The 144,179-nt window shown below is 36.2% G+C and overlaps 5 protein-coding genes, 2 long non-coding RNA genes and 1 pseudogene across 9 annotated transcripts; 6 read left to right on the forward strand and 2 right to left on the reverse strand.

The window, feature by feature from the left end:
* The first annotated feature begins 7,908 nt into the window (after positions 1–7,908).
* LOC126609840 (DAR GTPase 2, mitochondrial) lies at positions 7,909–11,418 on the forward strand. 2 transcript variants are annotated; one of them, XM_050277777.1, is made up of 8 exons: positions 7,911–8,178; positions 8,711–8,815; positions 9,084–9,161; positions 9,821–9,968; positions 10,113–10,183; positions 10,309–10,405; positions 10,604–10,809; positions 11,088–11,418. In XM_050277777.1, the coding sequence occupies exons 1-8, from the start codon at positions 8,020–8,022 to the stop codon at positions 11,343–11,345; spliced, it is 1,122 nt and encodes a 373-aa protein (XP_050133734.1). In that variant the 5' UTR covers positions 7,911–8,019; the 3' UTR covers positions 11,346–11,418. The 2 variants fall into 2 exon arrangements, with proteins under 2 accessions (XP_050133739.1, XP_050133734.1); XM_050277782.1 differs by lacking the exon at positions 8,711–8,815 and having other exon boundaries at positions 7,909–8,178.
* Positions 11,419–25,397: 13,979 nt separating this feature from the next.
* On the forward strand, positions 25,398–29,318 carry LOC126602616 (two-component response regulator ORR23-like). The gene is made up of 7 exons (XM_050269542.1): positions 25,398–25,806; positions 25,961–26,037; positions 27,142–27,984; positions 28,269–28,370; positions 28,471–28,554; positions 28,713–28,787; positions 29,283–29,318. The coding sequence occupies exons 1-7, from the start codon at positions 25,398–25,400 to the stop codon at positions 29,316–29,318; spliced, it is 1,626 nt and encodes a 541-aa protein (XP_050125499.1).
* A 4,344-nt stretch (positions 29,319–33,662) lies between these two features.
* Positions 33,663–56,056, reverse strand: LOC126613680 (uncharacterized). Its single transcript, XR_007620169.1, has 3 exons — positions 55,942–56,056; positions 55,472–55,532; positions 33,663–33,742 (listed from the first exon to the last, which is right to left on the reverse strand). It is a non-coding gene; the product is annotated as an uncharacterized LOC126613680 (long non-coding RNA).
* An 18,577-nt stretch (positions 56,057–74,633) lies between these two features.
* On the forward strand, positions 74,634–75,999 carry LOC126613841 (E3 ubiquitin-protein ligase PUB23-like). The gene has a single exon (XM_050281447.1). The coding sequence runs from the start codon at positions 74,634–74,636 to the stop codon at positions 75,897–75,899; it is 1,266 nt and encodes a 421-aa protein (XP_050137404.1). The 3' UTR covers positions 75,900–75,999.
* A 12,748-nt stretch (positions 76,000–88,747) lies between these two features.
* LOC126611082 (3-hydroxyisobutyryl-CoA hydrolase 1-like) lies at positions 88,748–95,271 on the reverse strand. Of its 2 annotated transcripts, none has more exons than XM_050279271.1 (14): positions 95,114–95,271; positions 94,729–94,809; positions 94,150–94,218; positions 93,417–93,480; positions 93,107–93,186; positions 92,884–92,967; positions 91,801–91,885; positions 91,542–91,627; positions 91,255–91,376; positions 90,685–90,745; positions 90,409–90,507; positions 89,762–89,863; positions 89,647–89,688; positions 88,748–89,134 (listed from the first exon to the last, which is right to left on the reverse strand). In XM_050279271.1, exons 1-14 carry the CDS (start codon positions 95,150–95,152, stop codon positions 88,997–88,999), a joined length of 1,152 nt encoding a protein of 383 aa, XP_050135228.1. In that variant the 5' UTR covers positions 95,153–95,271; the 3' UTR covers positions 88,748–88,996. The 2 variants fall into 2 exon arrangements, with proteins under 2 accessions (XP_050135228.1, XP_050135221.1); XM_050279264.1 differs by having other exon boundaries at positions 90,409–90,510.
* A 9,330-nt stretch (positions 95,272–104,601) lies between these two features.
* Positions 104,602–106,924, forward strand: LOC126584224 (uncharacterized). Its single transcript, XR_007610018.1, has 3 exons — positions 104,602–104,712; positions 106,410–106,640; positions 106,757–106,924. It is a non-coding gene; the product is annotated as an uncharacterized LOC126584224 (long non-coding RNA).
* A 3,479-nt stretch (positions 106,925–110,403) lies between these two features.
* On the forward strand, positions 110,404–117,650 carry LOC126602626 (uric acid degradation bifunctional protein TTL-like; annotated as a pseudogene).
* Positions 117,651–137,368: 19,718 nt separating this feature from the next.
* On the forward strand, positions 137,369–138,526 carry LOC126610459 (late embryogenesis abundant protein 6-like). The gene is made up of 2 exons (XM_050278516.1): positions 137,369–137,527; positions 138,033–138,526. Exons 1-2 carry the CDS (start codon positions 137,450–137,452, stop codon positions 138,285–138,287), a joined length of 333 nt encoding a protein of 110 aa, XP_050134473.1. The 5' UTR covers positions 137,369–137,449; the 3' UTR covers positions 138,288–138,526.
* Positions 138,527–144,179: the final 5,653 nt, after the last annotated feature.

A 144,179-nucleotide genomic window follows, 5' to 3' on the forward strand; every position in this document is an offset into this window, starting at 1 on the left:
TCAACTTTTTACTTGTACTGCCATTGTAAAGTATTTTTGGGCTGATTAGCTGGCTGGTCTACACCACTTGACCCCTAGGTAGGTGAGCAGGTAGTTTAAATGAGCTGCACCTGGTCGAAAAACAAGCCCCTTCTTCCGTCTGGACTTCGGCTGGGCCTTGGACTTTTCCTTCTTTTGAACCTCCTTTTGGGCTAACCTCTTCTTAACCTAAAGTTCAAGTTTTATCCCAAACAATGCCCCCTTCAATTAATATTCAGGCTGGAATTCCAGGCGCCAATATTAATTGAATAGCCGCATGCCTGTATACCTGCTCTCGGAACTTGTATCCCTTCGTCCAGATACTCTATTTCTTTCAGACTTCAAACTCCCGTTGGCTCTTTGTTCCATAGCTTTTACCCTTGTCATCTTCTCATCACGTTTCTTTCGAACTTATTAAATGGCTTCAGGATCCGGCCAAGCCCAGCTATCATACGAATCTGGTGAAGGCATTGCTACCTTACGCCGTTTACTCAACTGATTGCATCGCCCTCGGGCAGGTTTGTGTTCTGAACTTTTCTTTGAAGCTCATGGGGTACAATTGTTGGGTCCTGCATGGATTTCTCACATCCCTGCTGTGATAGAAAATAATATGCCCAGGAGTAACTGGTTTACCCCTAACCCTTTCTTGGCTAAGTCAAGCATCTCTTCAGCTAAGTGGTCGTCATACTAGGGGGCCCGAGCACTCCCAGGATGGGTGACCCACTGGGAATTTACTCGTGAGTTCCCAGAAACAAAACTGTGAGGGTGTGGTCAGGGCCCAAAGCGGACAATATCGTGCTACGGTGGTGAAGCGGGTCCGGGAAGTGATCCGCCTCGGGCCGGGATGTGACAATTGAGGTCAATTTGATGTTTGTAGTTGTGAGTGTAAAAGACATTTGTTGTTTGTCTTCCATGTATGTGCGATAAACTAGTCTCCATAATTTAAGAATACTTATCAATGTTGACATTGCCCAATACATCCATTTGTATAAAAAATTTAATTGCCTTGATTTGTTGCTTGTTTCTGGTAGCTATAATTATAATTGAATATACATTTACATTGTCGAGGAATATTTAATATATGTGAAATGTCTGAGAGCGTTTCTTGTACTCTATGACCAGAGATTGGAAACTTTAAAGTTAATTGCTACTATTTGGGAATTTAAGTGTTTTTAATATGTTTCAAGGTTAAGGAAAGTTGATTTGTTGTTTTTAATATGTTTCAAGGTGAGAGAAAGATGATTGAGGGATCATGGCAACAATAAGAATAGGATATCCTGTTTTGGAGCCAAGCACTGGTAATTTCTTGTCATCTTTACTTGCTACTACTCTATAATTAGTCTGGTAGTGTTTTCATGAAATCCATTTTTATTTATTGTGTTTTGGTTGATCTTATTTCATTTTTATGACATATGTAATCTCTATAAAGCTAACTCCAAATCTTAGTACCGTTCATTTTGGTACTCTCTTATTCTCTAAAGCATTGTTAGTTGATTAGTATAGAATAAAAACAGAATTATGAAGATTTTGCAGGTCAATCAGTTCCTAATTAACATAAGGCTGAGTTAAGAGCATTATCTACTAATGATGGAAGTTGGCTATATCTAGCTAAATTTTGGAATGACTATCTAATCCATTATGGTTTATAGCCCCTTTCTCTTGTAGTGCTAGTCATCATGTGGGAATTGAGGATTTTGGTCTTATTGCTTTTTAGGAATGGCTTGTTTCGGATTGGGTTTTATTTAAATTTTGACATATCTTTGTTATTTACCTTACTTTCGTTGGCAGAAAATTGAACTATACCGAACTAGAATTTGTGCACTTTTGAATATAGATTAATTGAGTGAGTTTGTTATTTGTTAGACATGGGATAGTGCTCAATTTTTAATTTTTTTTTTCTCTTGTATCTCCATAGGTTTCTGAGAAATTTTTGTTGGATAAGTTATTATCGCCCTCCAACCAACAATAGCAGCAACGCGAGAGTCTTTCATGACCCAATTTGGTTTCATGTAGTCTTATTGTATGACAGTGGGAGACTTAGGTTGTTTTAGGGCTTTTTTCATCAGTTTAATGTTTCTAAACCACATATGTTCTCTCGTACATGGTCAATTTATAAAACATGTTAGTAATGTTATTGCATTTATTGATTTATAAATTGTCATTACGATGTAATTCATATTATTCATCTTCCTGGTTCATTAAATAAAGTATTAATTATAGATTAAAAAATTAAATGAGAAAAAGCAAAATCGAAGGTAAAATTGAAATTCAATACATATGTGACGAAAGCATTAGTCATTACATATTCTAATAATAAATGACGCTCAAAGCGTCACATATTTGTTCAACTATGGAGTTCGAGCTGCGAATATGTGAGGGAAAGAAGTGTCACATATAGATATAATAGGTGACAAATGTTAAAATTCATCACATTGACTATAGGTGACTGTGTATATGTAATGAATTTTGTGACGCAGGAAATTCATCACATATAGGTATAGTGTATATGTGAAAAACCCATTCATCGCAGAATCCATGTTTTCTTGTAGTGAACATTAGTGAAAGCTTTAAGGCCTCGTTTGGTAGCCCGTATAAGAGATCGGATAGGATAGTTAATACGGTTCCGGGTGTTTGGTGCAATTCTGTACTAAATAGTACCCGTATTACTTATACTGGGCCCACACATTTATCCGGTGTATGCCCGTTTATTTATCCTTCCAAAAACCTTCGTATAATTAGTCGGTTCCATCCAGTCTTGCTCCATCGCTCACTCTCTCAGATCGTTCTACTAGGTCGCTGCCGTTGCCATCGCCAATCCCGGATTTTTCTTCCTTATTTTCTTCTCCTTCGTCTTCTCTCTCTCCTAAGACCCATTTCCAAAGCCATGGCTGAAAAAAGAACTAATTCTCAACAGGGTCTCTCTCAAAGAATCCCAAGTCGACTTGGTTAGAAAGAAAATCAAGATGTTGTATCTTCCTGTTCCTCTTTCACTCCACTGCCTTTGCCCTCCTCTTCAGTTCCTCGTCGTGGTACCCGCACAAGTTCGCATGTCGCCAGTCCTGGGAATTTTTTGGTTGTAGAACTTTTGTTCTGCGATTTGTAATTTGGGGATTTTTTGTCAAAGTAATTTGGGAAATTTACATTAGCATAGTTTTTGTTAACCATTTGTTGTCATAATGCTTTGTTAAAGGGTTGAAGGAAAGATTTCATAATGCTTTGGCAGAAGAAACCCAGGTGAAATAGGCTCCGGTAACAGAGGTTCTGGAGCGGGTTCTGGGCATGGTGGAGTCGAGAAAGGACCGGAGCTCGGTGTCGTTGGTGTGCAAGGGCATGGTGGAAGAACAGCCGAGTACCCGCTGCTGGAGGAGCTCCGGCTGAAGAGGATGAGAGCCTGGAGATGTTGGGTGTTTGTTCTGGTGGGTTCAAAGCTCTTTCGCTTGTCAGCTGTGATGGGTTCAGTACTGATGGAAATTGTTTTTCATAAAAATAATAACAATACGATTTATCCGGTATAATACCAAACACAGTATTAAATAGTCAGTCTTTAGTCCGATATTACACCAAACGCCCGACTGATTTAGTCAATACTATCCGGTGACTATTTATCTTATCCGACTGAAATAGTCAGTACAGTACGAGCTGCCAAACGAGGCCTAAGAGGATTTCTGGGGCTTACAGGGTATTATAGGAAATTTATTCCTGATGTTGGAAAAATCATTGGCCATTTGATAGTTCTTAGTAGCCACAACAACATTCAATATACTCAAGCAAGCTATGACTTCTCCTCAGGTATTGGCATTACCAGACTTTACTCAGCCCTTTATGAAAGTGATGCTTCAGGTTTTGGTATTGGAGTTGTATTACAGCAAAATGGAAGGCTTATTGCCTTTACCAACAAGACTTTGGGTGTTAGAAATCAATCTCTATCTGCTTATGAAAGAGAATGAGGGCTATCATTCATTCAATTAAGAAATGGCAATCATATTTAGTGGAAAGGCATTTTATTATCAAAACAAATCATCATAGTCTGAAGTTTTTCTTGCAAAATATAGCCAATAATCCTTTTCAATAGAAATGGGTCTCTAAATTGCTTGGTTTCAACTATGAGATATAGTATAAACAAGGGTGTGATAATCAAGTGGCTAATGCCTTTTCTAGAATCGCTAGGGATGCACAAATGGTTCCACCAGATTCTCAACTTTCTCACATGGAATTCCTAGCTATTTCTTATCCATATCTCAGTTGGATGGATGATTTAATAAGACATAGTGAACAAGATTCTTGGATTTTGGCAAAAATACAGGAAGTACAGAACATCACAGATTTATTTGCACTCAAATCTTTTGAAATACTAGGTTGACAATGGGTTCCTAAAGTACAAGTACATAATTGTACTAAGTCCCACTAGCTCTTGGAGACAAACTGTATTTGAAGAATATCAGAATAGTCCTTTTGCTGGTCATGCTAGGTTCTTAAAAACATATAAAAGGCTTTCCAGATCCTTTTACTAGATTGGTATGAAGAAAGAGATCAGAGACTGCCAAACTTGTGAGCAACAGAAGTATGAAACTTTGGCTCCAGCTGGATTAATTCACCCTCTGCCAATTCCTTCTAGAATGTTGTCTAATATTTCAATGGACTTCATAATAGGACTGCCACCTTGTAGAGGTAAAACTGTTATTTGGCTTGTAATTTATAGGCTTTCTAAATATAGGCATTTTGTATTATTGTCACACCGATTCACTTCTGCATCAGTTACCAATCTCTTTGTTGAACATATTTTTAAGCTTCATGGGATGCATCTTTATATTCAGTGATACAGATCCTGTGTTTATGAGTGCTTTTTGGAAAGAATTTTTTGCACTTGATTTAAGGATCATCCTTGTGTTTCAGTTGAGGTTACCATCATCAAACTGATGGTCAAACAAAAGTAGTTAATAAGTGTGTGCAGAAATACTTAAGGTGTTTATATAGTTTCCAACCTAAGAAATGGTCTATGTGGCTACCCTAGGCAGAATGGAGCTATAACACAACTTATCATTCTGCTACAAAACTATCTCCATATAAAGTGGTTTATGGTCAACCTCATCCATCTCTTTCTATCTATAAAGCTGGTACAACTAAGTTGGAAATGGTTATTAGAAGTTTGTTAGAGAGACAAAATGTTGTCACTACTTAAAACTAATTTGGAAGCTGCTCATGTGAGATTGGTACCTTATCAACAAATTTCATTGGCTTCTCACCCTTCCATATGCTGCAACCAAGATTTTATAGTCCCTTGTGAAATATTGGCTAAGATTGATCCAATTGCTTACAAATTAAAGCTTCCAGCAACATCCAAGTTACATCCTATTTTTCATGTTCTTGTCTAAAGAAACATTTGGGTGCTGCAATTCAACCTATACTGTTCATTCACAAGTGATTACTAATGCTGGTATTTTACAAGATGTGCTATTGGCAATTTTTGACAAAATGATGATTAAAAGGGGCAATACTGTAGTCATTGAAGTGTTAGTTCACTACCAGAATCATACTCAAGAAGAAGCTACTTGTGAACCTTCTCAGATTTGAATACTCAATTCCCTGAAATGGTTCATTTGTAATGTTCTTCAGTTGTTCAACTTGAGTTTTACACTATTTTTAAGTCTTGTTTTACAACTTGTTTTAAGGGGGGAGGGGTATTGATAAGATGTTGACTAGGATGATGATTCAGCACAATTAGTTAGTTGTTGTAACTAATAATTGGATATGAGAAGTTGGTTAGTTGGTTTTAATTAGATATAAGATTGTTACTAGGATTTTTAGTGGCTAAGATAGCTAGCTGCTATATAAGGAAAGTTGTAAGAGAAAACGGTTGTTGTTGTAAAAGTTGAATATTATAATAAATACATATTGTTACTGTTACATTGAGTAAGAAGTGAAGTTAGGGTTCTATCATGGTTTGGTACATACGATTGTATTGGAGGTTGAGGATGCAAGTGAATGGTTTTTCATTTGGAGGAGATCAGAAGATGATTAGCCATGAATGAATTTCATCCCTTATAATCCTACCATTTTAAGGAGGATTGGAATGGATAATCTTTCTTCATGAGTAATCCATCTTCTATTCTTTTAAGTGATCATAATTTTATAATTTCTCCCTTCACCATACTTTTAATTCACTAAATTATCAGTTCCAACTTAATCATGTGTATCAAGTTAGCCCTTAATGTGGTTAAGGCATTACGTTCCATGTTTTTAGGTATTTGAGTGTTTAGTCGAATTATTTTGAGTTTTTAACCCCTTTACTAAAGATTAATCTATTTGGGTGGATAACTTACTAAATAAGTGTGACAATCATACAGTCGGTCCTATTCAAGTATGATCACCTCTATTAAAAAAATGTAAGGTTAAACTCAGTTTACTTTTATGAAGTTTATTGGTTTTCAACATTTGGTACATGAAATTTTTTTCATTTCAATCTAGTACCCAAAGTCATAATTCTATGATCCTTTCATACATCAGCTAAATTTTTTGTCAAAACTTTCGTTAACTAATGACGTGGAGTTCATATGGATAATGATTACACTACGTGTCAAAATAGACGTAGATATTAAAAATAAAAAACCTAAACCTAAAACCCACAAAGATCATGCCCAAAATCCAATTCAATCCATTCCCGACCCTAACCCTAAAAAGAATCAATCTTTGATACTCATGGTTTGGTCAGTGTGATTTCTCATCTAGGGTGGTGTGGATTCGAACCAAGTTTCATGAATCACCATAAAAAATAAAGAACCCAGCTTTGTTTGCTCACCGAAACCCCAAGCGATTTCCCACCGACGATGGACATGAAAGTGGCAGAGGAACTAGAATTCTGAGGGAAAGGTGACGTCCGTTGAGGAACCGTGCACGGCGAGTTCAAAATCAGCGACGAAACTCTCTATATGGCGTCGTAGGTAGATTTGTTGTTGGCTTCTCTGAATTCGAACATAATCGAATCGGTGGTGGTTGAGATCGGGAAGGTAACAGAGTTGTTGAGATCGGGCCACCTCAGCTGCACCCGAGATCGGGCCTGAGTGAACCCTGTAGTGAGGGAAGCAAGAAGCTGTGACAGAAAGGAACCGAACAAGGAGGAGGGTTTTCAATTTTTGAATTTGATGGTGTTGAATTTCGTGGGTTTTTTTTTTAGTTTTGTGATGGAGAGAAGAGGGTGAATTTGCAGGAGTTGAAGAGGGAGGGGAGGCACTGGGTGCGGAGGAGGGAGGATGAAGAGGGTGGATGTGTAGGAGTCGAAGAGGGAGGGGGAGCACTGGCCCACTGGGTGCGGAGGAAGAGAGAAGAACCCAGATTGATGTTTACTTCTATTTTTGTTACATTTTATTTATTTTTAAAATTTTTTAATATCTATATTGAAACGTGACCCCAATCATTGTCCACGTAGACATCATGTTAGCAATTAACGAAAGTTCTGACAGAAAACTACTTAACGGATGTATGAAAATATTCTAGAATTATAACTTTAGATATCATACTGGAACGAAAAGAATTTTATGTACCAAATGTTGAAAATAAAAGAAATTTCAAAGTAATAAATTGAGATTAATTCAAAAATGTATGTATATATAATCATTTGAAATGAAGCAGATAGCATAAACATGACACGTTTCAATTTTTTTTTAGCAATCGATATTATCTACGTTAAAAGGATGAGGAAGTGGGCTAAGCCTCACAATAGGCTGACAATAACGTGGTTCAACTTTTCCTTTAGTGAGAATCGAAAATCTTATTTTACACTCTAAATATTTTATAATTAAAAAAATATATATATTTGTAAAAAATATAAAATAAGATTTGTAAAATACTAATAACAGTTCTCTTAATATATTATGAAAATTAAGTTAACATATCCGAAAGATTTTTACTACGTAAGAGCGAGGGTCGAAACGAACATATAAGGGTCGGTGTCCGTTGCCTACATCTAAAACTCGAAAAATAACGGTATTTGAAACTCGAAGCGGAATGGCAACGGCTACTTTGGCAAGGCAAATAGGCAGAGCTATTACAAACAGCACAAGCGCGGGAAACGGATGGTTCAACCCTCACATGGCTGCTGCTTCCCGCGCCATTGCCGAACGGATCCCATTGGTCGATCTCGTTCTCGAAGTCAGAGACTCAAGGGTAATACAATAATAACTCAAAGTATTTGTCACGCACGCACTGCAACCGTTTGATGAAATGCCTGACTGACATGCTGTAGCCTTTTTTTCTTTCTTCGGATTTCTATGTTTAAGCTCTGGATTTGTGACTTTTAGCCCTTTAATTGTAGAAAACTAGTGCAACCTGTGTATCTGGCTTTCAAGTTTGCTTAATTTGTTTGTTTGACAAAGTGCTTCTTTTACCCCAGAATTTTATACAGTTTTCTCTTATGAAGTTGTCTTTATTTCTACACTACTAGTTTTAGCTTATTGTATAACTTATTCTTATGTGGAGAAATAATTTTTTGTCAAAGTTTTCATTCATTACTCGGGTTTTGGTTAATCTGGAGCCGAGGAACCATATGGTTTGCTTACATTTGAAACATATCTTTCGTAATGGAATTTTGCATTTTAAAGTAATTTTTTAGCTTTGAAGTTGGCTCTTTACTCTTTTATGATAAGAGTTGCACTAAATATGATCTGAACCACTAGTAATTCAATAATACTACTTTTAGATTCCATTTTCGTCGGAGTTTGACCTACTAAGGAACTATACACCACTCTCAAAGAGAATAATACTGTTCAACAAGATGGACCTTGCGAACCGTTCTCAACTGAAGGTGAGCATTTCTTCATCAGGTTTATTTCTAGTCATGTTAGATTTATAGGACAAATTACTGAATGAGCATGAAATATTGTAAGTTAGGTCAATTTTCTGTGAACTAAATTTCTTTAATGGTGAAAGAGCGGGTCAATTGACATTTAACTGAGGCTGATGCTTCTTTCCTTTTACTTTTACTATGGTGTTGAGAGATTGTGTGTACCTGTTCCTAAAAACCATTTTCATTTCTACTTTTCTCTTAATTTCATATTTTGATTGATTTGTAGGACTGGATGAAGTACTTTAAACAAAATAATCGTGTTTCATATGGAGTCAATGCCCATAATAACGAGAGCATTCAGCAGGTAAAATGTAATTACCATGTCTGTTTGTAATAACTTTTGTTAAATGCATTTTTCATTGGAGGAAAAAAAACACATTGAACGATAGAAAACAATCACACTTTTCATTTTCTATATCGCAACTTGTTTCCATCTATCTGTTTATCTGGACCAACTTTGGGATGACCACACTGTGCTGGAACTGGAGGGGGAGGGGGAGAAGTGAGGTTTTTTTTTTTTTTTTTCCTTCTAATTTTCGGCAGAGAAAATGACTTTTAACTGAAACTTTGACTAAAACACGGGACATAAGTGTCTATTTCTGAAACCTGAAAGGTTGTGGTGGAATAGGTGCGGTGTAATAGGTGCAGAAATCACAGAAGGTAATGAAATATACCCCACTTCTATAATCAAAATGTAGTGGGTCTCAAAACAGTCTAAAACATTTGGGGCACACAAAATTAAGTTCAGCATTTTCTTGTTCCATTCTACTTCACTGGAATTCACATGTGCTTGGTGATCATTGGCATGTGAACTCTTACTTACCATTAAAATGAAACATTTATAGGTTTTTCCAAGAATATGGATATACACAGCAGAACGATATGCTTTTTTGGTTCTTAATTTTTTGTCCCTAGATTACTTTTTCAGTTTGCTGGATATTGAGGACGGTTTACTTCTTACAGTTGTTGAACTTTTTGCAAGCTCAAGTAAGAAAATTGAAGAAAGCTGATCACTGTAATACCACAACAATATTGCTAGTTGGAATTCCTAATGTTGGAAAGTCAGCCCTTGCCAACTCTTTGCATCGGATTGGGAGGATTAGCGCAGCAGGTACTGCTTTAAATCATAATCATTCAATTTTCTTTTCTGGGAGTGTTTAGCTGGAAATAATCACAAAAAATTCATTTTCATGTATTTCGTATCAGTAGAAGTGGAATAAATTCTATATTTTATTGGACATTGGTTGTCTTGTAGAGAAGGGAAAGTTGAAGTGTGCTACAGTGAGTTCACATCCTGGTGAGACAAAAAATATAAGCAGCTTGAAGGTTTGTCGACTGTCTTTTAATTTTTACCACTGTATTTTGTATATTAATAACCATAAAATAGTGTGTGAGTGCATCACTCTTATTTTAACATATAGCTGCTTACGGCATTCAGTATTTCATTTCAGATTGCAAGCCACCCCAATATTTACGTGTTGGACACCCCAGGCATTTTGCCTCCACATATTTCGGATGATGATGTATGCACCAAGCTAGCCTTGACAGGTATGAGCATCACGGATAGTTTATTTTAGCTTCACTTAGTCCAAAAGGGTTTCTGTTTCTGGTGTAATACCATCTCTCGTATGAAGAGGGCAAATCGAGTTACTTGCCCGTACACTGTTACTGCAGAATGACTGGTATGAGTGAAAATGATGACATGTTAAAGATGCTCTGTTCATCTGTTTGCATTTCCAACTGCAGGAACGATTCAAGATTCTTTTGCTGGGGAAAAAGAACTGGCTCAGTATTTTCTGGCTATCTTGAACAGGAGTGACGAATACAAGAAATGGGCAAAGTTCTCCAACAGCGAGAATGAGGGATCACTTGCAAATAAGTATATAGAATCCTCAACTAGCTCTGAAATCGGCATGAAACGGAAAAATCAATACCCCACAGATCACACGCAGGTTTGAGAGCTTTTGTTGTCATAATCTTGAATTCCAAATGTTGTCCCAGTTGGTTTGTGGATTTATTTTTAATGAACAACAAAAGATTCTCTTGTTAAGTTTATTATAACAATAACAATGCACATATCAGTGACAACAAATTGAGATTGATAAATAATTGGAATAAAAATATGGTTAAAAAACATTGATATTATTGAATTTGTGGTTCCATCATTAATTTTCTGGACAATAAGTGTGACATTCAAGTCTTTCAAAGTGACTTCAAGTTTTTCATGCAGGATTTCATAGTGCATGAGGTTCGTAAGACACTCTTTGAGATGATATCATCTTTCGACGGTGATGTGGAAGACGAAAGGCTTATTAAGGAAGAAATCAAGGCTATGGGAGGAGCTTTTCACGTTCCTTTGGAATCCGAAGAAGATGCTGAAAATAAAGTCGCAGCTAAGTTGCTGAATCTTTTTCGTACCGGGAGGCTCGGACATTATATTTTAGATTGTATCCCAAGAAAACTCCAGTCCTGTGCAATTTCTGTGTAAATATTTATTTTCATGCTAAAATAGGATGGTACGTACTAATCATTACGATGAAGTAATTGACAAGTTTATCAAAGATTTGTTTTTTTAATTTCAATTGAGAATGATTAGACGAGATTAGCTCTTCCCCCGGCCGGTCCCATCCCCACCATTACTAAGCCAAAACCTGCAATGCCTAAACGATCAACTAAACCGATAATAAGGACAAAATGAAATGTCACGAGCATGGATAGAGACAACAAAATCCAGAACTGTAGACCATCGGTGATAAGCAATAACTATTTACCCCAAATGAAATTAAAGAATTTACAACCTAATTTCCTTCTTGATAAATATGTGTACATATAAACCACATTTGACAAAGTCGTTATAGACAATTCTTCCAATCCACTATAAGGAACCAAGGGACCGCATTAGGAGCCTTGAAAAGATAATGAATAACCAACATAAAATCCGTTTCAATCCATATAAACTTCCAGTCTATGACCCAAGCTATACGCACAGCCTTAATAAAGGCAAGAATTTATGTAGCAATTGAACTTACAAATTTTGTATTTGATGCAAAAGCACCAAGCACCTTACCATTCGAAGAGAAAAAGATCCTCCCAAATCCAACACGCCTGTTGGCACAAGATCCATCAATATTAACCTTAAACCACCCAGCCATCGGCAACTTCCAATGGACTCGAATAAAGGATGGAGCCTCAATAGAAAGCGTGAGATACCCATTAAAGAGAAAATAAGAAACACTGAAGACGATGAGCTACAACTTGGGAAACACACTAGTGCCAAGTCACGAAATCGAGCCACTAGCCAGCACATGGTATAATTCAATGAAGAAAACTTGCCCCCAAACTGAATTTGATTATGAAGAAACCAAATGCTCCATATAAAAGTACAAGCCACTATAATCCAAAGTTTTCAAGTTGAACCAAAAAAAGTTGAAAGAAAGGTTTATGAAAAAACTTGTAACATTAATGGTACCAATAAAGAGGGATGACAAAAAAGCTCTAGCAATCAGGACCAAAGATCCACTGTCCAAGGACATTCCAAAAAAATGTGAAAGAAAGACTCAACAGCTGAATTACAAAATGAGCAACGAGAAACCATTGAAACTCCCATATGTTGAAGCACAACATCAGTGCAGAAACGACCTTGTAGGACTTTCCAAATAGTAAGGCTTTGCCTTGGTTGAATCCAACGAGACCAGATGATTTTTCCTCACATCACCTGATCATAGTTAAGCAAGTGAGAATAAGCCTATTTTGCTGTAAGAATACCAGAGAGAGAACCAGACCAACATAATATAGAAACTGAAGGCTATACTTTCATTCAATGTAATGAATAATTACAGCAGAGTTTGTTATATATAGTATTGGGTATTCTAATAGATTACACTTATACCTTTAACCAAACTAACAATTTACAAAACAATATAACAAACTATAAGCAATTGTTATCAACACTTTGATGACTCAATTTTAGCTTCTTTACACCCCCTCAAACTGAACTTGGAAGCATCAAAAGGACCAAAAGAAAGCTTGGATTGAAGATATAAGAATCTCTGCCGAGACAAGAACTTTGTATGAATATCGGCCAATTGATCTTGACTGCAAACATATTGAATCTTGATAAGTTGAGCAAGAACCAGTTCACGGATGTAATGGTAGTCAATTTCAACATGTTTAGTCCGGGCATGGAAAACAGGGTTTGAAGCTAAAGAGATTGCAGAAATATTATCACACCAGAGATGAGGAATCTGAGGTAGGGGAAGTCCAGTATCTCAAAAAACTTTACAAATCCATGTTATTTTTGTAGAGGTATGAGCTAACAACCGGTACTCGGCTTCAGTAGAGGATCGTGCAACCATGGACTGTTTCTTGGCACTTCAACTAATCAAATTAGAACCAAGAAAGACATAATAGCCACTGGTGGACCTTCTATCAAAGGTACACCCTGCCCAATCAACATCAGAATAAGCAGTAAGAGTCAGAGGTCCTGGTTTGAAACCATAAGCCATGTGTGAGAGTACCTTTCAAAAATCTGAGGATACGTTTAGCAGCTTGAAGATGGAAGTCCCGTGGAGCATGCATAAATTGACATACTTGATTAACGGCAAACGATATGTCTGGTCTTGTCCAATAAGATATTGCAATGCACCAACTAAGGATCGATACTCTATAGGGTTGGACAAAAAAGAACCTGTATGATCAAGCTTTGACGTGCCTAAAGGAGTGGAACATGGTTTGGCTCCATCCATCTTAGTTTTCTGAAGAAGATCAAGTAAATATTTGCCTTGATGTAAAAAGATACCTTCAGATGACCTGTGCACCTCAAGTCCCAAAAAATAGTGCAAAGAACTTAAATCTTTGACTGGAAATACATTGCTCAGTTTATTGATGAAATGTTGACAGAGAGTAGCATTAGGTTCTGTGACTAGAATATCATCAACATATACAAGGATGATAACCAAGGTTGGATCGTGTAAGACAAAGAGAGAGGCATCTGAAGATGATTGCTGAAAGCCAAAGGATTGCAACACTTGAAATAATTTGTCAAACCAAGCCCTTGGAACCTGTTTAAGGCCATATAGAGACTTTTTAAGCTTGCACACATGATTAGGAAAAGAGGGATCACTGAACCCAAGAGCCTGCTGCATAAAAACATCTTCTTGTAAATCCCCATGCAAGAATGCATTACTAATATCTAACTGGTTTAAAAACCAGTGAAATTGAGCAACAAGAGACAAGAGAATGCGAATTATGACAGGCTTAGCAACAGGGCTGAAAGTTTCCTTATAGTCGATGCCCTCTTATTGATGAAACCCTTTGGCAACAAGCCGAGCTTTATATCGATCTATAGAACCATCAGGATGTTTCTTGATCTGAAACACCCATTTACAACCAATAACATTGTGATGAGGAGATGAGGGTATAAGAACCCAAGTCCTTGTAGATTGCAGAGCATTAAACTCTTTCTGCATGGCTATTCTCCAGTGAAAATGCTTGGAAGCCTGCAAATAAGTAGAGGGAACAAAGTCGATGGAAGAGGGAAGAAGATGCTTGGTGGCCGAGAAGGCTTTTAGTTTGAATATCCTTGCTTTTGACTGGGTAATCATAGGATGAATATTGTGCACAGTAGAAGAGATATAAGGGACCGAGATGGGAGTACTAGTCACATCAACAAAAGTAGCGTGTGGAGTAACAGTGGCAGCATGGGTATCAACAATCTCAGCACGTGAATAAGTATTAATAATACTTTGGATGGGAGACAGTGAAGACAAGTCAACATTGATATCAGTAAATAGGACAGGCGCAGCAGTATGAGAAGACCTAGAAGAGTGGGGAATAGTAAACTGCAAATCGACTGAAGATACTACAGTAGACCGAGAATCAGTGGAGGACAGTGGTTGACTTGAAGATGATGGCTGAGAGTGATGAAATGGAAAGGTAGATTCATAAAAAACAACATGACGAGATATATATACCTTCTGTGTCAATGGATCCAAGCACCTATATCCCTTATGTTGAATACTATAACCCAAAAACACACGGTACTTACTTTTGCTGTCCACTTTGGAAGTTGTATAAGGCTTAAGCCATGGAAAACAACTGCAACCAAATACTTTCAGTCGACTGTAATCGGGTTGAGTATGAAACAATAATTCCCAGGGTGATTGCATTAGACTAGAGATTGGAAGGCGATTAATCAAGTATATAGCAGTGGAAAAAGCCTTTACCCATAAAACATGAGGCACATTAGAAGCAACCAAGAGGGTTCGAGCAATCTCAACAAGATGGTGATGTTTCCTTTCTGCACAACCATTCTGTTCAGATGTGTGTGGAAAACTAAATTGGTGTATAATACCATGAGTTTTGAGAAAATGCTGGAGTGCAGAGCTAGTAAATTCACCTCCTGAATCAGAACGAAGCACCTTTATTTTATTACCAATAAGATTTTCTAAATAACTCTTGAACTCAACAAATACAGAATACACTTCAGATTTTGTCTGTATAGGAAAGAACCAACTGTATTTACTATAGTTATCCGCAAGCAACATATAGTACCTATAACCACTCACAGACATAACAGGAGCTGGACCCCAAAGATCATAATGTACAAGTTCTAAACAAGAAGAAGGAGTAGAACTAGCAGGACTAAATGATTTCTTGTGACTTTTGGCAAGAGCACAGTTGGAACAAAAGAAATCCACTGAAGTTCTGCCTTGAAGAGCAAGCTTATTCTGGGAAAGAACACGCTTGAAAATTGAAGAAGAAGGATGGCCAAATTGACTGTTCCAAATTGGAACAAGTGCTGTGACACTTATTAAGGTAGTGGTTGAAGCAGCAAAGCTTATAGGTGACGGAGATGAACATTGCAAGGGATAAAAACCATCTTTAACCGGTCCCCACAAAAACGTCTTCCCCGTAGAACGATCCTTTACAAAGGATCCATAGAATTAAGTGTCAAAGAACAATAATTATCCTTGAGAAATTGATAGGCAGAGAGCAAATTGTGCTTCATTTGGGGAACATGAAGAACATTTTGCAATTTAAAAGTAGCAGAGGGAGTATGTAAAAACGAAGAACCAATGTTGCTAATTGTTAAACCTTTACCATCACCAATGTAGACCTTGTCTTCACCGCGATAAGGAGTAGGAGATGAAATGTTAGAAATGTCATTTGTTATATGTGACCCGAATCAATGAGCCAAGAAGGAGAGGGCTTGGATGAAAAATGTGCACACATAACAACAAGTTTGGTAGGAATGACTTTGCCAAAAAAGTCCGGATTCATTCGATCAAAATAGTCAATAGCCTCATGACTGGTTGATCCACAGATTTGACAATTAAGACCACGAGAGCCTTGAGAGTTGCTACAAAAACCTTGAGAATTGCCACGAAAATTATTGCCTTTGTAATTACCACGATGACCACGAGCAGTGCCTCTATAGTTTCCACGATGCTTGCTGCGGTAATGTCCACGAGGAAGCTGTGATTGAACAACGAAGGCTTGGTGCAGTGGTGGTGTAGGCAAAAGAAGAGGATGTGATTGAGCAGCAAATGCATGAAAAGGCTCTGTGGTGCTCGATGAGACAACTTTCTTCCTTTGAGACATTAACAATTCTTTGGTGAGTAGTAAGCCATGTAATTCATCCAGAGTTGTGGTGGAGATGCGACAAAGAAGTGAGTCAGTAAAGGATTCGAACTCATCAGGTAAGCCAACCAGTGTAGCCACAATTAGGTCATAGTCTGTGACAGGAGCACCAGCCGCCATTAAAGCATCAGAAATTTCCTTGATCTGTTGAAGATAATCAGAAATTGACTGTGAACCTTTCTGAATTGAATGGAGACGAGAGCGTAACTGATGAATGTGAGCATCAGAGACTCATCCAAAGCGCTACTCAAGCTTAAGCCATAAGTCCCGAGACGATGAGACACCGACTGTGAAAGGAATCACTTCTTCAAACAGAGTAGAATTCAACCAAATGAGAAGATTCTGATCTTTCTCATACCAAATCTCAAAAGAATGATTGAGAGAGCGATCAAGAAGAAAAGGCGATGGACAGACTTCAGTACCATCAATGATACCAAGAACCTTATACCTGCGCAGAATTGGGGCAAATAAAGCACGCCATGGGAGATAATTTGATCATTTGAGTTTGATTGGTACCATACTGCATATGTTTTGGATCGTAAAAGAAGCATACGAATTCGAAGACATCGCAGAATTGGAGAAATTAGGGTTTGAAGCTTGCACCGACTCAATGGGAGAAGACAAATCAGACGGTGACGCCATGACGAAATGCAGAGAAATAAACCAGGCAACTACACAGAAGTTGCAATCGAAGAAGAACAGAGAAGAATCACAGTAGAAATTAAGAAGAAAGATCAGAAATTGGGAGCAGAAGTGAAAAAGATCGAGAGGATCAAGAGAGAAGAAGCCGTGAGGCAAAAAGGGCGTGATACCATTTAGAAACTGAAGGCTGTACTTTCATTCAATGTAATGAATAATTACAGCAGAGTTTGTTATATATAGTATTGGTTATTCTAACATATTACACTTATACCCTTAACCAAACTAACCATTTACAAAACAGTATAACAAACTATAAGCAATTGTTATCAACACTTTGATGACTCAATTTTAGCTTCTTTACATAAAGAGTCCATAGATGCCTGTAACAGGAGATGAGTAGCTATAATTAAAGTAGCCACCTCAGGAAAAATAGTAATGAAACCAGCTGGCAACTCCCAATGAGAACCGAATACAAAATCTCTCACTGGGGTTTTGACCGTATGAGCAAGAGTATTAGGGATTTCAAGATAAGAAATTTGAGAACCATCACCCAAAACCCAAGTCAAATGCAAAGAGATAATAGGAAGAACCTTTTAAAACCTAGTCACGCGGAGGATTTTTTATAAGTAGAAAGAGGAATCAAACCTCTATTCAGGTAGCAAGCACGCATGAAAACAACCATTAGAGGAGAAGAAGCTAGCATGTCCCAACAATTAAAGATTTAGTTTCCTCTATAGGGTTATCTTTTGCGCCAAATCATCCTATTATTAATTTTAATCTGGAACATCCCTGATTTGTGAAAAAAAGAAAAAAATCAGACCCTGTCGAAGCTAGAAGAGGGAAAAAAGGAAGCAAACTTCTCATGTTTTGCGTACAAACCTAAACCCTAAACCCTGACACCTAATCCAGAGTACCCGCAATTTATATCTTATATCCCTAGCTAGCTCATTGTTCTTAACCATGGTCTGTTACATGGCATGTCCTTAATAACTTCATCATCATTATCTTTGCCACTGTCGTCGGTTTTCTCAACCGGATCATGCCTGTTCATTTCCCCCCTCTACAGTAAGTCTGACATACCTTATGCATTGCTTACACAATTAGATTTCAGCACTAACGATACCACCCTACTTTACGACCTTGCTCTCAACATTGCCCTTCACAATCCCAGCCTTTTTTATGGTATATATCACAATAATGTTGAAGTATGGCTTATTACACAAGAATGAGTCGACATTTGACTTTGGTACGGCAAAACCGAAGTCATTTACCAAGGGCCTAAGAATACTAGTTATTTAACACAAACTTTCAAGGGGCAGCTGCATGACCTTGTTAATAATAAAATGCTGATATGGCCTTAGTCTATTGGTCCATGTGTCACAATGTAATTGGATTGTAATAAGAGTAGGTTGTTATAAGTTAGTCAGCTGGTTGCCTTGTATTGTAAACTAGTTAGTTAGAATCTCAAACACTATATGTATTGATGTAGCCTCTCATTTCTCATTAATGTGAATCTGTTCAAAGCTATACTTTTCCCTTTCTCTCTCTCTCTCTCTCTCTCTCTCTCTCTCTCTCTCTCTCTCTCTTCGACTCTTTACATTTTTTAAGTTCTTCAACCTTTCTCATAATTTCTACAACTATGTATCAAGCTTTACAGAGTTATAGAAATTATAAGAAAGGTTGAAGAACTTCAGAAATGTAAAGAGTCGAAGAGAGAGAAGAGAGAGAAAGAGGGGAAAATATAGCTTTGAACATATTCACATTAATGAGAAATGAGAGGCTATATCAGTACATATAGTGTTTGAGATTCAAACTAACTAGCTTACAAGACAAGGCAGCCAGCTAACTAACTCATAACAACCTAATCTTATTACAATCCAATTACACAATGACACATGGACCAATAGACTAAAGACATATCACCATTCTGTTATTACTCCCCTTTAATCTCAGTTGGGATATCCAAGCCTAATATTGCTGCAATGTCTGATGAAAACTAGGTTGTGTAACCCTTTAGTCAAAATGTCTGCAACTTGTGACTCAGTTGAAACATAATGAACTGTAATCCTTTAGTCAAAATGTCTGCAACTTGTGACTCAGTTGAAACATAATGAACTATAATGTCTCTTTTCTACACTCTCTTTCTGACAAAGTGATAATCAGTGTCTAGGTATTTTATTCGAGAATGAAATATTGGATTTGAATTGAGTGCCAAGGTAGAGATGTTGTCACAATGCATAACAGGTGGAGAAGTTACAAACTCATTCAAATCTTTAAGCAGAGATCTTATCTAGCAAACATCAGCATTGCAATGTGTTAGTGATTTGTATTTAGTTTCAATTGAACTGGAGACAGAGGCTTGCTTCTTTGATTGCCATGATATAGGATTTCCACCCAAATACACAACATAACCTATTATTGACCTTTTTGTATTTATTTATGTAGCCCAATCAGCATCAGAGAAAGCTGATATATGAAGATCAGTTGAAGAAGTGTACGTAAGACCACATTCCAAGTCTCCTTGTAGATATATCAGACTTCTTTTCACAAAGAAAAAGTACATATCAGTAGGCCTAGTCATGTATTGACAAACAACATTGATAGAGTGTGCAATGTCAGGCTTAGAGAATGTCAAGTATTGTAATGCCTTAACCAAACTTTTATAAATGGTAGGATCAGACATAGGCTTACCTTCAAAGACAAGTAATTAAGTGTGTGGTTTGGATGGAGTTGGAGCAGGTTTACAATTTTCCATCCTACCTTATAAGTAATTCTCTGGCATATTTTGTTTGATTGACAAAGAGACTTCGATCTGCCTTATTTTAAATATATATGAAGTTCAAAAAAGTATGTCAGCTGCTCCATATCTTTCAAATCAAATAACTCTCCAAGTTGAGTGATAATCAATTGAACTTTGGACTTGTTAGAACTTGTCAAGATGATATCATCTACATACAACAGTTGAATGACTATATCTTCTCCATCATTCTTGACAAATAAACTTGTATCAAATTGTGATACACTGAATCCCAGAAATGGTAACACACTTGTGAACTTTGAATTCCAAGCCCTAGGTGCTTGTTTGAGTGCATATAAGATTTAACCAACTTACACACATGTTGAGGACATTTTGGATTTATAAAGCCTTGTGGTTACTTCATATATATGTCTTCTTGAAGATCTCCATGCAAGAAGGCATTTTTAATGTCAAGTTGTTTGAGTTCCCATTTATGATAAGTAGCAAGAGCAAGAATCAACCTTATAGTAGCGTGTCTCACAACTAGACTGAAGGTTTCAGCATAATCAATCACTTATTCCTGTGTATACCCTTGTGGAACCAATCTTGTTTTGTATCTTGCAATGCTGCCATTTGGATTCTTCTTTATTTTATAAATCCATTTACTCTCGACAATAGACCTATTAGCTGGAGTTGGAACCAATATCCATGTACCTTGAGCGTTTAGTGCATCATATTCATCCTGCATTGCTTACTGCCAATGAGGATTTGATGAAGCAGCTTTGAATGTTTTTGGTTCATCAGTATCATTGATTTCTGTTAAAAAAGAATATCCAACATAGCATGTATCTTCATCATCCATTTGTAGTGTTTTTAGCTTAGGTAACACAGACAAATAAGCAACATAGTTTTCCTCATAATTGCACCAGATTGCAATCTAGTTGTCATATTGTGTGTTTTGCCAAAACTAGATATATGATTATATTCAGAGATGGATTCATGTGTATCTGAGATAGGTAATATTACCTGAAGCTGTGCAGGATCAAGAATAGGCAACAATGGGAGAAATTGATCTTGTGTTTGAGGAAAGACCTGTGAACTGTGTGTTTGAGATTCCTGAGATCACTCTGCAACATTTGATGATTAAGTGTGATTAGAACCATTTCGAAGTCCACCATATGTTGATGCAGATCCTAAAGTATACCTAGTATCACGTTCATGTGCTTGAGTTGATAAAGTTGTAGCATGATTCAGTGCCTGAGATGTATTATTGTTAGTTTCAAAAGTTAAAACATTCACAATCACTGGAGATGAAGAACTAGGAACTATTGTGTTTATATTCTCAGAGATTTAAACTCTATTGACCTCTGCTGGAAATTGAGTTTCATCATGAAGCACATGTTTGGATAGAATTAATCTTTTAGCTTGCAGATGATAGCAAATAACCCCCTTATATCATGATGCATACCCTAAGAACAAACATATTGAAGACCTAGCTAGGTTGTAGTTTGTTATCATTCTACCCATTTTATGTAGATGATATCATATTGACAGGTTCTAACAAGTCCAAAGTTCATATCACTCAACTTGGAGAGTTATTTGATTTGAAGGATATGGGGAAGCTGACATACTTTCTTGGACTTCATATTCAATATAAGGAAAATGGAAGTCTCTTTGTCAATCAAACAAAATATGCAGAGAATTACTAAAAAAAGGCAAGAATAGAAAATTGTAGACTTGTACCAACTCCATCCAAACCACACACTTAGTTACTTGTCTCTGAAGGCAAGCCTATGTTTGATCCTACCATTTATAAAAGTTTGGTTAGGGCATTACAATACTTGACATTCTCTAGGCCTAACATTGCACACTCTATCAATGTTGTTTGTCAATACATGACTAGGCCTACTGATATGCACTTCTTCCTCATGAAAAGAATTATGAGATATCTACAAGGAACCTTGGAATGTGGTCTTACTTACACTCCTTTAATTGATCTTCATATATCAGCTTTCTCTAATGCTGATTGGGCTACACACATAAATACAAGAAGGTCAATAACAGGTTATGTTGTGTATTTGGGTGGAAATCCTATATCATGGCAATAAAAAAAGCAAGCCTCTATCTCCTGAAGTTCAACTGAAGATGAATACAAAGCACTAGCACATTGCACTGCTGATGTTTGCTGGATAAGATATGTGCTCAAAGATTTGAATGAGTTTGTACTTTCTCCACCTGCTATGCATGGTGACAACATCTCTACCTTGGCACTCAGTTCAAATCCAGTATTTCATTCTCGAATAAATCACCTAGACACTGATTATCACTTTGTCATAGAGAGAGTGCAGAAAAGAGACATTACATTTCATTATGTTTCAACTGAGTCACAAGTTGCAAACATTTTGATTGAAGGATTACACAGCCTAGTTTTCATCAGACATTGCAACAATCTTAGGCTTGGATATCCCAGCTGATATTGAGGGGGAGTAATAACAGAATGCTGATGTGGCTTTAGTGTATTGGTCCATGTGTCACAATGTTATTAGATTGTAATAAGATTAGGTTGTTATGAGTTAGGTAGCTGGCTGCCTTGTATTGTAAGCTAGTTAGTTAGAATCTCAAACACTATATGTACTGATGTAGCCTCTCATTTCTCATTAATGTGAATATGTTCAAAGCTATATTTTTCCCTCTTTCTCTCTCATCTCTCTATTCGACTCTTTTGCATTTATGAAGTTCTTCAACCTTTCCCATAATTTATGCAACTCTGTAAAGCTTGATTAAGCATTGTTATGACTCGTTGGGGATAATTATTTTGAGAATATTAATTCGACGTTTAAGGACATTGTAATAAAACTCTCTCTTCGAGACTACTTCAAATCCAATTGTAGAAGAAGAAGAAGAAGAAGAAGAAGGAAACATATATATGAGATAGACGAAGAAGAAGGAAACATATGAGAGAGAAGAAGATGCAGGACAAAATAATGAATTAAAAGGGTAGAATTTTCAAGGGGTCTTTTGATATGGATCCAAAGTAGCTAAAAATTGGACTTAAAATAAGTCAAAAGTTACTAAAAATTGGACCTATTTCAAAAGTAGGCCTATAAAATTGGACCTATTTCAAATTTTCCCAATTTTCAATATACAATTTGTTATTTTTTTCCAATTATAAAGCTTGTGTATATTTTGAAATAATTAAATAAAAGGGTGAAATTTTCCTTTAGAGGGTTACAAGTGAAAGTGAGTTAAAACTGCACTGTATTTCTTAGTATCGTGTAGTATGATTCAAAAAGTGAAACATCCTTCAATATATTCAACTAGTATATTAAGATCTTAATAATTAAATGTGACATGTTCTGATATATATATACACACACACGTGCACTCGCACATATACATTATTCAGTATTCATCTTAAAAGTTTAATTTACTAAAATAAGTTGTCAAGACCTCACCCATACCATGATTGTTCATAAGTATTTTTGAGCTAATATTGTGTTCGGGATGAACTTAGAAGTAGCAGTAAAAGAATAAGTTATTTATTGTTCATATACCGTTGATATAGAGGGAGGTGAGTCAAACTTGAGACTTCGAGTGAAAGTTTGAAGGCTCTTAACCGATTAAACTATAAACCCCCTTCTAGAAAAATAAAAGTTGATCTGAAGAAAAACATTATGCTGCATTGCCCACAGAAAGGTTGCATAATTTTCTTGTTTTGGAAACTTTTGGCAGGATTTTTTCTTTTTGGTAAACTGCATTAATTGTAAATTTAACCCCAGATACGCACATTAATTACTCAACAAATAGCATGTGGCATAGCAATTTGTGATGGCTCACGATACACCTGCTTTTTATCCATTATATATATGCTGTTTAACCTGGAGTTTAAGAATGAATCAAACTAATAGGGATGCTCTCTCCCCCTCTTTCTCATCTCACTCTAGCTCACTCTCTCTCTCTACTGTTCTACCAGCTTGTAACCTTGTTTGAACTTTCCTCTCCGGTTCATATGCGAAGGCCTAAGAGAGGTTCGTCAAGTATGTGTCGAGATAAGAATTTGAAGGGCCCCCAATCTGATATCATGCCCACAAGTAACATTCCCATCAGACTTCGTATTCTCGTTCTGGACGTTGATGCTGATTTTCTTACCTTTATTTCAGGCTTGCTTAAACTTTTGAAACATGAAGGTACCAGACTTAGGAAACATCATTCCATTTGATTTTTCACTTCTTACAAGAGAAATGAAGAGGAAATAAAAAGGGGAAAGTAATTTTATCCCCGAAATATACGTAAAGTTTTGCATGCAGCCCTTCAATTTTAGTCATGTTAATCTACCCAATTCTTTCATTTCAGGTAAAAAATTGATTTATAGATTTCTAGTAGAGTTTAAAGAATCTGCTTTTCATTAGAGTTATTAGCTTTTAGTGTTTTTCCAGTTACAGATTTTGCTTTTTTTAACCCTTTCATTTCTTTCAGTTTTTGCTTTTCTTTTTCTAATTCTTTTATTTTTTCATCAAACTTAGAAGGCAGGAATTAGATTGTTTAGCTCCTCTCTCTCTCTCTCTCTCTCTTCCGGTTATTGTTCTATCCTGAAAAACCACACTTGCATATTTGGAGATCTTTTACAAATAGTTTATCAAATCAGGTTTAACTATCATAAATCGCTAATGTTTAAAACAATACCACCAAATTTCAATATATACTGCTTATTTGGATTTCTGTTGACTAGGTTTTTCATACATATTTAATTTTTGGCGTCATATGTATAAAGGTTTATCGATCCATCACAGTATATATACAGAGGTAAGTGTTTATGTTCTTAGTGAAATAATTCTACTATCCACGAGTACCTACTACTGCATGACTGTCAACGATGTCTGACCTTCGCCTAATTTTCTCTTCGCATAGCATACGCGCTCATTTTGGAACCTCATTAATTATCCAATGCATGCGTATCTTTTGAAACATTAACGAAAACCTAGTTGAATAATGCTACTTTGTTTCTAAATTGTGAAAAAATCATTATTATTTTGTGCTATGTATCAGTTGTGACATTCATGAATCCAATCCAAGCCTTATCTGCACTTCTGCTTGCGGAACACAAATTCCATCTTGTTATCACAGACCTTTACCTGCCTGACATTTTTAGTGGACTTCAAGTTATAAGAAGAGTGAGAGATGAATTTAAGCTGCCGTTAATTGGTGAGGAAACTGTAATTAGTCATGTTCCTTATATTTTGTGTGCATATGTTATATATCCAAATTCCTAATTAGTCACACCTTTTGTGCCATTTTCTCTCTTTTGTATATATATACTTTTTGTCTTAAAGTGAGAGTGGCTTTTTAGATTAGTGGTTAGGGTTTTGAAGATAGGGGATTTGGATATATTGAAGTGAAATTTGAGATTAAGGATATCTCTAGGCATCCAGTTACCTTTTTGTTTTTGTTATGTATGTACTTATGTTTGTAAATGATTATTACACAACGATTGTATTTCTAGCCTTTGTTATGTATGTAAGTATGTTTGTATATGAGTATTACGTAACGATTGTAATTCTGACTGGTTTCAACTTGGATGCAGTGGCTTCAGCTGATAACAGCGAGAGTACCATACTAGCGGCTCTAGAGAATGGTGCGGTACATTATACAGTGAAACCAGTTTGCTTTAGTGATGTGAAAAACCTATGGGGATTGGTTTTGGGAGCCAATGAAACAACAAGATTGGATTCAAACAATAATATTACTAACCGTAGAGCAAGTGTTGATGGGAAATCGTCATCATCCACAGATGGGAGTAACAATTCTAAGAGAAAAAGATCATCAGAGGAAGGGAAAAGTACTTATATTTCTACAAAAAAGCACAAGGTCGAGTGGACTTCTGAACTTCAGGATCGCTTCTTGGAGGCTATTAATTATATAGGCCTAGACAGTAAGTTAAAGTTAGTTTGATTTGGTCATAGTTTTTCGTACTAGTATATTTAACTATTGCTATTCCTTTTAGTGCTGTAGTTTGATTTGGCTTAATTACCTACTAATAACTAACTTCTAGTGATTATGGTTTTATTGATTTACAATTTTTTCAGAGGCTGTTCCAAAAAGAATCCTTGAGGTCATGAATGTTGAAGGGTTAACCAGAGAAAACGTTGCAAGTCATTTGCAGGTTTGTCTTTAAGTCTGTAGCTGTGGAAAGTTCAGTAATGCTATTTGGGTCACATTTACTCATCACCTTGTTTTAGATGCCAACACTCTCAACTTATGTATGTGAGACCCACTTGTTTTAGAGATGTCAATAAATGTGTTTCAAATTGCAACACTTAGCTAATTAACCTATGCGTGTGATAACTAGTAAAAGTTCTTGCATGATTACCCTCACGTTTCATTGAAATCGAAAGAGAAAAGGCAAATGCTATGAAAGTTAATATCTTTCGATTCTTTTTTCAACAATTGCTGTCCATGAGATTTGAATTCTTGAAAACCTTCAATTAAATGATTTGATGCGACAGGAATATGTATACATTAGAACTTTGTGGTTCTTCCTACTGAATGGTGCTTAATCCTGATTGTAGGGCATGATAAATCCTTTCCACCCACCCTTCTCCTTCTACACACCCTTGTTTGTTTTTGTCCTTAATTATTCTACTTTGACTTATGAGTAAATTGTAGCAATGGTCCCTCAACTTTAATCAAATTTGAGCAATGGTCCCTCAACTTTAATCAAATTTGAGCAATGGTCCCTCAACTAAAAATTCATTACCATTGGTCTCTCAACTTGTCAAAATGTGTAGCTATAGTAATTTTCATCAATTTCGTCAAAATTTTGTCAAAATAAGTTATGTTGGAATAACCATTTATATAATTAGGGTCATTCAACTCATCAAAGTGTGTAATTATGGTCATTTTCGTCAACATCAAAATTTTTGTCAAAACGAGTTATGTTGGAAGGACGATTGCTATAATTGGGTTAAAGTTAAGGTACCATTTCTCAAGTTGAATTAAAGTTGAGGGACCAATGGTAATGGATTTTTGGTTGAGGGACTATAGCTGCACGTTTTGATGAGTTGAGGGACCAATGGTAATGGATTTTTAGTTGAGGGACCATTGCTCCAATTGAGTTAAAGTTAAGGGATAATAGCTACAATTTACTCTTGATTTATTTAATCAAAATGCCATAAATATGCTTAAAGAGAAGGGGGTGTGCTGAAATAACTGATGATTAATTCAATTCAAATGAACAATGATGATTAATCTTTCGTTGTTTTCTCAGAAATATCGAATGTTCTTAAGGAAAGTTGCAGCAAAAATTTCAGTCAGCAAATTGTCTGTGGAAAGAGCCCAACAAACAAGACGTGCACTATTGTATCAAAACATTCTAGTAGAAAGACAAGCATCCACACTGCAGCAACGAAGATCATTCCATGAAAATTTCGAGCTCTTAGTTAATCAGAATACTGCATGGCTTCTCAACCGGCTGCCACGTGGTGCTAATGATCATGAAGCTTCTAGCAGCAGATGCCTACCTCGATCAGGATCATACAACACCAGACAAAATCCATACGTACTGAATGCTCAAACTCACTCTGGAAAGCAGCCTTTGATGATGAACACACCAAATCGTTTCCAACCAGCCAATTACTGTGGAATATTTCAATCAAACAGTGCTCAAAGAAACTGGTCCATTACTAACACATCGACAGATGTTGCGTATAACTTTGGGAGCAATAATGCAAATGGAGTTAAAATTGGTACCAATATTCCAAGTCAGATTCTGTTTAGTTCAAGCTGGGATACTTCAAATGGTGTCAAAAATTATGCCTCTGGTGCTAGCAGCAGTCAGTTGTCACCAATGTTTGCTGAAGGCAATAATATTGGACAAGAAAATGTTAATGCTTCAGCACTGGAAGATCCTCTACAGCAGCAGCAGCAGCAATATGGTGGTACTGATCTTGTGAATGCTTCCAATAACAGCAGTAGCCATGTGACAGGAGTAGTGGACTGTTCTAGCTCTACTGAGATACATTTGGAAGACAGCACTACTGGTCATGATGACTTTGATATTAGTGATATCTTTTGGAATGAACTTCAACTGGAATCTGTTACTGATGATAAGGTATGCTCGTATAAATATTTGTCATGGTAGTGAGAAAGATATAAGATTTCCCTTTTGACTAGATATATAATACTGCACATCAATAAGGGAAATAATTTTCGTATACTTCTTTTATCCCCGTTTGTGTTTTTTTCTTTTATTTGGATTGAATAAAATTAAAAGATAATTAATTAAGAAACATAAATAAATAGAGATGTGCAACATCATTTCTCCATTAATAATTGTTCACGCAGTCATTCACAATTATCCTATTCTTTTTTTTTTTTTTTTTTTTTTTTGTGCAGGGAAAAGGAAAAGAAGTCATGAATTCTGAACAAGACAATGGTGATGACTTTGATAGTATAACTTTGGATGAACTTAATTCGGAACCTGCGACTTGTGATAAGGTATGCTTGATGTTTTTCAAGGTACTAAGAAAAACATAATTAAATTTTATTTTTGACTTAATTTATATATAATATTGAGCATCATCTTCTTTTTGTTTAGGGAAAACAAGTCTTGAATTCTGATCTCAATGCAAGTTTGGTCCAAGAAAATTCTCCTCTTAACAAAGAAATATCCCTTGGCCAGGCATGTAAAATGATCACCTTTATATATTAAACGCCTGGCGCAGCCTTGATTTATTTTATTTTCTGTACTTTGGTTTTCCTTTTGGCATAATCAACTTTAATTTCAACTCATGATATATTTCATTTTAATAACATAGTGGCAATGTAATGGTGTAGCAGGAAAACCAAGGTGATATGATGGACCTTGAGTTCGATGGCGATGGGCTGAATTTCGTGGATCTATCTCCTGATGAGGTATGTTCATTATGCAAGGTAAATTTAATTCTTAAATATTCATGTCATCAAGCACTAGTTTTCGTATTTGTTGGTTTAAGCTCCTCTCGAACGTGTAGAGAGATATATACCTACGTAAGTCCTTGGGAATTTGGAATTAGCCAAGTGGTGAGAAATAATCGAAAATTGGGCAGGTTAAGAGTTCGACCCTTTCCTACATAACCAAAGAAATTAAAAAGAGAAAACCTTGATCAGCAAAAACGGAGGGATCCAATGTGACGAAATAGTTGTTAATATGTAGAAAAAATATATTAAATTTTATTTTAATGTTCGTGTGGCGGATTTTTATTCGTGAGCGTTGCTTACATGCTACATGTTATTGAAACATTGTAGATCCTTAATCCATTTCAAAATGAGCGAGAGTCCAGAAGTGTTCACTCTAATTACTTTGATAGACTCCTTTACGATTTTAACATTCTTTTTTTTTATTTTTTTTTTATTGGTTATTGCTGACAGGACTGGGAAAAAATTATGGAGTCATTGCTCAAGTGACGGCCAGGCATATATAGGCCAGAGTGATAATCCTGCAGCATATATCATGTAATAGAAAATAATCTGAAGCTTTTGATATTGGAAACTTGGAATAAGGATTTGTTGTATATTAAGAATGGATCTTGCAACTTAAACCCTCCATTCATCTTCTTAGAACTGTTGTTGAATGTTGATCTTCTTGCATGCATCTAGACAAATCAATAGTTTGCAAACTTACTTTTTATAATAATAAAAATATGGCAAACGTTATTTATAGCCAAAATGTTGTTTCCGCAGGTAGCAGAATGTTTTCTATTAATTATAATTCTTTTACATCACTATATATATGGGTTAGGATCTATATGGACGAATATTTTGAAAAGTTAATATTTCTTTCAAGTCTTTAAATTTTATAACATCTAAAAAAAAAGCCAAATTCAGGCTGCTCGTGAGGCAATCTATCAAGCTTTGGAGCGCACTTCAGCCAAGTGATACTGGAGAGTGATTGTTGGTCATTACAAAGAAGGATCAAGGCTCCATGATTCTTCAAGTTCGTCGCTCAGCTAATAATACAACTCATCGCTTGGCCAAGTTGGCTTTATTTTTATATTTTAATGCTTTTTGCATGTAAAATTAAAATTGGGTAAATCCATAAGACCCAATTCATGAGCCAAGATCTTGAACTCCATGATTTTCACAAATGATTATTAATGCTTTATACATAAATTACATACCTCAATAATTAGCCGTCAAATGCCATCTACAATCTTTATCTTGAGCAATCCGTACACAAGTCGTCAGTGTGGATGAAATTAGGTTCTCTCTGGCCCTTGCTTGCATGGTAAAACCCTAATATGTGTTCTTCATTAGTGTATACATTAGATGGATATGTGCACTCTTATAGGCAGAGAGAGGAGTACAATTTTCTAATGAAGCCCATCGTCTATTACCTCCCATCACAGTAATAAAATAGGAAACCAATTCTCATACAATTTGACCAATAGAATTGCTTTATATCACACATGTACCATGACATGTGGGCCACATTAGAATATTAAAATATTCTTACATTCTCTCACTTGGCCCATATGACACATGTCTTTTGGTTTAATAAATAAACAATAGGTGCATATTATATTTGAAAACATCCTTACTATCAAATGGTTAATATAAATACCAATTTTAAGTAATTCACTAATGTGAGTCATGGTGGTTTTAAATCTATATGCAACATAACCGTTCCATGTATACTATTCCTGTTATATACATCCAATCTCATACATGTATAAATATATTGGAAAACAGGAAATATCATAAATATCACCAATTATTGAGCTTAGAGTGTCAACTTAAAGAATTAAACATCATCCAACACACCAAATCATTAGTACCAATCATGACCACAATTCTTTCAACATATGTCATTTATTTCCACAACCATAATCTAATTCTTAATGGGGTTGGGGGAAGAACTTTTGTCATCACAGACACTCATTGTTTCTGAATCTACTTTATACAGGATACTTTTCTTTTTGTTATGTTTAGAATTCTTACAATACTTGTCATTATTAGAGAAAGTGACAATTGCAACATTACCATGAATTCTCGGCGGCTTAGTAATAAAACATAATTACCAAGTCTTTAAGAAAAAATCGCACTAAATAGCAAGAATTGTGGCCTCAAAGCAAGCCACATTTCCTACAACGATAATGAATTCTCTTCGTAATTTGATGCTCCAATTCTTTATGGAAATCAAATAAGCCTAAACTTGTCCCTTACTAAATTGGATAAGATTATTTCATCTCTCCATAACTCTTCCGATATATGCTTAAAGAGAATAGCCTAAAAATCCATGTGATCCCTTCGAAATATTTAAATTCCTATCACATAAAATGGCTCATTCATATCTTTGTTTCATAGATCTTAGAGAAGATTTAATGGTTTTAAGCAATAAACCAAGACCAATATTAGCAAGAAAAATATCTATATGATAAATATAAATATAAATTTACTCCCATTAAACTAGAGATATATATACAAATATTAGACCAAAGTAGATTACAATACCATTAAACTTTGCACACTATGATACTTTAAATTACAAAATTATGTGTTTCTTTTTCAGTAATGAGAAGCTCTCAAATTAATTTGTGAGGAGTTCTCTGTTAACCATTCATCCAATATAACATTTTTCACATCAATTCTATGAATCTATAAAACATAATGAGATACTTATGTCAGTGTGATTCTAATTGAGTTATTCTTATAAACATGTGAGAATGCTCCTTACAGTGAATCATTTCCTTACAAGTGAAATATTTGATCAGTAGCCTGAATTTTATATCATTGCATATTGTCATGAGAGCTATGTGTCATGACGATACTTTCATACAACTCCATATCGTTACGCAAATCAACGAAATGTCAGACTTTATTTCAATCCATTCATTTTAACTGCATCATTCAGGATATAAAACCAATAAGTAGAATCAATACATTTATGAAATGGGAATATGAAATTGAATCCATACTTAATTCGTAAAATGAAATTCTTGTAGACAAAAACATACATTCATTCAAAATAACAAATGTCAACACAATTGATGACTTGACATCGGCTTAATGTTCCTCTTTAAAAGAACGTCATCAAATCCCACCCATCATGGTAATAAAAGAGGAAACCAATGCTCATAATTTGACCAATAGAATTGCTTTGCAAAACAGTATTCATTAAACCGAATATACCACATAACATGTATCATGGCATGTGGGCCACACTAGAATATTAAAATATTCTAACATTTTGCACTACAATAATGAGATCTTCATCCCTTTGATATTGTTTAGTCATGATTCCTTATCTTCTCAACGAACCAACAACTTTTCCAATTCAGATCCCACAGGCACTTGAGGCTCTTAAGTCATGAGTAATTTATGTCCAGGCCGTATGATATGCTGGACTCCTCAATTTGACCCTGCATAGCATAACTAAGTTTGGATATGATTTGGGGAGCGATGTCAATCCTCTCAATTATAATGGGAGTTCATACCGACCTGGCCAAGTAAAGTTGTTATATGAAGTTTGGTAGTCTCGGCTTGGGCGAGTTTTATAAGTCTCTCAATAGGCGAGTTTGGTCTTCTGAGATTGATTTGCTATTTTCACCATAGTACTTAAGGCGAGCTAGTTGAGTTTTTTTAGATATATTAAATGATGTTTCGGGATCATAACGTGATTGAAGCCTTGATATCTTTCTCTACAGAGTTCAAATAGAAGCATGGCATTTTCCTATCTCACAGTTAATTGGTTTTGAGAGTTTGGTGTTGAATATTTTTCTAATTGACTTGGTTTTATTGTATTTGACACGCCCCGACTCGGAATGACACTTGGACTCCAAATCTAGCTGTGCTGGCCGACACCAGAAAGGGGATAAAGCCATAAAAGTGTGGTGATATAGAAAATGTGAATAAATTTAAACCTAAAAGTGACTAAATGCAAGAGTGCGCATTTGAGCAGGAAGAAACTCATTTCATACGTGATGTCAGAGCATAAGTAAAGTACAGTAAAATTAGAATAAGAATTATACCATTAGAAGTAATATCCTATATCAATGTTTGCCAAAAATCATCGTCCACACAAACACTGCCAATAAATCCTAAAGGGGCGAAAAATAAGGGTGAGTGGGCTTGACAATAAAGTTTGTAAAAATCTTTTCGAAAAAGTATAACCATTCGCCGTAAAACAAGTATAGTTTCCAAATATATATACTACATATTGTATGAAAACACTTACCATCAACAACTATATTTTAGAAATACGATGAATCACAATATTTCATATATAAAACATATAACAACTGGTAATCACAACATCTCGCATAGATGAACATATAATATCGGGTACTCATCGACAAATGCTGACACACGAGCTCATGTAGAGATATTCTGACATGAACAGGACTGGGTGTTAAGTACTAGGTTTATTGTTTGGCTTCCCTTATCAAAACTTGTAATTGCTACCACACATGCTCATATTTTAGAGTTAGGGTACAATGCTAATCTGGGATTTCTACGAGGATTAAACTTGTCAAGAACTAAACCTTCTTCATTGCTAAAGGTTTGAATCATACATTTTCATTTGCATATCAAGCTTAGTTTTCCATATTCCTTTTGTTTAGTGTAGTTGTCTAGTCAGAAATTCTCTCTGCTATCCAGCTGTCTAGGCACGCAAACTAAGATAGCCCACATGGTAGGGGTGGGTTCGGTTCCATTCGGTTCGGTTTTTGACCGAAACCGGAAACCAAACCCAAATTACTGTTCGGTTCGATTTTTCTTCGGTTTTGATTTTTTTCGGTTCGGTTTCGGCCCGGTTCGGTTTTTTTCATGAGTTTTTCTTTTCTTTTAAATCTGGAGCTTGAAGCCTTGAGCATCCTCGGTGAGAAGTCAACCTGCAAGTTGAATAACAGATAAATCCACATTTTAAAAGAGCAAATATATACATTCCATAGTAGGATGCTAGATAGGAGAATCCTTGATCCCATTGCAACAAGCTTGTCAAATTGTAAAAACTAACTAACTAACAACAAAAATAATGTAAATACCTACTTGAATCTTTTATAAACAAAACAGCATGCCCATTAACCAATTAGGTTGGAAAGCATAAAGATGGATTTGATGCCTTGGAGTATGAAATCGAAGTTGGAGTCGATCCAGGCTTCGACCTCGTCCATGGAGACAACTTTGACATCGAGAAATGAGCAGAGCCCAACCAAGCTCGGGCCATGGTCTTCCATTCCTGGGAGGACTGCTCACTCAGAATCTTACAAGCTGCTGCAGGTTTCTAAAGTGGAATTTCTGGGTTTTGGTTGTGTTTTTTGGTTGGAGGGAGGTAGAGAGAGAGAGAGAGAGAGGGAAAGAGAGAAAAGGATGATGAAAGATGGGAATTAGGTACGAAGCGGCTAGGGTCCTGTGGATGGCTGCGGCAGGGAACGAGAGAGAGAAGAGGGGAATGAAAAATAGAAAAGGTGTGGCTGCCTAGGGTTTTGTCGATCACTAATAGCACAAAAGACTATAGATTTCAATTTTATAAATAACTTAGTCATACATCCATAGCAAAACAAAACCCGCTGCCAACTTGGTTTCAGTGAAACTTTCTCAAGTTGGAGTGCATGGGTTCGAACCCTCATGGCTCTAGAATTTCGAAGTTTTTTTTTAATGATTTTTATAATTAAAATATTATAAAAAATAATTAAATATATATTTCGGTTCGGTTCGGTTCGGTTCGGTTTTGACAGTTTCGGTTCGGTTTTTTTTTGCCTCGGTCCGGTTTTTTTCGGTTTTCGGTTTTTTGAACCCACCCCTACCACATGGGCCATCTGACAACTTTTCCAGTGTGTGGATCTCTCACCCTTGATCTAGGAAGGTCTCTTTGGCTTGTGACATGTGTCTCCTTATCCCTTTTATCTGAAACATCCAGCTCTTCCATTAAAGGGGTTTTCAAGGATTCATTTGTTTTTGGCTAGGATACTCACATTTCAAAGAAAGAGTGCACTTAGCCTAGAGCTACCACTTAAGCTTCTAAACCGAAACCATAGCCACAAAACCATCTCATGCACAAACACCTAATCACTGCATATTAAGGTTGCATTGTTTTAATGGTTTTGCTTTAAGCTTTTGGTTTAAACCTAAGTTTCATATCCTTCATAGACCAAACTTTTGGATTCAAGTTAGATTCTTCCTTTAACTGTTTGACTGGAGAATCAGACAGGTCATTTGAATCCAGATTTCATGTGCATATCATAAAATCATATCACATCATTCATCATGTTGATCTATGTTCCACAAGGTGATGAGCTCAAGAAGAGCTGCTATTTCGTGAAGATCGAAGAAGTCCATCTCGTGTAAGGTAAGGTTGCACAAAGGTAAAGCTGCTCCATAGATAGGGATGTAGGAATTAAGCTTGTGTGGTCTTTGTATGAACATTTGTTTACACTAGTGGATTGGACTCAGTAAAGAGTCTCCAATTTTTTTAACCTAGAGGGATTTTTTCTGGCCAAAAACTTTCTTGTGTTCAATACTTTACAAAGCCTTATTTATAACCATTGTTTGAGTTAAAAATTGTAGGGTTTGCTAGTATTGACACTTTATTAACCAAGTGAACTGAACGCAAGTATTAAGACTAAAACTTTACTGAAGTTCACATTGTTAAGTTTTAACCTTTTAAATTTGTTTGGTTTATATGCTTGTAGGCTTCTAATAATCTGTACTCATTTGACTAGTCAGTAAATTTGGTTTTAAGTTTTTGATATAGGGTATTCCACCAATCTTTGATGGTGTGAACTATACAGCGTGGAGTGAGAAGTTTCAAACATTCCTTGAGACAGGACTTTCTTGCTGTTGATTATCTTACTCTTGAGTGGATGGCTCTCTCTATAACTGTTGATGGGGAGTTGGTGATCAAACCTAAAAGTGAATAGACTACTGGTGAAGTGACATCTACCATGGTAAACAAGAAGGCAAGAAATGCCATTGTATCTGTCATATCACCAACTTAGTTTACTCATATCCATTACTGCACAACTGCCAAGCAAGCTTGAGATAAACTTCGAATCCTTCATGAAGGTGACAAACAAGTGATGATTTGAAACTTTAAATGACCCTCTCAAAGTTTGAAGATTTAAAAATGTTTGAGTCTGAAACCTTCTCAGCCTTTTATGAAAAAGTTGAAATGTTGACGAATGAAGCTTTGGGATTGGAGAAACCTATATGTGAAACAATGGTTGTTCAAAAGATCTTGAGATTGTTACCCAAGAGATTCCAAGCAAAGAAGGCTAGCATCCAAGAGTTTCAAGATTTAAATAAGATTAAGATCAGGAATTTAGTTAGGAAACTCATTACTTATGAGATGGAGCTGGACATGGACAATGGTGTCTCCAAAAAGGGAAAAGATGTCGCTATTCAAAGTGTTGATAATAGCAACATTACAAGTGACTCTTGTGAACTATTCTTAGAGGATGATCTTGCCCTATTTGTCAAGCAATTCTGAAGAGGTCTCAAAAACAAAGAAAGGGATGTTAAGTGGTCTGAGGGGTCATCAAACAATCATGGAAAACTATTCTCTGGTGAGAAATCTAGTGATTCTTCATAAAAGAAAGACAAAAGTCTATCTAAAGTTTATGGTCCTTGTTGTGCTTGTGGTGGAAGTGGGAATTATGCAACTAAATGTGCCAACACCAGACTTCTTAGTAAGAAACGTGAAAAAGCTATAATGATTACTTGGAGTGACAATGATGAGCAAGATTTTGTGTCATCAAACAAGAAGAGATTGTTGCATTTGTTGAATCTGTTGATGGAGCATCTTCCAGTGGAAAAGATAAAGTAATTGATGATACTAATATGTCATCATCTCAGAAGTGTCTAACTTGTATAAATCTCTATTTGATGAGATGTATGTGGCAACATTGAACAATATGGTGCTTGCTAAAAAGGCATCTTTGTTACAAGTAGAGGTTGAGTCTCTCCTTCTAGTCAGAACAGAACTGAGTGACAAAATTATAACTTTGTTGATGCACAAAATCAGCGAGGACTTTGATACAACAGAAAGTGTTAAGTTTATGACCTTCGCTAGATTGCTCTGGTCACTAGTGTGGATAAGTATGTAAATGGATAGAGACAGGGAAGCAAACACAAGATGTACGTGGTTCACCCAGATTGGCTACGTCCACGGAGTAGAAGAGTTCTCATTAATTGTGAAGGGTTTACACAAGTACATAGATTCAAGCTCTCCTTTTGTGAGCACTAGTGAATGATTTAATACAAATGACATTCGGAAATATTGTGGGAGAATGATCTTTATTTATAGAAGAGAGTTTCTAGTTTCATTCTGACATTGACACATGTCGTGTTGTGATTGGCTTCTGATGTTGACACGTGTCGCGTTATGATTGGTTTCTGATGTCGACACGTGTCGCTGTGATTAGCCTCCTGGTTAGAGGGAAACTCTTCTGTGTCCTTGACGATATAACGTTGATCGGTGCTCAGTAGTTTCGGGATTGGTCAAGTATGGTACAAACAGTGCTCCCCTAAGTTCCCGAGTGAGGGAAGCTCCTCGGTTGGGGACTTGCAAGATCCAAGCAATTTAGTAATCACGAAACTTCTAAGTACCAAAGTGTGGTATCATTTTCACTTGCCTTATCTGTCTCATACGTAGATGTGGCATCTTCTCTGGAAGTACTTTTCCTCCATCCAGGGGTGGTATCTTTAACCGATGAAGATGCACAAGGTAATGTATCAATTTCACTTGAAGCTTACTTGTAGTTTCGGGTTTGGTCAAGTACGATACAAAACCCTATAGTAGGAGTCCCCTAAGTCACCGAGCTAGGAGATTTGTCGAATGAGGTAACAGACAAGGTAAGCAATCAGACTTCCAAGCAAGTAACCTAGATCGGAGGTTCAACTTCGGCTTCCAGTTGATTGTTCTCCTTCTCCTTGTGTCATAAATAGCACCAAGGATAAGGAGAAGCAAATGGAGAAGAGATGATATGAGATACTTTTGCTTTTGAAGAAGTAATTTTCCACAGGCTTATTCTTGAACTGGGCTAGAGGGTTTTCTGGTTTCCTCCAGAGTATAAGGTCGACTCAATAATTTGAGGGTCAAAACAAGTTCATCAAATCTAGAGTACGTTCGACCCCGATGATATGGGATACTTTTGCTATTGACCAATGAGTGGATGTATCGGCACGTGTTCTGTTACGCTTGTCTCCATATGCTTCTTTGTATCCTTCTCACTTGCCCTATCTGTTCCTCAGGCAGATGTGGTATCTTCTCTGGAAGCATAAGATGTTGAAGATGAATACTCGAGAGCAATGCCAGGTAAGTAATCAGGCAAGGGGTTCTAGGCAGTCAGTTCCTGACTAGAAGCTTGATTCCAAGTGCTGACTGATTGCTCTCTTTCTCCTTGTCTTGCAAGTAGGAACAAGGCCAAAGGAAAAGACAATGAAAAAGCATGATATGGGATACTCTTGCTTTTAACCCTGATGATATGAGATACCCTTGCTCTGGTGTGGCTTGTTTGCAAAGGTATTATCGGGACGAAAAGAAGCTGAGTTTTTCGAGAGACTCTGTTGAGAGTGGCCTCTTAGATATAAGGAAGGGCTGAGCATTTTTGTAGGTCTGCCTGTCCGTGGAGGATGGATGTCGACATATATAGGAGTCTCCCTAACAACAAGTAGTAATGTTATTCCTTTACCTTTCTTGGTCGTAGCAATGTAGCGGGAGCTGCAACCTTCACGTGTTTTAACTTTGTCAGAACACTTTGAAAAAGTGGTATGTGGTATCTGGAAAGCTGATGTTGCATGTGAAGATTGCAGACAAGCTTTATCCAAGGAAATCTGGCTCTCGAAGTTCAGAGAGCGACGCCTCTTCGGTTTTCGAACAAGCAATCCTGTCGGGGATCTAGCTTTCGAGATTTGGAGAACGGTGCCTCTTCAATTTTTGAGAAAGCAATTCTGTTAGGAGTCTGGTTCTTGATATTCGAAAAGCAGTGCCTCTTCGATTTTTGAGAAAGTAATCCTGTTGGAAGTCTGGCTCTCGAGATTTGGAGGGTGGTGCCTCTTTGTTTTTTTAGCAAGTAATAATGCTATTCCTTTACCCTTCTTGGGCATAGCAATGTAGTGGGAGTTGCAAGCTTCACATGTTTTAACTTTGTCAGAGCGCTTTGAAAACGTGGTTTGTGGTATCTGGAAAGCTGATGTTGCGTGTGAAGATTGCAGACAAGCTTTATCCAAGGAAATCTGGCTCTCGAAGTTCGGAGAGCGGTGCCTCTTCGATTTTCAAACAAGCAATCCTGTCAGGGATCTGGCTCTCAAGATTCAGAGAATGGTGCCTCTTTGATTTTTGAGAAAGCAATCATGTTGGGAGTTTGACTCTTGAGATTCGGATAGCAGTGTTTCTTCGATTTTTGAGAAAGTAATCTTGTTGGGAGTCTGGCTTTCGAGATTCGGAGAGTGGTGCCTCTTCGATTTTTGAGCAAGCAATCTTGTTGGGAGTGTTTTTGAGTAAAGGTTAGGCATTTTTGCCAGTCTGCCTTGCCACGGAGCACAGAGGTTGACACACATTGGGACTTTCTAGTTATCAAGCAGTGGTGCTGTTCCTTTACCCTTGTGGGTAATAGTAGGGTAGCTAGATCTTCAAAATTTATGTGTCTAAACTTTGTCAGAGATCTTTGACAAAGTTATATGTGGTACCCGATGAGCTGATGTTGCTTGTGGAAAGTGGTGCCTCTTCGAAATTCGGAGAGTGGTACCTCTTCGATTTTTGAACCAACGACCCTGTTGCCCTTTATTTTATAAGGGCACCAATTGTGTGCAAAAAGTACATTCAGATAGTTATTCCTTGTAGGAATTTTCCCCTTACTTCAGAAATTTATTGCACTTCATTTCTCTTTCATCATTTATGAGAATGTCTGGCCCATCCGACCGTCGTTTTGACTTGAACTTTGGTGAAAATGAAGCAATGCCTTCTCAAGACAACATATGGCGCCCATCCTTCTTATCTCCTACTAGTCCTCTTACCGTTAGGAACTCTGTGATGAAGAATGATATGACCGCTGCGGTGGTGGCCAGAAACCTTCTCACTCCCAAAGATAACAGACTACTTTCCAAACGATCTGACGAGTTGGCTGTAAAGGATTCTCTGGCTCTTAGTGTTCAGTGTGCAAGTTCTGTGTCTAATATGGCCCAACACCTATTTGCTCAAACCCACCAAGTTGCATCATTGGCGGCTGAAATGATAAGTCTCAAACAGGAGATCAGAGGGCTTAAGCATGAGAATAAACAGTTGCACAGGCTCGCACATGACTATGCTACAAACATGAAGATGAAGCTCGACTAGCTGCAGGAATCTGATGGTTAGATTTTACTTGATCATCAGAGGTTTATGGGTTTGTTCCAAAGGCATTTATTGTCTTCGTCTTCTAGGGCTGTACCGCGTAATGAAGCTCCAAATGATCAACCTTCGGTGCCTCCTCCTTCTGGGGTTCTGCCTAGTACTGAGGCTCCGAATAATCACCCTCTGGTGCCTCCTCTTTCTAGGGCTCTGCCGACTGCTGAGACTTCGCCTGAGCAACCTTTGTGAAGGCTCCCTCTTGTTTGTTTATTTTGATTCATGTATATGTACATATTTGTAACTTATCGGAGATATCAATAAACAAGCTTTGCTTCATTTCAACGTGTTGTGTTAAATACACCAAGGCCTTCTTCACTAAGTTCTTTGAATTTTTTTCTTTTGTTGAAGCTTGTATGTTGAAGCTTTGTGAGTGAAGCATGTAGGTTGAGGTAGTGCTCCCTTAATTTCCCAAGTGAGGAAAACTTCTCGTTTGGAGACTTAAAAAATCCAAGTCACTGAGTGGTCGTGAAACTTCCAAGTATCAAGGTGCAGTAACATATGATAGGAGTCCCCCAAGTTTCCTGTCGAGGGAGTTGACGAATGAGGCATTTCCTTTCTAAGTGGTAGCCCAAAACTCCTTCTTCATATATATTTGTTATGAAAGTTGTTAGGCCCAAAGAAGATAAGGCCTAGGCAATTTTTGTTTTTTTTTTTTTTAAATTCTTTTTTCGATTTTTTTTTTCGAATTTTTGAATTTTTGAATTTTTGAATTTTTGAATTTTTGAATTTTCGAATTTCCGAAAGAAAAAAAATTAAATATATATATATATATATATATATATATATATATTTTAAAGCTTTGTAGGTGAAGCTTTGGTGTTGAAGCTTTGTAGGTGAAGTTTTGAGGTTGAAGCTTTGTTGGGCACCATGAATTGATTTTGCTTCACACTATCTTGATCAAGATAGTGTGAAGCTTTTGTAGGTGAAACTTTTGTGTTGAAGTTTTGTAGGTGAAGCTTTTGTGGGTCAAGCTTTTGTGGGTCAAGCTTTTGTAGGTCAAGCTTTTGTGGGTCAAGCTTTTGTGGGTCAAGCTTTCGTAGGTGAAGCTTTTGTGGGTCAAGCTTTTGTGGGTTAAGCTTTTGTGGCTTTTGTAGGTGAAGCTTTTGTGGGTCAAGCTTTCATAGGTGAAGCTTTTGTGGGTTAAGCTTTTGTGGCTTTTGTAGGTGAAGCTTTTGTGGGTCAAGCTTTCGTAGGTGAAGCTTTTATGGGTAAAGCTTTTGTGGGTCAAGCTTTTGTGGGTCAAGCTTTTGTGGGTGAAGCTTTTGTGGGTCAAACTTTTGTGGGTGAAGCTTTTGTAGGTGAAGCTTTTGTGGGTGAAGCTTTTGTTGGTCAAGCTTTTATGGGTCAAGCTTTTGTGGGTCAAGGTTTTGTAGGTGAAGCTTTAGAGTTGAAGCTTTGTAGGTGAAACTTTAGAGTTGAAGCTTTGTAGGTGAAGCTTTGGAGTTGAAGCTTTGTAGGTGAAGCTTTGGAGTTGAAGCTTTTGTTGGGTACCATGAATTGATTTTGCTTCACACTATCTTGATCAAGATAGTGTGAAGCTTTTGAGAATTTGTAGTTGTCCTCCATTGATGAAGCTTTTATTGGTGAAGCTTTTGTGTTGAAGCTTTGTAGGTGAAGCTTTGGAGTTGAAGCTTTTTGTGGATAACATGAATTGATTTTGCTTCACACTATCTTGATCAAGATAATGTGAAGCTTTTGAGAATTTGTAGTTGTTCTCCATTGATGAAGCTTTGTTGAATTTCCCTTTTTTTTTTTTTTTTTTTTGGGAAACTAGAAATTTGAAAATGTGGGAGAGACAACATATACAAATTTTGCTTCCACACTGTTGAGCAAGAGATTGTGATGCAAGCCACACCTTGTAGTAGTCGAAGGTTTGGATGAACCATATAAATTGAATTTGCTTCAAACAGTCATGAATTTTCTTCGAAGGTTTGAGAATTGTAGTTGCCCTCCATTGATTAAGTTTTTGTTAGCACTATAAATTGGTTTTTCTTCACACTGTCTTGATCAAGAGTGTGTGAAGCTTTTGAGAATTGTGGTTAAACTCCTTTGATAAAGCTTTGTTGGCACCATAAATTGGTTTTGCTTCACACTATCTTGATCAAGAGTGTGTGAAGCTTTTGAGAATTGTGGTTACCCTCCATTGATGAAGCTCTTGTTGGCACCATATATTGGTTTTGCTTCACACTGTCTTGATCAAGAGTGTGTGAAGCTTGTGAGAATTGTGGTTGCCCTCCGTTGATGAAGTTCTTGTTGGCACCATAAATTGGTTTTGCTTCACACTGTCTTGATCAAGACTGTGTGAAGCTTTTGAGAATTATGGTTATCCTCCTTTGATGAAGCTCTTGTTGGCACCATAAATTGGTTTTGCTTCACACTGTCTTGATCAAGAGTGTGTGAAGCTTTTGAGAATTGTGGTTGCCCTCCATTGATGAAGCTCTTGTTGGCACCATAAATTGATTTTGCTTCACACTGTCTTGATTAAGAGTGTGTGAAGCTTTTGAGAATTGTGGTTGCCCTCCATTGATGAAGCTCTTGTTGGCACCATAAATTGATTTTGCTTCACACTGTCTTGATCAAGAGTGTGAAGCTTTTGAGAATTGTGGTTACCCTCATTTGATGAAACTCTTGTTGGTGCCATAAATTGGTTTTGCTTCACACTATCTTGATCAAGAATGTGTGAAGCTTTTGAGAGTTGTGGTTGCCCTCCATTGATGAAGCTTTTGTTGGCATCATAAATTGATTTTGCTTCGCACTATCTTGATCAAGAGTGTGTGAACTTTCTACGAGTTGTAGTGTTTGCATTGTTACAATGGGGAAATGTTTGAAGCAGATGCAAGAGGGCTGAATAGCTTGATCTTCGTATGCCATGCACTGACGTTGTTGTTGGCTTGCAATAAGGCTTTGTTGGTGACTATAACTTTTGTTGGGCATAAGTGCTCCCCTAGTTGAGTTGTCAAGCTTGAGGGTTTTTGATTATTTGTGAATGCTAGGAGTTCACATGTACAAGTTGTACCACTCGTCTTCTGGTAGGTGGAATGAATGGTGAGTTGCTTTCATCACTTGGTTGGTGGTACAAAGGTGAGTTCCTTCATCACCTTTCATCACATTTCATCACCTAGTTGGTGGTATTAGGATGAGTTCCTTCTTCCCCTGGTTGGTGGCATGAATGGCAAGTTGCCAAATGATATTAGAGTACAAGTTGTACATTTCATCACCTGGTTGGTGGCATGAGGGAGAGTACGGGTTGTACATTTCATCACCTGGTTGGTGGCATGAAGATGAGTTCCTTCTTCACTTGGTTGGTGGCATGAGTGGCAAGTTGTCAAATGATATTAGAGTACAGGTTGTACATTTCATCACCTGGTTGGTGGCATGAAGATGAGTTCCTGCTTCACCTGGTTGGTGGCATGAGTGGCAAGTTGCCAAATGATATTAGAGTATGGGTTGTGCATTTCATCACCTGATTGGTGGCATGAAGGAGAGTACGGGTTGTACATTTCATCACCTGGTTGGTGGCATGAATGGCAAGTTGCCAAATGATATTAGAGTATGGGCTGTACATTTCATCACCTGGTTAGTGGCATGAAGATAAGTTCCTTCTTCACCTTTCATCACCTGGTTGGTGAGAATAAGGACAAGGTGTCTAGGCACATTGTAGCCAGTGTCGAATGACACAAAGTATGTTGAACCCTTTCAAAGCATAGTTGGCTTATGTACAAATGTGTTGGAATGTATGATTGAACAAATATATTGTGAAGCTGTTCATTTATTTGTATAGTCTTCTTGACATATACTTAGAATTTGTTTCATGTTGGAAGCATTCATGTTGAAGCTTTGAACCCAAGTGTTTCATTGCTAGGAATGTAAGAGGATTAGGACCGAGTTGTCTAAATCACCTCTTTATTGAATTCATGCCAAATAGTCTTCGTTACATAGGATGCCGAGTGGCTGAACCTTAATACTTGTACAATGTGAGTTTACTTGTAATAGTACTTCAAGTGATCAACGTTCCATGGATGGCCAAGGGTCTTGCCATCGGAGCTTCTAAGCTTGTAGGAGCCAGGGCGACTGATGCCAACAACTTCAAATGGTCCATCCCAATTTGGACTAAGTGTTCATTCACTCGGGACTTTGTCGCAGAGTAATCTTTTCTTCAAAACCCAGTTCCTCACTTTGAAAGAACGAGGTTTGACCCTGGAGTCATTGTAGGCGACATTCATCAAGTGAGCCTAGTTTCTGTGTTCCTTGACTAGATCTAAGTTGAGGGTAAGTTGTTTGTCATTTTCGCTTTGCACGTAGTTCTGGACTCGGAACGTTGGTTGCTCAAGCTCAACTGGGACAACTGCCTATGTACCAAAGGCAAGTGAGAATGGGGTTTCTCCTGTTGATGTCTGATACGAAGTGCGGTATGACCAAAGAACTTGGGGTACAAATTATGGCCAACAACCTTTAGCCTTGTCCAAGCTGGTTTTCAAAGTTCGCTTGATTATTTTGTTGATGGCTTCAACTTGTCCATTAGATTGGGGATGAGCTGGGGAGGCAAAACATAAGTTGATGTTGAACTTAGAGCAGAACATCCTGAACTTATTGTTGTCGAACTGTCGCCCGTTGTCAATGACTATCGCATTGGGAATGCCGAATCTGCAAAGGATGTTCTTCCATACGAAGTTTTCTATTTTTGCCTCAGTAATGGTTGGTTGCCAAGGGTTGTACTTCAGCCCACTTTGTGAAGTAGTCAACTGCAACGATTGCATAGCGAACCTTACCCTTCCCTGCAGGCATTGGGCCGATCAAATCAAGTCCTCATTGAGCGAAGGGCCAAGGGCTGATCATAGGAGTGAGCGGCTCGGGAGGGGAGTGAGGAATAGTTACGTAGCGTTGACACTTATCACATGAGCGGGATATTCTGATGGCATCTTAGTGGAGTGTTGGCCAGTAATATCTTTGGCGAAAAGCCTTATGTGCTAGGGATCGAGATCCAGCATGATCTCCGCAGACTCCTTTATGTATTTCCCGAATGACAGTTTCCGCTTCTGCGGGCGTAAGGCATCTTAGGTATGGTAGGTTAAAACGCCGCTTGTAGAGTTGGTCATTAATGATCAAGTAACGGGTAGCCTTGTATCGAATCTGCTTAGCTTGGACTTTGTCATTTGGAAGGGTGTCATGAGCAAGGAATCTATAAATCGAGGTAATCCAACTATCCCCCTGCTGTAAGTTGCACACTTCTGCAGCCATGGTGCTTGGTGCTGCCAACAATTCGACCTGAATTTTTCTCCCAATCTTGTTTTCCACCATTGAGGCGAGGCGAGCCAAAACATCTGCATAACTGTTTCCCGCTTGAGGAATTTGGGTGATCTGGTAGTGGAAGTGCTTAAGCAACAATTGTGTTTGTGCCAGATATGCAGCCATTGAGCTATCCTTAGCATCAAAGTTGTTGGTGACCTGGTTAACCACCAATTGGGAGTCACTAAAGATATCAATTCGTTTAACCCCAATGTGTTTGGCCAAACGTAAGCCTGCTAGGAGGGCTTCATATTCGGCCTCATTGTTCGACGCCTTGAATTTGAAACAAAGAGCATACTCCATCACCATTTTGTCAGGGGTCGTAAGGACTAGTCCTGCTCCACAACCCTGTTGGTTGGACGAGCCATCAACATATAGACTTCATGCTAGGGTTGTTGGTTCTATTTTCTAAGCTTTCGAGGGTAATGAAACCACTTCTTTAGGAGTAAACAATGTCAACATGATATGTGAAGTCGGCGATGAAGTCTGCCACTACTTAGCCCTTCTCAGCTGGCTTTGGTTGGTAGGAGATGTCAAACTCACCCAATGTTATCGCCCATTTGATCATTCGCCCAGAAGTGTCAGGACTTTGGAGCATCTGTCGAAGAGGATGATTGGTAAGCACGATGATGGAGTGTGCTTGGAAATAAGGGCAAAGTTTTCGAGCAGACATGACCAATGTTAGGGCCAATTTCTCAATGTTGAAGTACCGTGTCTCCGCATCTTGTAAGGCCTTGCTAGCTTAGTAGACAGGCCGTTCGACATTACCATCTTTTCGAATGAGAACAGAACTTACTACTGAAGCCGATACCGACAGATAGATAATGAGAGTGTCACCAACCTCAGGTTTAGAGAGCAAAGGGGCTTTACTCTTGTAGTCTTTGAGGTTCTTGAATGCCTCAGCACATTCATCAGTCCATGTAATGTACTTCTTACTTCCCTTAAGTGCTTTAAAGAAATGAACACATCTGTCTGTGGCCTTAGAGATTAACCTAGTTAAGGCTGCCACCTTGCCAGTAAGGCTTTGGATGTCTTTTGAAGTTACCAATTCCTTCATGTCGAGGATTGCTTTGATCTTCTCGGGATTAGCCTCAATGCCTCTTTGGCTTATCATGAAGCCTAAGAATTTTCCAGAGCCTACGCCGAAGGCACATTTGTTGGGGTTCAACCTCATTTGATACCTCTTCAAAATGGTGAAAGTTTCAGATAGGTTGGTGATATGTTAGTCAGTATGTTTGCTCTTGACTAGCATATCATCAACGTAAACTTCCATGCTCTTTCCAATATGTTCGGCGAACATTGAATTGACTAGTCTCTGATAAGTTGCTCCGGCATTCTTTAGGCCGAAGGGCATGACTTTATAGCAATATAGTCCCCTGTCAGTAGTGAAGGCTGTATGTTCTTTGTCCGGAGGGTTCATGAGGATTTGGTTGTATCCTGAGTAAGCATCCATGAAGCTCAAAAGTTCACACCTTGCCGTAGAGTCTATAAGTCTGTCTATGAGAGGAAGGGGAAAGTTATCCTGCGGGCATCCTTTGTTTAGGTCGGTGTAATTGACACACATTCTCCACAAGACCTTTTGGAGTAGGAGACTTTCTTTGGTCTGATTTTTCTTAACAAGGACAACATTTGCTACCCACGTTGGATAATTGACTTCGCGGACGAAGCCTATGCCTTTGAGTTTTTCAACTTCTGCCTTCATTGCCTCGTACTGTTCAGCATCATAAGATTTTCGCTTCTGTCTCACTGGCTTGGTCTTGGGGTCAATACTTAAACGATGATAGATGATATCGGGAGAGATGTCTGGCATGTCCTCGTATGACCAGGCGAAGACCTCAGTGTTCTCTTGCAAAAAAGAGATCAATGCCAACCGAATGGGTGGTGACAAGGTGGTGCCAATCTTCACCATGCGATCCGGATAATTTTTTGAGATAGAGACCTTCTTCAACTCTTCAGCAGGTTATGTTTGATGGGTGAAAGAGTCATATCGAGGATCGTCGGGTTGACTGTTGCCACCATAAAAATCCAAGTTGGCTTTGTCTAGGCTGGTCTTTATGACTTGGTCATGTATAGAAAGGGTTTCCTTGGGCACAGGCAGGTGATGTTGCTTGATCGAAGTGTTGTAACATGATCGTGCACTAAGTTGATCTCCTCTGATGTAACCATTGCCATAAGGGGTTGGAAATTTCATCAACAACATATGTGTGGATACCATGGCCTTGAGATCATTGATGCATGTGCGTCCGAATATGACATTGTATGTTATTGGGCAATCAACCACCACGAAGTTAGTGGTAATGGTAGTTGTGTAAGGGCGCCTGTACCAATGGTGAAAGGTAAGTGTATGCTCCCCAAAGGTTGCACGATATCACCGGAAAAGCTTATCAGAGAGGAAATCGAGCGATCGAGCAAGTGTTCAGCTACATTAAGTGCCATGAAAGCTTCAGCAAACATGATATTGACCAAAGCCCCCGTGTCTACCAGGATTCGTTGTACTTCAAAGTTGGTTATGTGAGCTTCCACAATCAGTGGGTCGTTGTGAGGGTAGATGATACCTCTTTCTTCCTCAGGGTAGAAACATATTGGATCCCAGTTAGGCTTTTGATACTTACCTCCCCTGATATCTTCCACGTGAAACACTTGGTGGCCAGACCTTAAAGCTCGTTCACTATTTTTCATGGCCCTGTTGGAAGATTTAGATATCGGTGTGCCACCACTTATGGAATATATCACATTTACCTGGCGTTGGTTACGGTTACCCCTATTAGGGTGAAGGAGGAATTGATCAATTTTTTCTTCACGTGCCAAAGCTTCAATATGATCACGAAGGGTGATACACTTCTAGCCAGCATGGCCGTTATGCTCGTGGTAGCAGCAAAACGTGCTCGTGTTCTTCGTGGGCTTGTAATCCGGGTACCTCGATTTTGGCTTCAGTATCAGGTGTGTTATGCTGGGGTAAATGGCCACGCATGTGGCGTTCAAAGGTGTGTATGCCTCATACCTCGGGGTAGGGGTTGTCCTGACACTTGTTTGACCCACTGTGTTGACTGCCTAGGGTCGGGGATTATCATGGCAATACCCTTGGTTATCACGGTAGTGTCCTTTGCTCTTTTTACTAAAATGAGACTGGTGAGGGTGGAAATCTTTCCTTTTGCCCTGAGATTGATATGTCTGTTGACTTGGCAAAGTATTAAGTAAGGCAAGGGGAGGCACCGTTGCCGTTAAAAAGGTCGAGGTATTCTCATTTGGTTGGATCTGGCTTCCACTCCCTACTTGCTGATAACGGGTGGTTATGGGGGGTTTCCCTTGATATATCCTTGCTTCGGCAGAGGCATGCTTATAAGCATGTGCCATCACCTCAGAGTAAGTCTTCCAAGTGTTAGCATTGATCATATACTTGAATAAACAATCACGTAGGCCTGCCGTGAAAGCCTTGAAGACGGTCTTGTCATCTGCCTCAGCGCAGCGGGAATACTCATGGCTGAAGCGACCGGCATACTCTTGTAATGGCTCGTCTGGCTTCTGGCGAATATTGTACAAGTCATCTGCAGAATGCAAGCGGTAGGTCTAAAAATGTGTTGAGAAACAAACAGTTGCCTCAATTCCTCAAATGAGTCTATCGTCTCAAGTGGAAGACGGCAATACCAGTTTAGAGCTCCGCCAGAGAGGGTGGAGGGGAAGAGAAGACGTCGCTCTTCGTCGGTGTGCATCCGGTATGCCATGGTGGACTCAAAGAGGTTAATGTGTTCAATCAGGTCCTCCTTTCCAGTATAGAGTTGCAAGCCAAGCTTCTGCTTTGTCTTTGCTTGGAGGGGGTGTCGAGGATCCTCCTTGTAAGAGGGTCAGGCCTAGGTTGGTTCCAATCAGGTATCTCAGCTTGTCGTTCGGCCTTCAACTTGTTTACTTCCTTAAGAAGCTGTAGGACAAGAAGGTCTTGAGTGGAGTCATGTACCACTTGAGCTTTCTTTCGTAAATCTTCATCTCCTCTTGAAAGTAGGAAGGTTTGATCAAGCGCATGTGATTTTTCCCTGGACTCGCCGTACTGACTTTCAAGGTGTGTCTATCAAAACATCTTTGAGTCCCCTATACCTTCGTGTTTCTCTAGGACTTGTTGCCCCTTCCCCAAATTGGTAGCTGGCCTGGGACGTGGGTGGGAATCGAGTCTTTCAGAAACCTTTGGGTCATTGATCTTCGAGCTTATGTGGAGGGGATTCTCTCGACGTTGCTTTAGGATGTCTGGGCAATCACGATAAACGGCTTTCGATCCTTCCAACCTTTCTGCAATGAGGTGTCTTCCTCCACTTCTCCTGCTTCGGGTCGAAGCAACTGTGTTGAGAGAAGTCTCATGTTGATCAATGTTTTGATGATTAGCTCGCTCCTCATCAGGGATACCCATATCGAAGGAAGGTGACCCTCCTTGTTGGGAGGCATCCAGATGATGGTTGATGTCCACATGGGTAACAAGTTCGCATGTTTGAGTACGCCTAGTTTCGTGGAGCATCTCAAAGAGCTTCTCATACTGCTCCTGGAGGACCTTATTCTTCATTGCTATCTTGTTGTTTTGAGATTCTAGCTCATCGACTTTAGCTTGAAGAGCAACTCTTTTTCCTTCCTTCTTTCGTTGTTTCACACTAGGTGCAAGAGAGGTGTCATTTTGTGTGTCGTGGCTTCCTTCGCTCCCCATGTTGGAAAGGGATGCCTGGTCAAAGAGAGTGTACGAATGGTGGAAACCAGCTTAACAAAGATGAAGAAAGTGAGAATAAGTGTCGTTCCCACATACGATGCCAAATGTTGATGCACAAAATCAGCGAGGACTTTGATACAACAGAAAGTGTTAAGTTTGTGACCTTCGCTAGATTGCTCTGGTCACTAATGTGGATAAGTATGTAAATGGATAGAGACAGGAAAACAAGCACAAGATGTACGTGGTTCACCCAGATTGGCTACGTCCACAGAGTAGAGGAGTTCTCATTAATTGTGAAGGGTTTACACAAGTACATAGGTTCAAGCTCTCCTTTTGTGAGTACTAGTGAATGATTTAATACAAATGACATTCGGAAATATTGTGGGAGAATGATCTCTATTTATAGAAGAGAGTTTCTAGTTTCATTCTGACATTGACACGTGCCGTGTTGTGATTGGCTTCTGATGTTGACACGTGTCGCGATATGATTGGCTTTTGATGTCGACACGTGTCGCACTGTGATTGGCCTCCTGGTTAGAGGGAAACTCTTCTGTGTCCTTGACGGTATAACGTTGACCGATGCTCAGTAGTTTCGGGATTGGTCAAGTATGGTACAAACAAACTTCACAACACTAATTAAGATATAACATGATTGATTGTTTAGAATTACATTATTTGGTGACAATATCATGATCATTCATTTCTTTTCCCTCATCTCAAGGAAGTGTCAAAATGTATCTTGGATTGTCCAAATGTAATTCTCATCAATCATTTCAATGGTCATATGCTCCATATCACCTTTGCCAACTTAAAAGTTCTATTGGGCTGGGTTCTTCATTGTGAGTAGTTTTGTGTTTAGATATTGGCTCAATTTATATTGCAAGGGTTGTGTCCTAATCTCAATAGGTTATCAAAAGTTTGGTTAGCCTTTGAATTAATTCTTTGTTGAGTTACATGGAACCTTGATTTTAAGATAGCTATCACCAATCCTCTTCTTATACCTTGACACATCGTAGTTATGGTATGAACAAGTGTTAATCTATGTTGTGCTACTTGTGTGACCTTTAAGATTTGTTCTTAAAGTATTGCATTGCATGTTTCTTTTCAAATGTACTTACTTGGTCAAAAATTAAACATTAATTTTGTCTTAGAAGCTAGGCTTTTAAATATGTTCGTACCGGGATTTTCTATATGATTTGACCAGTTGGTTGTAGCTCAAATGGTTCTAGGTTTGTAACTGTAGTTTATGTGTTGTCTTCTCCCTTGGTCACAACTTGTTGCACCAATCTAGTTTAGTAGTGATTAATTTCAACATTCTAACTATAACATTCAGAAAGGTAAGGTTCATTAAAGGTATTCCTATCATTGCAAGTCTATTTTAACTATTGCATCTCATCTGTTGGTTTCCATCGTGCGGCTTAGACTTCTTCACAGTATCTTAGGTTTTTAACCTTCTCTAACCTATCTAGGTTTTTACCGTACTTTACTTTATGTTGTTTGCCTTGGTTGATTTCCTTCCCTCATTTCTCATTCTCTTGAACTATCTTGCCGGAAAAGTTGCTCATCCGTGGTTGGGAACACTGGTTCTCCTCACACTTAGCCCACCCATCATTCTACTTGATCTCAAACTGCAAGGAACTCCTATGGAGTTATTTCTAGTGATCAAGTTCCCATTTTCTCATCCACCTGAGCCAAGAATTTCTTTTCCACGGTGGCAGCTCTGAAGGTTGTGCCTGAACAAAAGATCATCCAGGATGATCTTCCTTTGTCTAACTCTATTCGTTCTGATGACCTCGTTGAATGGTACAGACTTCATAGGGTAAACTCTCATCTTCCTAATTTCAATCTTTCTATAGTTCAAAAGTTTTACTCTAACATTCCGTCGAATTTTCCTAAGTCTGGTGAGGTTATTTATGTTCATAGTGCTATGGTTGCTTGACCCATCTATCATTTGCACAGTCCTTGAACTTCATCCCTCTTCTGATTTAGTGTCATCAAAATATATGTTACAACTAGTCAGTATTACTTGAGCGCCTACCATCGTGAGGCCTATGTTGATCCATTTATTCCACTAGTTAAAGGTCAAGTGTCAAAGTCTCATCTCAAACCTTTATATAGGATTTGGTCTAATTTTATCCGTAGAAATGTCTTAAGAACATCGAACAATGTAACCCTACCTTTGAGTCAGTCAGAGTATTGTTTGCCATGTTAACTCACTGTGATGTGCCTTTTGGCTTTCTGATTTTCAAATCAATTATGTCTAAGTCCAAACGTGTTGGAACCCAACAAAGAGGTTCTACCATTCATCCTTGTCTGATCACTCAGTTATGTGAGCATGCTGGTGTTCAAAAACGTCCTGATGATCTATGTACTAGAACCACTAAGGACCTTGACAGAAATATAATGAACCTAAGTAATGTAATGTGAGTTGTAGCTCAGGGTGATCCTAGACTAGTTCCTCCACCAAATGCTACCCAGGACAGAAAAATAACTTAGCTAGAGTCATAAATCAACTCCCTTATAAAATAATTTGTTGATTTTAAGTCTTTAGTTAGTCAATCTGCGTCTTCACCACTTGTAAGTAACTCATTCTCCACACCATCTCTAAGTCAAACATGCCTGCATCATCCATCGTTTGTCCCTCATCGCTTCGTGGATCTATCGTATGTGTCCTATCATACTGTTGTATCCTCCGACCATTCAAGTGCAGTTATTACCAAGATGGTTGCAATATATGATGCTAAAAGAAAAGTGTAACCATCAATGTTAATCAAAATGTCTCTTCCACTCCTACCTCGAAGGAGAAATACATTAGATTTACCTATTCCTCTTATGAAGATGAAGTTACAGAAGGCTTTGGTAGTGGTTTATGCCCCCTGGCGATGCCACTGTTGAAGATGCCATTGCTGCTGGATCTAGGATTATGGGGGAGTTCTTGTAGGGCTTTTTAGTTTAATTGAGAGCAAGTGTTATGGAAGAGTTTTGTTTTGTTAACTTTTGAACAGTGGTTGCTAAAGTTGAAACTCCAATTTCTTTTGGATTCTGTTCTAATTAATCTTGCTACTCTTAGTTTTTGTTTTATCTTGAATCTTGTGACCATTGAGCTTAAATTCTTGGATATTTATCTTTTAGGTACCAAAAATTTGCACCATTAAGGGGTGTTTTTGGTTCTCCTAGATGGATTGACCCATCCTTGCTTTGTTTCATTTTGTATTCCTTCCCAGTTTGTTTATCACTTTCTTCCCTTGTCTTACCATGACAAAATGGGGGAGAAAATTACCAATTTAAAATATGTATCTTTTTAAATTGTGTTTTTATTGCATTATTGGAATATGCACTTGTTGGCATCTCTTGAGCTTACTGTGTTGTATTAATCTCATAACTTGTGATAAACCTCACTTGTCTCTTATCAAGAAATGTGTGTTATTGCATGAGTTGTTACTTGCTCCTCTCTTGTCTTAGCTTGGTTTCTTGAGAGAGGTGATGTGTGGATTAGTTATTGGTTTGGGGTTATTTTGTTAAGAAAAGGCAAATGGGGAGATTCTTAAGTACTAAGTTTATTGTTTAGCTTCCCTTGTCAAAACTTGTAATTGTTACCACACATGCTCATATTTTAGAGTTAGGGTACAATGCTGATCTGGGATTTCTACTGGGATTAAAGTTGTCAAGAACCAGCCTTCTTCACTACAAAGGGTTTGAATTATACATTTGCATTTGCATATCAAGCTTAGTTTTCCAAATTCCTTTTGTTTAGTGTAGTTGTCTGGTCATAAATTCCTTCTTCTGTCTAACTGTCTAGGCATGCAAATTAAGACAACCCACATGGGCCATCTGACACATATTACCATGCGTGGATCTCTCACCCTTGATCTGGGAAGGTCTTTTTGGCTTGTGACACGTGTCTCATTGTCCCTCTTGTCTAAAACATCCAACTCTTCCATTAAAGGGGTTTCCAAGGATTCATTTGTTTTTGGCTAGGATATTCTCATTTTAGAAAAACAGTGCACTTAGCCTAAAGTTACCTCTTAAGCTTCCAAACCGAAATCCTAGCCACAAAACCATTTCATGCACAAACACCCAATCATTGCATATTAGGGTTGCATTGTTTTAATGGTTTTACATTAAGATTTTGGTTTAAACCTAAGTTTCATATCCTTCATAAACCAAGCTTTTGGATTCAAGTTAGATTCTTTCTTCAACTGGTTGACTGGAGATGGTCATTTGAATCCAAATTTCATGTGCATATCATAAAATCAGGTCAAATCATTGATCGTGTTGATCTCAGTGCCACAAGGTGATGAGCTAAGGAGGAGCTGCCACTTCGTGAAGACCGAATGAGGATTGTTGTATAAAGGTAAAGCTGCTCTATAGATAAGGATCTAGGAATTGAGCTTGTGTGATCTTTGTATGAACCTTTGTTTACATTAGTGGATTGACACTCCGATTTTTTAACCCAGAGGTGGGTTTTTCCGGCCAAAAACTTCCTTGTGTTCAATACTTTACAAAGCTTCATTTATAACTTTTGTTGGAGTTAAAAATTGTAGGGTTTGCTAGTATTGACACTTTATTAACCAAGTGAACATAACTTAAGTACTAAGACTAAAACTTAACTGAAGTTCACATTGTTAAGTTTTAACCTTTTAAGTTTGTTTGGTTTATATGCTCGTGGGCTTCTAACAATCTGTACTCAATTGACTAGTACATCTGACTAGTCAGTACAATTGGCTTTAAGTTTTTGTTGTAAGGTATTCCACCTGGTACCAATTTCACTAGGTGTAATAATAATTTATGCTATAGTACTACAATCACGTGAAGACTGGCGATATGCACATCACATACTAGTCCTAATTGCCTATAGCAATATAGGACAGGACTGGCACCTACAATGGATCCAAGGTGAGCATATCGGTGCGATGTGAAAGTACACGTGAAAACTGGCCCGGGCCCGAGTGAGTACTAACACCAGTGTAGCATGCATGATGAGCAGTAATATGAGTATGATCATGCAATGATAATTCAATAATTCTAGTCAATAAAATACTATTCATGGTCGCAAATATAATTAAGGCATTCCATAATAGTACGCATACCTATGCATCCCGTAGAACGTAGAATAATTTCATAAATTCCGTCAATTCGCTAATTCTTATAAACGTTAGTCTAATTAGGCGTAATGTAGAAAATTCTTTATTATATATATATATATATATATATATGGAAACTAAATTTATATATAATGTTTAAAAGAAAAGACCCACTCACAGTCATATTGTCAGGTTAAACCCGCCTCGCGGGCATTAAAGATCATTGCGATGCGTTTCACCTAGAAACGAAACCAATTACGTAAATAGATAACGAACTAATCTAAATTTGCGTATTCATACAACATATGGCTAATAAATGAACTATTTTAAAATGATCGAATTTTGAAAAACGGAAGGCAAATGCGGATTCGGCGTCGAGAAATCCCATGAGGGACCTCTAGGCTTCTCCACTCGCCGCTGCATGTGCCGCCACAAGGTGGCTGCACTGGCAGCCACGTGCGACTCATAGTGGCTCCTCCACACTCACCCATACGTCTGCGAATACGCTGGTACTCGCCTTCCTCGCAAAGGCTTGCATTTTTGCAGGTTTTTGTCCAACTTTCAAAGCGTCGTTTGAGCTCATTTCTCAACTAAATCTAACCTATAAACTACCAATTTAAAGATTGTAAGGAGAAAAAAAGATTATACCAAAATCGAAGCTTGACAGAGGGGAGAGATAGCCGAAAAAGTGGTTTAAAAGTGGCTCGACGGCCACGGTTTTCACCTCCTAGAAAACTGGGATAACTTTTCCCCAATGTTTCTGCATCCCCAGCTTCACCAAAACAATATTCAAGGTTATAAATAAGATTAGATCGATATATAAGGAAGGTTTGAACAATCCTGAGGCTTACCTTTGTCAGAAACGGCGAAAATTCGCCGGAAAAACACTTGAACAATGATGGTGCTACTATGCAGTATAGGGTTTCATGTCTGGGTTTGAGATCATGGGCTTACTCTTACTTCTAGGTTCAGGACAAAATGACGAAGTTATGGTCTGGGTGGTTCGTAGTGGATCATGGCGAAATGGTGGTGTGTTTGCCGTGATTATGTGCAATGTGCACCAACGGTGGATGGAAGAAAAACAGAAGAGGAGAGAGATATGGTGGTTCATGTGGGGCTCGTCGAAAAAAGTGGCGGGTGGTGTGATTCTACGCCTCTCGTCCTCCCTGTGTGTGTAGAGGAATGAGAGTTTAAGGGAAGGGTAGAGTTAAGTGAGAAAGATGAAAGAGTCTTCCAGAAAATAGGGAAAAATAGAGGGATACAGGGGGAGTGAAGGAGGAGAATGGGGTGTGGGCCTAGCTTGGCACATAGCCCAAAGCCATAAAATATATAAAAAAAAGGAGAAAAATATCCCCCGCGATGTGAAATTACAAAATTACCCTTGATGTTCCGTGATTTGTAAAATCTTTGTTGTAACTTTGAATTCAGTTTTGTTTACGCCCACACGTTCATATCAGCGAGTACTACGTTAATATGCTAAGAGAATGGTTCATACGTGCCACGATACGATGGTCAACGAAATTCAACATTCTCATTGCTAAGTGTATTTTGGTCAATTCACTCCTATATTAATAAAACATCGTTAAATTAGGTATGGGTCCTAACAATATTAGTTATTTCTTATTCATTTAACATTATTATTTCTGTTGGTTATAATCCACGTTAGCATCCACGCCATATAGTTATTAAAAGTTTCCATATCACTCTTAATTAGGACCCTTAATGTGTAAAATTTAAAGGCTAAAAAGGAGTCTAAAAATATTTGTCCCTTGATCATAACTTTCTAAACTATTCTAATTTATGAGATGAGAAATTCAAATTCGGATGCAAGGGATTCCCTGACCAATCAAATATTAGAAACTTAACAAACTTGCAACAGAATGTATCACTTTCGACTAGTTTAACTAACTTAATTTTTAAAAGTGGTTTTAGCGATTTACCCTCTAAACTTGTGGGCCATTTTTTACTTTAAAATTTATTTCAGGCAATTAGCCATTCCCCTCCCCCCTCTCCTCTCTCAAATTTTTATAAATAGTCAATTACCTCTTTATCGTTAGACTACTTAATTTTTTAGTGGACAACATGTGAAATACTTAAGAGAGTTAAAATGTCATTTTGCTGAACTTAGATGAGTTATTGTTGTACATAAGTGGATAGATTAGATCTGCACAAGTTGGCAGAAAAATAGAATTTGTTTACAGTCATTTTACCTTCTTCTCTCCATTCATCTATGGATGGATGAAAATTTTGAAAGTGATAGCCAGTGAAAAGGACATGGCTATTTATGAAATTTTAAGGGGCGGTTTGCAAATAGAAGTTTATGGTGAAAATTGGCAGTATCGGCAAAATTGAACTGCCACCATCATATCATCAACGGATTAACGAGCGTAGCTAGTGTAACTGAACAACTGATCACTTAGGACGTTTGCCCACCGTTAGTCTGATCCAAACTTAATCGTCACCTTCTCTGATGCAGAAACGCAGCGGCACCATATCATCACCGCTGCCGGTGCCGTCCTGTATAGTATATCCTACTGCCGTACCATTTCCTCTAAAAAGGTAAGAGTGCTACTAAACCCACTCCAGTGTTTTATTTCCCCACCCACTTTGAAATGATAGTTTGATTGATAGCTTTATCATTGTAGAAAATGACCTTCAAAGACCTAAATACCACCCAATCATGTCTTGCCACATAATTAGTTATATTTCCAAAAACCTAAAATACATAAATGAGAGAAAGAAAAAAGAGGAAAAAACATAAAAACCAATCAAATTATGAGGCTGAAAATGGAGGAGTTTCTAGCTTTAGCAAAGAAGACTTAATGTTGTGAAGGGTAAAGACCCCGCTTGCAAGTACCGAGGAGAAGCAAGTATCGTTCCAAAGCTTTCACTGCTAAGTTTGCTACAATATTAATATTCTTTTGCCACCAGCAAGAGCTTCATCTGATGGGTCTTTCCATTCATCAACTACCCAAGCGTAACGGCGGTCGAGCAAAAGACGTTTGGAAGGGGGAATTTCACAATGTTGTAAGCTTGTAACAGAGAGTGAGGAAGCAGCTAAGGACTCCATTATCTACCTCTACCACCCTCCTGTTTAATGATAATTTTTTTTTAAATTATCATAATTCTTTTAAAGCAAAGGAAATATTGGAGAATAAATATATAGGGTTATTGTGGAATAATGATGGGTGGGAAAATAGTTATATGTTTTTTTTTCACTTTTTATGATGAGTGTAAATATAAGATAGGTGAGAAAATAAGACAGTGGGTGGGGTATATCACCACTCAAAGGTAAAATGGTAATCCAATAAACAAGTTTAAAATTTTAACTTTTTCTCTTTTTTCTTGATCCAATTTTTTATAGGGAGTTTTAACGAAAAGGGCCTGGAACTATTCATTCTTAATTATAAGGACATTTTGTGTATGAAATGTCCATAATGGATCAAGTACTTTTCTTTATTTACTCTTATGCCATTACAGCGGGGTCCACAAAGATGTTGACATTTCTGTCTGGGAATACATCATTTTATATTATGCTATTAAACTTATACTAATTTTACAGCTAGCTTTTCAGGCTTCCATCATGTTGTCGATGTTATGCAGCTCTTCTTCTGACAAATTATTCCAAAATTGTTCATCGCCTTCTACTAGCTCCGCATCTCTTTCTCTATCTTCTTTTACCTTATAATATATTTCTGCTGTTTCTTCTTTGAAAATTTGGGGCTTCCAATAAGGCTGATGACTGATTCTTGTCTTGCTGTAAATATACATCTCTTCTTCTTCTGCTACTAGTACCATGTCATACCTAAAATCTTCAAACTCATCTAAAGCAAACATTTGGATCCTTCTAAATTTTAAAACATCTTTGTATGAAGGAGTCCACCTATGTGAGGAGATAGGGTTTAGTCTAAAGGACTCTTCATTGATCATGGTTATATACCTAGCTTTCTCCTTATGCATATGTACATACCAATCTGAAGGACTACTAATAAAACTTATGCAAATTTCCTTCCACCTTTCTAGATAATCTTCTGCTACTTTTATAAGTTTTTCAGGAAATGATTCTAGTTGAGAAATATGGTTAATAAATATTTTATTGAGATAACCAAACTCTAAAAGTAAGGCAGGGGTAACTTCTACCACATTATGCTTTTCCTGATGCTCATAACTAAAATGCCATGATTTAAAATCTCTCATGTTAATCCTGGCCATAGCTACGCTAACCTCTGGTTTACAAATACATTTCTATGTACTATCACAAAGACATGAAGGATACATCTTTGTAATAATATCCATCCCTGGTTTTGGATCGAAGATGGACTGATACAAGGCGCATTGTAATTGTAATTGTAACTTTTTCATGGACTGTGATGCTCTGCTCAGGATCTCATTTTGCATATCTGTTGGTATTATTCTTAGTTTCGCCTTTGAAATTTCTTTTAATAAGACATCATCGAATATTAAGTCTGAAGATATATTCCTAAGAAAACTTTCATATTTTTCTTGTTTTTCTTTGTCACTCAGAACCTGATGCTGATCATTACTTTGATGTTGCTCCATTTCAACGTCTTCTTCTAAGAGCTCAATCTTAATTTCTTCTATGGGCTCATTAGCCTCTTGTTCTATGGGTTCAATAACCTATTTTCCTTTATTCTTATGATGATCAGTTTCTAAACCTATTTTTAATTCTCTTTTCAAGGTGTCACTTGCCTTTTGCTGCATTCTAATATATTTGAGTTCTTGGTTCATTTTGATAAACTTACCAAGTAATGACTCATGGTCTCTAGAAATGGCTTGAAGGTTGTGCTCAAGAGAATGAATATGCTGCTGGTTTTGGTGGAAATTAAAATTAAAGCTATCAAACTCTTGTTCCAATACTCTAATTAATTTTTCATAACCTAACCTCATGCTTGGCTGCTTAATTTGGATATTCCAGAAATTATCTAAGAGAACATGCTGCCTATCAGAAAGCCCTGGTACCCTTGACCTATATCTCAAAGTTGGATTCCTGATTCCTTCAACAATATTTCCATTAAAGTTGAACGTAGATACTGGTGGTGATGCTGGTCTGTTCATGCTATTTTGAAATCCACTGAATGGTGGAGGTTGATGGTGCATCATCATGCCATTGAAAGAAACTCTTCTGCTTTGCAGCCTTGTGCTATTTGCTGATGATGGTCCACGATATTCCATACCTGTTCAACAAATTAATCTTGATAAAATATCAGCTAATGTATTGTCATTACCTTTTATATGTTCAAAAATTGGTTTGAAATCATTTCCTGTAATTGAATCAACAAAATTAACCCATCTTCGAGCTGCCTGTTTATTAGCATGTATCTTGTTATAATGAGAAACTATATTTTGACAATTTGTTCTAATCGTAAATACTTCATTATGTAAAAATAAAGAGAATGCTTCAAATGAATTAATTATCCCTAGAATTTCTAAATCTGTTGATGGTAATCTTGACTGGATATCACTAAATTTTCCTCAGGAATATCTACAAACTTGTTCGTCAGACTTTGGAGACTCCCTATGCTTTTTCAACTTGTTCGTCAGACTTTGGAGACTCCCTATGCTTTTTCTGGTATAGTATACCTGCCCATCCAAATGATGAAGCATCTGTTTCAACTATCTTGTAACTATTATCTAGTGGTAATGTTAATGGCTTAAGTTTAGTAAGTTCTTGTTTTATTTTTTGAACTAATTTAATATCTTCACTATTAAAATATCTTTGTCCTGTTTTGCTAGTTTTACTATGTAATACTACTATTTTTCTTCCTAAATCAGGGATAAAATTTCTTGCATAATTTAGCAATCCTAAAAACGCTTGTAACTGTTTCTTATCTTCTAATTTATCTGGAAAATCTAATACCTTTTTAGCTATATGATCTTGTAATTGTATTGTACCTGACTTGATATACATTCCTAAAAATTCTATATCATGCTTTTCTAATGCTATTTTATTTTTGCTAATCACAATTCCATTATTGATAAATTCTTGTAATACTATCTCTAAATGCTTCCTATGTTCATTTTTATTTTTACTATGTACTAAAATATCATCTACATAAACACTACAAAGATTATCATATTTCTTGAAAATTTGGTCCATCTTTCTTTAAAAGATCGATGGAGCATTTTTAAGTCCAAATGGCATAACAAGCCACTCAAAATGTTCTTCTGGACAAGTAAAAGACGTCCACTCAATTGATTCTTCTGCTAATTTTATTTGCCAAAAATCTGATTTACAATCAAACTTGCTAAAATATTTACTCTCTTGAATTTTATTTATAAGCTCATCCTTATTTGGTAATTTATAACTATCTTCATATGTATTATCATTTAATCTCTTGTAATTATAAACTATTCTAGCCTTACCTTTTTTTAGTTCCGAATGTTTTCTTACAATAAATGCTGCTGATCTATGTCTAGACTTAGATGGTCTAATTACTTTTAAATTTAACAACTCTTTTATTTGCTGTTCAAACTCTTGTTTATCTATTAGACTACAAGGCATATCAGCCGTCTTAATGGTTAAATCTGGGTTAATTATATCTAATTTTGCTAGTATTTTATTTTTACTCCAATGTAATTGTGGGTCTTCTCCTATAATCCTAGTTTGTTCTGCTAATTGTAACAATTCTTCTAAACTCTTTGGTCTATCTAACTGTAATATTTCTATACAGGTTCCTTCTTCTAAAATCGGGTATTCATGTTCAAAAATGTCTTCATCAAACTCTTCTACGTTATTATGCTCATCATTTTCTTTTGAGTTTTCTAAATGATAACTATCTTGGCCATTAGGCTCTTCTATACTTATGTTTTTGTATGCTTCTACAGTATTACTTTGGTTAGTTATTGTAATGCCTCTTTTGAAAAATGTTATGTTAAGGTTCATAAATAAAAAACCTTGCAAACTTTTCAAAAAGTTTAATCCTAAAATAAATGGATATGATCCTACTGGTGAAACAAATGTTAATAGTAAATTAAATTGTTGTTTTTCTACTTTAATAAACTCATTATTTATACAATGTGTTAAGTAAACTGGTCTCTCATCAAATTGTGTTATTCTTACTGGTTTTGCTAATTTTTGTCTATATTTTTCTGGTACTAACTCTTCTCTTATGACACTCTTTGTACTCCCTGTATCTATCATAGCTATGATTTGTATCTTATGTTCTTTTGCTAATTCTATTTCGCAATTTATAGTGATTAAAGAACTATTTTTTGGTTTTTCTATACTATGAACAATATTTCATAATATTTCTGATTCTGCTGAATTAACTTCTAATAACCTATTACTATAACATTTTTCACATAATATTGAGTATGTATTGTAGTATTTATTTGCAACTAATTTATTACACTTGTGACATTTTTCTGGCCAACCTAAATTAATGTATTTATAATCTTCTTCATGCTATTCTTCTATGAATGCACACATATACTCTTCTAGATCACTATTTGTGCTACTTGAATCTTCCGAGTCCGAATCTATCATGTTAATTGTAACATCCCACATCGCCCAGGGGAGTGATCCTTAAATGTATTTTCTTATTCCTACCTAGCACGAGGCCTTTTAGGAGCTCACTGGCTTCGGGTTCTGTAGGAACTCCGAAGTTAAGCGAGAAGGGGGCTAGAGCACTCCCACGATGGGAAGTTGCTCGTGAGTTCCCAGAAACAAAACCGTGAGTGCGTGGTCGGGGCCCAAAGCTGACAATATCGTGCTACAGTGGTGGTGCGGGCCCAGGAAGTGATCCACCCCGGGCCGGGATGTGACAATTGGTATCAGAACCTAACCCTAGCCGTGGTGTGCCGACGAGGACGTCGGGCCCCTAAGGGAGGTGGATTGTAACATCCCACATCGCCCAGGGGAGTGATCCTTAAATGTATTTTCCCATTCCTACCTAGCACGAGGCTTTTTGGGAGCTCACTGGCTTCGGGTTCCGTAGGAACTCCGAAGTTAAGCGAGAAGGGGGCTAGAGCACTCCCAGGGTGGGTGACCCACTGGGAAGTTGCTCGTGAGTTCCCAGAAACAAAACCGTGAGGGCATGGTCGGGGCCCAAAGCGGACAATATCGTGCTACAGTGGTGGTGCGGGCCCGGGAAGTGATCCACCACGGGCCGGGATGTGACAACGCCGTTAGTGTGCAGTGCACGTGGCCGCGCGTGGGGGCGCGTCTGGCCGTGCGTGTGTCGGCACGTAGGGGCGCGTGAACAGTCCAAAAATTATTTTAAAAATTTGGGGATGATCATGAGGTTGTGTAGATCACGGTGGTATATTCATATACCCAATTTGAGCAATGTATGAGGAGTTATTAGCTAGAGTTGGTTATGTGGTTAAATAACATTATTTCGGTTACTTCTCTTATAGGTGAGGCTTATGCGGACGATGAGCACAGTTAAGGGAGGCTCAGGGGCTACGACCCTTCGACATATATGTGAGTGGGCAGTTTTGTTTTCATATTACCTATATACTACTGTTTTTCCTAGAAAATGCGTTTATATGAAATTATATTTCTAAAATGCCATGCATGCATATTATGAGTTATGAATTGATAATTGATGCATATATATGTGTGAATTGGTGCCGTGGACGCACAGGTGAGTATCAGGTGAGTTTATATGGTTTATATGAATGAATGATGAGGTGATTGCGTTGTGAGCTCATAAACTGCACCTTTGGTATTAGTGCTTATAGTATTCACCACACCGCACGCTCTCCTTGGATCCAAGTAGGTGGATGTCGTACAGACCACTAGAGGTGGTTCCGACATGCCAGTCGTACAGACCATTAGAGGGGTTCTGACTGGTGGGTGACCTTAGATTATGCGCGCAGATGATTGATGAGAGAAGCACTAGAGCGTATTATTTCACCATCTTAGTCGTATAGACTACTATAGGTAGTTCCGACTTATGTGCAGTGTAGTGCCGTACAGGTCACAGTTGGTGACTCCGGTAGGGCCGTACAAGTCACAGTTGGTGACTCCGGCTGGATGGGATATTGAGCTATAGAATCAGCCGTACAGGTCACAGTTGGTGACTCCCGCAGGGCCGTACAGGTCACAGTTGGTGACTCCGGCTGGATGGGATATTGAGCTATAGAATCAGCCGTACAAGACCACTATAGGGTCTCCAGTTGATTTATTATTTCACCTGATTTATATTGATGCATTCTTATTATATTTTGGCATGGCTTGGCATATTCTTTCTGAGATGTTATATTGATAGATGATGAGCTGAGTTTGAAGATATGTGTATATATATGTTTATATTCTATTTTCTGGGAAAGTATACAGGTTTTATGGAGAGGGGTTAGAAATGTTTTAAATGAAATGTTTTGGAAAATCTTTGGTTTTACTGACCCACTCAACTTTGTTTTGCGCCCCTCCAGGTTCAAGATAGCAGAGTTTTGGTGGCCACGAGGATTTCAGCGGTGTTCTGACAGGAGTATTAAAAATAGGACTCACCTTCGGGAGTTTCTTTCTAGCAAATGTATTTTAAAAGCTTCCGAACTGTGTAAATGGTTACGTCACTCTCACGTGACGGCCAGCATGCCCTCCTCCGGGTCGGGGTGTGTCAGTTTTCCCAGAAACAAAACCGTAAGGGCGTGGTCGGGGCCCAAAGCGGACAATATCGTGCTACGGTAATGGAGCGGGCCCGGGAAGTGATCCACCTCGGGCTGGGATGTGACATTAATACTCTCTATACTATAAATACTCTCATTATCACTTAAATTATCTAAACTGTATATTGACTGAATATCCTTATCTTCTTCTAACTTAAACAACTTCATCAAATGTACTTTTTCTTTCGACTGTTTACCTAATTTTGGACATTTAGGTCTAATATGTCCAGCTTCTCCACATGAATAACATTTACAACTACTCTTATCTTTTGGTGCTTTATATTTCCTAATCCAAGGTCTACCACTTCTTTTTCTAAATTGTTTTGGAATATATTTTCTTTTCCTATATGTTCTTGAAGGTCTTATACTGAAATTCTTATGTTGTTTATAGGGTTTATATGACTTATATTTCTTTTTGTATATTTTCTTATGCTTATTTTTCTTATGGTAACCATACTGTTGTGGTAAATCTATATTTTTACAACTCATGTAAAATTGTTTCCTGATTTGTCTCTTAGCCTTTATTTGACTACACTATTGTCTAAGTATATCATATACATGTTGAATTCTAGGTCCTATAGCAATATCATTTTTCTTCGAATGTTTTTGCCATTCATTCCAAATCTTTTCACCTATTGGTCCTTTTATTTTTGTCATATAAGTATCTAATAAATTAATATCACTAATTCTACCTGTTCTTCCTAAATATTTAAAGAAATCTGTTGTATACTCAGCTATATACTGTAAATCGCAAATTTGTAATTGTTTCAAATTTCTAATTGCTCTTATTTGTTCTTGTTCGCTTCTGCCATCTAACCTATTATGATCTAAAAACTCTTGTTTAATCAAAGTAACAAAACCATCAATATTGAAATGTGTTTTAGCTTCTGATGCTGTTCTGGATTTTGGACTTTCCATGATTGGAAATAATCAAAAACTAAACCATCCAAAGTATGTTCAAAGTAATCTAACATGTTTTGTGAATTACTAAAATCTAACATTAATGCTGCATGTACGCAGTCTTTTTCCCATCTCTCAATCGTTCTTTCCCAATCTTGTGGATCTACATTATCTAAATTTAATATATTACCAGCTATATTAATTTGTTCTAACCCTCTCAAATATGGAATCCTATTTTTTCTAGGTTTTATCATACTTTCTTCCATATAGTCTATTTTTGCTTTTTCATTATATTGTTCGTTTGTTGGTCTCAAAAATTGTTGATCAATTCTACTTGCGTGTCCTGGATTTTCTACTCCTGATGTACTACTTTCTTCTGCTGGATTACATTCTACTTTCAATTCTAATAAATTATTATATTCTTTTGATCCTAGAATATGTTCTACTCCTATTTCTAAGATTAAAATTTTCATTTTTTCGTTTGAAATTTTATGTAGTTCTAATTCATATGTCCTATATTTTTCCAAATATTGTTCTTCATCTAAATGATCAATATCTTCTATAAGTTTATCTACAATATGATCAAAATTTTGTTCAACTAAATTAATATCTAAATTATCAAAAGCCATATGTATACTCTCATTTTCGATCTCACTCTCATCCTCTTCTATTTTTTCTAGTTGCTTATAATTACTAAACCTAATTGTTGCTTAACCTGTACTAGTTTCATATATTTGTACTTTATCTGGTTGTCTATTTTGTGCTACTTGTAAATTAGGCAATGTCCACTGAGTTCCTTCTAAAAAGCTATTATCTACGGGTTTTGCTTCTATCATATTTACATGTTTACTGCCAAATGTTTGAACTAAATTTTGAAACTCTAAATTAAACTTATGATTATATCTATCAGACACTTTACCTATATACATTAAGATAATACACAAATTTTTATACTCTCCTTTCATATTATAATTTTTTGTTCTTATGCTCACTTTAATATATTTACTAAATTCATTAATCGTCATAACATGATTTGGAATACAACCTATGACTGCTAAGTTTGAACTTAAGTCTACTTAAGCTGTTGCTATTGCTGCTTGTTGGTGATTATCCCATCTATCATCATATATGTATACTAAAGCTTTTGTACCTACTTGTGCTCTGGTTAATCCTGCTATTCCAATTAATATTGTTCCTATATGAATATGTCTAAAATGTGATTTTCTCAAATGAGTAACTGCTTCTTTACTAACTAGATTAAGTGTAACTTCTTTATCAATACAGCTAACTTCATGTTGACTGATGCTGCTTACAATTCTACTTCTGTTTTCAAATAAACCTAGTTGATACAAGTTATATTTATTTTTCTGTGTTCTCTCAAAACCTCTTCGAATAAGTTCTTGTGCTTCTTCTTCATTTGGATAAATATCTTCCGCTCTAACTACTTCTTTTCCTTTTTTCCTAAAGAGTTCCATTTTCTATTATCAAAAGGATTTAGCTTAGGTCTTCTATTATTATTTGCACTCAAAGTTAAATTTTCTAATTTATCTAGCAAGGATGATGGAAGTGATGAAGATGCGTTATGTAAAACTTGGTTTATTTCTGCTATTTGTTCTTCAACTTGATCTAATTTTTCAGCTAAACTTAAAACTAATTGGATAATCAAATTATTTTGCCTAATGGGAATATTACTACTAGATACTTGTGTTGAAAAATCTGTTAATCCTACTGGTTCTTTATCTAATTTACTAATTTCTTTCAAAGCTTGAATATATTTTCTGCTAGTTCTAGAATCTGTCATTAAACTAATAATTTATCTATTTTATTATGCAACTTATCTACTTGTTCTCTCAACTCCTTTTGTAAGAATTGAATTTTTTGAACTTCTAATTTTAGTTGTTCAACTATTTCTAATGACCTAAGTTCTACTTGCTTTGGCTTACTATCTATGAGGTCAACAAGCTCTTTTATCTCTCTTTTGCTAGGAAACCTTTGAATATTTTTATTATTATCTTCTAACTGAGATGTAATATAATCTAAATTTTGTCTAATTATCTTTATGGAATTTTTCTGAAAATGTTCTAACAACTAGTTTAACAAATGATTATGCTTATTATTTTCTAATTTTATATTTTCTGCTTGACTAATAATAAGATCTACAATACTATTGGCTTGCGGATTTTCTTCACTGTGCAAAATATGATTATGCTTTCTTGATGGAAAATAACAAACTAAACTATTTTGGTCTAAAGTTATTTTTCTTTTTTGAGGTTCACTAATTTCTAAATTAAGATAATCTTCATAAACTACAGTCTACCCTTCTCTAGAGTTACAGCTAACTGGTTTATTAAAAACTCTTTTTCTTCTCTCAAGGTCTCTAAAGCTTGATCTGTTGTTCTTTTTGCTTTTAAAACTTTATGCTGCACTTCTGTGTTATTATATTTACGAATAAATGAAGGATGTTCAAGATAGCCAAGATAAAACTTTTGCTTCTTCAAAGTACTGATAATTCTTTTGGATATATATGTTAATCTTCTCTTTATGCTAGTTATAGTTGGATGTCTAAGACAATAAATACCTGGTAATTATGGTTAACAGGGTCTACAGGGACAATAATATCTGTTGTTCATACACAATAAACAAATATGATATCAGTTGTATCAATGACTTCTATCCTCAAGGTACTTTACTATTATGCTTATATTATTAAAATGCTAAACTTAGCTCTGATACCAAATTCGAAACGCATGCTCGGTTAAATAGTCAGATGACCATTATAACAACTAGACATAGAACCTTGCACAAGGAACTCGACATGTTTCAGCATGACGGCCACTCACAGTACAAGTATAAGGCCTTAACGGCTGAACTCAGAGGTATGAAGAACTCAGAGGTACCCTGGTTAATGTCTAGTTATTTGTATGGCAAACATTCAACTATAACAGAGTGCTCAAACAAAGTATAATCGTCAGTTTAGCAGGTTAATAATATAACCACAATAGTGTTTCCCTGTTTTGGACTAGAAGTCTAATTAAACAAACACACTAAATAAGGAAAAGAAAACTTACTTAAGACTTGGAGATTGCTTGAATATGTACACTTGAACTTTTATTGATATATAGAATGTTTACGGAGATAGTTGTTTACAAGAAAGTGATTACAAAGAAGTGTTTACAAGGATACTATTAAGGCTACGAATGCTTGAGTAAGTATGGTGTTTTCAGATGTTGAGAGAGGTGTGTGGTATTCAGGTGTCTTCTGTATGGGAGGAAAGGCTCCCTTATATACAAAATCTAATTCTTCAAAGACAAAAAATTATTTCATCTATTTACAATTTTTTGAATAGTGACAGCACACTGTTTCTGAAAGCTGTCAGCACTGTTTCTGAAAGCTGGCTGAAAGACATGTGAACCCATGTTGTCTTGGTTGCTGTAATGTTTGCCACCTTAGCTTTTGCATGCAAATATTTTCTGAAAATGTTAGCCCCACCATGTGAACTTTACTAAAAGCTTGGCCAATTTTGTATGGATGTGTGAAAGGTAGCTTTGGTATTTCTGCAAAACTTTTGTCCTTATGATTAAAAGGAAACTTTTCAGAGGCTTTTGGTTAGTTTTCCATTTTTTATATTAACTGTTCCATATATTAATTATTCATGAGATTCGTCGGAGCAAATATGTAGTTCCAATCAAACTTAAAAAAAAAAAAGAACACAGAAAGATTGAAGTGTTCATGATAAGAAGGCTAGCATTGAATAAGAAATAAACAAGAAATAAGACCTTGACAATTCTACTACTTCTGACCTAGCATATTCTATTTCCACATGGATCGATGACATATTGGCCGCTATATAAGAAAGTTAACATTAACAATAAGCTTTGACTAGTCATAGTCTTTGCTATCACATCTCTCACCGTCAGATTATATCATCCTTATTATATTAGCACATGATAGTGAGTTCCCATGATAAATTTACTATTATTAGGAGAGTAGAGGAGAATTCGAACCTATATACTAGTTTAAGCATATGATCTCACATACAGTTCCTACCCACACTATTTGGCCCAATCATATACCCCTCCATTTTTTACCACTTTTTCCGGCTAACCAATAGCTTAAAAGCATAGAAACTTTGAGCATCTTAAATATGACATATTATACGATATCTTAAAATGCTAGATTTTGGCTTCATACAGTGGACTTTCTTTTCATTTTAATTTTAGTGGAAATTGTTTTTTTTTTTTTTTTTTTTTTTAACAAACGATATTATCTACATTAAAAGAGAGGGATGAAACTTAGACTCATAATAGGCTAACAATAATGTGGTTCAAATTCGTTTCATACGTATCGATAGTGAGCTATTATATTTTCTTGTTGGGTAATGCTAAAGAGATCATATTTTTAAATCAAATTTGGTAAACCAAATGATGTGGTTGTTGATGATTAAATTATTACTTAAGTATTGATTCATGTGCTTATTTTCTATTGGTGACATATCATTTAGTTTGTAAATTTAATTTAAAATTTTGATCTACCAAGCATTACTCTTTGTTGTTTGTACCCGATGATGATAAAAGCAAACAGAGCACATATCAAATTTTAAGGCTACTCATAACTCACCTTGGAAAATTTGACCAATCGAAAGTTATATTTGATTTTAAATTTGACTCATTCTCTCTTAATACACTGAAATATTAGGGGTCACATATGAGTTTGGAGTAATACACATAAGTCATATTTAATTTTGAATATAACAATATCTCAAGGGTTAAAGTTTAAAAGTTGAAAAACAATTTTGAGTCCCTATATATGCAATGCAAATGGTCATATATTAGACTCCATATGCAAGATTTGAAAAGTGTGTAAACATACTATGTGATGCAGGGTGCAACGGATAGAAATGAAATAAAATGATAAATAGGATTGATAAATAGGGTCCACTATCTCCAAGTGCAATGAGAGGCCTGAAAACCATATAAACTTTGGTTCTAGTATCAGCCTACAACGTAGACACTAGAAAGAACAAAACAGCATACTATAACAAAGAGAAAGGCACAAATATGAGATAGAAATGGTTTTTATAACCGATTTGTAACTTACATTCATAAATTAAAAGGGAACTTTAACGAAAAGCACCCGGTACTATTCACTTTAACGAAAAACCACATTTGTACACTAAAAAGTCAATCCTGGTACTATTCACTTTACCCTTTATTTTGTCCTTATTATTAAAACTCAAAGTTTTCAAACCCTTTTCATTAGTTTTCCTAAATTAAAAAGGTAATAAACATAAAAACACCTAAAACTGAAAATTACATAAACAAAATAATCCAATCAGCCAAAAAAACGCCTGGGTGTTATGATTAGCCATAAAAAAACGTCTTGAAATTAATCTTATCGGCCATTTGTTTTAAAGCACCCTATTTATTCCATCACATAAATTTGTCTTCCAGTAATTTATGGTGCTCCATGCCAAATGAATCATTTATTTCCCATCCTGCATCACTCTACCATTGGGTTCATAAAATTATAAGATATCCAATTTGCGTCGTTGGATTTAACTTCTCAACTTTCAAGAATTATTTTACAAAGAGATTTTTTTTTAATATATTCGGAACAAGAGATGATACAATGCTTGTGAATATGTTTCTTAGGGTTTCTCTACTTGTATTATAACACGTGATATAGCAACTTGTGTTCTGAATACACCAAAAGTGTCTGTAGTTCACGAGTTTTGTCAACTTCCAAGTGTAAAATTGTCCTGTTTCATTTCACATAACTGTTAGATTTTGAGATTTTGAAAAGTGTCCATATGTGAAATCTGAATTAAAAATGAAACAGTAAAAACAAAGTTGTATGGTTTTGAACTGTAATTGGGCTAAAAAATAAACTGCACAAAAAGTTATGTGATGTTCTAGAAACTAGTGATGTTCTAGAGCACCCTGCTTAGTAGTTATGTCTATAGTAAATTCAAATTTCTAATCCATATCACTGTTATTTCCCAAATTTCTAATCCATATCAGTGATAACAGTGATATGTTCTAGAGCACCCTGATTAGAAATTTGATATGGATTAGAAATTCAGAAGTGGTTCCAGAACATGTATAGCACATTCAACTATGGGAAGGAACCTCACCTATATGTTCCAGATAACAATGATATGTTTTGAATTTTCTCCTCTGTTTTATTTCCCACCTAACAAAAGCACCCTGCTTAGTAGTGATTCGTAATCTACACTCCAGTTCAGTACAACTAGTACACATTATTGACTATTTCTTTTATACAGAATTAGTAGTATTCAAGCTTTCCTATAATTTAAATGTAGACATTTGAAGAAACTAAAGCATGCAGTTCAGTATTTTCATTTTTTATACAAGGATATAATTGAATTCAATATAAGAGGTATCCTATCAACGTTTATGACAAACTAATTTCCCTCTCCACGCAATCCCGGAACCACATGAAGGGATAACATACTTTTGGCTCTAGGTCAAATGAACAAGCTAAAGTAGAGCCGGTGGCCAAAAAAATAAATGAATATGTGGGAGTTCGTGGCCAAAAAAATAAATGAATCTGTGGGAATTCGAACACGGATTGAGGATTCCAATTGTTTACTTGCTTTGATGCAGGACGTTACATAAGATGCATTTGGTTTTTGGAAATCTTCTCAACTATCAGATACATTCATGAAGAATTGCAAGGTTTTTTCAACAATGAATTTTATGTAATAACATTTTAGTGGGATGGATTAAAAGGAATTATCTTGGTTATTTATATTATCTCATTATAATATCATGTATTTGTCTTAAATGAGGGAGGTTTAAGCATCTATAAATATTTGTATTTGTAAGGCAGAAAAGAGGAGAAGTTGTGTGAAATATAATTTTGAAATTTGAATTGTAAATTCTTTTTTAAGTGCATTGCTCTTATTTAAGAGTTTGTTGCTTTGTTCTTCTAGTTGTCTATGTTGGAGGTTGGTACTAGAAGTGAAGTTTTTAGAGTTTTCAGATCTCTCCTTGTACCTGGAGATAATGAACCCTACATCTTATCCTATTCATTTTATTTTATTTTATTTTTTTCCCACCACACTGCTCCCTGCATCATGCATGCTTTCTATTAGACTAACCTCCGGTTTTTTTTTAATATTTGATATTAGATAGAGGTAAGGCACTTTATACAGAAGTTTGTCAACTCCTGTAGCTCTCTTTTGCATACCATGTACTATTGGACAGATTAAACAAAAACGATGATGTTTGTCAAACTAGCTTGATCATCAAATCTATTTTTCTATTATTCTGTCAAACATGGCTGATCAAACTCCAATTTTTTTATTGTCTTGGATCAGATTTTCACCTGGAGAGAGGTAGATGGTATATATCATTGTCAGCAGGCAGCTCAACGGTTGATATCTACAGGTTATTGAAAGGAAAAATGTACACTCTTAATTGAGAATATGTTAGCCTCGTAGTATTCGCCTTGTGTTTTGTGAGTATGATTTGAAATGTACACCCTTTAGAAAAAGAAAAATAAAAATTAGAAAACTGGAGACTCAAGCCATGCATGTCTTGCGCGCAGCGCATGATGTAGATGTATTATGTATGTGGTAATATAGCCAACCTTTCGAAAGTCAACTCGCGAAACGGTCGGCTATAGTTTGAAATCTTATACATATATTCATGTTTATTCTGTTTTCACGCACCAAATTTTTTATAATCTTCAAATGAGCTGTGAACTCAAATCATCAAGGTTTAATTTCTATTAGGAGATATTTTTAGGTGTACTCAAAACACTATCATGATGTAACAATTTCACTGAAATTATAACTTGTATTTGTATTTAATAAATTTACTCTAGAAGTTAAACATATCATTCATGTCGACTCATTTTGTAAACATGGAACAGTATATCACGTGGTAAGTGTTTTAGATTATTAAGTAACGTTTTAATTTTCCGATGTAAGATTCACTCTCAACAAAATCTAAATTCATTGGATAAAATGAGACCTATTCCCAAATGAGTAACTATAATATTGCTGTCACAACCAAATTATCTAGAAGGAAAGATAAAAAAAATTTCCGTTCATGTTACTACCAGGAATGAGCCGATTTTATACCGTATATATTTGAATTTTCTAAAAATTTATTTTATTGTAAATTAATTGGCTCCTCATTGTGTACGTTTAACCTGCAAACATATGTACTCAAATAATATGTTGATGTCATAATTGTGAATCAGAAAAAATTTCACTGGCATGCTCCCTTCCTTTTTAATTAATAACCCATTTCTTTTAATTTAAATTTTCTGTAAGGGAAGTTAATCTTAATCATGGTCAAACACACAATACATGCATGAACAAAGTAACTCCTCGTCAATTTGCAATGGTGCTCTTACCATGTTTTATGTTTCGGGTCAAGCCACTTACCATGTATCACCATGCAGCAGCGTTTCTTCCAGCGGTGGATATCACATATATATTAGATTTTTTTTTTTATAAGAATGCAAAATAACAAAAAGAAATGGGTCAGATAGGAATATCACCACAATTATGGTAGACTCATGGTACTTAATATTAGACTTAAATTAAAAATTAAAAAATTACAAATAAAATCAAAACAAAGAAACTTTCCTGTGCTTACTTGTAGATTTAATGTTAGCTACTAATTAAATGCATATCCATATACTGACTTTGAATTTTTCCCTTTATTGGACTTTCACACCCTCCTCCCTTCTCACTTCATATGTATGAGACGAGAGCTTGATATTGTTAATCTCATAAGTCATAGCCCCCTCCACTTCTCTTAGATTTTGCAATGGAGGATCTTGAGATATCAGAGAAAAACACACCTGCAGATCACGACTTTCCTCCATACCATTTCAGATGTCCCATTTCTATGGAGCTCATGAAAGACCCCGTCACCATCTCCACGGGCGTCACCTATGAACGCAACAACATAGAGAAATGGTTCTTCTCCTACAAGAAGAAAACATGCCCAGCTACAATGCAAAGCCTTGAGAATTTTGACATGATCCCGAACCACACCCTCAAGAGGCTCATTGTTGCATGGCAAACCGAAGAGGATGCGAAAAATGTTATTTGCTCAACATCATCTACACCAAGGCCTTCAGCTAAGCATGACGAAATTCAAGCGCTCCTCAACACAATCATGTCATCCCCATTCAAGGTAAATTCGATAAAGAAACTTCGTTCCATCATCGACCTAGATGATGAGATGAAAAATGATTTTATTCGATCTAACGGGGTCGAAGTTCTTGTCCAAATTCTTGATCAAATTCTCTTGGAGAGCTCGGATTTCACAACGTTTAGGGCTTGTGAGGAGGCTCTTTGTATTCTTCACCAACTTCCAATATCGGGAGAAGGGAAAACATTTAAATTGTTATCGAAGCAAGAATCAACCAGATCGATGACTGTCATGCTTCAGCGAGGAAGCACTGAGGCACGGCTCCATACCATTACCATATTCAAGAAGATGGCGAAAACCGAATATGATTGGAGCTTCGTGATACAAGATCAAGGTATAGATTTTTTTAAATCCTTGTTGGAGCTCCTTTCGGATGAAATTTGTAGCAAAGCAAGTTCATGTGCCTTGAAAGTCTTGATAGAAATATTAACAGCATCAAAGAAAAACAAGTTGAGGGCAATTGAAGCAGGCGCAGTTTGTGTCCTTATAGAGCTACTGCCAGACTCCAACAGATCCAAATGTGAAAAAATGTTGCAAGTGATAAAGTTGTTATGTGAATGTTCTGAGGGAAGGCAGGCCTTGGTGGAACATAGTATGGGCATTGTGGCAGTTTCCAAAAACATGTTGCATGTTTCTAATGCTGCCACCAAGATTGGGGTGAAGATCATATGGTTGATTTGTAATTTTCATCCGACGGAGAGGGTGTTGGAGGAAATGTTGATTTGTGGATCGGTGAAGAAGCTTCTGGCATTGTTGCAGATGGATAGCAGATCTTCTACAAAGGATAAGGTGGTGAAGATCTTCAAGATGCATGGAAATTCATGGAAACGATATCCATGTTTCCCTTGGGATTTGAAGGATTATTTGGATTTGTGAATGATTCTCTCTAATTAGGGTTCTTTTTTTTTTCTTTCAATTTTTTTGTTAATTTTTCAAATACAGAGCAAGATACAATTAGTTTTCTCTATTAAATTTGAACTGGTACTTAGTATTGGAAAAGTTTGATTAATGATTTAGATTTTTACATAATTGGATATGGGTAATGCTAGGTAGAGTAAATTTGCAAACTAAATGATATATCACCAATAAGAAATAAGCTCGTTAATAAACTCTCATGTCATTTAGTTGACAAAATTTAGTCTACAAATTTAGTCTCTCTAGTATTATTGTTTGAATATCAGTTCAGTGGTGATAATAGTATTTTATTTTGTGTTGATCATCGTTGGAACTGCATGTGCTATTAGATATGCTTTTCTAAATTCCTTTCACCTCTCTCTTGGTTTCAATTTATCTCCTGCTAATTGTTTCTACTTGATTGGAGTATGTTTCAGTTTAACTCACATAGGATATGAGTTTTATGTCTATAGGTATTGAGTTCGATAGTTAATTAATTGTAGTTGGCCGCATTATGATTGTTGGACTTTATTGTGGTAGGTTTATCGTCGTAAATACTGAAAATATTGAAAGCTTAATTAAAGCAAGGATTCTTCTCTTAACCTTTCTGTATGTATCTCAAAGGAAAAAAAACGCAGACGAAGAGCTTGGAGAGAAGAGAGAATTTTAGAGAGAGAAGTAAAGGGAATTATATTTCATACACGGTAAACTAAATGCCTTGTACACGATGGTTATATAGCACCCATCCATATCACAACAATTACAATAATACCCTCTAACTCCATTTCCAACTAACTCCCAATTACAACTAACTCAACATTTTACAAATTCACAAGTATCTCCATCTAAGTATACTCCCCCCTCAAACACTGATGGGATCTTCACAGCAGAGTTTGAATATTCACAGAAGAATCTGATGGATGAACTGATGACTTTGATTATGCAGAAGATGGATCCGTAAGGTTGATTCCTTGTTGACCATGTGAAGATTGCAAATCAGAAACTCCTATATTTAGACTCCTGCAATGTTTGAGGTACATAGGACTATGTAAACTTTAGTAAACACATCTGCAACCTGATCTTCAGTTGGTATATATTGAACTGTCAAATCTCCTTTTTGGACTCTCTCTTGAACAAAATGGTAATCAGTGTCCAAATGTTTAATCAGAGAATGAAAAACTGGATTAAAACATAAGGCTAATGCTGAGAGATTATCATAGTGTAATGTAGGAGGACTAGGTATAAACTGATGAACATCCTTAAGCAGTGATCGAACCCAAAAAATGTCAGCAGCACAATGAGCAAGTGCTTTGTATTCAGCATCTGTTGAACTTCGAGACACCGTTGATTGCTTCTTAGATTGCCATGATATGGGGTTGGATCCCAAATATACAACATATCCAGTGATGGATCTCCTTGTGTTACTATCAGCTGCCCAATTTGAGTCTGAAAAGGCTAATATATGAAACTCATCTTATTTTGTATATCGTAAACCATAGTCCAATGTACCTTGCAAGTAACACAGTATTCTCTTCACAAGTTGCATATGCAAATCAGTAGGACTTGTCATATATTGACATACCACATGCACTGCATGAGAAATATCTGGTTTTGTAAAGGTAAGGTATTGTAAAACACCTACTAAACTGCGATACTAAGATCGATTTGATAGCAAAGTTACTTCAGTTGTAAGTAACAGAGAGTGAGGTTTTGAAGGAGTTGATGTTGGTTTACAATTATCCATGCCAGTTTTCTTCAATAATTCCTTGGCATATTTTGATTGATTTACAAACAATGAGCCATCTTAATTAAACTATACTTGAAGCCCCAAAAAATATGTCAATAGTCCTATGTCTTTTAGATAAAAAAACTTCTGCAAGTTGTGTAACAACTGATTGTATCTTTGTAACAGATGAACCAATGATTATAATATCATCCACATATAACAAAAGAAGTATCACATCTCCATTATCAACCTTGACAAACAAACTAGAATCAGATAAAGAAGTTTTGAATCCCAATGTTGGTAAGAAACTTGTAAATTTTGAATTCCATGCTCTTGGTGCTTGTTTTAAGCCATAAAGTGACTTAATTAATTTGCAGACATGATTTGGATATTTAGAATTCACAAAACCCTGAGGTTACTTCATATAAACTTCTTCCTCAAGATCTCCATGCAAGAATGCGCTTTTAACATCAAGTTGTCTTAACTCCCAGTTGAATTGAGCTGCCAAAGACAAAATAAGTCTCATGGTTGTATGCCTAACAACATGGTTGAATGTCTCTGAGTAATCCAAGCCTTGTTCTTGACTGAAACCTTAGGCAACTAACCTTGCCTTATAATTAGACACTGTCCCATCAGAATTTCTCTTCACTCTATAGACCCATTTACTCTCCCAATTACAACCCTATCTGAAAGAGGAGGAACCAATTTCCAAGTTCCCTGTGATTTTAATGCATTAAACTCATCCTGCATTGCATTCTGCCACTGTATAACACTAGAAGCAGCTTTTAAGTTCTTAGGTTCATCAACATCTTATGTATCAGTAAGGAATGAAAACCCACACATATTGTTCCCAAATATATCCTCATCATAATCAACATGTAGTTGAAGTGAAGATAGTTCAGGCATAATTGCCAAAAAGGCTGAATAATCTCTTCTAGGTATTGCACCTTTCTTAAGTCTTGTTTGAATAACATTACTTGAAGCAGATTCACTAGATTGTATATCATAATTAGAGATGGGGAGAATTACCTAAAGTTGTGCATGATTGAGGACATGAAGCAAATGAGGTAAATCAGTTGTAGAGGAAAAAGTAGTATTTGAGCTTGGCAAAGACTGTGCTTCTCTTTGGTGACTAGCAGGTGATGACTGTGAAGTCCGAATTTGCTCATTTGAAGGCAGTGGAGAACTGTCTATATGTTGTTGTATCCCAGAATACTCTGAATCAATCTATTGACCACTTGAAGATACTGAATTCACTAATTGAGTTTGAGATGAAACATTAGTAGCTGATGAACTACTCACTGGGATTGAAACTAGTACAATTTGTGTTTAACAGAACTAGTATGTATAGTAGATTGTTGGTTCCCCAATTGATACTGAAACTTGGAGAATGGAAAATCACTTTCATAAAAAATGATGTGTCTAGACACTATACACTTTCTTGTGCTTAGATTGTAGCAGATGACTCCTTTATAGCCTTTAGAATATCCCAGAAAATCACAAACTTCAGATCTGGGCTGCAATTTGTTATCATTATATGGTCTGAGCCAAGGGTAAACTGCAGACCCAAACACTCTCAAGGTTTTCAACTCAGGTTGCTTCTTATATAGCTTGATATATGGAGAATCCAATGATAGTGATTTGCATGGCATCCTGTTATTTAAGAACACAGCATGTGCACATGCATAATACCAAAAAGAACTTGGTAATCCTGTTATGGTAAGTAATGTAATTGTTGTTTCTACAATGTGTCTGTGTTTTCTTTCTACTAAACCATTTTTGTTGTGGAATATATGGACAAGAAATTAATTGTTGTATTTCTTTTGCTGCAAGAAAGGATTTGAATGCATGACTAGTGTACTCCCCACCCCCATCAGATTGTAAATGCTTAATAGAGACACCAAACTGATTGAATACATATGCATAGAAGTTTACAAATATTGAAAAAACATCTTATTTGTTGCACATTGGAAATATCCAAACATATCTTATATATTCATCAACAATGGTTACGTAGTATTTGTGTCCTTCTAGAGATTTTACAGAGATGGTCCCCATATATTAGTGTGGACCTTTTCAAAGGGAAAAGAACACTTATCAATCCTAGAAGGAAATGAAGGCCTAGACATTTTCCCTTTGATACAGTGAGTACACAAACTATGTTGACTGTCTATATCTACTTGTATACTAGACTGCCTCATCATAATAGACATTATTTTATTTTGGATGGCCTATTCTTTGGTGCCATAGGCTGGATTTTACCAATTGTCTAAGATAAGCAGCTGAACTCTGAACCATAGATTGCATTCCCTTGGAGTTCTTGAGTACCGGAATCTGAAACAATGCTTTAGGCCTACTCTTTCCTTAATACAAAACCTCTCTTGTCTTCTTATCCTGCACAAAAAATTGATTTTCATCACAAATAAACCAGCTATGATTATCAGCACATAACTGTTGCATAGATAATAAACTTCTTGCTATTTTTGGAACATGAAACACATTTTTAAGAACAAAAGCATGTGAATTGGTTTGAATGTTGTCACAGGGGAATTCCTATGAAAACAATTCACAGCTATGTGCCCTATTTTATTGCAGATTTGGCATTCTATGACCACATTGGATCTGTTCTCAGTATTACTAGACTATGTTGCAGTGCCATTTTTCCTTGAATTACCAAAAGAAGAACCACTAGTGAAACCTCCATTAAAATTCTTGCCTTTGAACCCACCATTTGCTTTGTAGTTATTACTACCATTTGACATATAGTTGTTACCACCATTTGCTCTGTAGTTATTGCCCCCATTGTAGTTATTACCACCATTTAGACCAAACTGTTGTCTTGCACTTGTATTAGAAGCATTTCCCAAAAAACCAAAACCAAAAGGTGGTTGAGGATAGATAGGAAGCTGTGGAATGGGAAACTGTTGTGGAAATTGAGAATTATAAACCTCAAGTGGAAACTGAAGTTGAGATGGATTGATGTATGGAGATGGAGCAATGACACCACCTGTAGTAGATGGTAAATGACTGTGTCTTGTAGGATTAGAACCAGAAGCAGAATATGACCCCTGTGAATTGCTGGACCCTTGAATATACAATGTAGATAGATTCTGAGACAGTTCGAATTATGGCATATTCTTTTGGTAAACCTGCAAGCCCTGCAATGATCACATCATTATCTGACACAAATTCTCCAGCTGCAATTAATTGTTCCTTGATACTCTTCAGTCTTAATAAGTACTTGTCAATTGAATCACTTCCTTTCTGTATAGTATGCAATTCCGTCTTTAAATGGTTCACTCTGGATTTAGACATAGAGGCATATCTATCAACAAGATTGGACCAAGCTTCAAATGCAGTTTTGTAACCAAGAACATACTCAATTGCTTCATCTGAAAGTGTAGCAATCAACAAACTCAGCAATGCCATATCCATGGATTCCCATTCAATATATGCATCAGTAATTTCAACAATAACCCCTTTCTCAGTATCAATTACAAATTTAGGTGGACAAACCATATTCCCATCAAAATGACCAAACATCTTATACCCTTTCAAGACTGACTGAAACTGAAATGTCCATTTGGCAAAGTTATCATCCCTCAACTTTATAGTCAGCATCCCTAAAATATTCTCAACTTTGATACTTGTATTAGCCATGATCAACAGAATTCAAGAAAGACTAAAACTTTCAGAGAAAATTGCGGAAATCAAGAAAGATTGACACTTTCGTATTCAAGAAAGACTAAAACTTTCTTCTAAAGCAACTTCGATGCTGAAATCAAGAAAGATTGACACTTTCAAATGCAAGAAAGACTAAAACATTCTTCTAATCAAACTATAAACTATTCACGAAAGACTAACACTTTCGGATTCACCAAGAAAGATTAACACTTTCTTATATGCCAAGAAAGAATGACACTTCCTTGTAGATATCTCCCTCACAACCCAACTTTCAAGCAGAAATCAACCAATTATCATGTAGATAAATTGAAAGAGAAGGAAAAATACAGAATCCCCAATTCCCATACCAAAGAAGCTAACACTCAACAACTACACAGATAGCGAAGAATGCTGGAACAAAATCCCCTTTGAAGAATAAAAAACGCAGACGAAGAGCTTGGAGAGAAGAGAGAATTTTAGAGAGAGAAGTAAAGGGAATTATATTTCATACACTGTAAACTAAATGCCTTTTACACAACGGTTATATAGCACCCATCCATATCACGACAATTACAATAATACCCTCTAACGGTTTTACTCCTAACCAACTCCATTTCCAACTAACTCCCAATTACAACTAACTCAACATTTTACAAATTCACAAGTATCTCCATCTAAGTATATCTAATATCTTCAACCTTAAGCAGAATGAATATAATTATCAAACTACGATCCGAGATGCACTATTGGATGTTTCAATCAACTGCATTATTCTTGGTTATTACATGTAGAGCCAAATGAGGATTTGACCTTCCAAAATACAAAACTTACAAAGTGGTAAATAGAAATTTACGGTCTGATAACAATTACTCGTATAAATAAGGATGATGAAGAAAGTTGGAGTTTCACGATAAAACTAATTGATAATATGGAAAGTAGTCATCTCTTATAAGAACATGTAAGGTTCTACCTTTTCTCTACGTGGGATTTACTCTCAAAACTGTTATTCACACACCTCTTTTTACCTTTCATACACTCATCTCAATGGCTATCGTATCAAATGAATTGAAGAAGATCAAGGACATAAATTAACATGAAATCTGTAAAAGATAAAAAGGAATGTGTGAATAGCACCATCCCTGAATAAAATAAAAATGATTGATTGGTGGTGATCTGGAAAGATGGTAAAATCCTTGCCTATGCCGGATCTTTATTTCTAAAAGTTTTGTAGGAGCGGTGGTCGTAGTGAATGAGTCTCTCTGTGTGTGAATGCTATAATTAAGTGAAGTTTTAGCATGACTGACCCACCTAGAGGTCCAAGACCTCAGCTACCAGCTTGATTAGGAGTTTAATTTGTTCTACATTTACCCTTTCTGGACGGAGAGATCAACTAATATAGGTTTCCTGCATAACTGTGTTGCAGCTCAAACAGAAATGATATTAGAGCCATGGATGAGTGATTCCAAAACTAGGAACTTAATTAGGTAACATATTATAAGGGAAAGTAAAATTTGTCTATACTATCGCAATTCATGTATGTAAAGATTTCGACAAGATGATTCAATAGGAAAGACAAAATGAACTTTTTTCTTTTTGGAATGAAATTTTTATGGAAGCCACATGAATAGAATCAAATCTTATTTCATTATATTTACATGATATTCCTTTTTCTTGTTATTAAACAAGTCCCCCACATGACTTACTTTATCCAAATTTATGTTTCGTCTTATGTTTTTTTTTTTTTTTTTGAAGTATAAGTACTCTTCAATGATCGATAGCGTACAACGTGACTGAAAGGTTAAAACAACCTTATTTAGGGAGTGTGATAGAATTTTTACCACCTACCAAAGTAGGGATAAAAACACTTATAAATATTTGCAAGAGTACAAGATTATCATAGTATAGTAGCTCAAGCAAGGGGGCGCAACTAAGGGTTTAGCAAGATCACTCGCTTCGGATGTGCAGGGACAGTTCCTACTTTGAGCTAGCACTTGAGCTTGATGGTGAGAAGTGAGGTCATAAGAAGCAAGCGATGAGCCTTGAGAAAGAGTGCTCCGCCGCACGCTACAGGGGAAGGAAGCGAATGAATAATTTATGTTAAAACCAAATCTTAATTAATTATTTGAAAACAAAGTTTGGAAAAGGGTGATTTTATGACCTAAAATATTAAAAACGAATTTAAATTAGACAATAAAATAAATTGAGAAAGTAAACAAAACAAAAGAAAATAGTTTTGAAAATAAATTTGAGCATTAGGGTTTGCCGTCATCTTAACAATCCTATGTAGTTTTTCCAATTACTTATGAATTACACATGCATATTTGAAGGTTAGGTTTTCCTAATATATAACCTACTTGAAACCTCCAACATATAACGTATATCTAATATGCAACCCGTCTGTGGCGTCCAAATCGAATGTGAATATGCAAGACTCATTAAGTTTTGTAAAAACCCTTCAAAAAAGCATACAACCCTTAAGACGTGTCGTCCATCCTAAGAAGTTACACATATTAACTACAATAAGCCAGCGCCAATTTCAAGGATAACCCTCCTTCAAAATCGCATCAAATTACTTCTCTAAATATCATAATGGTGGCCAATCGTAAAGACAATTAGATAGTTAATACCGGTGATTAATAATTCAAAACCTGCATGCATAATATCACAAGTAAATTGAAAAGAAACTACATATTCTTGCTAAGGCTCGTGGCCTCGCCCTAGCAAACGAAATTAGTTACGAACAATCATAAAATAAAATCTTATTAAAAACATGGATAGAAAACAACTTGAAAATAAACTTGAATCCTCAAAAGCTCCAAAGTAGTGCATGTTCTCCTCCCAAAGTAATACGCTCCTCTGTCTCTCTAATGGCTAAATAGCCTTATTTCTAATACTAGAAAATAAAACTCAACCTAGAAAAGGTCTTCTAAAAACTAGGAAACATAATAGAATAAGATAACTAGGAAATACATTCCTATTCTCACTTTGGGAAATCTGCTCAGCCACAAATCAGCCATGTTTTTAGATCTTCAGGGCTATAAAATAGGCCCAAAATGGCTAGAATTAAAGCTTGAGATGTCCCAAACATAATTGTAGAACATCTCGAAACCAAAAGACATCATCTTGGATGCCAAAAAGCCCATATAAACCAAAAACGTCTTTTTGACAGCACTACGTTCTGCTCCTTTATTTCATTGCAAAAAATAAACTGCTTGGTAGAAAAATCTGAAACTTTGATACAAACAAGTTGAAAGACACACGAACATCCTCCAATTGGAATCACTCCAAAATTCATCAATTTGTCACTTTTTGCTTAAGAGAAACTCGAATGTTCTACATTGAAAATACATAACAAAATATAAAAGTTCTACCAAAATAACTAATAAATTATAACTAAAATTAAGATAAAATATAGTATAATATCGACTGTGCAATAGTCAATTTGAGATTCAATGCAAACAGTCATTCGAAGGAACAGAGCATAGACCCTTTACTTTATCTATTATATATAAAGAGAATAGAAAAGGAGTATAGTGATTTGGTGTCACCATGCTTCAACAAAAATATTTGGACAAAAATACCCCCAAAACAAAAAACTTCAAAGGCATTCCAAAATAATACATCAAATAAGGTAGGGGCATTTTCGTCATTTTAACAGTATTTATTTAATAATTTACTTTTTGGTTTCTTTTTTTTTTTTAAATTAGTACCTCACAATAAGCTAGCAATAATGTGATTCAATTTCTTTATTTTTAAACACGTTCAAAACATCTTAAGAGGCGTGTAATGCCGGTTATAAAAAATGTTTTTCGCACGCGGATAATAATGTGATTAAATAAGTTATCAAATGATTATTTTTTTAAACAAACGATATTATCTACACTACGGGAGAGGGGGTGGGCTTAGCCTCACAATAAGTTAGCAATAATGTGATTCAATTAGTTATTTATTAAATATTATTTTCTCTATTTTTAAACACGTTTAAAACACATTAAGAGGCGTCTAATGCCGGTTATAAAAAAAAAGGTCTTTTGAACACGGATAATAATGTGATTAAATTAATTGTCAAATAATTTTTTTTTTAAATAAACTATATTGTCTATACTAAGGGGGAGGGAGTGAGCTTAGCCTCACAATAGGCTAACAATAGTATGATTCAATCAATTGTTTATTAAATATTATTTTATCTATTCTTAATGTAAATTCTATAGAGATCGATTTTATTATTATGACAGATTTCTTTCTAGCATGATATAAAATTATTCATTTACTTCAAATATTTGACTTTCCTTCTGTCAATTTACACATATAAATACATTTAAAACATATAAATCTCGACTAGCACGTCGTGATTCATAAAATGTCTTCTGCACATGCGTGAGCGCATACATGAAGGTTAGTATTAGTAAAGCACCTGCTCCTAATGGCTTAAGCCGATATTCCCATTTTCTCGTCGACCCATGATGCAAAAGGTAGGCTGTTAGAGTGAACGCTGAATTTCAAAGGATTCCTTGTATGCATTTAGTTATTTCAAATTCGTTTCAAAATATAGTCTTTTATATATTGCATGTCGTCCGTTTAAATTATTACACTAGTGTTTCTAGATTGTTCAGAAACATTCAATAAGAACTTTTCTAGCAGTTTTTACAACAAATTAATTTCCATCATGTGGAGCCTGTGGTGTTCACTAATAACAGTAATTTTTTCAAAAATAAAATAATTTTTAAACAACCCTCTCATTTGACATGTATGGTCGTGGCATTTACCTGTGGACGAAAATTGTGTGTACAACTGTAACATTTTGTTGAATTTTTGCATGGTTTCCCCACACTTCTACACCCCCTCCCTTCAATGTAATTGGTCAACTGACTTTGACTATAACTTACCTTCCTATTTATGTCTTTTCCCTTACACTATGTTTGAAATCTTGGATGAAAAAAATAAACTGGGAATTTTGACCAAAATCAGAATTTATAAATTTACATGCACCAATTCCATTATTTAGATTCATAAACATAGAAATTTAGAATTTCCGCATGAAAAAAAAACTTGGAATTTGGGACCTCCAATTCCCAAGTTTAAATTCCAAATAAATAGATGTCATTTCTAAACTTCTACGATTGAGAGTTTAAAAATAACAAATTCCATATTGAATTTTTATTGTTCTTTTAAGTTAGCCAAACAAAAAAATTCACAAATTCTAGAAATAAAATTCCGTTATTTTAAAAGTCCTTAGTAATTTTAAATTTCCCCATTCTAACAAAGTGTAAAATATTAACAAAGGTAAATAAAAAAAAAGGGGTTTTTGAACTTTAATCCTTCAAGAAGATTAAAATTTTAAAAAAACCTGGTGTTAGATTAAATATTGATTTTAGTTCCTAATGTGTCCTTAATTCAAAATAATTAATGTGCATTTTATTTAATGTCTCCCATTAAATATTTAAATTTATTAATACACAAATTTTAATTTATTTTCTGACCAAAAAAGAGTTTTTTAATTTATTAATTTTATTTAACATTCTTCAAATTTGAAAGACTCAATTAATGTACTTAAATGTTAGTATCGAAATGTATGTACCTAAATATATGCACCGAAATGTTTTAATATTAAATTAATGTACCTAAATGTGTGTACCGAAATGTATGCACCGAAATGTTAGTACCGAAAATGTATTATATTGAATTAATGTACCTAAATGTTTGTATCAAAATGTATGTACCGAAATGTGTGTACCTAAATGTATGCACCGAAATGTATTATAATGAATTTAATATACCTAAATGAAGAAGATAAAGTACATCGAAATATATTGTATAACAAAAATTAGTTTATCTAAATGTTCACAACAAAATATATTACGATGAATGAAATGAAAATAAAAATTATAATGAAATAAAATTAATACATTAAAAATTAGAAAGAAAAAGATAAATAATTAAAAATCAAAATATAATTAATAAATGAGGTTATTAATGTATCAATGGACTAAAATTAGATTTTGATCTTACTCATGGTTTTAATCAAAAAGTCATCTTTGCCAAGGATTAAAATGAAGTTTTCTAAAAAAAAAAAAATATATATATATATAGACACAAACTAGTCATATATGCTAGAAGTTTTCATTTGAACGGGCTATCGAAGTGAAGCAGCTCCTGCTCCAAATTAAATTAATTTGAATAACCACGACTCAAGAGGTTGTGTGCAGAAGTTATCCATTGAAATGAAGGAAAGATTTTTGTTCTTTATCTTTTGATTATTTGGAAGGCTAAACCCCAAGTTCTAAAAGTGAAGGTATTGAAATTGCATAAAGTACAGACGTGAGCGAGATGTGATTGACACTTTCAAACAATCTTGCGGCGTTCGCTTTCAGGGATGTAATGGAATATTTGACCAAAGTGATACCATTTTGGATTCAGCTACATGCTCTTTGGGATTTTCGATGAAGAATGTGAGTGCTCTTATGAATCCAAAAATCATACCAATAAAAATAACAGTATACAAAGATCATGTAGCTGAGTTTATAGGAGTATTTACCTTTGTATTTGATGTCCAAATTTCTTCACCTGGAATAAAACAATATATTAATTGTTAGTTTGAATCATGTGAATGATAGGTTCGATATCAATTAATTTCTCCATCCTAGAGTAAATATATTGGAGAAAATTATAGCAATGGTCATTTAACTTTAACCAAATTGAAGCAATGATCCCCTAACTAAAAATCTATGACTATTGGTCCCTTAACTTGTCAAAACGTGCAGCTATGGTCCTTTTCGTTAACTTCGTCAGAATCCCGTCAAAATAACTCATGTTAAAAGGATCATTGCTACAATTGAATTAAAGTTAAGAGACAATTGCTCTAATTGAGTTAAAGTTGAAGTACCATTTCTTTAATTAGGTTAAAGTTGAGGGATCGTTGGTATAATTTTTTTTCTTTTGGTTTTCCATATTTATCTCTTGATTCAGCCTCAAGTGTATGGTATGTGACTCATTTTAACGGAAGTTCTAACGAAGTTGACGAAAAAGACCATAGTCGCACATTTTTTATGAGTTAAGGGACCAGTGATCATAGATTTTTAGTCAAATGACCATTGCTCCAATCATATTAAAGTTGAAAGACTATTGCTATAATTTTCTTTATATATCAAGTATTATAAAAATAATAAAAATAAATAAATAAATAAATAAGAGAGTAGGCAACAAGCGGGGTTTTGGAAAGGCCAAAGTCAAAATCAATGCATGTGACTCAACATTTATGAAGTTCCTCCGAAATAAAGTGTTGTGTGCATTTTGTCTTTTTGTCTAGTTGAATGGTGAAAGAAGACTGATACCAACCGCTAAAGGGCATTGGAACAATATGCATATCAGTGGTTACCGGTTGAAAAGCTTCTCAGCAAGTCCAATCTCTGTCGACCGAATCCGAACGTGCGGAAAGACAATATAAGAACAACATTAATATCGACAAATCAACGCTTCGCTTGATACATTGTGCAAATTTATGTCTATAGGCCTTAACCATGCGTATACAGATTTATTTTATTTGGCAGACACAAGATATGCCTAGTACCGAGCCATTCGGTTTTATTACCAAGAACTTGAGCAGTGATAACATATGTACCGGCTGAAGTAAGAACTTCAACCAAATGGCCTTGACAAGTTACAAGTTTGAGCAGGTAGAAATGCGTAGTACTTAAAGCTTGGCAATGGCAGTTACAGGCAAGTTTGATCTTGCAGGGAGCTTTAAATCTTCCCATCCTTCATCGTCCAACTTAGAGAAGTACCGCTCGACCATATGGTCAGTGACGAGCTCCAATTTAGAAGGCTCCCACTGCATGAAGAACCAAGAGAAGAATCCAATGAAAATTAAAGCCTAAGTTGTAGAAATTGAGACATATTTGTATAATAAAAACACGTACACAGCCAGATATATGTGTGTGCGCGCTCGTGTGAGTAAGTACATAAAAGGGATTCTACACCCAAAATTATTTGTCCTGTTGGCATTAGAGCAAAATTTATAAGGCGTTTCAATGACTACACGTCCGAACTTGAAAAAGTCTGGATGAGCAGCTGAGATAATTTCTTTACACACATAAGTTATGTTGTCAAAAGCAAGCCCTCATTATAAGACAAGGGTCACTTTGTGGCAGCACAACCATCAATGTGGTACACGATTTAAACGTTCCATGTTTTAGGTTTCGAATAAAGGATAACAGCAAACAAGTTAATTTAAAATGTTTAAATATATTTGTTGATTATAATTAGATGATGATCCACTTTCACTATTTGTTGATTATTTGCACGGATGATATTTCAAGAGAAAAGTAATAAAATGTCATTTACCTTTGGGTTCTTGTCCTTGTCCAACAATAAAGCTCTGCAACCCTGCAATTAGAAGCAAAGCTAAAGTCACCCGAAAAAACAAAAAAACGTGGATAAACTATGTTGACAAGCTAACCTCTCTGAAGTCCTTGCTGACTTCTCCTTTCACCACATGCGAAACCATTCTATATTCACGAACAAGGCACTGACCAACTCCCTGAAGCCTTCCTTCTCTAATCTAAAATTGAAGGGAACACATTAATACCAAGCCCAAAAATTTTGCAATTCAATCTCATACAGCGCAATGTGTCTCAATGTTTGTCCTGAGCGTATTATAGAACTTCAATTCCAAGCTTTAGCCTTAGGTGATATTTGTGCGGAATACAAATACCTCATTTTCTGCCGAGAGAAAATGAAAAGAAATACCTAACTTGCAAGTACATATTTTTTTGCCCTTCATAACCGTGAGATTACATGTTCATGTGAGCCATAACTTTATATTTTACCTTACTATATTGAATTTCACCTTACTCCCTTCAAAGCATAACTTTATATTTCACCTTACTATATACAATTTACGACAAAGCATGAACTCATATTCTTAGAATATCGTTATGGAACCCTATCCCATCTGTCCTGTGCATAACAAGCAATATTTTTCTTGCCTGATATATGGAGAAAAAAACAATCTAATATCATACCAGATTCATACACAAACTTGATATATAATTTTGATATGCTAGAATTAACTAACTGCAACTTTAAGGCCTGCAGTAGACATACTGATCTCAAAGAAATCTTCAGACTCATTGGTGATGCCTTCGTTAGCGCTTGAACTGTTGAAGTTAACCAATCATCTGCCCTGTTGTTAGCCTCCTCATCCTCCTTCAATAGCAAATCATAGGTATGGTTAAGTAAATATACATGTTTAGTCTACGAGTATAACACTAAACAAAAACTATTTAAGTACCGAGCCAAAGGAGTATTAAACTTTCCAAAGATGCGAAACAGAGAACATCAAACCAGGCCTTCCAATATTTTAAATTCAAATCAACTTACAAGTGCAGATATAATTTCTTCTACAGTTCTTCTAGAAAAGCATTTGTCTATAACGTCCATCCTGTATTCAAAACAGCTCAAACATTACAAATAAATACTCCCAGCTTTTCATTTTTGATAATATATAACTGGTTCAACAACTGATGGGTCTAGTTGAACTAATAGACATCAATTTCTGGACTATGCAATGGATTTGTTAAATTTGACAAATGCAGAAAGATGTAGTGTAGCAACTTAAACATTTAATTGTTTGATGTGCTTCAACCATTAAAACAACGAATATTGTGGTGAACTGAGTAATGTAGTTGGTGTCCTAGGTTTTATAGAGTTCACGCTTCCACTATGAGGATCCATATTGTTATAAAATCTTGTGTGTTCCACTGGATATTCCATTGGAAGTAAAATAAGACCACACAGAACAGTGAATAAATTTAAGGGAAAGTTCAAAGCAACTGGTGCATGAGAACTTCAGTCCATTAAAAGAAAAGAAAAAAATCACAAAAAAAAAAAAAAAAAAAAAAAAAAATCCTAGAAGAAATAGTTAAAGAAAAAAGGAAAAGAAATACTAACCGGAAATAAGCACTTTTCTTTTTCAGAGCTGGACTCTGCGAGTATTTATCTATAATTGCTTGAATATTGGCAAAATCACTTGAATCAACTTTGTTTAAAGCTTCTTCTAACAAAGACAATCTCTGTCAATAAAGCAAAACACAGAATAAGCACTCAAGTTTAACATGCTGCTACTTGTTATGATTCTAACCAGCATAACTCCTTAACCAACCAGGTCATCTTCCTGTTAATTTTCAATTAGGCCCATTAGAATAGATAAATTATGACGATAATAAGAGGTGGCATACTATTGATGGAACAAAATGTGTGGCAAGACCACAAGCAAGCATTTCAGCACCATCCAATCTGGTACCTGTAAGACCAACATATTCTCCTGCAGTGCACATATTGGAGAAGGGACAATCAAAAATTGAGTACAAAAGATAGTAAAGAAGAGGAGTGCATGTCATAGTTGCCACTACTTCATACAAAAGCCAGTACAGGAAAAAAATAAATTATTTACTGAAGTCAAACAAATATGCAAACCAGAGACATAACAGATATTACCAAAGAATCCAGGAAGTCTGGACAAGTAATAAGAGGCACCTACATCCGGAAAAAGTCCCAAAGCAGTTTCGGGCATTGCAAAAACCTGCAAAAGATTAATCAGAAATACAAGGAATTAAGTTGTTACTACAAAGACAGATATCTTTGCAATTGGTCTCCCCAAACACAGTTAAAAATCTCGACCATTCGTTGGATACCAACAGCGATGCAATTATGCACAAATAACACACTAAGCAGATTCCTTGCTTTTCCATATATAAAACAACAGATCCCTCTTCTTTCCCAATAGAACGGTCAAACCATAGTCTAATATCATATACAAAACTTGGGATTTCATGCATCCCTTGGCCTGGTATAAAAATGGGAACTTATGTACCTTCCTTGCGTGCTTGTTCTTTAAAAGTCCCCCATTTAGCTCACAGCATCTTAGCTCTCCATAAATATAAAGAAATGCTACATTTTAATCTCTGGTAAGTGCAATATATGCCATAAATATTTTTCAACACAATCTCAGCATTCGCCTTATAGGCTTATATTATTCTCAAAGCCCGTGGACTTTGGCCATGACGCAGAATGTGTTTTTATACATTTTCTAGGGTAATAGAAAGGCTATGTTTTCATTCCTTGATCAGGTTAACTCAAACTTACATATTTTCAATGTACTCACAGAAACCTTGGGGTCCATAACTCCATATACAACAACAACCATACAACAACAACCAAGCCCTATCCCACTCGGGTCCATATAAAGCAACAAAATTATTACTGATGTACAATGAAAAGTAATGAGATTATTTTCAAGATATTGAAGTGACAAAATAACTATTATCTCACAACGGACAATTAACTGCAATACTTACAGATACAGCATTGAAATTTTGGATATAGGACACTCAGAATTATCATGGGTAATTCAGTCATATTCTACTGTGAATAATATAAGCAGAAATTAACTTCCCATAGTTCAAAACAAAGAGGGAAAATAGAGAAAACAGGAAAATATGCAATTCATAAATAGTTCAAATCAAAAGGATGCACCCCAAATTACTCCCAACTTAAGAGCTGAGATAAAGTGAGACATACCGAATTCTCAGTTGCAACACGAAATCTTCCATGTATTGAAGCACCAGCCCCACCTCCCATAACAATTCCGTCCAGAATTGAAACCTTTAGTGATGTCATGATAATAGTAAGTAAAATATATTTTTTCCAAATAAAGCTATATTGACCTAGAACGAAAACCTCTGAAACCAAAACTCAATAAGTTTTAATATGAAAACAGAAATTAACAAATGAACTGGGTCACCTGGGGTTTACTGTACGTTGCCAGCAAATAATTCAAGGTAAACTCCTTCTGAAAAAAATGAGCAGCTAATCTCCAATTTCCTAAGTTATACAACAGGGTGATCTCAGGTTGAAAGTAATTTATTGCAGACTATAAATAGATACACAGCATAGCAGAAAAGGGGAATGGACACTAGTTGAAAATTTAATAACAGTTAAATGAAACTTGAACCTAAATTGATGATATAGCTCAGTACTTGATGTTAATGATCAGTGTATGCGCTCAATAAAAATAGAAAAAGAAAAGACAGATGACAAAAAAGCAGTTATGCCTTCATTAATCTGACGAACCACAGCCGCTACATCTCCACCAGCACAAAAAGCTCTTCCTTTCCCCTACAAAAATACAAACAAGTTGCACCTCACAATGTTTTACTTTCACTGTCTAGCTGAAAACAGGAGTATGAACGTTCAAGAATTATTTCAATCAAAGTTTTAGTCGATAAAAGCCCAGCCTCTATCCCAGATGATCCATTATACACCATAATAAACTGTAATCAAATCATCAACCTTTTAGATTGCCATTAAGCAAGCCAATTGAAACAGCGGAAAATGAAAGAGAATACCAAGCTGGCTTTGGTTTAAATTTAATGCAAGAGACTGTGAAACTTATTTTGCTCCCAACCATTTTTAAGGAAAATGGTCAAGATGAATTAGGGGAAACAAGTGGTATGAAACATGTGCTCCCAATAAACTTAAAATTCCTTTTTCTTGGAGAAGACACAACAGAATCGAAAGATGGCTTTACATCTTAACAGGATTATAGGTTCGCAACATCAAGCCAAAGACTTTGATGCTAATATTTATGAACAAAACTCAAAAGCAAATGTAAGCACCATAGCTTTGTCAAAAAGAGAGATAAATTAAATGGTTAGAAACTTACAAACATCCAACTGCATATGCATAGTAACTTCATGCTAATACAGCATTACTGGACTTCTTTCTCGTTCCTCATTGATGAAGTTTAAATACAATACATAAAACTAGAGCATGGAAGAAGCGTACCTTGACAATTAGCAACTTGACATTAGCATCATCATCATAGGCAAGGAAAAGTTCCAACAGACGAGAAATCTACCCAAAAAAGGAACAAGAAATGAGAAACATTATAATCTTGTTTCACCAAAACCCATATTAATCATAGTTAAGTAGATAATATCGCTACATGAAAAAGTTATAGACACGGCATAGTATGAAGCAGCTTAATTTAATCATCTAACAGTCATTTAAAAGATGATGCAGGCAACAAAAGACTGAGGATAAACAATGTTTGAGATTCTGTTTATTTTCTACATGATACCTCTATGGGATCTTCAAGGCTGATATGATTCTTAGAAAAGCATATACCTTCTTAAAAAAAAAATTAAGAAAAAAAATGAGAGGGTATACCTTCTGCTAAAATCTTATCCTTGAAAATGTACAATCTAATTCCAAATTTAAATTCGAGAAAGTTGAGTTATGAATCAAAAATAACACAGAACACAAAACATCAATCATAAAATATAGACACAAGAAAAAAACCGGAAAAAAGAGTAAGGTTTCAAAATTTCAACTCAAGCAGTAAAATTCATGATAGGGAAATACCATATCAAAGTTAAGGGCATTCAGTTGCCGAGGCCGGTTCAATGTCAATGTCCTCACAAACAAATTCTTCTGTACCAAAACCTATCAGACAACTATTAGGCAACAATTGAAATAAAAGCACTAAATAATCACATAATCCGCATTTCTACAATAACAATTTCCGACCCAATTCAGGAAAGCAACTAAAAATTGGAATTCAAGCATTAGGAACACAAATTTCAAGATGCTCCATGTTCCACTCCTAATTTGCACAGAAGCCAAACACACAATAATATGGATTGAATTAAAACAGAAGAAACACACACACAGATATATATATATATATGTATATATATATGTATGTATGTATTGTAAAGGGTATGAATAGAATAAAAAATTGGTTTACCGAATCTTCTTCGCGCGGAGTAGAGGTGGAAGAAGCCATGGTTGTACTGGAAATGCACTGAAACGACAGCTACAGACGCGCACGCCTGAAGCTTTTGTATAGTGGTTTCAGGCTTTCAGCTGAATACAGCGGGACAGATTTGTAATTTCCATGACCCAAAACTTTGGTGGTGTTTTGATCGGTCAGAAAAAAATGGTTGGGCCCAGTAATTAGAGTCTTGACGCAAGCCATTAGGACTACCAGCCTCGGACTCCGGTCCACTTGATTAGAAACCATGTTGTGTGTTCGACTTACATAGTAGAAATATCTTATAATATAAAGAAAACTAATGAAAATGGTTTGAAAATTTTGAGTTTTAACGATAAGGACAAAATAAAGGGTAAAGTGAATAGTACCAAGATTGACTTTTTAGTGTAAAAATATGATTTTTCGTTAAAGTGAACAATATTAAGAGTTTTTCGTCAAAGTTCCCTATAATATAAGACAAGATTGGAAGAGACTCATTTTGGTGTCTAGGATTGTGTGAGTATTTTAAATGTTATCATCTCATTTCAAACTCCAACAATTCAAAACTTAACCACTAGAGTTGATTTTAAATATTATTGATTAAATAGAATGAAGAGGAGAGTTTTGTTTTTTAAACAAATGATTTTGTATACACTAAAAGAGTGAGGAAGTGGGCTAAGTCTCACAATAGCTAGCAATAATGTGGTTCAAGTTCGCCTTTGGCAAAAGTCGAACCTAAGACCTCTCACTTACAAGTGAAGAAGAATACTATTAGACTGTAATATTAAGTGACAGAATGAAGAGGAAAGTTGATTATGTTAGCCTGAGTCAACTTTTTTATTTATTATAATCAACTTTCTTATTTATTGTAGTCAACTTTCGTATTTATTATAGATTTATAATTGATAGGAATTCCACGTACATTGAATAAGAACTTTATGTACCTAGACATCCTTGTATTTTTGTGTGTGTCTATATATATGTTGTAGATCTATTTGATTGAACGATCTAGAGTTTAGAGATGAGAGGGCCGGCAATATTGAGGAAGAAAAGAGAGTGATTTAATTGTGAAATGTGTTTGATTCACTCCATTTTGCCTTTGTTTATAGCAGTAGTATAGGTAAAAACCTTTCCCTTTGGGATTACAACATTTAATAGGTAATCTACTCCTAATAGGAATATAAGATACATTTTCATATCTACTAGGATTTACACAATCACATTCCTATTCTAAATATGACTGCAACACTCTCCCTTAACTGTGTAAATACTCAACAAATCATCACATTAGATCTTCAGCAGATAAAGTAGAATAGTTGATGAAGTCATCGACACAACGGGTGATCATGAGTCTCAAATTTAAGTGAAGTATGCATTTATAGTAAAACTCACAAAACCTCATTATGGTAAAAACCTAGGCATGGGAAAACTCATAGACTAAGGAGAAAAGTGAGAAGCATGCATAATGTATTTAAACAAACGTCAAACAAGACGAAAGTAGTGAATTCAACGGAGTATGATCATCCCAGGATGGGTGCCTCATTAAAACCTCGTTAGGTAGCAAAAACCCAGTGGGAAAAATGCTCCTAATCGTAGGAAAAAGAGTACATTAATATCATGTGAGTGTGCTTCTAGATACTCCCCTTGAGTTAGACATAACTATTAAATAAGAAAACTATAAGCGATTCAACTCAGATAATTTACGCATACCGATTCCTTGGACGAACTTCTGAAATGTAGACTTAGGCAATGACTTGGTGAAAAGATCAGCCAGGTTGTCTTGGGAACAGATTTGCTTGTCTTCAATGTTCTGATGTTGTTGTTGCTGCTCGTGTATTAAAAGAACTTAAGCGTTATGTGCTTGGTGTTGTCTCCCTTGATGTATCCCTTCTTTAACTGCTCGATACATGCCGCATTGTCTTCAAAGATCGCCGTAGGAAGGTCAACGACTGATATAAGACCACTAGTGCTTCAAATATGTCCCATAACTTCTCTTAACTAGAAGCATTCACGTGATGCTTTATGCAAGGCAAAAATCTCAGCATGGTTCGACGAAGTCGCAACTAGTGTTTGCTTGGTAGACTTCCAAGATATAGCGGTGCCTCCAACTGTAAAGACATAACTCGTTTAAGAACGTGCCCTATGTGGTTCAGACAGATATCCAACATCTGCGTAACCAACAAGGCGAAAATCAATCCAATGACCATAGGGGGCGGCAACACTCGAAGATTCGTGGGTATAGAACAAGTCTAAATCCGTAGTACCCTTGAGGTAACGGAAAATGCCTTTAACACCATTCTAATGCCTGCGTATGGGCGCATTGCTGTATCTTGCCAAAAGATTCACAGCGAAAGAGATGTCAGGTCTAGTGCATTGAGCTAAGTACAATAAAGCACTAATTGCACTTAGGTAAGGAACTTCGGGTTCCAAAATCTCTTCCTCATCCTTCTTTGGACGGAAGGGATCTCGTTTAGCATCTGGAGTCCGAACGACTATGGGTGTACTCGAAGGCTTCGCTTTATCTTCATTAAAACGACGCAACACCTTTTGGGTGTAGTTCGATTGATGTACTAGGATTCCATCCGAACAATGCTCGATCTCTAGGCAGAGACAGTATCGAGTTTTCCCAAGATCCTTCATCTCAAATTCCGATTTCAAGTGTGTAGCAAATTCCTCAAGTTTTGCGGGAGTCTCAATGAGATTCATGTCATCGACATAAACTGCAACGATTGCAAATTTGGAATGTGACTTCTTTATGAACACGCATGGGCATAATTCGTTGTTCACATAACCCTAACTTGTTAAATATTCACTCAAACGGTTAGACCACATCCGCCCAGATTGTTTCAATCCATAGAGTGACCTTCTCAACCTAATTGAGAGAGTGTTTCGTGGTCTAAAACTATTTGAACCAGTCAATAGAAGTCATTCTTGAACTTTCATGTAAATTTCCGTATCTAGATCTCCATATAGATACGCGGTTACCATGTCTATAAGCTGCATATTCAGTTTTTCGGAAACTACCAAACTAATTAGGTAACAGAACGTTATAACGTCCATTACGGGGGAATACGTCTCTTCGTAATCAATCCTAAGGCGCTGAGAAAAGCCTTGCGTTACGAGGCATGCTTTGTATCGCACTATTTCATTCTTCTCATTACGCTTCCTCACGAAAACCCACTTATAGCCAACAAGCTTCACGCGTGGTGGTGTAAAAACGATAGGTCTAAACACCTTACGTTTCGCAAGCGAATCAAGTTTGACCTAGATTGCTTGTTTCCAGTTTAACCAATCGGTTATACATCGGCATTTATCAACGGAACGTGGTTCATTGTCATCGCTAAGCATGATGTCAGTAGCTACTGAGTACGCGAATGTATCATTGACGATTATCTCATTCTTATTCCGAACCTCATCCAATATTGCGTAATAGACCGAAATCTCACGATTCTTGCAAGGCCAACATGTTTCGTCTGAAGCATCACCGTAGTCTAGAATAACCTCATGCATTGGAATGGATGAGTGAGTAATGGTCAGATTCAAACTAGGGTCACTAGTTGGTGCCGATTTCCTCTTCCAGGGTTATGAATCCTTTAAATCGGGTCTGCCACACTTCAGGGTCGAAGCAGATAATTAGCTAGACGCCAATGTACCTTGCCGCATGAAGAGTGCCGCCTCCTCACCTTCGGGGATGGTTTAGCCTTTCCAGGCGGGTATATGTGATCTTGTCACATTTGCTAGATCATTAAAAGCATCCGGCATGCTTTGAACAATCCTCTGAAGATCTATAATTCGCCATACCTCATTTTCAAACTAGGTAGTGCGAAGATCTAAATGAGACATAGTGGGAGCATACCACGATAATTCGCGGCGTTCTACGGGAACGTTAACATGCTTATCTCCCTCTAACGATGGAAAAACTGTCTTATCAAAGTGACAATCCGCAAAACGTGCAGTAAAAAGATCTTATGTCAAGGGTTCTAAGTAGCAAACAATTGATGGTGAATCATAACCGACATAGATTCCCATTTTTCTCTGAGAACCCATTTTGGTATATAGTGGCGGCGCTATTGGCATATAAATGGTGCACATGAACACTCGTAAATGCAAGACGTCAGGCTCGTATCCAGTGGCCAACTGTAACGGTGAATGTATTTGAGTAGCAGTGGGTCTCAGGTGGACCAACAGAGCTGCGTGCAATATTGCATAGCCCTAGATAGATACCGGCAGTTTGGTTCTCATAACCAAAGTTCGAGTTATTAATTGAATGCGCTTTATGAAAGCTTCTGTTAGACCATTTTTGGTATGAACATGGGGTACAGGATGTTCCACATCAATCTCTACTGACATGCAATAATCATCAAAAGTTTGTGATATAAACTCTCTAGCATTAACCAGTCGAATCAACTTAATCAAATAATCAAGGTGGTGAGCCCTTAACATAATGATTTGAGCTAGAAGTTTAGCAAATGCAGTGTTACGTGTGGACAACAAGCAAACATGTGACCATCTTGTCGATGCATCAACTAACACCATAAAGTATCTAAATGGTCCACATATTGGTTGGATAGGTCCACAAATGTCCCCTTGAATCCTCTGAAGAAACTTAGAGGGGTCATGAATAATCTTTGTATATGAGGGTTAAGTATTCAACTTCCTTAAAGAACACGCTTTGCATGGCAAGAGTCCAACATAGGGATGTAACTTATGCCCGTGTGAATATTTAATGATACAACGCATCATGTCACGTTCAGGATCTCCCAAATGGTCATGCCAAAGCAACAAAGTGTCCTTGAACTCAGGCATAGGGTTGGCCACACTGTTGGCTTCTATGTCGCAAATGGTTATGATGTACAACCCATTCGGCAGACATTCTAACTTCTCGTGAATACGTTTCTGGCCATATTTGTATAAAGTGATACAAAGAAATTCAGAACCATTATCTTTAGTGGTTTCAATATGATATTGATTATCTTGAATATCTCTAAAACTTAGCAATGTTCTTTCGGAACGAGGACAATAGAGTGCCTCCTTAATGGCCAAGATTGTACCATTAGACAACATGATACGTGTCTTTCCGTATTCGTCAATCAGGTTGGATGAGCCTAAGAGTTGTTAAATGAGCTTTCTTGGGTATTAAGTTAGTAAAATAGTGTCGTTCACGCAAGATGGTGTGTGTGGTTGCACTATCTGCCAGACAACTAAGTTCACCATTAGACATACCTAGAAATAAATTGATTGAGTTGGTCACATGCATAAATATAAGTCCATTCATTCAATTAAGCAATTCGAAAAAATAATATCCATTCAAATAACAATCCATAATTCAAAACAAACCAAAACCAAACAAATTATTCAAAATACTTAGAAAAATTGTTCAAAATTAAACCATAAACCTAGAAAAATAAGGGGGTAAGGGTGGCCATTCCTAGTGGGTTCAGCCACTAGGAGTAAACACCCTAAAAACATGTCTAATTTATTCATCCATAGGCGTTAATGCCTCCTGAAAATCTGATATCTTTATTGATGTAGTTGTATCTTCCAGATGGTCTACATATGCAAAGTTAAACTCACGACAGGAATGATACTTGGTAATAGCCTCAGGGGAAGCTTGGCATACGCGTGACCAATGATCCATTGATCCACAGTGATAACACATGTCTAGTTCAGCAAAAGCAGGTTGAACAGGAGCTTTGCCCTTATTCGTGAAGTTTAGGGCCTTAAAGGCAAGTGGTGGATGCTGCTGGGTCACATTTCATCCCTTAGGTGAGGCACTTTGTTGACCTTGGGCCCGTGTTTGGGCTTGCTGCCCATTGCCACGGCCATGATGATTCTTTCATCGTTTCTGGCTGTAGAATAGGTCACATGCACTTTAGGCGCGGCATTCGAACCAGTGGGTCAAGCTTGATGATTCTTCATCAAAAGCAAGTTCTGCTTTTTAGTGAGAAGTAAAATAGAGATCAAATTCGAAAACTTGGTGAATTTATGTGCCCTATATTGTTGCTGCAGGATAATATTGGTGGCGTGAAAGGTGGAATAGGTATTCTCTAGGAAATCTGATTCAGTTAGTTCCACTTTGCAGAATTTCAACAATGAACAGATTCTACAAATTTCAGTGTTATATTCATTCACGGACTTAAAGTCATAGAAGCGAAGATGTTGCCAGTCGTGTCTTGCTTCAGGCAAGTATATGTCTTTCTGGTGGTTAAAATGGTCGCCAGAGCAAGCTAGAAGGTGCGTGGGTCCTCCTCGGCGAGATACTTAGCCTGCAGTGTATCATGGATGTGTCTTCGAATGAAGATCATTGCAGTAGCCTTCTGAGCTTCGTCAACAGGTTTGTCGGCAATAGGTGCCTCGATGGTGGCTCTAATGACCTTTGCAGTTAGATGGAGTTTTACGTCTTGAACTCCCTTTATATAGTTTCTTCCAGAGACTTTTAGAGCGGAGAAATCAAGCTTGTTCAAGTTTGACATGTCCCTAAAACAGAGGAAAAAACGTGAGTAGTCATATGGTAAGTCATAGACATATATCATAGAACATACAGGTTCTATAGACATGTATTGGTCTAATTTATGCATAAAAACTATAGGTTTCATGTGGTATATTTTGAATGAAAACTTCAGGTTTCAAAGACACTAAATTTGAAACTACAAGTTCAATTTAGTTTTATGAACAATTAGTTCACAATGAGAGGTTCCTGCAAGAAACACAGAATGCATTATACTATTTTGAATATATTGGATTTGAGGTTCTTCGGGAACTCAAGTGTGAGAGCTTCGTTACTACGAAAGTATGTGACGGTACGAAGTATAAAAATAAATTATTGAATTATTAATGTCCAAAAGTGATAATCAGGTTAATAATTTTGGATTCATTATCTGATTAATAGACTGTAGGTCACTTTTAATTAATTCAATAAATTGGGTCATACGAGGTCGATTGTAGAAGCTAAATAATATTAAAATAATATTATCAGGTCGGGTTGGCTGCTAAAATCAGCCCATGGGGTGGTTATAAGCCACAAATCCAGGGTGTAAGCCCAAAAAGCTTATGGGAATGGGAGAGAAACCCCAGCCGAAGCAGGGTTTCATGTATGGGCCAAAGGGGGCATGGGCAGGTCTAGTACAAGATGGCATGTGGGTTTTGCATGGGAAGGCTAAGCCCAGCCGTATCAGCTGGTTGCAGGTGATGCAGGCTGAGACATAAGGCCTAGTAGCTAGAAAAAGGTTGCAGCGTGTGGGTTAGGGAAGGAAACCTAGCCAACTGGGCTGGTTGCGTGCCTGCAGGCCATGGTGCAAGCAGACAAAGGGTTGTAGGCCCATCAATTTGACCCCAGGCTAAGGCCTGGTTTCAATGTGCACAATGATGGTGCGGTGGTATGCCGCACCATGTCTAAGTCCTATTTTTTTTCAAAAAATAAAATAAAATAATCCCCAAGGGTTTAGGAAAACCCTAAATATGCTTCTAATTTATTTTATATAGTTTGACTCACAAATTCCACATAACAATTTAATTGTGCGATGCATGAAACAAATATATATATTGACAAATATATAAACATATACAATATATATATATATATATATATATATATATATATATATATATCGAAAGGAAAATATAAAACATAGAGGGGTTCATGCATCATAGGGAATGTTTTCATGCTTCGTGGACGTTTCAAATATCTTCCTTTATTTTAAGCGTACCTGATTAGCAGAAAATGAATAAGCCTTTGAATTTGGTGGATAAAAGCCTCCTCCTACGATGCATCAGTTCTTCAGCTTCTGACAAGAGCGTGTTGATAACGTGTTGTAGGCCTATTTGATTGAACGATCTAGGGTTTAGAGAGAGATAGAGGGGCCGGCAATATTGAGGGAGAAGAGAGAGTGATTTAATTGTGAGGTGTGTTTGATTCACCCCATTGTGCCTTTATTTATAGTAGTAGGATAGGTAAAAACCTTTCCCTTTAGGATTCTAACATTTAATAAGTAATCTACTCCTAATAGGAATATAAGATACATTCCCATATCTACTAGGATTTATACAATCACATTCCTATTCTAAAAAAATGGTTGGGCCCAGTAATTAGAGTCTTGACACAAGCCATTAGGCCTACTAGCCTCAGACTCCGGTCCACTTGATTAGAAACCGTGTCTCGTGTTCGACTTACATAGTAGAAATGGCTCATAATATAAGGAAAACTAATGAAAATGGTTTTAAAACTTTGAGTTTTAATGATAAAGACAAAATAAAGGGTAAAGTGAATAGTACCAAGATTGACTTTTTAGTGTAAAAATATGATTTTTCGTTAAAGTGAACAATACCAAGAGTTTTTTGTTAAAGTTCCCTATAATATAAGGCAAGGATTGGAAGAGACTCATTTTGTTGTCTAGGATTGTGTGAGTATTTTAAATGTCATCATCTCATTTCAAACTCCAACAATTCAAAACTTAACCATTGGAGTTGATTTTAATTATTATTGATTAAATAGAATGAAGAGGAGAGTTTTGTTTTTTAAACAAATGATTTTGTCTACACTAAAAGGGTGAGGGAATGTGCCAAGCCTCACAATGGCTAGCAAGATTGTGGTTCAAGTTCGCATTTGACAAGAGTTGAATCTAAGACCTCTCACTTACAAGTGAAGAGGAAACCACTGGACTGTAATATTAAGTGACAGAATGAAGAGGAGAGTTGATTATGTTAGCATGAGTCAACTTTTTTATTTATTATAATCAACTTTCTTATTTATTGTAGTCAACTTTCCTATTTATTATAGATCTGTAATTGATAGGAATTCCATATACATTGAATAAGAACTTTATGTATCTAGACATCCTTGTATTTTTGTGTGTGTGTCTGTATATATATATATAACCCTAAACACTTTTATCTTGGTATCAAAACAAGTTTTGGCATGTCTCTTCCCAAACCCTAGTTTGTTAGTCTTAAAACACGAGATTTACCAAAAATCCAAAAATCCTAATCTTTTTTATTCGTGCAATTACAAGTAGCAACTAGAACAGTTTGGGTCTTTTATGACTTGACAAGTACGGTGTGCAGTACTGGTATGCCTTAAATAATATCATTCACGACATTCATAAAGTTCATGTCGTAATACTTGTGCATAATCTCTCATTCACGGCAGTAATTTTGTGCAAGTTGTTAAACACAAATATTTACGACTTAAGCGTTGTGTGTCGTATGTGACAATTTATATGACACACTTTCCTTCTTTTTTAAGGCTTCACGTTATGTCGTAATGTGAATTTTTCATATATTTGTGTCCCTACTTTTTATGACATGAATGTCACGTCGTAAATAATGACTCTAACTTTGGAAAATTAATATTTTATAAACAAGCCAAAGTTTTCTAGTCAATCAATAGACATTTTGGTGCCGAAAAGTTCCCGCCGAAATTTTCCCACACTTTTTTATTTTTTTTATTAGACCAATCTGTGTGTTTTGGGGTGCCCAGTACCATTACACTTGTTTCAGTTTCCCAATGTTCAAAATGGAGCTTTTTGGCTTGATTCTATTTTCTTTCTCCAGAGTCCCCAGCTTTTACAACTCGTCAAGCTCCCCGGCCAGCCATGGTGATTTCCTCATCCAACACATCTCTCTTTTCTCACTTGTTTATTCATTTTACAAAATGCAATTTCAATATTTTTTTGAAACTTAATTATTTTTTTACCATTTGGTTTTACCCTTTTCAATGATACAAATGTTGAGTTTGTAATTATGAAAATGGATGTAGATTTCAATCTTTTGTCTGGTGCTATGTATGCATTTATGAGTATTTGAAGGAAGGTGGCGTGAATGAATATTGGACCATGCTTTATTCTATTCGGCATGGAGATGTGTCTTGGTTGTATGATTCTTGAAGCCTTTGGCGCTTTCAAAGAATGGTGAAGTGATTTTTTATTTTTTATTTTTTATGATAGACATGGGTAGGCTTTGTTGAGTTGATTTAGCGAACAAAAAAGTGTCAAGGAAATTGAAATTGGTGCCCTTCATTGTTGCTCTGAAGCAACCATTTGCATGGGGACCCTTTGCCTTCTTGATGGAGACCCTTTAATTTTTTTAGAGGCTGAAGATATCCCCCTCTACTTTTTGAGAATAGGAAATTTTCTAGCAGTGATGTCCTCCTCTACTTTCTAAGCAACCTCTGTGATGTCCTCTAAATGTATGTGGGAGTGTGTGTCCGTGTATCTGCCTGCAGGCATGTGTTGGGCAGGGGGTAAGGTTACTCGATCATTATAAATTTGGGATCATTATAAAGTAATTTTGTTAGTTTCTAGACTTGTTTTCAACTTGGGATCATTATAAAGTATTTAATTGCTGTTGAGTTGTTCATTTACAAGTGTGTCTATTTCCGAAAAAGTATAAAATGATGAATAACGTATATGATTGATGATTTCTTTATGTAATCCATTTGAATGTTGATATTGTGATATGTGATAACCAAGGAAAACTAAAGAAGAAGAATTTGCACCAATTTCAAATTATCTTTGGAGGAAAAAGATACTATAATTCAATAGAGTAGAAGTTGTATTTTCCTTTGGTTCGGAGTTAGGACTTAGGTCTAAAACGTGTAGATTTTAGATGCATTTGTTGATGTGACAAAGTTATGCGTCTTTCATGTTTTCACTCCTTAATACTTGACAGTTGGATGATACAAGTTGGATATTGGATGACAAGTTAGGGAATATTTGATATGTTTTACAAATAGTTGTGGTTTATTCTGAGAGTATATAATCTCCTAAAACACTGCTTATTTGGCTATTCCAGGTTTGATAATATGCCTGCATCGTTGCTTATTTGGCTTATCAAGGTTTCATCACTGTCAATGCATGCCTAGAAATTCAGGTATAACAAATTATGTAAATGAGTAGTCATTTATTTTCATTATTGTAATTGATGACTTATTTTGTGTCTTGCCTTTGAATATGCTAAGTTTTTGTATTACAGTGCTTTTAAACTTGGTTTTGTTTTCTATATATGTTTTAGATATATGTTTTAGTAGCTACTATGTTGACTGCTAAAATTAGAGAACTCGACAATGTAGAATGTAGAGTTTAATTGGTCTACAATGGATAAAGAAAGAGCATACTTTCCAAGGTTATATTCTGAACTCTGTATGTAAATGTTAAGGTTTCTTATTTATATTCCACACACATTGAATCTTCCAAGCCTCAACCTAAATCTTCCAACCTTGATGACTCTTCTGGTAATCTAAATCATAATTCTCCCAAACCTCAAAGGACTAAGTGCATATTACTAAATTGGACAGGGACTAGAGAACTTGTTGAACTTGCTGAAGTTGCACCACAAATCCTCAAGATTTGGTGCATTTTGTGCCACTTGGACCAAATCATTGGAAAGTTTGGGTCCTTGAGATACTTGTATCAAGGATAAACTTACCTCGACCAATACGTGAGTTTTTTCTTCTCGATTATGCACTTCTTAGTACAATCGCTTGGCCAATCTAATGTATCTCCTTTGACTAGCTCTTGACTAAAAGGTACTAATTTTGGTCGTGATGCTTCACTAAATTTATATCAATTTCTACTTTACTTATTTCTTGTTTTTTCTATCACTTACTAGTTATATATATAATTTTTTTTTTTTATCCTACAGATTTGAGAATTAGCTCAACACTTCCTTCTTGGTATGGTGCTCTTTTGTGATCAAATTGGCTGTTGCATGAACACGGAGGGTGTTCTTGGGAGATTGCTTTTTGGTATGATGTTGCCTTGTAGTCATCATTAGTTTCCTCTGTTAGCTTTATGATGTGCATAAATTGTAAGAGGAACAAAACAACTCAGGTTTTTTTGTAAACTTCCAATTGTACTGTAATTGACAATTTTTACTAATTAATCTAAGTATTTAGAGCATAATGTGTCTACGATGATTATTGTTAGCTTTCTATTGTACTCCTTGCAATATTAATTTAGATTTTATGAAGTCCATCTAAAATGAATTGTCAAAAATAAAAATAAATGTAAACTACGACATGCAAAATCAGCCGTAATTGATGGTAGTCTTCTTTTACGATGTACGTTGTATGCCGTAATTGCCTTCACAATATTACGACACTCAACAAACGCGGTATCAAATATAAATTATGACACACAAGTATACCGTAATTATTTTTGCAGTATTACGACACTTAATTAACGCCGTATTTAATATCAATTAAGGCGCGCAAGGAACGCCTTAAAGAGCATTTACGACGTGTTTTGCTCAAATTATTCACAGCTACTAGAGAACGTCGTATTTGACAAAACATCTTTTACTACATAGGCTTTTACTGTTTGGGGGCTCATGTCATGAATAACCATTTACGGCACCATTTGTGCACCGCAAAAGACCAATTCTGTTGTAGTGTTATAAATCCAAACCACTAAAAAAAAAAAACAGGTTGATCGTTGTTGACCAGCACGAATCCAAATCAAACAAACTAGTTCCATAAAAAGTCATCTCTTCACTATCATTCCCTTCAATGGTCGAAGAAAAAAATTCTGGAGATTTGGTTCACATAACTACTCAAGTTGGGTCTTCATCCAACAGATCATCTAACACCAATGCTTTGTTGTTTGGGTTCAAACTAACCGACTCAAGCTTCAAGGTCTGGTCAAGAATGGACGTACATGATGCTAGGTTGGAGAAAATAGGATTTCTGAATAGACAGACGCCACAGCTCGATGACACTAGTCCAGGGTACAACAAATGGCTGCTGAAAACAATGGAGTCTCTCATATTCTTGGCCTATTTCTTGAGTTACTCAGTACGAAAGACATCTAGGATAATGTAACCTATATGTTTTACGATGGATCTGACGAGTCTCAATATTATGTACTTCGTAATAACTGATATAACAAAAATATAGTTAGAATGGGTATTATTGTAATTATGATATATGGCTATATAAGGGATTGTATAGCTATCATTTACTTAAGTTCAGTTGTATACATTTTCTCTAACCAATCAATACAATTTCTCTTATTTCTCTCTGTCATCTTCATCTTCCTTTGTACCAACTTCATCTTTTACAATGTAGTTAACATGGTATGAGAGCCGTTAGGCTCACGCCATGGATTCTGGTGGTTTCTCTTCGTAGTAGTTTACATTTTTTTTCCCTAGTTTAGTTTCTCTTCAAATTTCCATTAGATTTTCGTTACTTCAACGATTGTTCTTGGGTTAACTTTTCTGCGATTGTTGGGTTGATTGTTCTGGTTTGGAAATATTTCTACCGACTCCTCCACCACATCCAAGAACTAAAGCTTTATGCCGCTGTCTATCTTCTGGAGTTCAAGGAGCGCGTTTTTCACGAAGTTGGGGGTTGCTGAGTTCAAGCACCAACTGCTCCGCCGACGCCATGTTTGGGTCCTTGTTCGACTGGGCCCCAGTAGCACTGGGGTTATAACCGATCGAGCCCTCCAAATGGTGCTCTCATCTCCATAAACTAGCAGAGACTCGCCATTTCATAGCAGGAAGTTGTCAAAGTTCTCAGCTTTTTCCAAATGCTTTCTCATAGTTCGTTCTCAGCTTTTCTATATAGAGAAAGAGAGAGAGAGAGAGAGAGAGAGAGAGAGAGAGAGAGAGTGTGTGTGTGTGTGTGTGAAGAAGAAGACAAGTAAGTCGCCATTGGAGACGACAAAGATGAAATCTTGAAGAATGGAAGTGGGTCAAGATTGAAGTTCTTATCAGGTCATTGATTTCTGGTTTTCACAGTGCGTATAATTTGTTTGATTAAATGTTTCAGTAAGAAAATGTTCACTATTTTGTTCATCTTTCTTGTGAATTTTTCTGGGATATTAGTGTGATCTTTGGGATATTTGGATTCAAGATTGGTCATTGCTTCAAGATCATTATTTGGGGTATTTGGATTCAAGAATATTGGTCATTGCTGGATTGTGCAATTTGTATGGTGTCAAGTTCTTTCTCTCTCACTAATATGCTGCAGTCCTATTGGGTTTGATTTTTCTGCAACTCTTGATATATTTGGAGAAATGGGTGTGAATTCTTGCATTCTGGCATGTACAATTTTGTGGTTGTTCAGATTAAGGTTTGTGCCAAAATTGAGAAGTGTTTTTGGGAACTTCTTTCCCTCTCTCATGTAATCTTCCAAAACTACCTGAGAAAGCCAAGTCAAGAAGAGTAGTTTGATTGCTGCCAAACTTTGTGAAAAGCAAAGCACCAGGGTGTGACTTCTCTTTGCGACTGTCAGTTTAAGTGTGAAACCAATTACCACCACATTATCTAGAAGCTTATCAAGTCCCGCTCTGAATGTGAAAAATGAATCAAAATTTCCTACTAGGGACTTTTCAGCATCTTTCATGAACAAAATGAAAGGGGAACTTCTGCTCTTACTTATTACAGCCTCAAATAATGTGTCGAAATGCCTAGCTTTAAAGTCTCATGTGAAGGTTAAGTTTTCAGCAAGGTAATATATTTGGAGTTTGGTTGCACAGTTGGTTTTTTGGTACTCAAGCTATACCACTATAGATTTCCAAGCCTCTTTGGAAGTGAAATGGTCTCTTCTTGGTGTTGTTTGCATATCAGCTCTTTGGGTTCTATATCTGCCACTTTGATCCATGTTCTATTCACTATTATGGAGAAAATTTCTCAACTTTATGCAGTCCACATGTTTGAAGAAATGCACAGCTCAAGTTGTTTTATGAAGTTGGTGAAGACACATGTTTGTCAAGTTGTTTTGTTGTTTTTTGGATGAATTGTCTAAGATAAACTACTGTTTCATTCAGTGATTTGGTTGGATTACAAGATTTCAAGAAAGTGTCATTCTTTCTTGATGGATAAGAAAGTATCACTCTTTCTTTGATTCCATAGAATTTGTCAAGAGTATCATTCTCTTATTGCTTTAGAATTTGTCAAGAGTGTCATTCTCTTGTTGCCTTAGCATTTGTGTCAAGAGTGTCATTCTCTTGTTGCTTTAGAATTTGTCAAGAGTGTCATTCTCTTGTTGCCTTAATATTTATGTCAAGAGTGTCATTCTCTTGCTACTTAGAAGAATTTATCTATTTTGATTTCTAGATTGTACTTGTGTCTTTCATCATGGCTTCACCAACGGCTATGGGACTACGGTTTAGCTTCAACAGTAGTAAAATGCAGAGAGTTACTTGTTGCATTTGTTCCAGCAAGCTTGCTGTCAGGTTAATCCAAAGTTGGTGTAGTTAAAAGTGCTACAATGTTGGATCATTAACTTTATTTGAAATGGTTTGAATTCGGTTTCGATTTTGTGATTAACTGTGGCTTCTTCAGACATGTTTAATTGGAATGACGAGGAGCTTGCAAACATAATATGGGGTGCGGCAGATAAGAGTGATGATCATATTGTGCCATATAATGAGGCAAGTGATGATTATTGCAACAAGAAGGAATGGAAACAAGAATCTCACACCATCAAGCCTACCGAACAGAAGACCCATAGGTCCAAAATTGACTTGCAGGATAGAAAGTTGGAAAACAGTTCTAATTTTGACAAGAGTGAAAGAATTTCTACCTTTGATTTGGAATGGACTCGTGACCTGATTTATCATTATCTAATGTTGCAACAAGTGAACAACATTGCATAGCTGAGGGAATCCAACTTAATAAAGATGGTGATTTTTTTCAAAACTCCAATGAAGGTAAAGAACAAGGTGATCTTGTTGACTACAGATGGGCTAACATTGGAAGTTTTGATGATCTTGACCAGATTTTTAGCAATGATGACACTATATTTGGCAACATAAGTCTTGGTAATGCTGAAGAGCTAAGGTCTTCTAGAGATGCAACTAATAGTCCAATCAAAGCATTTCTTGTATCGTCAGATTCATGGAGTTTCACATCAGGTGCGGTAACGAATGCTTCTGAGCATTTGGAAATTAAATTAGACTATATCCAGAAAGATGACCAGTTGATCATCCTAGGCTATCTTAAATACCTGGCTAGTTCAAACTTCACTTGGATACCCAAATTTAGTTTGAGGAGGAGTAATAACGGATATAACATAAATATACTTAGAAGGGGTATTATTGTACTTAGGATATATGGCTATATAAGGGATTGTATATCTATCATTTCCTTAAGTTCAGTTGTATACATTTTCTCTAATCAATCAATACAGTCTCTCTTGTTTCTCTATGTCATCTTCATCTTCCTTTATACGAACTTCATCTTTTACAATGTAGTTAACACTTCGATGTAAAGCTACACGCACGAGGCAGAACATACGCTAAGTCAATTTGTATTTAGCTGAGTTGAAGAGCGTTTGGCAAGAGATGGACAAGCGACACAAGTTGGATCATCGATTTAGATGCTACTAATCATATGACATATGATCAATCTTTATTTCGATATATGACATCACCTTCAAGAGAAAGTGCAATAACTGCTGATGGTGATATTGCTCTTGTTACTGGAGTCAGCTCTATTGCACTTACTCCGTCTCTTTTGTCACATCACCCACTCTTTGTTCCAGCACTGTATAATCATCTATTGTCTGTCGAACAAGTTGTTGAACAAGTAGGGTACTAATGTTTCCCACTTTTTATTTACTTCAGGATGTCTAGACTTGGATGCCCATTGGGCGTGTTACTAAGAGGTGTGAGTTGTACTCTATGGACGATGTTGCACTAGTTCATGTTAATCAATTCGAGTAGGAGATAGTGATAAACTTAAAAAGATCTGGTTATGCCATCCTCGATTAGGGCACACATCATTTGGTTATCTAAAGAAATTGCTTCCTTTTTTATTTTGTGGTAATTCAGACTCTGCTCTCTAGTATAATGTTTGAATTTTAGCTAAGTCATCATGCTTCCTATTCTTTGAGTTCCCATAAAAGACTAGGAGCTCGTTTGGATGTGCTTTTAACAGGACTGAAAGCGTTTTTGGTTAAAATATTTTTTGAACCAATCTTTAGTTAAAATGCAAGTAAATTCTGGAAAAGCACTTAAAGTGCTTCCTAGAAGAAGCACATAACTGGTGCTTCTTGCATAAAGCACTTTAAATGCTTTTGGAACCGAAAAACATTTTCTCTAAAAGCATTTTTAGTCATTCTAAAAGCACATCCAAACGATCCCTAGTTCATTTTGAATTAATTTATTCTGATTTGTGGGGACCTTCTCTTATTTCTACTCAACATGGCATTCGTTGGTTGTTATATTTGTGAATTATTGTGTTGAGAATGAATCCTACATTGATGAGATAAGGAACCTTCCAAGAGCTTATAAGATGTTGGGTTACTCCCCCTATTGTCAATTGGTTTTATGATGGAACCTCAACTTTGTTCCTGGTATCAGAACATATTGGCCCACGTGTAAAGCCCAATAGCTACATGTGTTCCACATCACCTAATTCATGTTATCCACGTGTTTGGCTTGAAAAAACTCCCCACATGTGCGGGGGCGTGCGAGGATGTAAAAGTAAAAGACTTTATCAACCAAATATATTTATATATTAATTAACAAGTTAATCCTATCATCTTGACAAAAAAAAACAAAAATTCCTTGATAACTTACTGTAATTGATCAGCCAGAGGACGAAAAATAAAAAACTGAAGGAAAAAAAAAAATTCGAAGCAAACAAAATTGCTACCAAATCCCTCCAAGAGTAGCATCGCTCCAGTTTGGTTTCTGCTCTTAGATGCCTGCAGGGGAAAAGACTTTATCTACCAAATATTGTACATAGCACTTTAAAAGAAAAAATTGTAAACCCTAAATTTTGAAGAATAAACACCAAAACCTAGAGTGAATTTCTAATAAATTAGGGAGCTTGAATAAAAGAAATTCAGATTTCAAAATTAAAAATTTTGGTTAGTTGAGAGAGAGAGAGAGAGAGAGAGAGAGAGAGAGAGAGAGAGAGAGAGAGAGAGAGAGAGAGAGAGAGAGAGAGCCTTTTATAAATACATGTTTGGCTTCTTAGAATAACCATGAAAGGGAAGAAGATGGGGTCAATGAGAGGGAGAAGGTGAATGAAAATCTGTGGATGGCTAACTAAGAACAGTTGGGAAGTTTTGAAGTTGGCGTTGGTGGGAGAGAATAAAAAGGAAATAAAAAAAGATTGAGGAATGATTTCACTTAAATTTTGGGAACTGTGGGAATATTGTGAAAATTTAAAGATTTGAAAATTTGGAACAAAATTTAGTCTTGCCTTCTAAAACTTTTTAAAATAGTGTATAACTGCATCACATTTAATGTTCGTGGCAGATAAAAAAAATACGGTGTGGCTACTAACAATATTGATCACAGCCAATGTACGTGGTGGTTTAATACTTTCATACTAAGACCGTGGTAGTAAGTCGTTTTATTATAATAGGCTACTTCTTTACCCGTTGTAAAATATTGTTATCCACAACATGCTAACTAAGCCCGTGATAAATTTTCATTTTTTTTAACGGGCACATAGTGTCCGTAATAAAATTGATGTGATAAATGAACAAATTTCTTGTAGTGAAAATTTGGGAGATGGTCTTATAGTATACAATGTTAGTGGAATAAGGGATCCACTATTAAAATGAATTAAAAATAAATTTGACATTGATGTCAAATTTGACATCAAATCACTAAATCTTCAAATCCAGTCAGCAAATAACACTTCGGTTGGAGAGACTTTTGATGTCAAATATGCACAGTGGCATTCCACCTAGGATTTTGACATCTCCTTTGAAGATGCTCTAAGGCGTTTTCTCGTACCCACGACCTTCTGTGGCAACCTTAATTGAATAATAGAGACGTTTTGGTTGAATGGAGCTAATGACGGACGTTGTATTAACTGGTTGAAGTGGGATGCCTTGTGTGCCCCAAAAGGTGGGGGAGGCTTCGGCGTCAAAAATATGTATGCATTTAACCTTGCTCTCTCAGTGAAACAGGACTGGCGGTTGATCTATGAGCCTGACTCTTTGGTGGCTAGGGTCCTAAAGGCCAAGTATCACCTCAAACGTCGTTTCTTGAGGTGCAAGTTAATAGCAACGCTTCATATGCTTGGAAGAGCATTTGTGCTTATAGAAGTGAGATTGTTAAGGGTTCGGGGTGGTTCATAGATAGCGGGGAGAAACTGAAAATATGAGTTTGCTACACCAACAACACAACAAACTCTACATATTCTTCAAATTTTCCCCTGTACATATATTGTCACACACTTGACAATAAATCAATTTTGTTGAGAATATCTGAGAACTTTTGTCCTAATAAGGGGAGAAATTGAATGGAGATGCCACTGGGGCAATATATTCTAAGCCAGCCACACAATGTTATACATCTTTGTTTTTCTATGTAACAATGTGTGGTTGGTTATCGAATTAAATATGTGTTGGGTTTGAAAGTGTTGAATTGATACGAAATGCAGCTTACGTTGAACTCTCTAGGATATGAGATTATATTGGTGTCATCAGGAGGTGTAAGTCTCTGATCGTCAGTGGCTTAGATACCGAAGCTTAATTAACAACAGGTTAGTATTGTGTTTCGTGTCCACAATTACCAACATTGCTGCCGTTTATTTGAAGAAGGTTAAAGACAATTGCTTTAGAGACTTTTATGTCAAGAAAATTGGGTTACGGATTGATAGTTACTGAAATTTTGTAGCTTTGCTAATCTCTAAAAGTCACAAGTTGAAATTGATACAACGTATCATTGGACAAAACTGTCTGATGGTGTTCTATGAAACATTGTTTAGTCAAGTGAACGCAATGATCGTGTGTTAAATATGTTCCCAAGCTGTATTAAAGCCCTGTTTTGGACTTTAAATTTGATTATTTGCGTTCTTAAGAATAAAGCTGAACTTTATTTATATGAGCTTTTTAGTTATTGCCCTATTCAATTTTTTTGGAAGCCTCGTTAGTGCTTCCTTGCTGTTGGATGTGTCTGATGAAAAGCATCAGATGGATTACTTTAATTTTCGCACCATTGATCATCAGATGGCATAACTGAAATAAATTACTTGAATTTTCAAACCATTGATCATCAGATGGATTGTTGTTTACGTAATGTACTAATTTTTAGTGTTTAATTAAAGCTAATCACAAAAATTAGAAATTTTGAATTTTCCAAAAGATGCCCAATTGGATTTTAGCTCATCCAAACCATCCTGGGGTATTGGTGTGTTGAGTTGATTCAAATGGGTTGAATGTGTTAATCAAATGGGTTGCCCAATTCACTATTTCATTGCTGAGATTTTTAAGCCATGTTGTGTTTGAGCTTGGTGTTATTTACCAACAAGATGAGGCCTTTAAAGTTTAAATCTTTTGCTGGACCGCTTGACGTTTTGCTAGCTCTACACCAAGTCCAAAAAAAACATTAGCGTAAAATAAGAGTGGAGTGCTCTTGCTCTTTGTGGGCTAATTGATGCTAATTAGCCGCCTTTCTTTCTCCTTCAGTCTTTTTAGATATGCAAATGCAATGATATTGAAGTAACCGATGTAGCAATCTTTTTAGATATGCTTCGGATACTTAATGCGTATCTTCGAAGTCGTAATATACCCCCTTGAAATGAAACCAAACATATTTGGGTTTCCTTCTATTTCTTCCTGTTTTAGTCTGCAGAAGCGAAAGAATTAAAATAGTATGAGGTTTCAATTTCTGTTTGTTAATGTGAAAGTTCTTTTACCTAAATATCGTCCACCTGGCTTTTGTAGGAACTGGCCGAATGGAATGCTAAATACAGGTAGAAGTTTGGTTTTATATTTCTTATTTGTGCATCTGGAAAGAGTGGTGAGGGGATACTTGCCGAGTTGAAGGTAGCTTTTCATTTACAGTCGGTTTTTTTATTAAAGTTTCCAAATGTTAAAAGATTATAGTCGTGGCCTTGATAAGCATGATAGAATAGCTTCACTATTTCATTTGAGAATTTTGGTTTAACCGTTGTCGTTAATAGAAGTTTCTCTAAACTTAATGCAGAATGAATATATTTACTCGATAACTTTTGGTTGGCTTGGCATATTCTGGCTTAATTAACCTTTTCATGGGAAACAAAGATTAATAAATCATACAAAGTCAATAGTTTACAAAAATCACTCTTTAAAAATAAAATATCAAAGCCAATATAGTGCCTTTTCAGTAACTGGTACAGAAACTTGTTATATTTCAACAAGCCCAGAAAGATGGCTAAAACCTCACTCTGACCTCTATATTGGCACTTACGCCCCACTCTTTGGAAATTCTATTATTCGTTTCCAACCAATTCACTCCAAAAAGCCAAGGTGATAAAAAAAAAAAAAAAAAAAAAAACTTTTAAAGCACCTTAGAGTCTCTGTTTTTCCTGGAAAACATTGTTCATCTGCCAATGCACAGGATGTTGGGATAAACCAGCTCAGTTTTTCCTCTAAGAAGAGATTAAGCCAAAATTTTAATGTTTTCGGGCAATGAAGAGATAAATAAAGAATGTGTTCAACTCCATAGAAAGTGTGTAAAAAAGACAGGAGATAACCTGCAGTTTAGCAGTCGCACTAAAGCATACATCGACTAACATAGTTCTTCTATTTGCAATTGCGATGCAGGAGCCAATGACCAAGTTTGAAGAGTAGTAGTTATTATCGTTAATCTTTTTTATGCGTAAGTAAATATTTTTCCTGCAACTTATGAAGGAAATGTAAAGACCACATGAGATATTCACCAGAACATCCACTGATGTTTTGTGATGCCCGTGGAATGAGGAGAAGGATAACACTTCTGAAGGGCCATGCTGTACAGACTCTGCATAAATTGTTACTCAAATTAGTAAGCGTTCTTTTCCACTTTGCAGAAACGATATCCAAATAGACCAATAGTTGAGTTCAAGATTGCAACTCAGGAGCAGATGAAAATAACAGAGCTACTCCTTGCGAAGCTCTTTGCAACAAAAGAAAATGTTGCTTCTACAGGCAACAAGAATCTCGCAATTGTTGCAAAGAAAGCAGAAGGTGTTTTAATTTTTTATGTCTACATAATTTTTAGTCCGTTTATGCGTATGCAACTCTGGGCTTTGCTTGTTTCACAATGTTTTTACCTCATGAATGACTGTTCTCCAGGAAAAGTCACTTCTCTTTCCTTGCATTTGCTACTGTTTCTAAATTATTTTATTGATTTTCTGAACCTTAGAGGATCGTGTTAGCATTATTGGAGGGCATCGAACTTCTGCTTCTGAAGCTTCATCCGTAAAAACTTCTCAAGCTCCAACTCGAACCCGTCCACCCATCACAACCCATATCTTGGATGTTTCTTGAGGATGTCCAGGTTCTGAAATTGAGGTGTGTTTAAAAATGTGGAAGGGTCTTCAACCTCGTCCCGTGTTTGGTGAGTTGAATGCAGGTGGTTGGGTATTTCAAGGGTCTTCGACTACAGAATGATGGGCGAAGTGGTCAATTGATGAGCATAGTCGATGTATAGTAAACCCAGGCATTTACAGGATCAACTTTAACACAGGTAAGTACTCCACAGGTGGGTTCTTTCCTTATGTTTCTATCGTGTTTGAGATTGGAGAGTCTCAGAAATTGGAACATTTTCATGTTCCTCTGCTGCTGTCACCTTTCTCATTCTCGACATACCGTGGAAGCTAGGCTTATGTGTAGTTTAGTTGACAAATAAATTGTCTGTAATTTTACTTAAGGTTTTCTTGTTGACGATGTATTAAATCCATTGGAAAGCAATATCGATCTTCATGTGTTAACGCTGATAATATGAACAACGATAAAGTGAATGGCAGTTTCCCTCTAGGATGGGAAGAAGTCTCTCTCTTACCACCTTGTATAAAATGAGTGAGCTTTCATACTGTGAAATTCACATCCCTGGGCACACTGCCTAATTATTTCGAACCTTTTGCTCAAAATTTCCAATACTTACTCAAAGATTAACTACGCTTTACTTTTACACCCCATGTTTTGGGGTGATTTTCAAAATAGGTAACGAGGGTAATATTGTTATTTTCTCGGTTATAGACCTTTAACATTGCATAGACTTCGAATTTAACTGGCAATTTACCTTTTGAATTTCTCCCCTACTATTTTTTTTTTCTTCAGAAAAGCAAGTTCTTAAACCCATTGAAAACTACCAATCTATTCTCTCAAAGTGTGTCACATGCAAGTTACGTGACTTATTTGATGAGAAATTGGATATAATAGCTTTGAATTTTAGATAGGTAGGAAGTTGGTTGTTTTTAAAGTACTTAAGGGACTTCTTTTTGTATAAAAATTATTTAGCGACTTGATTTTCACTTGAGTAATAATTCATGGACTAAATTGACAAATTACTCGGTTATCTAATATTGTTTATCACCTTCCCATTTGTACGTACCTTCTCTTTTAACATTCTCCTTTAACTTTAAGATCCTACAATATTACATGATCAGATCAAATTGTCTATTTTCAAAGTCACTCTCTACAGATCATTCCTATAAAAAATAGCTAAATCAAAATCCATTTACTTAATCATCTTACTTGTTATCCAAATAAACGAGCTATGTTATTTATTTAGTAAAACAATGAATCATGACTACGCTAGTCAAACGGGTAAACAATTTTTGGTTTATAAATTATTATTACTATTGTTATTATTATCATTGTATTATTATTATTAGTATTATTATTAATATTAATATTTTTTGCAGAGATTATCTTTATATGATACAAAATAAACAGTTTTGATCAACAAGCCATGTTGTAGGGTGTTAAAATTAATGAAGAAAGTAAAAATTGAAAAGAGAAGGTACAAGGGGAAAGACAACTAGCATTCACTAGTAGTAGTAGGAGTTAAAATACGAGGACAAAAGGGCAGTGGCCGAAGGAGGCTATGCATAATACAAAAATGGAGTATCAATTCTAGTTGTATAAAAAGTTTGATAAGTGAAGGAATTGAACAAGTGTCATCAGTGTATTGGTTAGGATCCATGTCAACATAAAATAGTTAGAATTAGTTAGTTGCCTAACTTCTGTTAAGTTTGTTAGTTTGTTAATATCGATGCATTACAATGGCTACTGCATATAAAGCTTGAATGTACTCTCATTACTCATCAAGGAATCATAAACACCCTTTCTTCTTTGCATCTCTCTCTCTCTCTCTCTCTTTTGCTCTCATTTCTTCTCTCCATTGATTAATTCTTAGCTTTATCTTTAGCTAATTCTTGTACTATTAATATGGTATCGAGCCAATGATTCTTTTGTGGTTTGTCGATTTGATCTTTTTTTGCGGGCTCTCGGTGCTTCTTCTGCTGAAGTTTGTTTGCGTTTTTCAAGAATCATCAATGACGATTCGCAAGTCTTCACAAGGCGATTGAAGTTTTGGGTGATCTAGTATTTCTGCAGCTTTACAGAGTACTATGAAGAATCTCAGGTGATAAAATGTTCCTTGAATTTCTTAGCTATTCTTGAAGATTATTGTGGGATATGAAGTTTTTCAATTCTAGGTTAGTTTCTGCGATCTTGTTCTTTTGTTCTGAAAACTGCTATCAAGTAGTTTAAAAGCTTGAAGGGCATGAAGCCATTAGAAGATAGATTACAACTTGAAGGCACGAAGCCATTTGTACTGTAGCGTATAGGCAAGAAGTCATTTCTATTGAGAATTTTTTGGTTGATTTCTGAGGCACAAAGCCATTTGTATTGAAGTTTATAGGCAAGAAGTCATTTATCTTGAATTTTGTGATTTGAAGTATTTCTTGATTAATTCAGTTTCTTTAATAGACATGGCATCTTCATCTGTTAGAATTGAAGGGTGATTGGGTATGCTTACTATAAAGTTAAATGACTCGAAAATGGGTTTTTCAATTCAAGTCAGTTTTGAAAGGTTATAAGTTGTTTGATAACTTTGATGACACTGCTGTGTGTCCCCCAAAGTTTGTGATTCATATTGAGCGTGGAGTAACTAGTGAGATCACTGATGCATTTCTTGAGTAGGAAGTAATAGATTTAGCATTGCTCATTTTGCTTATTGCAACCTTATCTGATGAATCCATTGAACATGTTTTGGGGTGCAAAACTGCACATGAGGCTTAGGTGAGTTTGCATGATAGATATGCATCTATTTCAAAAGCAAGAGTGAACACTTTGAAAACTAAATTCTAGACAATGCAAAAAGGGAGTGATTCAATTGAACAATACCTGTCTAGGCTTAAAAATATTAAAGAACTGTTGATTGTGGCTGGTGAATTTCTATCTAATAATGATTTTGTTGTGGCTGCCTTGTCTGGTTTAGCAAGAGAGTATTCAAATATAACTGTGATACTCATAAGAAATACTTCTATTTCTTTGAGAGAATTCAAGGAACAATGACTATGTGCAGAAAGGGAAAATGAATCAATGGTAAACGGCCTGGTAAGTAATTTCTCTGGTTTATATATGCAAGGTTCCACTGGCTCATCTTCATCAATGTATGGTATGACATAGGGAACTTCAAGTAATTCTGATAACATTTCATATTCAACTGGAGGTACAATTACCAGGGTACTAAATGCTGTTCCTAGTTTTGGTGTACCCTTTCCTTAACAAAGTGTTGTGCAATTTCCAGCACAAAATTCTTTTTATAGGGCTTCAAATGCTAATGGTTCTTCTTTTCTGCAACGAAATGCATTTCAGCCAGTGCAAGTGTTAATTCAACAAGGATCTCCTTATGGTAATACTCAATTTGGTGATGCTTAGCAGCAAGCATAGTTTTAGCAACCAATGCAATTTCAACAACCTACACAATTGCCTATACTATTTCAGCAACCAGCACCATTTCCTGACTTCTCAAACACTTATGGTTTTGTTGGACAGAATAGTGCACCAAGACAGTTTAGTGATAATTCTGGCAATGGAACAAGACAATACTATGGACCAAAAGAAAATGGCTATGGGAATTACAGGTCTTCTAATGACAAAGGTCAATCCTATGGTAACAAGCAATCTAGTGGAAATTGGCAATCATGGTTTGGAAATACTGAAACCAGAACACATATTGTTCTCGAATGTCAAATTTGTTTCAAGAGATGACACATTGCACCTAATTACTAGAAAAGATCAACTACTTCTAGTTCTGCTAGCCAGACTATAGTGTCAAATTTGTGGAAAGAAGAGACACAATGCTCTAAACTGTTACCATAGGAACAGTTTTGCTTATCAAAGAACTGTACCATCTCCATCTTTGAGTGTTATGCAAACTCAAACACTACAGTCATTTCAAGCTTCTCAACCATCTCTTCCCAATGACTCATGGATTGTAGATACAGGAGCATTTCATCACATGACTGCTGATGTGCAACCTCTATAGAATGTAACACCATATGAAGGCAAGGATAAAATAATAGTTGGTAATGGAGAAGGTTTACATATTAAGCACATTGGTTCTACACAGCTACAACGAATATCTTATTCCTTAATTTTGAGGAGTGTATTACATGTCTCTACAATTGTTGTTAGTCTTTTATCAGTAAAGCAGCTATGTAAAGATAACTAGTGTTGGTTTATATGTGATGACACTAACTTTTATGTGCAGGACAAGGGAACCAAAGTTGTAATCTACCAATGAAGGAGTAGTGATGGTGAGTTGTTTCGAATTCCTATGAAGATGCTTACAAGGAGTTCAAGTCCTTCAGGACAGAGTTTAGTGGGATTGCTTGGTCAAAAGGTGAAATCTACAATATGGCATCAAAGGTGTGGTCATCCTAGCAATGAAGTCTTATTTGTAATGCTGAAATAATCTGATATAGTTAGTTCTTGTGATGATAAACAACATTTGTGTTCATTTTGTATTGTTGGGAAGATGTCTAGATTACCATTTGTTGATAAGAAAGAGTCATGTATTTTTCTATTTCAGAAAGTACACTCTAATCTTTGGGGTCTTTCATCTATAAATTTCATAGAAGGTTACAAGTATTGAGTGAGTTTTGTTGATGAATTCACAAGATATGTATGGATATTCCCTTTGATCAATAAATCAAAAGTTTTTGATATTTTTCAGAAGTTCTATAATCTTGTTGTTAATGAGTTTGGTTACAATATTAAGTGCTTACAGATAGATGGTGGTGGAGAGTATACCAGTCATAGATTTGATGAGTTTTTGAAACACAAGGGAATTGTACAAATGGTTTCATGTCCATATATGCCTAAGCAAAATGGACTTACTGAGAGAAAACACAGACACATAATTGTTGTGCCTTGGCCGTTCGTCAATACGGAAGTGAGATTCAGATTGTCTCACCAAACTACAGACCCACAGTTGAACAGTTTAAATTACAAGAAATAAATACACTGAGAAATTTACGAGGTTCGGCAAAAAACTGCCTACGTCGTCTAAGAGATATTGCACTTCACTATGAGAATAACTAGTACAAGATACACTTGAGTTAAATCAACATAACCCAAACCCCAATCCCTTGTACCCTCACATAATTTTACTAAGAGCCTCACTCTCCCCAAGAGTTTCTCACTCTCACTCTATATTTTCTCTCCTTTGTGTTCTCCTTCGGATGCTCTCTCAATACATTACTAAATGCACAAATATTGCATCTAGTTATAGGCATACACTAGCAACTATGCCAACAAATAAGACCAAAAAGTCTTAAGTTCACATGACATAATTATCACCTAGCCTACCTAGCATGCATCAAAGTCTATACCTAGTCTATAAAGTACAACTTTTCTCTATTTGTCATTTAATGCATATAAAATAAAACATGCACAATTGTGTGCAAGCAACCACAGTCAAGTCTTGCTTCCAACTTTGCTTATTGTAGTCACCATGTCTTCTCTTGAAACAAGACATCCATGCCACAACCGAAAGCCAAACACAAAGTGGCTACTGCCATTTCCCTGTAGCACTCAGAAAGTTACACTATCAAAATTGTTGCCAACTCATAAGTATATGAGCCAAACACAACAATAATGGAGACAGCAATCACATTGCTCACAACTGCAAATTTACCTTAAGAGTTATGGTTTCATGCATGTGCTCATTCTGTATTTCTTATAAAAAGAATGCCATGTAAAAATATTTGGCACAACTATGTATCCATATATTAGGCCCCATAATGAGAACAAATTGCAGCCCAGAGTATCTCTATGTTTTTGTTGGATTTGCAATGGGGATATAAAGGAGTAATTTGTTTCCATAGACTGTTGGAAATGTGCCCTAAAACCAATCATGTGATGATACTTTACGGACATTTCATATGTTAAACTAATCTAGTTTAATATCAAGGGCAAAGATTATTGTTTTAAGCCGTCTCATATAAATGTTATATGCTTAAACGATAAGTCCAAGGAATATGTAATTTGAAGAATGTAATTTAAACAAGTTAGATTTATGAGACCATTCTCTTTCGTATACATATCCTAAATGTTCCTGATCATAGGATTGCCAATTGGGCATTGACAGTCCGTTAAGATCAGTACGTGCTGTGTCTTCTCTCATGGAGAGTGACTGGTCTCGAGTCATTGGTGTGATTGACACCAAGACAAGCATGTAGGTGCTCAATAGAGAATGAGTCCACTGAACACGATCAACGAGGAGTTCTCATACTCATGTCACATGAGAACTCATGGTTGGGATAATGCAAAGTAGTCATTTAACCTGAGGCATCATAATTGTCTTGTGGTTAAGTCCTTGATCTTTGACTATGTCAAAGTCACTCCATCAGAGGGTGTCCACGGCATAGTTGGGGTTAAGCCATTTAGCCATGGAGGCAAGTGAATGCGCAACAAGGGATCTCTAACCTTCAAACCGTTTGAGGGAGAATACTCTATGATATGATTAAGAATCTCTGGCCAGAGTATGAATGAGATTTAGGAAGTCATTCCAAATCACATTCAAGGTAATCATATAAGTAAATGAATCACATTGGATAGTAGACATGAATAAACTATCAATCCAAACAATGTGGTCAAGAGTATTGTATTAGAGAAAGACTGTATTGCATTGTAATCCTAAACTGAATAGGTTCTCCACCTCTTCTGATTAGCTTGGGTAACCATGACATACTGCTAGGTGTCACTCATGGTTTGTGGAAGCCCTAAACGTGTATAATCACTAAAGGGAGAATTAAAAGTAAGTTTCAATTCACAATCGATTTGAAAGAGTTCTAATCGCCCACTGCCTCGCTAAAAGGAACCTAATGGATCATGCACCGTGTAAGGTAGAGATTGAAGAAACCATGGAGATGAGTAAGAATAATTAAATGGTTTAATTATTTATGGCAATGATTAATTAATATGTTAATTAATCAAACGAATAAAGTTTGTTAAAAGATCTAGGGTTAGTTTTGGGCCTTAAGGCCTAATGGGCTTCGAACGTCAAGCCCATTGACTTAAGTTGTATGACAACTTAATGACTAAATATTCACAAAGGCCCAAACAACCCAATAACACCCTATGGCCGGCCATATTGATAATGGAGTGGGTTTTGGACTTATTACAAGTTTGCCACTCCAATGAAGGTAGGTATAAATATGACTTTATAGCCTTTTCTTCATTAGGGTTTCTTTGGGGAGAAAAGATGAGAACAAAAGCTCTCTTTGCTCTCTAAGAGGCCGGCCACCCTAGAGGAACATAGCTAGCAATCTTACTTCCTCTAGGTCACTCATTTCTTCATCAATCCTTCCTTGGTGTGGAGACTTAGAGGTTCTCAACTTTGAGAACTTGGAGAAACCAATTCTTCCATCCAAATCCATGGAGCTAAGAAGTAAGGAATGAATGCCCTATCTCTTGGGTGATTATCCTTTGCTTATGCAAAGAGGAATCAACAAATGTATAAATTTCTCAACTCACTTTGTTTTGAGTTGAGTCTTGGTTCACCTAACTACTAGGCTTTGAATTTCATGGGTAATGTTTTGTTTTTGAGTGCATACAAGCATGATTCCACCTTTAATTTGTTAATTGCATGCTATAGATGTTGCTCAAAAGAACATGTTTTTCACAAAATTTCCTTCAAGTGGTATCAGAGCCTAGGTCTAGTAGTTGGTGAATCCTTTTGGGTTTTGTAGTTCATAGTCTTTGATTTGAATGTTGTAATTGTTACAAGCTTTATTCTTGCTTCTTTGAATGTAAATTTTGTTAGAAAATTTGCCATCTCAAATGTTGTAGATGTAGTTCATATGAGCATGAATTTTGGAGCTAAAATTTGGTGCCATGTTTTTGGGGAAATTCGGCCAAATCCAAAGGATGGATTTTTGGGTTCTTGTTTGTCTTGTTAAAAGTGTTTTCAGGTGACTTTTGGAATCCCTAAGTACCTTAGGATGTTAACCCCATTTTGAGTAGTGAAAATTTGAGTTTTATTGAGTGAAAATGTTCATGGAACTCTTATGGGTTTTCATGGATGTTCTTCATTGTTCTTGATGTTCTTACCAAGAACAAAAGGTTTGGTGTTTTGATTCAAAGTTTTGGTTGATTTCATAAAGTCCATGTTTTGTATTGGTTGGTGTGACTTTTCTATCAACAAGACATTTAATTAATTAAAAGGTGATTGAAATGTTGATAGAGTGTTTGAATTTATGTACATAATTGTTTTTTTTTCTTACACACATGTTTCCCACCAACCAATTTCCACTTGCATGACTTTATGACTTTGTTGAAAAAAAATTCAAAATTTTATGGCTTCACACTACTCCAAAACTGGCCACTCCCTCAATGGGAGTACTTTTGAGGCTTTTATGCAATTACATAAAGTTTTGATGCTTTTGTGTATTTGTAGTTTGACCCAAAAGTTTACGTATTTACGTAAAGGCCCAAAATCATTAAAGGACAAATTGTTTTGTTCCTTAAATGAAGTTTTTGAATTTGTTGAAATTTTTGGGTTCTAGTTGTAATTACATGAAGTAATGGACTTTTGTGTTTTTACAATATGAGCTCAAAAGTTTAAGTTTTGCAACATAGCCCAAAAAGTTGAGGTTATTGCATTTTGGCCCAAATTAGGTTGAGAACAAAATGGCTTTGTCTCTTTAAATGAGAATTGGATTTTCATTTCATTTAGCTCCATTTAAATCAATTCTATGGATACAAAAACCAAATGACAATGTTGCATTGAAAGTTTAATTAGTTAAAGCGTTAATTAATTAAAGGGTGATTATGAACCTAAGCCTACGATAATTGAGCTATGTGAAAGGCCGTCTCAAATTTGTTTGAACCATGGGAATGTGTAGATTAGATTTTGGTTGTAATTTGATATGATCAAATGTTGTAAAAGAGCATAAGCTCTTTTTTTACTTTAAAGTAATTTGTTTTGATCAAATGTTGTAAAAGAGCATAAGCTCTTCTTTATTTTGAAGTACTCATTTTCTTGTTTTATTTGATATGCATGAAATTGGAGTAGTTGGGTCCAACGCCCAATAGGAAAAACACGCCTTAATATGATTAAACGCGTAACTAAAATCAATCACCATCCTTAGACCGAGATTCAACACTAGGCTCGTGTTGGATCTAATCAAAGGTTCATAGTCATCCTAAGGACCTAAGGCAACTATATAGTCCATCAATGAATGCAAACCTTATGTTAGTAGTACCATATACTCTTGCTTTAAAAACCGTTTTACAAGCATAGTGGGAGTATCATGTACAACCAAATCAATCACATGGACCAATAGTTGTAATAGGACTAAATTGTTTTAATAAGATTAAAATGCATGCTTATATGTGATGAGACCTAAAATCCTCAACCAAACCATTATTAAGTTGATAAGCGTGAGAGTGCTTTGAACACTCTTTTGTGGCCTTCCACCGTGGTAGGCTCCGATCGTTTGTGACTCGTACACCGACTTCACCCTATCATGGGGGAGTACAAAGTGCGTGCTTACACTCAGGAGGAGTACTATATGCATACATGATGTTGTGAAGGTAGGTAACGAGAATAACCAACATCATATCATTGTGAGGTTGTTCTTGAACCCCTACTCGAACTTGCATGGTGGGAATGACTTAACTAAGTGCAATGGAGCCAACATCATATCATTGTGAGACTTCATTCTCTAGAGGCCAAATAAGATGGGTACTTGCAAGAGATGCAAATGAGTAAGTGTACTCTCTCATTATTATTGATGCTAGCCAACATCATATCATTGTGAGGTGGGCTTGGTAATGATGAGTCTCTAATACCCTACTAAGAGTTTCCTCCAAAACTCTCGAATTCCGATGAAGGATATGGAATTTGCCAAAAATAGTGGGTGGTGCTATTTGATTTAAAGACCCGAATCAAATGGCTTAAAATCAATCAATTTATATTCGTTATGTATTTGTTTACCAATATATTTGCAAACGCTATCCAAAACTTGACAAAGAAAAGCCGAATGCTTTAGTTTCCGGACTTGGTACCACAATCCCAAAGATTGTCTTAAATGGATTGTATATGTACCTAAGTAGTCTAAACCTCACAATCTTCCTATTGATAATGTATCATTGGAAGAACATGTTAGATAAGTCTATCATAAAGAGGACAACACTTTTAATGTCATAGTTCTTCACTTACAAATCGTTGTATGAAGAAATAAGAGTTGCTTTGAACAACTCTTAGCTAATGCAAACACTAGTGCTTGTTTCTTTGTTAAATGAACAAAGAACTTGAGAAGAAAGCACAAGGGCATGGACATTTTATGTGCCATGACTCTTCACTTACAAATTGTTGTATGAAGAAATGAGAGTTGCCTTGAACAACTCTTGAAAGTTTGTAATTATGTTTAGAACATAATGGTTGGTTGACAAAAATAGTCCATCAACATGGACTTATGATGATTTTGAATCATTGAGTGTTGAAGTGTTAAACCACTTCTAGAAACGGAAACTAGGCAAGGACTTCACCTTTGTGTCCCTATCCAAATGGTTCACTAAGTTTATTGTAAACTATATAGTGAACAATAACCACACACTCTCCAAATCGTTTGATGTGTATAACACAATTGAAATAAGTTTCAAGAGAGATAGTGGGAGTTTAGGGACCATGACTATTGTAGTCAAAGGAGAAGTCAAATGAAGAAAGCGAAATAAACTCCAAAGGAACAAACTTTCTTTATGAAAGGATGGACATTGGAAGGGGTATTTGCAAGAAATGTCTTGCAAGTGTCAAGAACACACCTTTCGAAGGTGTTGTAAATTGTTCTTGAAAAGTTCAAAACAGTTGGTTCTTCTACTTGAATGTTTGATTTCGTATTAGTAACTATATTTTACAATCGTTGTAAAAGTGTGGCTAATAAAAGTAGAAGATTAATGAGAGAAGAGAAGGTACTTCACATTCGGAACGTGAATCAAATGTAGATCTCTGCGAAAGCAGATGGTACTTACTTCCTCATATGAACTACCAAAGAAATTGGAAAAACCATAGATTGTCTTTACATTCCAAATTTAAGGAACTTAATTCCATCACTATAAGGGATGGATGAATGTTTTGTTTGACAAAACATTGTTCTTTATTAATGAATGATTAGATTATTGTAATCTAATTGATTGTCTCTATAGTAGAGATGATATGGTAGTGTTAACTGTTTAGAAAATAACGATGCTTAAAACCCAAAAGGTTGCAAGGTAGTGACTAATCCCAACTGAGTTGTGATACCTCTAAAACATAAATTACGAGTTGGTCATAGATGGATGCTTTGGATCGTTATATCCGGATCCAATACCTTCTTATTAAAATTGTAGAGAGGCGAAATGTTCGAATCTTTATTCTTTTGGAAAGGAAGAAAGAATCACAAAGTTGTTGAGGTTAATTCACTTAGATGTTAGTGGCACTTGTCCACAACATAATACTACTCATGTTGTATGACATTCACCAAAGATCGCTCTCGGTTGGACTATCATTTATTTTGAATAAACACAAGTTCGAATACTTTGCAAAAGGTTTCAAAGAATTCAAGAAATGTAAGTTGATGAGTAAGATGTCTAAAGTATTTACCTCCTTAGATTTGATCCAAGGAAAGGTAACACTTTAGAACAGTTTCCTTGAAAGATATCAAGGAAAGAAGCATCATATGATAATGGATTTCTCCATTAAGAGAAGAACGAACTCGAAATAAGATTTAGTTCGTTGGATGTTATCAATTGCCCATATATAGGATATATACTTCTAAGACAATATGATTGTCAATTAGAAGATCTTCCAAAATTTTCATGACTCCATAGGATATAGTTGGAAAGAAAGACAAATCTTAATCATGTTAAGATTTGGGGTTGTGTGCTAATAAGCAATATTTGTTTAAAGAATTATCTTGTGGGTATCCTTAAATTAACATTTGGATATCACTTCTATAAACCAACTAACAAATGTTGTTTGTTGGCTAGTTCATTGTAATCCTACAATATGATTTGCCTAACGCAAATGAACGAGAGATACAACTCAAAGAATGGGTTCTTTGAGAGACAAGATGATAATCAACAAATATAACAACCTAGTTCCTACGACACAAGCTCCAAGGTAGTCGAGAAGGATTTATAAACTGTCTCAGTTGAATGGTTTGAACTTTATGACTATGTCATAGAGTTACACCTCTTAATTCGAAAGAAATAAGAATGAAAATCCTTATGACTACATTAAGTGTATATACGACATATACTCAAGGAAATGGTAAAGTACCATTTGACCCGAAATAATGAAACCTTTATAGCTAATTGGTAGCTTAAGGTGACTACAATTAAAGAGATTGGTTGACTTGGAAGAAACCATCTTTGACGTAGTCTTGGTTTCAATTAATTCGAAGATTGCTAGCTACAACTAAATGGTGATTCAATGTTTGGACATAATATGGGTTTCCGAAACCATTATTAAGATAGTCTTGATAATATATGTCTAAAACTATGGATCACAAGACATGTAAGTTGTAGAGATCCATCCATCATGGATCTTAGCAAGCTAGTGGGAGCTATAAACGTCTTATGAGAGAAAGATCAAATCGTTTGATTTCTCATAAAGATGTAAATGAATCCTTTGTTTACTAGGTTTACAAAAGATTAGTGGGAGTTAATCATGTTCCTAAAATTGAATATATATATACAAATATATGATATATCAATTTTGGAAATGAAAAAGAATACTTCTTCGTTAAAGTTATGACTTTAAACATTCTATAACGATAGAATGTATATGGTTATAGCATGTATATGGGAGACATAGTCTATAAACATGGGATGTAAATCTATAATGATAGATTTTAGGATATAATTGGATTATATCAAGCCCTAATGATAGACAAAAGATGCTAGGAAGTTTCTCATATGATGATAAACTTCAATCAGAAGAACAACTTTAGTAAGACTAGGAGGTAGCTCTTCTCAAAGGGAACATACCCTTTGACTCCCAAAGAAATAATGCGTAAATAGAATCCTTTATGCATACGCAGAAAAGTGATTTACGTATTTCATATTGTATGTAAACATTGATATGAGTTGTACCTAGAATGGTACAAGACGATATCAGTGCAAGCCCAAGATCAGAACCATGGCAAATGTCAAGTGAGTCCTTAAGTATTTAAGAAATACTAAAGGATAGATTCCTCAAAGAATGAGGAAGAATTAGAATAACGTAATGGAAGCGTAAATGTATTAGATTATGAATCTAATCCATCATTGGATGTTTCTTCATTATAAATGAAGAGATAATCAGATATCTCTTTATTATGACTAAAGAGATATTTGGATGGAAACATTAAAAGTAATGACTTGAGTGTGTTCCATTGTGAATGCAAAATATATTGCCATATAGAAGCTTACAACAATGTTGTTTGGATGAGAAAGTTCATTCATGAACTCTCTATTCGGTTCCAACCAGAAAGTGTCTCTAGTGTACTGACACTACAACACTAATGGGGCGATCGCTCAAGCCAGGGAATCAAGGTCTCATCAAGATCCGAACTCAAATGAGAGACTGAACCACATGATTGAGAATCATGTATAATGGTGACGTCGTTATTCTCAAGGTTGCTTCTATGGATAACATATAGATATCCATTGTCTAGGCCTACTACTTAGCCATTTTTGAAATGACTAAAGAAGAGGTATCATCACTGATGACCAAGCTGATTGGCTCTAGTGCAAGTGGGAGATTGTTGGAAATGTACCCTAAAACCAATCATGTGATGATACTTTATGGACATTTCATATGTTAAACTAATCTAGTTTAATATCAAGGGCAAAGATTATTGTTTTAAGCCGTCTCATATAAATGTTATATGCTTAAACGATAAGTCCAAGGAATATGTAATTAGGAGAATGTAATTTAAACAAGTGAGATTTATGAGACCATTCTCTTTCGTATACATATCCTAAACGTTCCTGATCATAGGATTGCCAATTGGGCATTGACAGTCCGTTAAGATCAGTACGTGCTGTGTCTTCTCTCATGGAGAGTGACTGGTCTCGAGTCATTGGTGTGATTGACACCAAGACAAGCATGTAGGTGCTCAATAGCGAATGAGTCCACTGAACACGATCAACGAGGAGTTCTCATACTCATGTCACATGAGAACTCATGGTTGGGATAATGCAAAGTAGTCCTTTGACCTGAGGCATCATAGTTGTCTTGTGGTTAAGTCCATGATTTTGACTATGTCAAAGTCACTCCATCAGAGGGTGTTCACGACATAGTTGGGATTAAGCCACTTAGCCATGGAGGCAAGTGAATGCGCAACAAGGGATCTCTAACCTTCAAACCGTTTAAGGGAGAATACTCTATGATATGATTAAGAATCTCTGGCCAAAGTATAAATGAGATTTAGGAAGTCATTCCAAACCACATTCAAGGTAATCATATAAGTAAATGAATCACATTGGATAGTAGACATGAATAAACTATCAATCCAAACAATGTGGTCAAGAGTATTGTATTAGAGAAAGACTGTATTGCATTGTAATCCTAAACTGAATAGGTTCTCCACCTCTTCTAATTAGCTTGGGTAACCATGACATACTACTAGGTGTCACTCATGGTTTGTGGAAGCCCTAAACGTGTATAATCACTAAAGGGAGAATTGAAAGTAAGTTTCAATTCACAATCGATTTGAAAGAGTTCTAATCGCCCACTGCTTCGCTAAAAGGAACCTAATGGATCGTACACCGTGTAAGGTAGAGATTGAAGAAACAATGGAGATGAGTAAGAATAATTAAATGGTTTAATTATTTATGGCAAGGATTAATTAATATGTTAATTAATCAAACGAATAAAGTTCGTTAAAAGACCTAGGGTTAGTTTTGGGCTTTAAGGCCCAATGGGCTTCGAACGTCAAGCCCATTGACTTAAGTTGTATGACAACTTAATGACTAAATATTCACAAAGGCCCAAACAACCCAATAACACCCTATGGCCGGCCATATTGATAATGGAGTGGGTTTTGGACTTATTACAAGTTTGCCACTCCAATGAAGGTAGGTATAAATATGACTTTATAACCTTTTCTTCATTAGGGTTTCTTTTGGGAGAAAAGATGAGAACAAAAGCTCTCTTTGCTCTCTAAGAGGCCGGCCACCCTAGAGGAACATAACTAGCAATCTTACTTCCTCTAGGTCACTCATTTCTTCATCAATCCTTCCTTGGTGTGGAGACTTAGAGGTTCTCAACTTTGAGAACTTGGAGAAACCAATTCTTCCATCCAAATCCATGGAGCTAAGAAGCAAGGAATGAAGGTCCTATCTCTTGGGTGATTATCCTTTGCTTTTGCAAAGAGGAATCAACAAATGTATAAATTTCTCAACTCACTTTGTTTTGAGTTGAGTCTTGGTTCACCTAACTACTAGGCTTTGAATTTCATGGGTAATGTTTTGTTTTTGAGTGCATACAAGCATGATTCCACCTTTAATTTGTTAATTGCATGCTATAGATGTTGCTCAAAAGAACATGTTTTTCACAAAATTTCCTTCATAGACAGTCTAGGAAGTTTATCATTTCCAGACACGTCATACATGATGAAACATTGTTTCCATATAAGAATGTGGATCTTACTAGAGCCCCGGTGTCTAGTAACACTTATACATCCAGATCATCTGGATCTCCAATTATAGTGACTATTCCAGTACAAAATATGCATAGAGAGGTATAGATTCAATATGTGAATGAGAATTAGCACAACATCGATTATACTTTTTCAAGTTCTTCAAATGATTCTAATATTGAGGTATCTGCAATACCAGAGTAAGTGCAATGCAAGAAGAATTTGATGCACTGAAAGTCAAGGAAATTGGGTTTTGGTTCCTCGACCTACTCACAGAGCTATTATTGGAAGTAAATGGGTGTTTAAGTTGAAAAAGAACCCTGATGGTTCAATTTCGAGGTATAAAGCTTGATTGGGTGGCTCAAGGTTACACTCAAGAACTTGGCTTGGACTATTTTAAGACATTTAGTCCAGTTGTAAGGCAAGCAACAATTAGAATGATAATTTCACTTGCAACTCATCATAAATAGTAATTGAGACCACTTGACATCAAGAATGCTTTCTTGCATGGTGAATTGGAAAATGAAGTGTATATGAAGCAGCCTCAAGGATTTGTAGATTTTACACATCCACACTATGTGTGCAAATTAGTAACGCCACTGTATGGGTTGAAACATGCACCAAGATCCTGGAATGCCAAGTTCACCGGATATTTCCCTACAATGGGGTTTCAAATGTCACATTCTGATACTAGTCTATTTGTCAAACATGATGGAGAAGATGTAATAACTCTACTATCATATGTGGATGATATTATACTGATAGGATCAAATTCCAATAACGTACAAGCAGTTATTCAAGAGCTCAGTGAAGTGTTTGAGTTGATGGACATGGGAAAACTGTCATATTTTCTAGGGTTACAAATTCAATATAAGGAGAATGGAGATATCTTCATTAATCAGTCTAAATATGTAAAAGACTTGATTCACAAAGCTGGGATGGACGCTTGCAAACCAACAACAACCCCATGTAAGCCACACACTCAGTTGTTAGCTACTGAGGGTACTTTATTGCCTGGTCCTATCGAATATAGATGCTTGGTTGGTGCACTTCAATATCTAACATTTACTAGGCTTGATTTGTCATATGTTGTTAATGTAGCATGTCAATATATGACTAATCCCACAAATGTGCATTTTAATCTTGTCAAAAGGATTTTGAGGTATGTTCAAGGATTAATACAATGTGGTTTGACATATTCAGCATCATCAGATACATCAATTACTGCTGTCTTTGATTCTGATTGGGCAGCTGATCCTAATACCAGAAGATCAATCATAGGCTTTGCAGTATATATGAGACTTAACCTTATCTCATGGAAATCAAAGAAGCAAGCATCAATGTGAGATCCCGTATTTTTAGGCTTTGTATTAATGTTATTATTAGCAGTCTGTTTTAACCTAAAGCCTTTTTAGTTACTTACCTAATTATTTGTGACACTATATATGTATACCTTTTGGTTAAGCCATGCATGCTTTCATTCCCTGCATGCAAAGAGTAACGACCAGTTATTAGGCTTGCCATTTTAATGACACCTGTCATTGTAACGAAAACTATGAGCATCATCACCTATATAAGCTATCGTATTTCTATGACATTCTTATCTTTTATCTTCCCAATCTTTACACCTAGCATGCCAAATTTCCTAGCTGCCAAAGCCAAGCAATTAGAGCCTTTGGTAGCCACCCTATATTCCTATAAGTAGGAGCTCTGCTCCATTTGTTTTCCTACTACAATTTGCGTGCTTTAGTTTACGTAGAGGTGGTATATAATGTGTGTGTATATATATGTATGTACGTGTGTGTATATACATTATATATGTATAGAGAGAGATTAGAAAAGATAAGGGTGGAAGAAATACATTGGTTTAGTAGTGATCAAGAAGCTAGATCAAGTGCATGGAGTTTAGCTATTGCGATAGTGACATGGATCTTCGTTTTAGCTTTGGAATCCAGGTAGGGGAAATACTGTAAACCTTTACGGAAATTGATTTTATTAAATTTCGTGAAGTGTTATAATATTCTTGATCTTTTTTATTGATTAATGCGGTTGGATATTAATTGGCTATTTGCTTCGGTTAAGTGTTTACTTGTTTTTGGTTATGGAATTATTGCTAGAATGCTATTCGTTGAGAATATATTGTGATACATGTGAAAGATGAAATGATATTATTTGTGCATCATTCATGTTGTGAGATGTGGTTGGAACTTCAGTGTTGAGATTGGAATTCGAGAAATGAGGGTAGTTGGAAAGGATCTTTTGTGTAGTTGAATATATTCATTGTGAAACCAATTCCAGGCGAGCCCGGTGTGCATATTAGAATAGGATATCGGTGAGAATTATCGATGTGGGTGATTTGGGTTGGAGATCAATGAATTAGATAAGATGACTAGCAAAAGGGGTTTATGAATTTGGGATATCGTATAGAGGTTAGTTTCTGTAATAGAACATTTGAACCACCACTGCAGTGGTAAAATGCATGGTATGGGACATGTAGGTTTGCATGTTTTATTATATAAATTAACGGGTGTACCTAAAGAGGTTGGATTGCATACATGCATTGTTATCATCTATGATTTGATATTTGGCTATATGATTTCATAACACTTAATTTAATATTGTCAATTTACTGTGATAAGATTATGTCCCTATTGCGCTGTTGAAACTTATCCTTCTATTGTAATGCAAGTTTATGAACTAGACATTCAAGAGTGTAGGCAAGATTTTATGTCCCTATTGAGTTGTTGAAGCTCATCCTTCTATTGTTATGTAGGTTTACGAACTAGACATTCAAGAAAGTAGGCAAGATGAGATCGAATTAGATTGGAGTAGAGAAAGTTCATCTATTTATTGTAGGTTGTAAAGAATTCTTGATTTATTTAAGAATCATGAATTATTTTTAGAAGAGGAATTTATTTTCCAACCTATTTCAATTTCTTTTTATTTATTGAGCTTTTAACTCATGTTTCGGATTCAAGTTCGAGTTTTTATTGCCGACCTGGGTTCGGGGCGTGACGATCAGTGTCTTGAAGCTCTATTGAGGCAAAATACAAAGCTTTAGCACATTGTGCTGCATACATAGCTTGTATAAGACTGTTATTGAAAGATTTACATCAGTTCATTGTTGAACCACCATTGTTACATTATGATAACCTTTCTGCTTTAGCTCTATGTTCCAATCCAGTATTTCATACTAGAATCAAACATTTGGATACAGATTTTCACTTTATTAGGAAAAAAGTGCAAAGAAAGGATTTGATAGTCCAATATATTCTACTGAAGAGCAAACTGCTGACATTCTTACCAAGGGGTTACATGGACCAATGTTTGTCAAGCACTGTAGTAATCTCAAGCTTGGTTACCACAGTTGAGATTGAAGGGGATGATAAGGGAAGGAATTGAACAAGTGTCATCAGTGTATTGGTTAGGATCCATGTCAGCATAAAACAGTTAGAATTACTTAGGATTAGTTGGTTGCCTAACTTCTGTTAAGTTTCTGTTAAGAAATCTGTTAGTTTGTTAGTATCGATGCATTACAATGGCTAATGCATATAACGGCTCTGTTATGAAAGAGTAGGCAAACTATGCCCATTCCTTTATGAGTGGCTTCAGGAGATTAGGGTCCCCCCCCCCCATATATTCTCCCTCCCTCTCTGCGATGGTTGCAAGTTTCACTCCCTCGTGGTTGATTCGCAAGCAAGCTAATCTCCTAGTTTGATTTGCTTGTGTGTATGTGCTTGTTATAGGTAGATATAGATGTGAAGGTGCCTAAGGAACCGCCCTAAAATACATTGTTAGAGGCGTTGGCTATTCATAGATCTCTCTCTCTCTTCTCTCTCTCTCCATTGATTAATTCTTAGCTTGATCTTTAGCTAATTCTTGTACTGTTAATAAAGTTAAGATACAGGCAAATTTCAAATGAGAATATCACCACATACAGTGTTATGTATTAGTTTTTGTTTACGTGACAATATATTATTAAACTGGAATGTCAAAGTAATTGTTCCCGTACACAAAAAATTGACACTCATCGAATAATAGAAGTACAATACATATAAATTTACACTAGTCAATAATTCTGCTAGAGAAAAAATTAGCTTAAGATCCAACCCAACCTTATTCTCAAATTAATTATGCCTTAATCCTTGATGTGGAATGGAATTAACCACATTAAAACAAAAATTTCCTCACTCATCGAAAGATAAAATTTGAAATTGAAATGGAGTCACGCCTTCAACTAAAATATGGGATCTTGAATTGGCATTTTGGGATGGGATTTTAGAGTACTTGACGCCTCTTCAACATCGCCCACAAGTTTTTCCTAAACGTCTGCATGTTTGACACGTCTCAACCATACGTCCACAAGCCATCTTTGTTCTTTCTGGGTCGTACGAACTCTCGATATATATGTTAACATTTTCATTGTCGATTGGGAGCATTAAGTTCAGTTTATTTGGCTAATTTTGTAAGGTGCTGATAAAAGAGAAAGGAAAAATGCAGGCAGTGAAGGACAAGATAAATGAAATGGGCGCCTTGCGCAAGGTCAAGAAGGAGGCCAGGGCCGAAGAGAGGGTACTTATATTTCATATAAATAGTAATGCAATATTGTTACATTTGTAGATCCCATTGTCGCTTAATTCCATAAGAAATATGTGAACGACTTAATTATTTGTCTCCACAAATAATATATTCTGATGTTAGATTTTCTTTTCAGTTTTTATTTTATCGTACAATATTAGGCTCGTTTGGAAATGCTTTTAAAATAACTGAAAGTACTTGCAGAAAACAATTCAAGTGCTTTTCTAGGATTTACTTGCATTTTACTAAAAATTAGTTCCGAAAACATTTTCATAAAAAGTGTTTTCAACAATTTTAAAAGCAGTCCAAACAAGTCCGTTATCATTATAAAAGTACACACAAGAACAAAGGGACATGTATCATATTTCAATGTACCAACGAACGTGAATGTACCTGGAGTTTTTACAACGCATAGTTTACCTAATCAAATGACTATAATCAAATTTCAACCTAACACTCATTTTTCATACTGCTGGATATTCAAATTGTATACTGCTAGGCTGAGAAGGAAATAGCAAAGGCGAGAGTAGACGTAGCTCATGAGGTGAGATTGGCTAAAGAAGCTGAAGCAGCAATGTCACTGCATGTGGCCATGGCTGGGGAGATTGCCAGAGCTGGAGACAAAGCAGCACATGAACATGAAATTAAGGCAATGCATACAGCTAATGGTACGAACACTGCACATGAACATGGAGCTTCTCCTGCTGAAATGGCTGGTGTGGGAGGTCATCCAGCTTATAAACGAATGCCCTAAATTTTTATTTATCATTCTCTGAACATGCACCTATGAATTTGTAATCTCTTTATTCATATGTGTGTGTATATGTATGCACGTGCATTGTATGTTCATGCATCAATTTCCTTATAATCTTTTACGTTAAATTATTTCTTATAGGTTTGAATATTTGATACAGTTTCCGTTCGATTTTTGGCAAAATTGTCTGTGCATTTTTTGTAATACAGAATTAGTAATATTAATTTTGATGTTTATAATCTTGGGTTTTTATCATAAACGGTCCCTAAAATTTACTCAACTCATCAACATGGTCATTGAAATTGAAAATCAATCAATGTAGTTCCTGAAAATAGATGTCGGAAATCAATGTGGTTTTTCCGTTACAATTCTATCAAAAACTGTGTTATGTGCTAATGTGGCACATAAGTGGATCCCACAAGACTAATTAATATTGCCATGTGGATTAGAAATACTTTAAAATAATACAAAACAATTTTTATTTTTGGATAATTAAAAACTTAAAAAAAAAGGTCATCTTCTTCTCCCACCCGAGGAAGCTGCACCCGTCCATTTCGGCTCCAAATCAGGAACTATATGCCTGATATCCAAAGCCCAAAGCCCCTAATATCTCATCCACCACACAATGAAGCAACACATCCCCAAAATTCAAATACAAAATTCAAAAATTAAATAAAAAATGTGAAATTACAGGAAGAAAAAGTTGATTAAAGGAGGAATTACCTGGGCTCCAACTTGTGCTGGTCGAACCCGTGCCCGACCCGAAAAGGCAAAAGATTGGACGAAGTGGCGGAAGTTGGAGCTTGGTTGACCTTGAAGGTTGTGCTAGCTGGGCGCAAACGACGGGTTTGCTCCTGTGATTACTCAGATGGGAGAGGAAGAAGATGATGAGCAGTCATCTTCTTTTTTTTTTTTTTTTTTTTTTAAGTTTTTTATTATATAAATAATTTTTTATTTAAATATTTTAAATCCACATAGCAATATTGAAGTATATTGGTGGCATCCAGTTATATGCCACATCAGCATATAATAGAATTTTTTACGGAATTGTAACGGAATGACCACATTGATTTGCGATACCAATTTTGAGGAACTATATTGATTGATTTCCAATTTTAAGGATCATCTTGATGAGTTAGGTTCATTTCAAGGACCATTTGTGATAAAAACCCTAAAATCTTTGTTCTGATATATTTAATCACACTACTTTTTAGTCGCCACACGTCCCGCCCTCGAGGCTCTATATGTATGCAAGTTTTTATTTTATTTTGTTGTTTTATGCTCAGCACTTATGGACTGCCCCTTATGGCTCAGCGCTTTAATGAGCTCCCAAAATGAGGGCTCCTAGTTAAAACGAGTTAAAATATTGAATCACATTATTTTTAGCTCATTGTAAGACTTAATAACTACTCATGTCATTTTAGTGAATTTTTATGAGTTGCTAAATCTAGGGAATGAAGTATCAAGCACATGTGTGAGGCGTATTGGCTTGGAACACCAGCTATCCATAATGAGGTGGTATTCCAAGAATGCGGAAAAATTTCTCCTCATAGTGGCTCTATTAATGCTAACGGTTGTAATATTATTTTTAGTAACTAATGAATTCATGGTTGGAGTGGAAGAACTTTGTAAAGCTTACGCGTCAACATGTCGAGATTTACATGATATATTATGGATCATCTAATGCAACACGTGATACGATAATGATTTAAGCACTGAAATGAGTATGAAAAAAGTACCAAACAATTTTTTGTCTATAGAATGATAGGTGGATTTGAATTCAAAACCTTGGTTCATAGGTAAATTCTCAATCAATTGACTAGAAGCCCTTGCAAGAACTGATAACAACCTAATATATGTGATACAGAGAAAACAATGGAAAGGAAAAGTATCGAAGAGAGAGAACAAACTTAGAGAGAGAAAGAGGAGGGAAATTTTCTGTTTTTCATTACTCTCCAACTGTAACCCACATGACTTATAAATACATCACACATATAACTAACTCTAAAGTCCTCCAATACAATTGTTACACGTGTGTATATACTCTAACATTCCCCCTCAAGCTTATGCGAGGAACAACCAAGCATAAGATTGTTACAATGAGTACTAAACAAAGGCAAACACAACCCCTTGGTGAAGATATCAGCATGCTGTTCAGCAGAAGAAACAAACTGAAGCAAAATGGATCCTTGCTGAACACGTTCACGCACGAAATGACAGTCGATCTCTATATGTTTAGCTTTGGAATGGAGTACTGGATTTGTGGCCAAGGCCATGGCAGATATGTTATCACAGTGAAGAAGAGGAATGTCAGTACAAGGAAGATGTAAATCCTTAAGCAACTGTTGTAACCAAACCACCTCTGCAGTTGTGGTAGCCATAGCTCGGTATTCAGCTTCTGTGGAAGATCTGCTAACAGTATGTTGTTTCTTAGAACTCCAGGATATAGGATTACACCCCAGAAACACTACGAAACCTGTGGTCGACCGTCTGTCATTAGGATCCCCAGCCCAATCAGCATCAGTGTAAGCTTTAATATCCAAAGGACCAGATTTAAAACATAAACCGAGAGTCATAGAACCTCTGAGATATCTCAAAATACGTTTGACAGCAATAAAATGACTTTCTAGAGGTGATTGCATGAACTGGCAGACCTGATTTACTGAATAAGCAATATCCGGTCGTGTAAATGTCAAATACTGAAGAGCCCCAACAATACTCCTATAAAGACCCGGATCGTGAAACACAGGACTACCATGTTTGAGTAATTTCTGATTGGGATGGCAAGGTGTAGTGCAAGGTTTGCTATCCATCATGTTGGTCTTACTGAGTAAATCAGAAATATACTTGGACTGATGCACAAGTAAGCCTTGAGGCTGATAGTCGATTTGAAGACCAAGGAAATAATGAAGTAGTCCCAAATCCTTCATTTCAAACTCATTTGTTAACTGATTAATCACATATTGAATCTGAATGTCACTATCACCACTGAGTATTATATCATCAACGTACAGTAATAACACAACAACAGATTGCCCATCATGCTTCACATATAGAGAAGGATCAGCATAGGAGGGTTTGAAACCCAAGGTAAGAAGGAACCTGGTAAAACGATCATTCCAAGCTCGAGGGGCTTGTTTGAGGCCATAGAGATATCTGTCCAGTTTGCACACAAACTCAGGGTGAGCAGGATCAAAGAAGCCTTGGGGCTGACACATATACACCTCCTCATCAAGAAAACCATGCAGAAAGGCATTTTTGACATCAAGCTGTTTTAATTTCCACCCTTTTGTGGCAGCTAAAGATAACATGAGTCTCACTGTGGTGGGCTTGACCACAGGACTAAAGGTTTCGTAGTAATCAAGACCTGCTGCTTGTGAAAACCCTTTGGCCACCAACCTGGCCTTGTATCGAGCAACTGTGCCATCAGGATTATGTTTGACCTTATAGATCCATTTACAGCCAACCAAATTTTTATTAGGGGGAAGGGGAACCAACCGCCATGTTTTCTGCTTGACTAAAGCTGCCATTTCCTCTTCCATAGCATTCTGCCACTCAACAGACTTGGCAGCAACTGTGTAAGATTGGGGTTCTTTGATCAGAGAAGACTGAACCTGAGCAAGAAGCACCTTTTTCTTGAAAATACCAGACTTGGATCTGGTTTGCATTGGGTGTGTATTAATCTGAGAAGCAGAAACATGTTGCAGGTCCGGAACTTGAGAAACGGTGACATCAGGATGAATGTCGACATCAGGATGAACGTCAGATTGTGCGACTGACAGTGGAGTCGTGTCCACAGAGGAAGACCGTTGTGGAGGGACAAGATCACCATTTGTTGAAGAAGAGGACTGAGTAACTGTATTTGGTCCAGTGAAATTGGGAAAAATGGAGGGATGGTGAAAAAGGTTGGGGTGAGAAACCTGATACGGTGACACTGAGGATGGTGATGTGGAAAGTGACATAGGTATGCTAGGTAACAGAGGTAATACACTAGGAAAAGTGTCCTCGTCAAATACAACATGTCTAGAAACAATAAGCTTGTGATCTCTGAGATTATAACAAATATACCCTTTATAGTGAGCTGCATAACCAAGGAATATACACTGTGTGGTTTTTGGATCCAGCTTATTGTGTCTATAGGGTTTCAAAGTAGGATAGCAAGCACACCCAAATACTTTTAAATGATCAAGTCGAGGAGGAAAATGATATAACACTTCAAAAGGGGACTGCATTTGTAAAACAGAAGTAGGCATGCGATTAATAAGATAAATGGCTGTGGCACAAGCATGAAACCAAAATTGTGAAGGAAGGGATGCTTGTTGAAGTAAGGTGAGTGCAGTCTCCACTATATGTCTATGTTTCCTCTCAACCAACCCATTTTGTGCAGGAGTATAAGGACAAGACATTTGATGCAAAATACCCTTGGTTTTGAGAAATTGTTGAAAAACAGACCCAATAAACTCTCCACCCCCATCACTTTGCAGCACTTTGATATGAACAGAAAAGAAATTGTGAATAAAGGCATGAAACTGAATAAAGATTTCACAAACTGCAGCTTTATTCATCATGGGAAAAATCCATGTATACCGTGTACATTCATCTATAAAAGACACATAGTATCGATGACCTTCTAGAGACAGGACAGGGGCAGGTCCCCACACATCAGTGTGAATGACTTCAAAGGGTACAGTAGATTTGGCTGCTAGTGAAGGAAATGGCAAGTTGGTAAACTTGCCTTGCAAGCAAGGGATACATGTTTGGGGTATGGGATTACAAGGAAAAGAAATAGCTGACTTACGAAGAGCTAATTGAACTACAGAGTTGGTTGGATGCCCCAATCGGCAATGCCACAGAGAAGCATTCACTTTCTGTCCAAGATAAGCTGCAGGCTTTAAGTGTGGTTGCTTGAACAAAGGAAGGGGGTAAACAGCATTGTTACTCAGTCCTTGGTAGAGTACCTTGTTGGTGACCTTGTCCTGTATACACACAGAAAATTCATCAACAATGCATCGACAATTATTATCTTTGCATAACTGATACATAGAAAGTAAATGTTGAGATAACTGTGGGACATGTAACACTTTGTTAAGCTGAAGCATATGAGAGTGAGTGGGAAGACAAGACTGTCCAATGTGAGATATGAATAAACCTTCACCATTAGCTCCAGTAACAGATTCATTGGATGGATATGGAGTAGCAGCTTGCAGGTTCGAAATATCAGAGGTCATATGATTGGTAGCCCCCGAGTCAAGCAACCAGAATTCTTGCTGTGGAACAGAAGGTAATGGAGTAGTCCTAGCAGCAAAAGCTACTGGAGATGATGCTTGGTGAGCCACAGAAGGATTAGAAACATAGTGCGGAGGCAGATGCTGAACTGGTAAACCAGGAGCCTGAAACTGTGATGAGTACATAGGAGGCTGAGACACAGACATGGATGCATTAGAATTGCCCCTATCAAAGCATGTTGCTGCAGTGTGACCAACTCGATTACAGATTTGACAACCACGTTGAAAGCAATGAAGGGCAGAGTGACCCTTTTTATCACAAATCTGACAAAGAAGCATAGGGTTATAAGGTGGCACAGATGACATTGGAGTGTTGAAGTTCTGAAAAGGAGGCTGAGACTGAGACTGAGACCCTTGAAATCCAGAATGAAACTTCTTCCCCTTGACTTTATTCTTGAAATTATTCCCCCTGAAATTGTTGTATGTACCAGAACCTGTTTGAGAGACAAAGGCATATGGTCCTGAAAAAGGTAACTGCTGAAACTGTGATGAGTACATAGGAGGTGGTTGACTCAGTTGTGGAGGAGAAAACAGTTGAGCAAAATGAGACATCTGAACTCCGGGCACCATTTGAGGATCTGGAGGAAACTGCTGAACTCGTTGGACC

This window comes from Malus sylvestris, chromosome 2, assembly GCF_916048215.2.
Source record: "Malus sylvestris chromosome 2, drMalSylv7.2, whole genome shotgun sequence".
NCBI lineage: Eukaryota > Viridiplantae > Streptophyta > Magnoliopsida > Rosales > Rosaceae > Malus > Malus sylvestris.

Coding starts and splice junctions, on each gene's coding strand:
- LOC126609840 (XM_050277777.1), top strand. CDS start 8,020: ATGGCAACGGCTACTTTGGCAAGGCAAATAGGCAGAGCTATTACAAAC. Junction 10,406..10,603: donor CACCAAGCTAGCCTTGACAG/GTATGAGCATCA, acceptor TTCCAACTGCAG/GAACGATTCAAGATTCTTTT. Junction 10,810..11,087: donor ACCCCACAGATCACACGCAG/GTTTGAGAGCTT, acceptor TTTTTCATGCAG/GATTTCATAGTGCATGAGGT.
- LOC126602616 (XM_050269542.1), top strand. CDS start 25,398: ATGTTTGTATATGAGTATTACGTAACGATTGTAATTCTGACTGGTTTC. Junction 26,038..27,141: donor ACGTTGCAAGTCATTTGCAG/GTTTGTCTTTAA, acceptor TTGTTTTCTCAG/AAATATCGAATGTTCTTAAG. Junction 28,371..28,470: donor AACCTGCGACTTGTGATAAG/GTATGCTTGATG, acceptor CTTTTTGTTTAG/GGAAAACAAGTCTTGAATTC.
- LOC126613841 (XM_050281447.1), top strand. CDS start 74,634: ATGGAGGATCTTGAGATATCAGAGAAAAACACACCTGCAGATCACGAC.
- LOC126611082 (XM_050279264.1), bottom strand. CDS start 95,152: ATGGCTTCTTCCACCTCTACTCCGCGCGAAGAAGATTCG. Junction 91,628..91,800: donor CAGACTTCCTGGATTCTTTG/GTAATATCTGTT, acceptor TGTGCACTGCAG/GAGAATATGTTGGTCTTACA. Junction 89,135..89,646: donor ACAAGGACAAGAACCCAAAG/GTAAATGACATT, acceptor TTCTTCATGCAG/TGGGAGCCTTCTAAATTGGA.
- LOC126610459 (XM_050278516.1), top strand. CDS start 137,450: ATGCAGGCAGTGAAGGACAAGATAAATGAAATGGGCGCCTTGCGCAAG. Junction 137,528..138,032: donor AGGCCAGGGCCGAAGAGAGG/GTACTTATATTT, acceptor GTATACTGCTAG/GCTGAGAAGGAAATAGCAAA.